Source organism: Dipteris shenzhenensis, chromosome 23 (genome assembly GCF_047967505.1).
Source record: "Dipteris shenzhenensis isolate YYH24624 ecotype China chromosome 23, Dip_SZ_1.0, whole genome shotgun sequence".
In the NCBI taxonomy this organism is placed as follows: domain Eukaryota; kingdom Viridiplantae; phylum Streptophyta; class Polypodiopsida; order Gleicheniales; family Dipteridaceae; genus Dipteris; species Dipteris shenzhenensis.
This window is the reverse complement of record NC_141618.1, coordinates 5014365-5158543: the sequence shown is the minus strand read 5'-3', so window position 1 is coordinate 5158543 and position 144179 is coordinate 5014365. Positions and strand designations below refer to the sequence as shown.

General features: G+C 41.8%; 1 protein-coding gene across 1 annotated transcript; it reads right to left on the bottom strand.

Moving 5' to 3' along the window:
• Positions 1-58332: 58332 nt before the first annotated feature.
• On the bottom strand, positions 58333-121570 carry LOC147886900 (protein HLB1-like). Its single transcript, XM_087394349.1, has 14 exons — positions 121152-121570; positions 116076-116201; positions 115594-115663; positions 115216-115329; positions 113742-113825; positions 107228-107278; positions 106736-106765; positions 87127-87189; positions 86950-87015; positions 86692-86820; positions 84247-84282; positions 62736-62855; positions 62396-62596; positions 58333-59032 (listed from the first exon to the last, which is right to left on the bottom strand). Exons 1-14 carry the CDS (start codon positions 121508-121510, stop codon positions 58922-58924), a joined length of 1560 nt encoding a protein of 519 aa, XP_087250475.1. The 5' UTR covers positions 121511-121570; the 3' UTR covers positions 58333-58921.
• Positions 121571-144179: the final 22609 nt, after the last annotated feature.

The following is a 144179-nucleotide window of genomic DNA, read 5'->3' as shown; positions in this document are numbered from 1 at the left end:
TCACTCATCTGCACCCTCCCCTGCTCATCTGCTACTCACCCACTCATCTTCAGCATACCTATTACCACCCCCCTTGATGCTTTGTGATCCTAATGTTATTTGCCTTCTCATATAAGGTGATTGCATTGTACTCACCTGGAGTAGAAATGCTAGCACTAGTGGATACCCTTCGTTCCCACAATCGATTCAAAACAAGTTAAAAATGTTGCGCATCTCACAACCTTGAATTCCAAAAAGGATATGGATTTGACTACCTTTCATCTTAAAAATGCAACCACATCAACCACACACCTCAACATCCATCTATCCACGTGTAGCTACCCTTGTATGAGAGCTCTCTTCATGATCTCTTTTGCCATGGCCTAAAGCAAAGGAAATTTATACTATATATACCTAGATCAATCTAGAAACATTTCCAAACTCATCCTCTAAAAACACAACATAGTGCAGTTTCAATCTCACGAGAGTCACTCATAAGATTGAAAACCATAAACTCCATCACGCATAGCAAGGACTAGCTACTATGACATCGCCACTGACGTCATCAACGCCCAACAATGGGTGTAGAACAAAGTATAAAAGTATGCTCTCACACTTACAAATCCATACACCCATACATACTTGAGCATCCATTTATACAAAGTCTTCATACTGAGTTTCTGTCGACACTCCAGAGGTGAAGGGCAAACTCAACCATGACGAAGACTAGCACTAAAGGAGAAGGCTAATAAAAAAGTAGTCCAAATCTCTTCATTCAAGCTATAACTGCTTGTGAAGTCTAAACAATTTCATTTTAGTCTCTCCCAAATGAGCATCTAAATCTAAATCTAGCTGATAGGACAATGCACCATTGAAGATAGAAAGAATTATCGCAAGACCAACAGGTCACAACTTGGACAAAAACTTCACAACGTGAGATTTATGCTATCTTTATAGTTATCATGTGATAAAATATGGCCACAGTAAAATTGCCTAGTCTTAAATGGCAAGGTGGCCCTACTAGCCAAACCCAATGACAACAATGTTTATCACTTCTTTCTACCATGCATTATGTGAAAGGAAGCAATGCTGATAAATAATGTATCATGGATCTTATAATTTGATATGTAATAGTGAGTACTGAGTGAGTACTCTTCTTGATGTTACCTAAAGAAGGGTGATAGTAGTAGCTAATATGCACAAACTTAGTGACTTACCTAGAGCACCAATGCATTACATATGTTAGAACAATATAGCTTAATTTTGGTAGATAGGTAATGCATGTGCTCCCTAGCTTGTTATTTCTTTACATAGGAACAAGGACAACCTTCCAAATTCTAGAGTAAAAAGCTTAATTATTATATAATTAAAAAATGCCATGACTATTCCACCTTATATGAACAATTACATCAAAGACCATCTCTTATTTTTTATAATAAAATATCTCTAAAGGGAGATATGCCACACCCTTGTTTGAAAAACATCAACAAGATTGAAGATTAATAAACTACATCCATGGTAAATGGTAAACCACACCTATGGGGATAAATAAAATATATAGTCTTGCATTACTCAACACTAGAATGAATAACTTCCTAATGAATAATTGAATAAAATTTAAAAGGAAATATGAATGAACTCCTATTATAAAGGAAATAAGAGAGAAAGGGACATTAATTTGTCTATGGAGAGAAAAAACTTATAATAAACAATAGATTGCATGCATAAGGAAAAAAATAGAGGAATTACCTATATGAATAAATATGTGTAGAACCCATATGTGTGTGTGTGTGTGTGTGTCTGCGTGCATGTGCGTGTGTGTGTGTGTGCATGCGTGCGTGTGTACACATACATGCATGCACGCATGTGCGACACACACACACACACACACACACACACACACACAAATATATATATATAGAGAGAGAGAGAGAGAGAGAGAGAAGTAGATGTATATGAATATATAAGTAGATACAAGAAGTAGAGAGAAGAGGTAGATATAGATAGAAGAGATAGGTAAAAGAGAGAAGGAGACATAGAGACAACATATAGTTATGTAGCCGACCCTTTGGAGCATTACCCATCGAGGGAAACTAGCCCGAATACCAGTTGAAGGGCATAGTAAGAGTAAGAGAGCCATGTCCAAGCAACACAAATAAAACAATTGGAGAAACCATGCGAGCCACGCTAGCCTGTATGGCAAAAGACTTCCAAATGCCACAATTACTACAAAGCAGTGAAATCACAGTTACTGTTTTAGAGGTTTCTCAAATAGAAGAGGCATTTGCCAAGAGCTACTAACTGCAGGAAGTTATGCACCCACATTGTATGGCACAATGGAAAAGTCGATCGAGTAAACAAGCTATGAAACAATGACAAAAAGAGGTGCATGCAAGGCTAGCAAAAGAGCAAAAATCAAGAGTCAAGAAAGGTATGAGAAGGACCAAAAGTTGCCAACAATTGGAAGTGACAAGTGCGAGGCAACTCAATCAAGGAGTAGCACTGGGGTGAGGCCATGGGAAAGAGGTTAAGGTGCAAAGAAGAGCTTGTAAAGAGGCAACGTGTTGAGATGATGGAAGCGTTTAGCATGGGTACCAAATAAGTGGAAAGCGACAATAGGGCTTGATTGTCTCGAAATAGATGGATATTCGGTAAGAAACCATTAGTAATAACGAAAGGCAAGACATACTACAAGGAGCAGGCAGTAGAATCCGAACCAACAAGATGCAAGCACATGGGCATTAAGCTTGGCCAAGGAAGAGGCTCGCAAGAAAATGAGGTAGTAGAACAACAATAGGGCTAGTTAAGAACTCGTTAAGAACAAGTAGCTGACGGCTAGCCAAGAAGACCAAGCAAACGACAAAGAGCAAAAGTTGAGGCATAGGAAGGGCTAGCCAAGAAGAGGTAGCCAAGGGAGGAGATGCTGAAGGGGAGAACTCGTAAGGCATCAAGAGGGGAAGGCATATACCTGGGTGGGAGAGGAGGTAAAGTGAGTGGGAAAGGCAACACAAAAGTGGGATGCGAGCATGCACTTGAACAAAGAGATTGGCCATAGGTGCAGCCAGCAACGCGAGGCTGAGGAGGCAAACTAGTAGAGGTTGAGATAGGGAGAAGCTATTAACAAAGGAGAGCTTGAGAGGAGCAACAAGGAGGGTGAAGTAGAATTAGAAGAAGGGAGCTCTTTAAAGAGAGACTTCACAAGAACAAGATTGATGAGGAAGGGAGGAGAGGTGACTACCCTTCCTGGCGGTGGGAAAATGGTAGGGGGGGTAGGGTTGGGGTTTCACTCAGGAAATGGCTAGATAAAGGGATCAGGAAGGTTTAGATTAGGCAAGTCGAGGAAAAGCTATCAATAGATTTACTTATGGGAGGTTAGAGAGAAAGGAGGGTTAAGTGGGGGGTAAATAAATTTTGCATGTAGTTAACAGTGAGTGTAGGGAAATTTTGTTATGTGAGTGACTATGTACATAAGTTTAGTGTGTAAGTTGTGTGAGTGGGTCAAGGGTATTTTCTAAGTAAGCGTTGAGGAAGCAAGGGGATTAGATAAGTTTGTGCCCATAAGAATAGATTACATGTAGGGAAAAATTGTTATGTGAGTGACTATGTACATAAGTTTAGTGTGTAAGTTGTGTGAGTGGGTCAAGGGTATTTTCTAAGTAAGCATCTAGGAAGCAAGGGGATTAGATACGTTTGTGCCCATAAGAATAGATCACATGTATATAAATAAAACAAAATCATGGGACTAAGCTCATTAACATACAAGGATCGTAAAGCTTATTAAGTTAAGAAATAGATGAATATATTGAGCCTATACATGAGAAAATCATGGCGATAGTGCCCCTAAACATAGATTGATGTTGATAATTTCCATGGGAAAATGGGGGAAGCTATAGAAACGGGATTTGTGTGTGTGTGTGTGCTCTTTTTCAGGCTTCTATTATTGGTGTCCCATAATCATATCAATGAGCTACGGTGCTATCCTTGTAAGGAGTAAAACGTCCTGAGTCAGCATGGAAGCTCTTGTAAGTAGCCCGACCCAATATCCCTGTGGGTGGCTACCATTTTCAGCTATGAATCAATGGTGCAGTGGTGGCTACCTCTCAGCAGGGATTTCCTTATGCTGCTCCGAGGGTAATAAGCAACATGGAGAAGCATGATAGTTCAAAGGACTCTCCCACGTAATAAGGAAGGTCCTGAGGGACATGTTGCAATTCTCGTCGAATATTGCCCGTTTTGGAACCTCGGGGTCCAACGTATCATTGCTAGTCATTCTTTTCAGTTCATGGGCTCGATGATGATGTAGAAGACAGGCCATCCCTTATAGTTTAGCAGACTAGGAAGGAGAGAATCTTAGCAGCGGTTAATTAACCACTTTTTTCTATCATGAAGGCCCCCTTGCACTTCACCAGCACCCGGCTTCTATGCAACCGTTCAAAGAGAAGGGGACGCAGTAAAATACGAAATCGTGATTGTGTGGAACAAAGGTGAAACTTTGTATGGTAGAAAATGGGCCTAAAGCCATCCGTAACAACGTCCAAGGCTTCCCCGTGTCCACCTGAAGACTCGACCTCGGCTGCCCAGAGCCACTATAGTTATCCACGACCATATTCTTATGCTGAGAGGTCTCTACTAGAAATCTGGTGCTCCGTATAAAATCCATTCATGCAGGCATCAATGTATACACAGAGCTCCTATATCGTTACAAAATCATAATCCCACAGGTGGAGATCACTCACAAAGTTTCTAAACACAAGCCATCCAAAAACCCTGAAGGACAAAGGTTCTTATTAACCCGGTTAAGCTTGCAAGCGTAGCTTGTAAAGCTGCACGAGGGATCTCTTGAGTGCTGAAAAGATAGCGGAAGAGACTTTGAGCAGAGCATGATATGCATGAACAATTTTAGCAAAGGGAAGGCGCAGAAGAGTAGAAGCTTGAAGGAGAGAGTACAAACGTGAAGGGGCGATCAACCAGCAAACCGAGAAGTGATGGCTGAGCTACAGGAATGTAGAACATCCCAACTCGTCATCTCGTCATCGTGCATGCAGCATTAAACTCAGTCTATGGCTATCTTACCTGCACCACGATCAAGCTTCCCCGTGCATTTTCAGTACTCCAACCATGCCCTTCCCCTCTCAGGGATGTGGGAGGCAGTTGCATGAAGGTTAGCATGAAGGTTAGCATGCGGGAGGCGGCTGCATGAAGCCCCCTATTGCGATAAGGGGCTCACGGTAGCTATGGCGTCAGTCCTCAGGCTAGCAAGCTCGGGTCAGTGAGTATGCGGTATCTGGTTGCTACTGAGGATGTAGGAGGGCAAGCGAATGGCAGAGAGCTGGAGCTGGAGGGGCATCCTATCCTCACCCGTAATGCTTCTGCTGGGTTTTCTGGCTTTACCTGTGCGTTCTCCATCTCCAAGGTGCCGCTCAAGCCTGACACCAACCTCACGTTGCGTCCCCTCGAGCTCAGGATCCGTCTGGCGTGTTTCTTGCCTGTAGTGAAGTTCCTCCGTGCTGCAGGGCGGGAAGGTGGGGATGTCGAGTGCGGGAAGGCGGGGACGCGGCATGAAGCTCACGGGCTGGAGAGAAGACACAAAGGCCTAGTTAACGATACGATTTCAATCGTGGAGGGCAGGCAGCGCCACTTTGTGCCTTCGTATGATTCGTTGGCACTAACTCTATAGTGGCAGCGCACGGGCTGACCGCCAGGGCATGGACAGTAGGAAAGGAGACCACTTGCAAATGGTTTCGGGAGGGGTTGGCTGGGCGTAAAGGTCGGCTCCATGGGGTCATAGGCCGACTGAGCAAGGCTGCTTGTTCTTGGCTGTCGTCATCTGTTGCGCCTGCATGGCCAGCCCTCTGCTGATTCTTTCGTGACTCATCTCGAACGAGAGACCCTTGGTTGGCCACAATACTTAAGTTACCTATAGCAAGGTAGCTATGGGACCTGAGCTGGTCTCGAAGAGCTGCGAGTTTCTCTTGGGGAGAAGGCTGGGCACGCAGGATATCTCAGCCTTTTTGTGGGCTGAATCTTGTAGAGTTGGTTAGACTTTTTGATGTATTTTGTGGAGCAGGAGAACTCTCAGTGTGAAGACCTTCTCCTATTTCAAGAATCCATGGATTATAGCTGGAAGTTTATGCTTCTTTCCTTTACCCAAGTATTAGTTGCTAGGAACATGCCTAAGTTGAGTGCAATTGTTTTGGAACTGAAATGGATGCCTATTTTCCATGTTTAGTGGGAACCATTATCACTGCTCAGCAAGAAACATGCATTGTTTATGGATGCCTAACTGTTGCTCGGGCTAAATTGACTTGCCAAGACCTCACTAAACTCAGTCACTTTCGTCCTTTGTTCTTACATGAGCAAACAACACTATGCCAAGCTAAACATTGTCTCCACATCAATGATCATAGGAAACTTGCCAAATGGGAGACCACAAAGCAAGACAAAGAGCTTTCACAGATAAAGGCTGTTCTTCCAAACAATTTTTTAAAAGCTTGCATCAGAAGAGATTAAAAACAAACATTTGCAGGGTGCTTATGCCTGATGGTTCATGGACTACATCACGATCATAGCTTGCTTTTGTTTGTGTACATCATTTCTCTCAGCAGTTTGGTTATGCAGATCCTCCCTTCAGAGCAGGTTTTGTCTGCAAGAAATTTACTTTTACAGCATGTTTCTCCTATTATCTCCACTACTCAGGCTTTGGAATTGGAGAAATATTTTACTAAAAGGGAATTGTCAGATGCAATCAAATCCTGTGGTAGATGGAAATCTCCAGGATGGGATAGTCTTACAGTTGAGTTTTTTAAAAAAATATTGGCCTCCTTTGAAGCATACTTTGCTGTATATGGTGAATTCTGCTTGGCAAAATCAAAAAATGCCACACATGGAAGAGAGGTCTTGTTAAACTCCTTCCAAAAAAGCAAATCTGTGAATCTTTGGTTGATTGGAGACTTATCACGCTTATGCCAGTTATTTGCAAATTTACTACCAAAATGATTGTTGATTGGATAAAAGGCTATTTGCATGATGGGTTGCATTGTGCGCAATATGATTTTGTTCCTCGTAGGCATATCACAGACAACATTGCTAATGCCTATGTTGGAATTGAATATGCCAAATATATGTAGCAGGATGTTTTGCTATTGCAAGTTGATAATGCCAAAGCTTTTGATACTGTTCAGTGGGACTTTATTTCACAAACAATGTAGGCCTTGGGATTTGGCACAAAAATGCAGCAAGTTATCAATTGGCTCTATCAAGATAGTAAAGCTGTATGCATACTTTCAGGGGATATTTCTACAACCTGGACTCTTGGTTGTTCTGTTCGGCAAGGCTGTCCACTCAGTGCTTTACTATTTGCCATAGCCACTCATCCAATGCTTCAATATATGGACCACCTTTTGGACACAGGCATGTTGCATGGATTGGAAATTCCTGGCAACCATAGCATAATCACTCAAGCATATGCTGATGATTCTTTCTTTACCTCGAAAAATACTCAGAGCAATCTCTCCTTGATTATGCAGGCTCTTTCCACATATGGCTTAGCTGCTGGTTTTCATGTGAATTTTCAGAAATCCAAGCTATTGCTATTGCATGCTAAAGACTGGCCCTCGGGAAATTGCTCCACCTTCACAATTGATTCGACATCTTGGCTATTCTCTAGGTTGGGGGCTCACTCGTTCTCAACAAACTGATTGGGTGCTCACAAAGCTGAGGAAAAAACTTGAATATTGGAAGCTTGCAACTTGGCCATTACATGTTCGTTTGCGAATAATGCAATCCATTTTGATAGCATACATACAATTGTATCTGCCCCTCATTATATTTACTAAGGCAGATCTGGTTTCCTTTATGTTTGCTATCATGGAGATTTTTTGGCATTCAAAAATGGCAAGAAAAGTCTCAGATTACTCTCTATGCATCATCTCTGTTCTCCAAAGATGCACAGGGGTTTGAACATACTCAATGGTCAAGTGCATATACTTGCTCACAAGGGGAAAATGATGTTGCAGTTTATGCAAGGGGATCAGCCTTGGGCTTTCATGATCCGCTCTCTTTTGTTGCATATTGATACTTCTGCTTTTGGGCATTGGCAGCCTACACAGTGGGATTTTCTATTTGGCTCTATTCAAGGCAAGATTAGAGGCTACCGAGAGGCTAACCTTTTGTCTCTCGTTTGCTTCTTGATTGGAAGCATATTTTATCCCACTTGAAATGGAATGGCAGGGATTCTTTGTTGGGAAATTCCTCAAGGGCTGAGAATATTTACTGGTCCAAAGTATTCCACCCTCGTTTGGCTATACAAGAACCTAGGCGTTCTTATTTTATATCTTTCAAAGGTATTGCCTCTGTGCGAATGTACTTCAGGATGATGGCACTCTTTTATCTTTTTCTGCAGCTACTAGCAAGTATAGTTTGGGAGCTCATTATCGTCCTTTATGGCACAAAATTTCAGAAATGCTTCAACCTTTCTTGCCAATACCTCATTTGGAACTTCAGGATAGGCTTGAGGATTGGACTCTCCATTCTTCCTCTTCTTCAGCCCGTCCTTTGAAGCTGTCACATATCACAGTGCCTTCTCTGTATAAAGTGTTGTTACCTCCGTCTTGGGTTTCTAACAGAGCCAATTCTGTTTGGCATATGGATCGACCATCAAAATGGTGGAGAAAGCGGTTGCTTCTCCTTTGGCATTATAAAGTCCCTCTTCGGCAACAGCTTTTCCTTCGGTGAGTCCTACTTGGAATTTTTCCATCTGGGCAGTTACTCGTGCATAAACATATTGCCTCGGCTGTTTGCCACCGATGTCTACATTCTATTGAATCTGTGCCTCACATTTTCTGGCATTGTCCACATACTTCTGATTTCCTCACTCTCATTCGTTAGAGGCTTCAAGTGAGATTTCCTACTATTACTTTTGGCAGGTATTTGGTTTTCATCCCACTAGACAAGGTTTTGATTTATTTTTTGTTTGGGTGTGCTACTGGGCACTTTGGACTCTATGGATGGACAGAAATCATAGAGTCTTTGGTGATCCTACTTTTCCATCTTTGGTTTTTTTCAAACGATCTCTGTGACAATCTTTTTATGATTTCTTTCAGACTCGTTTGATTGATCATGATGTATATATGGTTTATATTGAGATTTTCAGTTGAGTAGTAGCTCCTCCGCTTTTGGAGTATCTATGAATGTAATTATTTCACAGCAATAAAATATTTCTTCTCACTAAAAAAAAGTAATTTCATTGATGCCAAAGGGATGGTACTTGTATGATTGCCATTTTGTTTGTTGTATTGAGATGCAAGTTCTCTTTTAGAAGAGATGTCTCGGGATGTATGCAGCTTATAGGTGAGAAACTATTGGTCATGGTAGTCTTGGATAGTGGAAAAAGCTCTACTATGCTTTCTTTTTCTATTTAGAGTAGATAGTTAACTTTTTGGGCACTACTGATAGCTATGGGGAATTGTATGGCCAAGTGTGGTCACTAGTGACAGTTCTAGGCTATGTGCAAGCTTCCTGGACTAGGGATGGAGACCTACTGCCAAGAGTGGTTAGAGCACTGAACTGTAAAGGCTATGCAACATCCTTTTTGTAGGCACGAATTTTGGGTCTCTCACTTAATTAAAGAAATATCGAAAGAGGCGCCAAAGTTTGGGGCCAATGTGTGTCTTTGTCTTGGTGCAGGGGCACCCTAGCTCCCAGTATGCTGGCATACTTTTGTTGAATTGTTATTGTATATAGTGTTGACTGATTACTTGTTAGTTTTACTGCCCTTTAACTTATTGAAGGCCGGCTTCAATCTCTCTCACCCATTGTCCTGCCCCTCGAAGGTGGGAGAGGGCTCCACGTCTCAAAAAATGGGCTTTCCTCTCATAGAGGATCGATGAGGTGATCAGCTCTTTTGGAGGGGGAGATCCTACCACGGGATGGGGCATTCTTTTCAAGGATAAATCACCCATCCCCATCACACATCTGGGGGTATGGCACACATATGCGACCTCACTCTACAACATCTCGATCTAGGCACCACTTGACATGTCCTCATTGCCCAGGTCTACCACATCCATTTTGTTCAGTGCACACTGGCCAAGATCTATGGATCTGCACTAGAGTGAGAGATCATAGTTTCTGGAGACAATACTCCACTCTTGACCATATCTTCACCCTACGGGCCATCATCAAGGAAGTGAGATCAAGATCCCAAAAATTCTATGCTTGCTTTGTAGACTTTCAGATGGCCTTTAACACAATCTAGCGAACACGCATGATTAGGAGACTCCAAGAGATGCAGATTCCATGAGACATGATTTGGAGGGTGATGATTTTGTATGAGTCTGTCGGAGGGAGCATACATGCCCCTAGAGGCCTGTCAGATTGGATTGAGAGCACGATAGGAGTGAAGCAAGGACACCCCCTCTCTCAGATACTTTTTGGGCTCTACATTGATGAGGTCATGACTTTCATCGATCGCATAGAAGGGGAGGGGTCCTTGCTTGCCAATCTGATGATACAGATACTATTGTATGCAGATGATCTAGTCCTCACCTCCTCCTCAGCCAGCAGGTCTACATAGACATCTAGAGGTCCTAGAGATGTTTTGCAGGGATAGAGATCTGATAGTGAATGTTGGCAAGACCAAGGTTATGATCTTTTGTCCAACCTACAACTGCTCCTGGAGACAAAAAATTCCTTGTAGTCACTCCCGAATAAGAACTCTAGCAACATTGCATTGAAAAGACTACATACAAGATTAAAAAAAGGAAATGTTCAAAAGATTTCAACAACACACATGATTTTCTCTATGAAGTTTCACGATTTTCTCTATGAAGTTCCACTCTACCCAATCAAGCTCTCTCTCTCTCTCTCTCTCTCTCTCTCTCTCTCTCTCTCTCTCTCTCTCTTGCATGCACACAAGATATCCTACAAACTTTTTGACTTTTTTGTTGATGTCCCAATATGACACGTGGTAACAACAAAGAGCCCTCGAGCTGCTACTCCTCCCCGCATGAGCTGCCCCTCCTCCCTCTCAACCTAGCCTCTCCTCTCAGCCCCCCCCCTCCTCCCTCTCATCCCCTTAGCCTATCTCCTCCCCTTCAGCCTCTCCGACTGCTACCCTCCCCCTCCCTCCCTTCCTCAACTCCCTTCCCCTGCCTCCTCCCCCTATGCCTCATCCTTCCCGCCTCAACCCTCCCCCCCCTCCTCTTCCCCTGCCTCAACCTTCCCTGCTCCCCCTTTAGCCTACCATGCCCCTTCTCCCCACCGCCTCTCCTTGCCCCTCCTTCGCCTGCCCCACCCCCTCTTGGCAGCCTCTACGCCCTCCCCACCAGCTCCTTCCTGGCAGCCTCTCCCTCTTGGCTATTGCCCCCCCCCCCCGGCTGGGCCTCCTCCTCCTCCTGCTTCTCCTCTCCTTCTCTCTCTCCTCCTCCCCTCTCCTTCTTTCTCCTCCTCCTCTCCTTGCCTTCTTCCCTTCGTCCTCCTTTGCTCCCCTCTCCTTCTTTTGCCTCCCTCTTCATTCTCCTTCTTGCTCAGGCAGCATTTTAGGCGAAAGGAACTCCATTGTGTTTGAGTCGGCCTTCCCATCTCGATTGGCAATGGCTCAACCTTCAGGACATCCTTGCCCGCTTCCACCGGCCGTGAAAACTGTTACATTCTCAAAAGAAGAGTTGCAGCAACTTAGGAAAGACATAGAGCAGGAGATTTCGACATCTCTCTTTGCTCGCATCCATGGGTCCCACCCTTCCAGGTTACAAGCCAGGGACTGGATGCTTGCCGCTTTACTTGGAGACCTCGCAGGGCACCTCATAGATGTTTGTCTACTTGGTCAAGGTTTCTTTCAAGTTGTTTTTGATTCCCCGGATGCAACAGGTACAGTGCTTCAGGCTAGTCCTTTGGCATTGAGCTTCAAGAGGATTTTTATTACACATTTCTCATTGAGCTTTAACCTTGTGGAGGAGGATGGCAGGACATTTTCACTCTTCCTCAGATATCCCAGCCTCCCTTAGATGTACCACCGACTCTTATCTTCCATTAGAGCCGCTTTCGGGATGGTCATCGAGATCTCCCCTCTTCCTAGGATGCCTTCTTTGGCAGCAGAGGCGGTCAGGACGAACGGGATACCATGTGTTAGGGTCATTGTCTTTAACCCTAACATTACGGATGACCACATCATGCTCCAGCGTCCAAATGGCTCATTCTTCAGGCAGAGAGTCAAGATCATTGGGAGACAGGATCAATGTGGGATCTGCAAGTCCCCTGGGCATTTTGCCAGAGATTGCCCAAGGAGATTGCCCAAGGAAGAGAAAAAAGAAAAGGCCTAAAAGGTCCACAGGTGCAACACCTCAAAGTACCAACACGACTGGACCTACTTCACGGTCTACAGCACATCCTACCACTTCTCGCGATGCTAGACCTTCCACCTATTTCCCAGGACCATCAACTTCTCGTCCTGGATCTTCATCTACAACACAAACAGGACCAACAGCATGTTCTGTTCTAGTCGCCCCCGTTGGGTGCCAGTCAAAATTGCTAAGCCAATTCCACCTCAGGAGGCTTCTCACGGCGCCATGGACCCTCCCTTACACACGCAGGAGATATTCTTGTCCTAAATTCTTATGCGGATGAGGTTTCTCCTGTGACCTGTCCTCTCCGATGCTCCTATGAAGGAGCTTCCATCTTCGAAGCAACTCATTGCCAAAACCCAGGCCGTTATCCATTCTAGTGACATTTATTTGGCTGAGGCCCATCAAGAGCCCCCCTTCTCGTTTGCTTCACCTTCTTTACATCTTGATAAAGGCAAGGGGATTATAGCTTCTACTCCATCATCCGCAGGGATCCTCCACACACGTGCGCAAATTGCATCATTCAGGAACTCTTTTGCAGTTCTGGCAGACATGGAAGAGTTTGAGTTAGAGGAGTTTGTACCCTCTACCCTTGGGGATCACCTTGTTCAGAGCACCATAGATAGAGCTTCCCCTTCTGAACTTTGAAGGTATGGGAGTGCTTTTCCCAGTTAACTTTGTTCCTCTTGATAGGAGGAATATTTCCCAGGAGAGGGATATCTCTGCTACCAAGTCGGGTAGGGTTTTTCACTCGACCTCTTCCTCTTGCCGATGAGGATTGTCAGTTAGAACGTTCAGGGCCTCAAAGGTATACCTCATTGCCACCGTAGGCACCTGATTCATAACCAACTTCATCCAGGTGTTATTGGGGGCTCCATTGATATTCTCATGATTCAGGAACACAAACTGGATGTCAGAGATTGTTCCAAGTCGGGTAAGCTTGTCTCAGGGCATATTTCTTGGTCACCCGCCTTGGGCACCAGGGGAGGTACTTGCATTTCTATTTCTTCTTCGATGCTTCCTTTGGTCATTGGACATGGAATCATAGTTCCCTCTAGAGCTCAGTGGATCATTCTTTTGATTGGTGGGCGTAAGGTTGGTTTCTTAAACCTCTATGCCCCCAATTCACGAGGGGACCGTGTCCTTCTATGGAAGGAGCTACTTTCTTGGTCATGCATTGCAGAGTCTTGGATCATTGAGGGTGATTTCAACATGGTTGAAATGCCCACAGAAAAAAGAGGTGGTGGGGAAGGTGGTTTACGTTCCCCAGAGAGAGCAGCATGGGATGCCTTCCTTTTTCAATATAGTGGCAAGAGATGCTTGGCATTATGATGCTTTCCACACTCAACCGCAATCACTCTTGTTTTCTTGGTTGAACAGGAGGTTGCAGATGCCTATCCATGCACGGATTGACAGATTTTATGTGGATGATTAGGCTCTGGACAGAGGTGGGACAGTATGCATTACACCTAGGGCATCCATTTCATATCATTTTCTAGTTCTGTTTGTTTCAAATCCTCATGTGAGGAGTCGCTCTGCCAGTATCAAGATTCGAGATGCATTCTACGCAGAGGAGGCCTCACAAAGGCAATGTTGCAGACTTGGGTATCTCACATGCACAATGGGCAGCTCTCCACATCAGATATAGCAGCGACCCTATCAGATATTAGCAACCTTTATCACTCAGTTGCTCGGATCGATAGAGGTGAGATCCTCAGGCGAGAGATAGGTATCCACCAGTAGTTCACTACTTTTCAGAGGGAAGAGCAGAAGAGGCCTACAAATGCTTGGGTTCAGGAGCGCCTTGTTGCAGCAAGGGCTCAGCAACAATCTTTGTTAGATCAGAGTAGAGTATGCCTTTCATGCCAAGGAGTCATTTTGGACTTAAACGGGAGGTAGGGTCAACAAGCAGTTCTTTTCTACTCTTGTCCCCAGACATAGTAAGGAAAGTGTTTCACATCTTGTTGACTCAGACACAGTTTTACATACACATCCACATACCGTCTTGCAGGTAGCCACAAATTTCTATGCCTCCCTTCTTACAGCAGATCCTCACACTCAAGCCAAAGATGATGCTCAAGTTGTTATTTGGCAGCACTTACCTATGTTGGTGTGGACTGGAGATATGATAGTCTCACTTGCTGCACCATTCACCAACATAGAGTTCAGGACTACTCTATATGCCCTTCACAAGGGCAAGTGCCCTGATTCAGATGGGCTTACACCCTCTTTCTTTATTTCATTTTAGGATCAGATTGGGGATTAGATTGGGGATCATATTACCTCAGCCCTGCGCAGGGCGTTTGGGACCCGGGTGAGATACCAGACTCACTTACTGAGGGCCTCATTCATCTTATCCAAAAAGGGGGTTACAAGAAGTTAGTGTCTCAGTGGAGACCGATCAATTTGTTGGGCACTTTAGACAAAATCCTATCAAAAGCAATCAGCCTACATCTGCAACCCTTTCTTCCAGATCTTATACATGATACGCATACGGGATTGGTGCATGGCAAGAGCATCTTCGATATATCTTCTCATTTTGGGAGGCTTTTGAATAGGTCATGCATAATGGGCATAGGCTTGCCATTCTACTCCTGGAATTTGAGAAAGCTTATGACAGAGTAGACTGGGGTTTTTAGGGGGTAAGTCAAATTACTAGATCGGTCCGTCAGGATGCCCTTTAGCCCCCTTTCTCTTTTTATTTGTGGCCGAATCTATGAGCTATTACCTTAGAGCTCAAGCTTATATTATAGGGCTAAGTCTTCCATTGAGGCAGGAGGATGAGCTATTGGATAGTGAGTTGGCAGATGATACATCTGTTTTATTGGATGCCACACCGCAGACACTCACCTCATTTAGAATAGCCTTGGATTTGTTTTACACTACTGCAGCAAGGGCTCATATTAATTGGAACAAGTCCAATGGCTTTTGGATAAGTGATGAGGACACTCCAGATTGGGGGATTGACATAGGATTCACTTGGATTCAGAGGGGAGTTTCCATCAGGTACCTAGGATGCCAAGCTGGGGTGGGCATCTGTCTAGCACAACAGTTTGCTCCCATGTTGGAGAGCATTAGGAGAAAACTCTCTTTTTTGAATTCTGCCAGACTTGACCTTGCATACAGAGTAGTGATTGTGAACCAGCTATTATTGGCTACTACCTATTTCGTTTGCTCTTGTTGGTGCAAATCTAGAGGTTGTATATCTCAACTCATGAGACCTGTCAGGAACTTTCTTTAGAGTAGGTTAGATGGCACCTCAGATGTTGTAGCTAAGGTGGCTTGGGAGACCCTCATTCTCCCCACAGAGGAAGGAGGTCTCAATATTATTGATCCGAATTTGCAATGTATGGTCTTGCTCTTTTCTGCAACTTTATAGTGAGAGGATTGATGCCTGGACAGGAGCCTTGGAAAGATTTTTTCCTACGCAACATTCGGTCTTGTACACCTTGTCAAGGGGAGATCAGATGGACAACTCGAGATGGATTTTTACTTCAACCCATCTTAGATCTCCCTCTTCCCCTCTCATGGCTTCCATTTTGAAAGCTTGGGGCAGCTTCAGAGACACTCTTTGGAGAGTTACACCCTCCTCTCGTGAAGAAATAGACAGGAAACCAGTTATGTGGAATGAATTTATATTGGATGAGCATAATAGATCACTAGGAGTGTCACATTATATGAAGTGGTCTAGATGAGAGAGGGGACCTGCTTCCATTGTAGGTTCCTGGAAGGCTTTTAGACAGCTTCCAGAGGATCAGAGACTCTTATCGGTTAACCACCTCAGAGGGATTGCAGTCAGATGCAACAGATAGAGGCAACCATACCAGCAGAGTGGATAAATACAGATAACATGCCAATCACAGAGTCCACTTAGTTGGGAGCTTTCATGGGGACAGGTGTTCCCTTACAAGTCATTGCCTTGCGGGACGCACATGAGGAGACCCTTGTCTTTGATGTTCAGTCGGGAGGCAGACTTCTCAAATCTTCCGATGATATTCTTTGGGAGGTTGCCTTCTAGCCTTTTAGGATTGTAGGTTACATGGAGTGGGGCACGGACTCACAGTAGTATCTTGATCCTGACCATGTTCTCCTGGCACTTAGGTCTTGGAGACTCTGGTTATATGGTGGCTCTCCCATCAGGTTCTTGCAATGGGACCCAAGGGATGCGAATGGATTGATGAGGGGCACCGAGAGAAGAGCATCCCCTTCTTTCATTACACAGTCAGAAATGCTAGGAGATTTCAGCTTAGCAGTCAGTAGAGATTGGAGGCCCTTCAAAGCTCCTCATTGGGATAGTTTTCATATTTTTGCAGAGGTGCAGAAAAACTTTCGGAGGAGGCTCTGGAAATCCCTCAGAAATAAAAGATCACTCTCTCCATTTGGCTTTCTATTCATGGAGGGATTGTTGTGAACCTGTGGAGATCCAGGTTCGGGGCTGACCCTACTTGTCCTCAACGCCACGCAGCAGTTGAGTCACTTCAGCATTGCCTTTAGGAGTGTAGATAGGCGAGGACGATCTCGAAGGGTGTTGCCAAGATTTTTTACATATTTCATAAAACACCCTTCTTCATGGCTTGGGGTTTAATGGTATGGTTCTCTCTTACTGGCCCTCAGGTGTTTTTCAAGGGACATGACTCAAACTCATCCTTCATTATAATACAACACTCCGTGGAGTCATGCTCTCTCCAGGATGTTCCTTTCACTCCTTTCAGAGCTGCTCATGCCTCTTTAGACACAACATAGGAGATTCTGGCTAGCATTGCAGCTTGGCATATTTGGAGGGCCAAATGTACAGAGGCGATGGAGGGTTCACAGGTTCACCCTTCCCAGTCTATGGCCAATATATGGACTGATACTATACATACGTTGATGGCCATATGGGTGAGCATGCAGGGATCCTCCAGAGCAGCTACAACTAGGAGCTTTTTTCAGAGTTTGGAGAGGATCTCCATTCTTCTTTGAGTCTTCTTCAGGGTTGAGGTGGCATTTTCAGCCTCCACCTTGGATTTTTTAAAGCTCCTTTTGAGCTGTTTTTTCTCTCATGCTTGACATGATGTACTCCCGCATTTGAGCTTGCTCTTGCGTCTTTCATTCATACTTAAAGAAGTAATGTTTTTGGAAAAAAAATAATTTGTTGGACAGCAGAGGCCAGCATCGTTGCAATTTGTATCAAGCGTGACGATCAAAATTAACTGCTTGTGCTGATATGGACGACGGGAGCATAAGGTGATTGCTTGAGCTACTTGGAAAGTGCCAGACACTGTTTTCTCCATCGCATGGGTGGTGCAGACGTCTGGCTGCTTAGGCCACTAGGCTTTCATAGCCAGAGTTACTCCGTCATAGCCCAACAAGACTGTTGGGAATAGACGGAAAGCCCAAGCGTATCCAAAAAATTCAACGGCGAATTTTGGGATGCCCGAATATTTTTCGATGCCAGTGACAAGAGTGTGCTGCTCTTGTGTGCTGATACCTGAATTTCTATATGTGAGGGCGAAGCTTGAGGAGCAGAGGTGCATTCGAACTAGACGAAGAAATCAAGCGGGATCATGTAAATCATCAGGCGAGGAATCACGAAGGGTTTTTGAGCAAAAAATGCTAATGTTTTAACTGCCTTAGCCTGGTTGATCATGGCTACAGTTAATCAACCAGACAGCCAGATGACGTGGCAAGGACAGACACGTGGCACTAACGTACACACTGATGCGTCATGCTGACTAATGTCAGTTGATGTGGCACAGTCAGCTAGACTGCTGATGTGGCATGCAATCAGTAGAGTTGATATGGCAGTGCAGGGAGAGGTGCTGATGTGGCAGCACCTACAGAGCTAACGTGGCAGTCAGACTGCAAATGTCAGATCTGCTCAGTTAAGTCAGACCAGTGAGCCCTAACGAGAACTCTTGACAAATAAAGGAATATGCATGCTTTTGAGCACAAAAAGGGAAATCATATGCGCTTCTGAGACTAGTTGTAGCAAGCAGGAAGGGACAATACAATAGTGGATGCTTAAGAAGAATTGGGGGTTTATGCATTGAGTTCATAACCAGTTATTGGCATAAGTTTGGACTAAGTGGTGGATGCAATACACCTCTTCCTGAGGCACTTTCACTTTAAAAAACCAAAAGCTGTGTGCATTGGTTTACTGCTCACTGTGTGAGTATTAACAGAACTTGGGCTAAGTTGGAGAGATGGCTTTGCAAGACCATGCACATTCACCCATGAGGGGATTGCAGATTCTGCCCAGGTATGGCAGGAAGAGGGCATGCAATCTAACAAGGAGAGCTTCTACAAGGAACTTCTTGCTCAGCTAGTAGAGGCAAGAAGGGATCCTTTGTTATGCATATTGGTACCACCTCTTGCAGAGGAAAGGACAGAGAAAGCTCCCTCTGGAGCAACTCAGAAGGAGTTTGGCAGGAAGAGATCCCTGAGTACAGCTCCTATTCTTCTGTCAAATGATGCATCCAGGAAGAGTAAGAAGCTTTGTAAATCAAAGACAACAAAAAGAGAAAAGGAGATACCCAAGAAGAGAGTTCACATCCCAAGAAGGCCAAACATCACCACAGCTCTTCAAGTTCTTCTTCTTCTTCTAGTTCCACCTCTTCATCTTTATCTTTGTCTTCTTCTTCTGGGTCATCAAAGCTTAAGCATAAGAAGAAGAAGACAACCAAGGAAAAGCATGCTGCTAAAAAAGCAAAGACTAAGGAATTCAAAGAAGGTGGGAAGTCTATCAGGTTTGCTACATTTAATGGTCAGTATGATCTTACATAGAAGGCCATGCAATTTATCAAGTAGTTTGATGCAGAGTTTAGTACCAAAAGAAATTCCGAGTCCTCCAAATTACGCATGGTCAGCTTACACTTGACAGGGCCAGCCAGTGCATGGAGTGCACTGACCACAGATGGTTCTGCTCCAAAGAATTGGAAGGACTCCAAAAAGACCACCTACAAGCACTTTATGCCAAAACAGTTTTGAGACCATGTTCTTTTTAGCTAGGAAAGTTTGAATACGGTGGATCCGGCAAAGATCCAAGCCATCCAGGAATGGCCAGGGCTAAAAACTATGCATGAAGTCCGTAGTTTCTTGAGCCTTTGTTCATATTACAAAAGATTTATCAGGCATTTTGCTGATATTGTTGCTCCAATTCATGACTTAACCAAGAAAAATGCAAGTTTCAGATGGCGTATTCCACAAAAGAAAGCATTCACTACACTCAAAGAGAAGTTCACTACAGAGCGAATTCTGATGGTCCTGATCTGTATCAACCTTTGATGTAGATTGTGATGCTTGTGGAGAGTGCATCGGGGCTGCATTGCATCAGAATGGTCATGTAGTGGCTTATGAAAGCCAGAGGCTACAGGATGTTGAGAGATACTTGGGAATCTATTGCTAGCTGTGATTCATGCCATTAAAACATGGGAGCACTATCTCCTGGGTGCAGATTTTACTGTAAAGAACTAATCACCAAATTGAGATACTTCTTGACTCAAACTAAGCTTTCAAAGAAGCATATGAAATGGGCAAATATGTTGTCAATGTACCATTTTCAGATTGTCCATAATCCGGGAGCACAGAATAGAGTGGTTGATGCTTTGTCTCAAAGACCCCAGGTCAATAATGTGACTATTGCCTATCACATGGATCTTTAAACATGAGAGACCACTATGCTACAAATGCAGACTTTGGTAAAATACTGCAGCAAATGCACAAAGGGTAGTCTTGAAGTTAGTATTCCTTGAAAGACGGGTATTTAATGAAGGATGATTGCTTATGCATCACTCGAGATATGAGGCAAAAGATTCTGGAGGAATGCAATGCACCTCCATATGCTGCCATTCAGGCTTTAGAGAGGTATTTTTATTGGCTAGCTATGCGTAAATATATAGACCAGTTTGTTACAGAATGCCTCACTTGTCAAAACATCAAATATGACAGGCAGAAGGCACCTGGCCTACTTAAGCCTCTTCTTTATCTTAGGCACCATGGGAAAGTATTGCAATGGAGTTCATTTTTTATTTGCCAAGATCAAAATCAGAGAAATGTCCATACTCCAAGAGCACAGAATGACCAGCCTATTTTGGAGAGCCCTTTTTTATAATATGGGGAAGGTAATGAAATGGAAACGAAATAGCAAGAGCAATGAACAAAATGAAAGTACTCACATGTAGACCAAAGAGCTTACACGCTTGATACTTGATTGATTTGACACTAGACAAGTACAGCTCTCATGTAAGAGCACACACACACATATGAACACCTATGCATATGGGATAACTTCCAATGTGACACGTGGCATCCATAGGACACATTAGACTAGAACTCACACTAGAACATACTAGAACATACCAAACTGACTCAACTTGGCTTCATATTCTAACAATCCACAGATGGCACCTCACATGTGCAAGCATCTCAAGGCCAGGAACATAATAATAATGGTTGTCTAGATCATATATTGCAAGTGCTAAAGTGATGACCATGGAGATTAAGGCCAATGGACTAAGGATGCAAAATTCCTTTGTAACTATGAACAGAAGGCTTGACCAGCTCAAAAGAAACCAAGTCCATAAGGGAAAAAGCCCATGGAACAGACCTAAGATGATGATTCAGATTCAAATGCTGATATACTTGTTGAGCCATCTGCTGAACCCACTGGCTTTATGTCTTCTGCAAGGAGAGCCTACCATACGAGTCATGTGAGAGCTCATAGGAGCAAGGATCCACCCCATCCAAGGGTACCAGTCCTGAAGTGAATCAACTATGCCAAAGGTTCAACGAGTATAGTCTCCCTGTAGACATCAGGAGGTCAGTTATTATGCTCTTCCACCAATGTATCCAAGCTGTTAAATCTGTTGACCCAATATTCAAATGCAAAACGCATGATTGACTATATCAAGATTGAGGAGTCGTCTCTTGAGTCTGATCATAGGGCACTATCTATAGGAATAAAGGGGACAAGTAATGATGTGAACAAACAGAAAGTTATTGCACATCCCAGGTTAAGAATGGACTTCAAAAAAGCTCATATCTATGAACGGGAGATAGAGAAAGCAATGGCAAAAGGGAACATGCCTTCTACATGTCACAAAACGAGCATTACATAACATATAGGCTGCTGTCAACAGCCCAAAAATGCTTCACCAAAGGCAAGGAGAGAAGCAAGGGAATGCCATGTAATCACTCGTATGACCAGGATTGTAAAGATGCAAATAGAGAATGGATGACAGCAGTCACAACTGAAAGGGGGGGCAGAGCTCGAATATATAAGCAAGTGGTAAGGAACAAAAGAAGATTATTTCTCAAGAATAACCAGCATGAAATCTTTGATGAGCTAAAACAAAATTCCAAAAAGTTATTCCACAAATTGCATGGCAGCAAACCCCAAGAAAGGAAGGAAAAATGGGAAGACATGATACAGTTTGTCAAAAGCTTATACGAAAGAGATGGGGAAGAAAAGATGAATCGCAAATTTACTATAAAGCAAGAAATGGAGACATAACAGAGGAAGACATGGGAAAAGGGCTGAAAATTCTTGCTAATGGGAAGGCTCTAGACACACAAGGGCCAGTAGCAGAAATGTTGACATGGAAAGGCAGAAAGACAAAGATGCTTACCAAGCTTATGAATATGGCACTAGAAGAAGGATTCCCATCAAATTGGCAACTTAGTAGGATTGTACCGATCCATAACGGGGGAGATAGCAAGATGACAAAGAACTATCAAACGATCATGGTGAGGAACCTAATGGCAAAGCTATATGGCACTGTTCTTGAGCAAAAAATCAGTAAATGGGCAGAGGAACAAGGAGTCAACGTGTAATCTTCACGTATCTTCTAATGTATCAATTTAGCATCATGCTTCGCAAAAACACAATCATGATTCTCTCTCACTATCTATCTACACAGCACAAGGGCACAGAGAACCCACCGGGCTGGAGTCTGGACCCCCCCCCGAAGGTACTTTATTACTTGAGAAAACGTTCAAAGTACAGACTTGCAGCACGAGGCTGTCATATCCAAAATCTATAAAACTGAAAAGAAATTACATGACCCAGCTTCCCAGCTTGGAAATTGTAACTTGTCAAAATCCTAACTACTTGCTAGTTACATGCCACTCAGTTGTTGGCAATTCTAGATCCTCCTAGAGCACAATCATATGGGCATCTCCTACCTGCTTGCTAGGCTCCAATTGGGCAATAAACCCCTCTAGTGTACCTGCAACAATTAATTAAATGCACATAACCATGGGACCCATTAATCGTTAGCCTCTCGCATGCAAATAAAAATCCCTAGACTAACCCTAGTCTCTGTGAGCGTCACCACCACGCAAACCCATGCAAACCAATGCCACACATAAACACATACTCTGGTTGACCAGGGTCAACCCTCTTTGACCATGGTTGAGAACCTTTACTAATGTCAATGCACTTAACCCTAGTCAAATCTCTCTGACCGTAGTCAACACAAATGCTCTGGTTGACCGAAGTCAACCCTTCTTGGCCGAAACCAAGTCTCCTTGACCGAAGTGAAGCATCTTTCACCCTAGTCAATGCTTCAACCAAAATCAAAAGAACTTTGACCCAAAATAAAAACTCTTTGACTGCAGTCAAAATAGGTGAACTTTGTTACTTGTTTGGAATATTTATAAAATTGGTAACATCCCCTCGGCTTTTAATCAATTGACCTCAACTAAAAAGCTTCCTCGTAAACATCCCATACCTTTGGATAGTCTAAAAGCATATCTTCATCCATCCACTTGGCATTCAATGCCGAATAGTTTTTTATCTTGACAAGGTACCTGCAAAATACCGTGCCCTTGAGACCTTTGTGTACCGTATAATGCACAATCTTCTCTGGTTGAAGGATCTCCTCCAACTCATCCACCTCGGGTGGCTCTTTGAAGATGGGCTCTGTGGGCTTTGGTCCTTGATATCTCTTAAGAAGACTCACATAAAGGCATTGTGAATCCTCCACTGCTCTGGTAATTCCAACCTATAGGCTACCTCATTTATCATTTCCGTGACCCAAAAGGGCCCATAGTACCTGGTAGATGGCTTGGCATAAACTTTGTCTTTACCCTTTAGCTTGCATAGCCTGGCATTTTCAAACTTTAAAAGCAATCGGTCACCTTCTTTGAGGTCTAACTGTCTTCTATGCTTATCTTATGCTTCTCTTGAGACCTTTCTATGGCTATCTGTACTTGGCTGAATGATGTTTCAAGGTCTTGGACATATTGATCAGCTGCAAATATTTCATATTTAGTCTTCAGGATGGGTGGAAGAATCACCTTTCCATAGATGACCTCAAATGGGACTTTTCCTATGGAGCTATGAGCAGTATTATAGGCAAACTCCACTAGTAGCAGCTACCTTTCCCACTCTGACTTTCGTCAGTCATATAGCAATGAGGGAGTACATTATGCATCTGTTTGGGGATGGAAAGAAGAACTTCGTCCCCATGTTGTCAAATACAGACCTCCAGATTAGGCTAGTCATTCTAGAATCTCGGTCTCTAACAATGGACTTAGGCATACCTTTGTGATGCTTGTACATCGGACTTTATGTATCCTAGATTAGCAAAATACTTGTCAATTCTGCTGTACCAACTTCTGGGTGCTTGCTTTAGTTAGAGCATAAAGGCTACTGCATGTCCCTCTTGCTGTAATACAGCTCCAATACTATCCCCGTAGGCATCACACTCAGCCACAGAAGGCTTCTGGAGGTCCGGAATTACCAATACCAAAACCTGAAGTAAGGTTCTCCTTGAGAAGACTGAAAGCTGCTTTCTGTCTATCCCCCCACCCGAAATCTGTGTTCTTCTTTGTGAGATCATACAAAAGGGCAGCCATTGATGTGCAATAGCGGATGAATCTACGGATAGTACAAATATAACCCAAGAAAACTTCGTATCTCATGGATAAATGCAGCTCAGGCCAATCTTTTATTGCTTTGGATCTTGGCAAGATCCATCTGTGCTCTATGTCTAGAAAGAATGTGCCCCAAATAATGGATCTCTTCCAAGAAAAATTCACTCTTCTTGCCATTTGCATAGAGCTGAAGAAGGTACCTGTTGTGAAGTGCCTATAGGGCCAAAAGATTCGATCCATCATTCTATTGAAAGTTGTCCGGGCATTTGTCAAGCCAAAAGGCATTACCAAATACTCATACAACATGAAAGTGGTTCTAAAGGTTGTCTTCTACACATCCTGGGATTGTATGTGAATCTGATCATAACCTCTCTTGAGGTCTATTCTCCTGAATACAGTTGCTCCTTCCACTTTGTCCAACACATCATCTATGCGTGGTATGGGAAAATAGTTCTTGATGGTCATCTTCTTCAGAGTGCGGTAATCCACGCACATCCAAAATGAGCCATCCTTCTTCTGAACCAATAACACCGAAGAGCAAAAGGGGAAGAACTAGTTCTAATTAACCCCTTGCCAACAAATCTTGTATCTATGACATGATCTCTTCTCTTTGGGTGGCACTCACCCTATAAGATGGCCTATTGGGTGGCTCAATGCTTGGAAGCACTTCCATAGCATGATCTTCAGGCCTCTCTAGGGATAGTTGTCCTAGCAAAGCATCTGAGAAACAATCCTTAAAACTTTGAAGAAACTGCAATTTTTTATTTTCAACAACATCAATATTGCATGCATATCTACTGGTCTATCTCTGGCAACAACCTGTATATGGAAGTAGCAGACTATAGCACTTTGCCAACAGCAGTGTTTGATACGATAGGGATAGTATCCCCTCTGTTTTTAGCAACAATCCATTGCGCCTTTCTTTTATGTACAAAATCTAAAACTCTCTCTAGCATAGACAAGTGTACTCCCTTGCAATGGAACCAAGGTATGCAAATCTTCCCGATCCACATACTCCTACACATGTATCCTAAGTTTACCAATCAAAGGGGTTACTGGAACAAGATCACCCTGGAACATTTGGTCAGCATCTAATGCTCTTCCCAATTTCTCAGCCTTGATTTCCAATCTGAGGGCTAAGCTTATGTTATCAGTAGCCCTTGGATCAAACAAAATGGTGATTGTTGATCCCTAATTTTTCCCTATGCCAAACAAAGCTCTCTTTTTTCCGGATTGGCTCCTCTTCCCAAGACACATACTCCTACACATGTATCCTAAGTTTACCAATCAAAGGGGTTACTGGAACAAGATCACCCTGGAACATTTGGTCAGCATCTAATGCTCTTCCCAATTTCTCAGCCTTGATTTCCAATCTGAGGGCTAAGCTTATGTTATCAGTAGCCCTTGGATCAAACAAAATGGTGATTGTTGATCCCTAATTTTTCCCCATGCCAAACAAAGCTCTCTTTTTTCCGGATTGGCTCCTCTTCCCAAGACATCTGGGATCCCTCCCACTGCTGGCCTGGGTGGTTCCTGGGGCTTCTTTTGCTCCTTCGATCCCCAAGGTCTCTCAGGGCATTGGGCAGCCACACACCTAAAACATTTCCCCACTTTTCGGAATATGGCGATCTGCTCGGGGGGAAACTGAGATTTCCTTTGTATCCTCTTGGCATTTGGTTTCCCCTCGGCTTTTGGGGTTGGAATCTTTTTCTTTCAGTCTGTTTCAAACCTGGGTAGATCAGTCTTTTTCTTTTTTTCTGTCCCTGCTTGCAAAGATGGCACCGTGACAGGGTGTTGCATGTGCATTAAACTAGCCACAGAAGCTGCATGCATTATATTATGTATTGCTTTGATGTGCTGCGTATTTACTACAGCCTGAATCTTTGGGGTTAAACCTACCCTGTTTTTTCTGAGTTGTCTTTTTAAAGGCCTTGAGAGGAGCAGTTTGCAAATAAGAATCCCAAAATTTCTGATTGTACTGTGTCCCCTACATCCATATGCAACTCTCCCAATTGAGAAGGCCATGGTCTCTGAATTGCTTAGGCATGAAGTGCTTGTAGAAAGCTTTCTTGAAGCCCTTCCAGGCCATCTATGGTCCACCATGCACTGACTGTCCCTGTCACATGCAAACTAACCTTGCCCAATTTTGAAGACTCATGAAAATTCTCTAAACCAAAAGTAGCATCAAATTGCCTTATAAATTGCAAAGCCTTTTCTGTGTGAGCATACTGGCACTATATGTGGCAAATTCCCGAGGCTTTGTTCCTTGGTGGCTACATGCTTGCCCTTGTTCCTTCTGAACTTGGGTGCAAGTGACCTGGCAGATGAAGATGAAGAGGTGGAACTTGAAGAAGAGGAGGAAGAACTTGGAGACCTATGGGGATGCATGGTTCTCTTCTTTCAAGATTGAGACCTCCCCTTACAGTTATCCTCTCTCCTCTTTTAAACCATTTCCTTAACCCGAGTCATAGGAACATCATGTGATACACTCGGCATGCTAGCTATGGTGAATAGATGCTGGACCCATGGATCCCTTCGATCTTCATCCAATTTTGCATTCGGATCCTCACTGTCTCCTCCAGATCCCTCTGAAGTTAATTGTCTAATTGTCCCCAACCTTAATCAGAGCTATACCTGATATCCTTTTCTTTTTTGTTGGTTGTGTATCTATTGGAACTTTGCTTATGACCGGAATTTCTCTTGTTACATATAGATATTCGCCAATCAAAGCATGTAATTTGATGATTGTCAGGCTTGGATTGGATCTGTAATCGTCTGCACAAGCTATAAACAGTGAACCTGCCTTGATAGTATAGCCGTCATCCTCCTGCATTCACTATGGCGGCTATTGGATACGGGCCCCCTGCCCGCTCACTCTTAAGGGCGGCTTTCGAAGAAGACCACCCGTGGTTAACATGTTCTTTGTTGTGGCTTTTCCATATCTTTGCAAGGCATGAGTTAAAGATACCGTCAATTATGCATACCACCGTCAGGATTTCGGCATCCCCATGAAAGCCTCTATTAGTTCTATGTGGGAAACACAGCACTATCGTTGGTTGTATTTAATTCTGGCGCAGACCGCTTGCAAGTTGGGACAAAACAACCATTCTTTGTATCCTTCATATGCATCGCGGATGCTTGCTTCATAGATCCGTTTCGACTAGCAAGGCTTTATTGTTATCCAAGGACTGAGTCTGCGACCTTTCTCACCTCGAAATCAACCAGGCTTTACAAGAGAGCAGCTCGTCTTCTTGCGACGGTCACTCCAACATGCCGACTCTAGAACATGATGCCTCTACCCTTGCAAGGCTAGCTTTCGAAAGAGAGAGACCAATTTCATTTTTCTTCACTCTGAACATCCGTCAAACGTCTTGTAGGCCACTATCATTGTTAGAATATTGTTTCCTCGGCCTCTTCAGAGATAGTTTTGGAGTATTGTCCCGGTTCCTACCGAGACCAGAGATGCTTGGCTGAGGTAGTTAGGCACGGCGAGAGGATACTTCGATCATGGAGACAGGAGCAGACTTCTTCCTTACCATACCCTTCTCAGAGCTTTATCACAGAGTTCTTCCTGCAAGATCACATGGGCACCCACGAGACGAGGCTTTGACATGATCGTCGCGATCCACAGCTTAGACAAAGAGTTGACGCGCAAATTACACTTAGAGACATCCCCTCTTTGTTCAGAGTTGGAGCCCGGCCGATAGGGGTTACTATGGCCCTTGTTAGATGCAGAGCTATGACTAGGAGACGTCACAGAGCCGCACCCGTGAGCAACCGACAGCACTCTATCGCCGATTTCATGCCTCCATTGCCTCATCCACTCTCATGTCCTGATGGCGATGATGATGATGATTTGTAGTCAACCACTGGCATGACTATGTTGTACTTAGTACTATCATTTTGCATTTTTCCATTCTGCATTCTACAATGGTGTGGATGCTCATTCAGTAGCTCCACCCCCACAGCTTGTTTGTACCATGTTTATCACAATCTCATAGACCCATTGGTCTTCCGAAGACTTAAATAAATTCTCTCTCTCTCTCTCTCTCTCTCTCTCTCTCTCTCTCTCTCTCTCTCTCTCTCTTTCTATGTATATATATATATACTCTCTCTCTCTCTCTCTATATATATATATATATATATAGAGAGAGAGAGAGAGAATATATATATATATATATATATATATATATATATCCCATCAGATACAGAGGTCGAGGAGACCACGTCCTCTGCCATAGTGAGAGATAGCTCGACAGACGTAGATCCGAGATATCTTCGTAGCCCACCGGAGAGCCACCACGACAACGGGTTTCGGATTTTGAGTTTCAGTTTTCATTTTTGAGTTTTGAGTTTGAGCTAGCGCAAGGGCCCTTTCAGAAGACTCATACAACCTCAGCAAGGGCCCTAGCGCACCCTTTGCTTCAGCCCTTAGAGGTTGTATGAGTTTCTTCTCTTGATGTACTTTGTCCCATAGGCCAGTGAGGCCTCTCGAGGACATTAATGTGTATGTGTGTGTGTGTGTGTGTGTATGCATGTGCTCTTTGCATGTACTTTGTCTCATAAGCCCGCAAGTCCTTCCGATGACATTAATACAGCTCTCTCTCTCTCTCTCTCTCTCTCTCTCTCTCTCTCTCTCTCTCTCTCTCTCTCTCAGCTTCGTAATGATCGAGCAAAAATCATGAGTGGATATGTACTGAGTTCATTGCATATGGAATCAAGATGATGGTCCCAATCCTAGCGAGGCTTTTTAATGAAGCTGTCTGCAATGGCTTCCCTAAACCTTGGAACATATCACTCCCATCCACAAGGGAGGGGATCCCATGAGCTTATTGGACATATCATGTCCAACATCTATGCATCGGTACTGTTCATGGAGGTTAGTGGCTTCGCAGAGGCACAAGGACCCAGAGCTGAGGGACAGGTGGGTTTCAGGGCAGACCATGCGACTCTTTACCACATACTTACACTCCGCGGTATTATTGAGGAGGCCAGAGCGTGGAGACAGATTTTCGCAAAGCTATTGACACTGTACTGAGAGCTCGCCTTATCAGACGTTTGATGGATCTGGGATATGGTCAGGATATCATCTGGGCAATTTATGGCATTGTATGAGAGGGTCTCAGGTAGGGTTCACATTGGCACAAGATGGACAGAGGAGATCATGCGTACTATTGGGGTCAAACTGGGTTGCCCATTATCACCAACCTTGTTTGGCCTCTACATAGACGAGCTTGAGACTTTCATTGGGACATTAGAGGGGACAAGTTGTTCTCTCACTTGCGCTCTCATTCGGATCCTCCTATATGCCGATGATGTGGTGCTCCTTTCACACTCAGCCAAGGCCCTTCAGCGACACTTGGATGCACACGATTTTTGTGACACATGATTTGAAGGTCAACCTTAGTAAACCAAGGTCGTGATCTTCATTACATCTTGAGTAGCTATGCACAAGGAGCAGTTTACCTTGGATGGCTCAGTGGCAGTGGAGGCTACCACGTCTTATACATACTTGAGGGTTCTTTTCTCTGGTCTGATTTTTATAATATGCCCAACCATGCCCGATTATGTAGCAGTTATGCCTCACTCACAAGACTCAAGCAACAGTGTTTCCAATCTCATTTTCAGGATCCTCAAACCAAGTCTCTCCTTTTTTATTCTTTGGTCCGGCCTGCGAGTATGTATGGTAGCCCATGTTAGGGGTCCCATTTATCAGTTACAAATTGGGCTCGAGTGGAGAGGCGTCAGGTTCTCTTGCGGATGATTCGTAGCAAGCCATCAGGCCCACATCAAATAATCTTAGCCAAGTTTGGAGCATCCTCCTTATTACAGCTAGATGTAGCTTTCCACATTATCACGTACTTATATAGATTTCGAGATTATGGCTCCTCCACTTCGGGACAACGTCGGTTACCTTGGTTGGCCTTGAATTCATCCATGGCTCTATCAACTAAGGGAGATCAGAGATGCAGGTATGCATGCACATTTAGATAGTTTGGGTGTTTGGGTCTACATAGAGACAAATTACCCCCCTTCCAGTACAATATTGATGCCCCCTCAGCTCCTCTCATCAACCATGAGGTCAATCACATGATACAAGAGGACCTCCTCCAACTACACACTTTCAGGACTTGGTTGGCTCCTAGTGAGCTTCAGGTGAAGCTCAACTTTTATCGAGACCATTGTCTACGGATTTCTACTACAAAGGGATTCATTGATCCACCAGGATATAGACAGACCCATCTTCCTCATTCCCTGAGGCATTGAGAGTGGACGGGTTGAGGGCATCGCTCGAGAGGGCCGTATCTATACCTTATGTGACCAACAGGAGATCAAGTTGAAGGAGCATTGCGTCTTCAGATGTTGGTGTACTACGAGATTAGAGGTCGTTATCATTGTCTCTTCAAGGATGGCTTTGGACCCCTTTCCAGTTTTCTCTCCTACCCACATCAGAGATGCCTGGCTGCTTTCATTCATGAGGTCAATCAATATAGAGATCGTCTACTCAGGACACAGAGACAGGATCGAGTGGTACAACCAGACCCCACTCAGCATACGATTATGGATTGCCGACAACCAAAACTTGAGCCACGATGACTTCGCCAGTGAGTCGATACACATGTTAGGCTTGGGGATCTCAATTCTCTACTTAGCAAACTAGAGACACAACCAATAGGGGTGACAATAGCTCTCGTTGACGTAGGGCTACAGCTGATAGGCCACACCAGACTAAACATAATGATCGCCTCCGCCAGCGCTCTATCACAAGTTTTTTGTCTCGTCACAGGCTTGTATCCCACCAAGCTCCCCCTTTTGTCTATCCCCGTTGCCAACTCCCAAAGGAGCAGCATCGTGAGCCACACCTCGAATCACTATACCCACCCTATTTCATGTAGATCATGTATTACATATACTTGTGTTTTTTATGATGATACCATGTTATGCTCTTGGTCTTTGGGTGATGAGCCCCATTTAGCCATCCAGTTCATTGTATGAGGTCTCTTTCAGTCTCATAGACCTTTTTTGGTCTTCCAAAGACATTTAATAAACTCCCTCTCTCTCTCTCTCTCTCTGTCTCTCTCTCTCTCTCTCTCTCTCTCTCTCTCACACACACACACACACATACACACACACACCGACATCTCCCTCCTCGAGATGATGGTTTGCACACACACAATGAGGTGGTTTGAGCGACTGGGGATCCACATGGATAGACTCCCTCCCTTCCAGTATAGCATTGATGCGCCATTCTCACCACTCCAGTATCATGAGGTCAACCAAGTCATACGTGAGGATCTTCTGTAGCTACACATTCTGAACCTAGATTGCCTACATATTTCAGATGATGGGTTTATTAACCCACAAGTACCCATTCACTGAGGATCTCAATTGGGTGGTTTCGGGTCTCTTCACATAGACTCCGCGTTGAGAGTGGCCAGGCAGAGGGCTTGCCCGGGGAGAGATGCATATGCACCTTTTGTGACCTACAGGAGATTGAGTCTGAGGAGCATTTCATTTTCAAATGCCCACCATACAATGAGACGAAGTGTTACAATAGAAACACCCCCTGACCACATGTCGATGGGCATTGACCACATGATGATAGGCATTGACCACATGTCGACAGGTGTTGACAGGCGTTGACCACATATCGACAGGCATTGAACACATGTCGACAAGCGTTAAACACATGTCAATAGGTGTTGACCACACGTTGACCATTGTGTCAAAACTAGTCAACCACATGACACAAGGGGTTGACCATTCATCCAAGAGTACTATCCGAGGCGACCATGCACTGACACATGTTAACCATAGGTCGACACATGTCAACCACAGGTCATCACATGTCAACCAAGAGTACCATGCCCAAGGTGATCTCATCGAGAGCTATGCACATGGAGAGTGAGCTTAGCACATGGAGCAGTTAGCAATATTTGCAATTACACAATGGCTCAGTGGTTGAGTGGCATGGTGACTATCTGTATGACTCAGTTTTACATATGGAGGCAATGGAGTACTCACTGCCTTTCCCCCCTCCATATTGAAATGCTGCAATACTTTTGTAACATACTTCTTCTGTGAAAGCCAAAGGAGTTTCCTACTCCGATCACGCGTGATGCGCATACCAAGAATATGACCTGCAAGTCCCAAATCCTTCATATCAAAGGCCTCATGCAACTTGGCCTTTAATGCATCTAGCTCATTAGTATTCTTGCTAACCAATAGCATATCATCCACATATAGTGCTAGGATTATCAGGCTATTATCCTTAGCCCTTTTAGTGTAGAGGCAGTGATCAATTTCACTCCTTCTAAAACCCTGGGACCAAATGAAAGCATCAAACTTCTGATACCATTCTCTAGGCGCTTGCTTAAGACCATAGAGACTCTTCTTTAGTTTACAAACTAAATGCTCTTTACCCTTTTCTTCAAAGCCTTCCAGCTGCACCATGTAAATTTCCTCATGCAAATCCCCATGCAAGAAAGCTGTATTGACATCCATCTGCATAAGCTCCATATCCTCTGCTGCCACTAGTCTAAGCATGCATCTAAGTGTGGTCATCTTCACAACTGGAGAGAATATCTCATCAAAGTCCACACCCTTCTCTTGCTTGAACCCTTTAGCGACCAAACGGGCCTTGCCTTGTACCTAGGCACATCATCACCTGTGACCTTCATTTTGTAGACCCATTTACATGGCAATGCTTTCTTTCCATGTGGCAAAGAAACCAAGTCCCAAGTCTTATTCTTCATAAGTGAACTCATCTCTGATTGCATAGCATACTCCCACTTGCGTTGATCCTCGCGCATCATAGCCTCTTTGTAGTAAGAAGGCTCCCCGCAATTAGTAAGCATCACATAGTCTACCCCTGGAACAAACCTATCAGGCGGTCTAGACACTCTAGATGATCTTCTCAAGGGCATTTTAGCTTGCTGTCCCACCTGCATATCAACCACATTTGGTTCATCATTTCCACCAATAAATGATCCATCATCTACCCTTGATTGTATACCTATGGGAGTACTTGGTGGTTCCATTTCTTGCACATTTGGTGCATGGATAGCTTGCTATCTATCAACATATGCAGGTGGATTCACATCTTGGAAAGTGATTCTCCTCATTTCCACATCCCTCATGGGTGCCTTATGCATCTTCTTCTCATTGAAGACTACATCATGGCTGCGTATGATCTTCTTTGCTTCTGGATCCCAGAGACAATAGCCGATCTCTCCACTTTCACCATAACCCAGAAAGATGCATTTTCTAGACTTAGGATCTAGCTTCTTTCGAAGCTCTTTTGGCACATGTGCCTCACACCCAAATATACGCAAATGAGAGTAAGAAGGCTTCTTGCCACTCCATGCCTCTTCAGAATACCACCATCCAAACTCTTACTAGGTGATCTATTGATCACATGCACTGCAGTCTTCATTGCCTCAGCCCAAAAACCACCAGAAAGAATTGCATTGGAAAGCATGCATTGCAACCTTTCTTGAATGGTATGGTTCATCTGTTCTACGACTGGATTTTGCTCTGGAGTACAAGGGGATGTGAGCTCCCTCTTAATCCCACGTGTATCATAGAAATGCTGAAAGTCATGAGAGAGATACTCTCCACCATTGTCAGTCCATAGGCATTTAAGTGTTCTACCTGACTGATTCTCAACCAAGGCCAGCCATTTCTGAAATACCTAGAACACATCACTCTTTCGAGCTATAGCATAAGCCCACACTTTCCTAGTTGCATCATCAATGAATGTCACATAGTATTCAGCCCCACCTAATGACCATGTAGGCATGCGACCACATACATCTGAATGCACCAAATCAAGCTTTTCAAACTCTTTCTTTCCCCTTCTTTTATGGGCTGATTTAGTCTGCTTCCCATAGAGACAGTGCTCACAAAATTCAAAATCAGAGAAACTCAAATGCGGTACATAACCCAAGCAGCATAAGAGTTTCATTCCATTCTGGCTCATGTGCCACAACCTGCAATGCCACAAAGAAGTGCTTGGCTGCTCGGTGATTGCAATAACATGATCAAATACCCCTTATACATGTAAGGGATACAAAGTCCCACACTTGGCACCCCTAGCCAAAAGCATAGAGACCTTCTGAATTTTCCAACTCTAAAAGCCAAAAGTGGTGTGAAAACCAGCATCATCTAGTTGACCCACTGAAATAAGACTCTTGGTCAACTTAGGCACATGTCTCGCATGTTTCAAAATAAATACAGACCCATTTGCAAAAGAAAACTTTATGTCACCTGCTCCCACTATGTCACATGCATAGTCATTTCCAAGATGCACACAACTTGTCTTTCCACTATCATAAGTGGAGAACCATTACCTATGGGGAGTAACATGGAATGAAGCACCAGAATCCAAAATCCAATCCTGGGAACATGCATCATCTAAAGTGGTAAGCGACTCTATAGATAAACTAGACATGAAGAGAACGTTATTGTCACTATCATGTGTGACTGCATTGATCTCCTCGATCTTTACTTTTCCTTTGTCCTCCCTTGGACTCTCTTCCTTTTGATTTCCACCCCAATTTGCATTCTTTTTATTATCCTTTTGCTCTCTTTTCAGTTTGTAGCAATCCTTTTTCATATGGCCTTCTTGCCACAGTGGTTACACTCAATGTTCCGTACCCTGTACTTGCTACAAGACTTCCCTCTTTCTTAGAACTTCCCCCTGAACTGTGATCTACCCCTTTGCACATTTAAGGCTGCATCCTGCTTGTTGCCATCCATAGACTTCCGTCTAATCTCCTCGACCAACAAGCTACCCATAACATCATCAAATTTTTGTACTCCACCAGGTGCAGAGTTACTGACAGCTATACGAAAGGTATCCCATGAGGATGGCAATGAACATAAGAGAAATATTGTCTTAGTCTTTGCATCAAAATTCATCTTCTGAGCCTGAAGCTGGCTGAAAATAATATTGAATTCATTCAAGTGAGAAGGAATGGAGACCCCTTCCTTCATCTGCAACTCAAACAACCTCTTCATAAGGTAAACTTTATTAGAGTCAGTTTCCTTCTCATAAGTGGCACACAGTTTCTTCCACAAATCTTTCGTAGTCTGCTCATTTACTATTGTGAAATAAACTGACTCTACAAGATGAAGTCTAACAGTAGACTTTGCTAATGCATCCAACTCATTCCAATCATCCTTTGACATATTTGCAGGCTTAGCTTCAATACCTGCCAAGGGTTTAATCTACTTCTTTTGAATAAGCACATCCCTTATCCGTTCTTTCCACAAAGAAAAGTTTGTCCCATCAAACTTTTTAATGTTGAAAAACTCCTTTTCAGACATGGAAGAGGATGCCATGATGCAAATGAGGCAAAATCCCAAATGCTAGTTCCTGTAAGAGAGAATCACACCAAATACCAGGTGCACCCAAATGTATATGCCATAATAGATCGAAATATCACCAAAACTCAAAGCTCAAAGCATTGAAAGATGCAACTGACTCGTGCATGTACTATGCATCCATATGAGTAAATTTGGCCCAAAAGAAAATGCCAACTGCAATGGCAATCCAAAATGCCAATAAGTGCCAAATGGCTCAAGCATAAACACCGTCCATGGGCATATGCATCAATAATCCATAAAAATAGCATCCCACAAGGCAATCTAGGCCTATCAGTGCATCCAATAAGGATCGCAATGCATCCAAATGGCCTATAAATCATCTACTGCAACCCAATGCACACCATGAATGAGCGCACATGGCTCAAATTGTAACCAGAGTGATTTGCATAAGGTATGCTCAAGAAATCATGGTCCCATGGAAAAGACTGCTACTGAAAATAGAACTTGAGATGCCTCAAAACATGGGTGCCATTGCATAATCGGACTCAGCAAGAAAATCTGCAAATATCTCTCTTCTGTTGGAACTCCAAAATCCCAACCGATGAGTGAGAAATGGGAGTCAACACTTATCCACTGCCATGTGGCATAAATCTAAGGTTTCAAAACCTTAGAATGAAAAATGCATAACAGAGAGACAAAATCAAATACATAGATATCTATAACTCTAAAAATACTCCACGAATCATGCAAGAACTGATAGGTAGGGGTTTTTGGGCATCCGAAACGCAATGTGACAGACGGTTTTGGAAACCGTAGTCTCAATCACTGGCTCCAACACACGGACTGAAAAACGTTTTTGAAAACAGAACTGTTTGTAAACTCCACTAGAGTGTGAATGATGAGCAACATAGAAGTTTTAGGACCTCTTGAGTCCACCGGAACTGACAGATCTGCAAATGGTTGCTCCAAACTTGAGTTCCAACACCCGGGCAGAAAAACGTAGGAACTGACACAGTGAGTCAGAAATCCAATGAAATGATCCCAGATTCAAGAATGAAGGTGTTTCCAAGCTCCTAAAGTAAAGTGGACACTAAAAGCAAGCAATAGTTGCCTCTACAAGTCAATATGGAGTCTTTGTCATCGAATAGAACAGGGAAAATCTCAAAAACCAAATTTTTCTTTGAAAACACTTAATAGGCTCTCAAAACCACTTCACAAAGCCAAAGTGACTTTTCCAAAGGTTCCTTCAAGGTCTCTACACACTCGGATGCAAGTAAAGTCACCCACAAAGCTTCCCACAGAGCTTCTCCTTCCTCCCACAGAGCTGCTGAGCTTCCACGCATTCACGCACGCTCAGCTAGGTCACCTGAGCTCTGATACTAGTTGAGAGTGCTCTCAACGGAAGCAAGAACGGAAGAGGGAGACAGAGACTGAGAGCCACACAAGTTTTGGTGGGTGCAAAACCATTCTAATCTTCTTTTTCATTCATTTATATATGTGTTTAAGTATTGTACATAACCGGGGTAAAGGCACAGTGACCTTTAACCCCCACAATCAACGTGGTCGAAGGGGTGGTTTCCAAGGTGGACGTGGAGGTGCAGGAAGAGGTACAAACTTTAGAAGACCCATCATGTATTACAGATGTGGCGAGTATGGCCACTACCAAGATGATTGTACACCGCCATTCGGGGGACCCTCCTATACACAGTGCAACACAAACAACCACTACACTAGAGATTGTCCCAATGGAAGAGCAGAACCCGCATCCTAAGTGAATATGGTTGATGTAGTAGTGGTGGGGGAGGGCAAAAACCCCCATTTGATTAGCGCACTATTGGGCACTGTGACACGGTCACAAACAAAAGGTGACAAATGTAAGGATGACTCAGAGTCAGCACCGGAGACCTCAACACCAATCAATTTGACAAGTGTTCCCTAACCAAGGTCATTCTCCCCCTCCAAGGTACATAGTACGCCCAGGAATAGACCACCCATGCTTGCTCCTGATAGTGATTCAGAAACAAACTTGAAGGGCACACAACCATTAAGGTCAACTATTAACTTCGGAAGTGCCTCATCCTCAGGTGATCTTTGAGGTATCAAGAGGTAATAAAGAGTGTCACAAGAGATCTTCAAACAAGTTCTAAAGATGAAGGTAGCACACCTCAGTTTCCATCCTACAAGTCCAGAACTGTGAGGTTTGCAATAGAAGTGACAACCCTCGGACAGCACAGGGAGAATGAGGCACAAGTAGGTCCTTCCACTTTTTCCCCAACCGCACTCAATAGAGAAGGGGCGATGGGGCAAAGACCTAGTCCTGTCCAGGCAAAGGGGAAAGGGGTGATGGAAGAGACACCACAGGAGACAATGACTCACAGTTCAGACATGCATCTGCATCCTCATGTAAGCTTCGACCCTCGACTAGAGGCTAGGAGGATGAGGTCGCACAAGGCTAATACTAGTGTCCAGCACATCTACTTGTTTGAAGATCTTATGAGTTTCAAGCCCAACATCACTCTACGATAACTGTCTGTTGTCCCCCCAAACCAAGCATCAAACCATTACATTTCTCAACCGCCTCCCAAAAGGTCGACATAGGGGATCCACTCTGAGTGAGCCAACACCAGAGACATTACCAGCTCAGCATGGGTCTACACCAGACCACTTCTCTGCATACGCTTCCCTCACTTGTGAACATAGTCCCAAGCTCACAGTGGAGATTCATGGAGTAGAGCTGAAGGACATCTTCATTGACGGTGGGATGGCCATGAACATTATGCCAAAAGGTACGCTCCAAAAACTGGGGTTGAAGTTGACAACTGATGTTCACTTTCAAGCATGCATGGCTGATCAACATAGAGTAAAACCAATGGGTGTAGTCAAAGGTGTTCACATGAAGATTGGAGGAGTAACTTTCTCTCTAATTTTGTTGTCCTTGATATGACCGAAAATGAACAAACTTAACCTCTACTTCTTGGTAGGTCATGGTTGTAGTCCACAAAGGCCATTCAAGATTGGTCAACTGATGAAGTTCGGTTTTCGTGGGATCCACATCCCTCGAAATAGATATGGTGAAAGGACAGGCAAGGCACATACCAATAGAGTTGGGAGAGGAGGATTTTGAAGAACAAGCCGGAGCCAAAGAGGAGCATTGGGCTTGTGGGGACCGGCCCATGGGTGGTGACCAAGATAACAATGAGGAGACAACACCTGGAAGGATTTGAAAGTTTGACCTACTTGTTGGATCGGGCTGATCAAGAAGATGAGGAAGCTATCATTTTGGATTGGATGGGAGCCTTGGGCTCCTTAGCCGTCAACATGGTGGAGCTATGCCAACAAGAAGATCCCGAAGAACACCTACTTGCAGTATCAGAAATCCACCCAGAACCACATGCACAGGGTCTAGCTGAACTAGTTTACAAAAGAATGCCCTTTGGTCTTTGCAATAGTCCACACATGTATAAGAGAATGGTTACTAGGGGTACTGCAGTGGACACCACTGATCGTACTGAGGAAAATGATGGTACTATAGTGAACGTTGATGGTCATCTAGTGGTCGACATGGAGGACATTGGTCAAAATGATGCTGATGGTACTATAGCAAATCTAATGTATACGAGGCTAGTATTGCACAACCCACCAATGGTACTCTAGTGTAAAATGATGGTACAATGGTGTACAACCATGGTACTACTGAGTACAATGATGGTCATACAGAAGACATTAACACTAGTGAAGAAGAATCTGATGGTGATGGTGATTTAGAAGAAAGTGACACAAACATTGCTGAACTTGAGGAGAATCACCACCAACATCTTGAGGTCTTTGGTGACCCAGGGTGCATACCAGATATGGAGATGAGGACATGGCCGATCTCACTTTGCTTGACCTTTACTTATCAGAAGTCGACCACCCCTCATTTGAAGACCTTCTTGAAACCACTTACGAGGTGGAAGGCTTACCTTACCGTGGCATGCTGAAACAAGCACTGAGGCGTCAAGGGCATACAACATCTGCAACATCTATTGACTCTATATCTCAGCCCGTGTACGTGCCCAAGAACCCACCAGTTACTTACCCCCCATCTTGGTTGAGAGAAGTGGAGGGGGACTTTCCCCTTAAAGATACTCCAGCACATACAGGACTGAGAACGGGTGAGCCAAGTACCTCAACATCCCAATGCATTGCCCGTGTTGATGAGGCACGAAATTGGTATTATTGCTTTGTGAGCTCTAGTTGTTGCTAATCTGTGGTAAGAGGAGTTATCGAGGTAGGCTCGGGCCTCTTTTCATCTTCCGTGACAATGTCCCACAAACTCTTCAGCAAAAAAATGTCAAGACCTGTAGGCTCGAGTCTCTTTTCATCTTCTGTGGCAATGTTCCACAAACTCTTCAACAGAAAAATGTTCAAGATTTTGAACTTCCAATTGCCATTGTTGTTGTCATCAAGATTGTTACTTTGATTAAAGAAATATGACATCATCATGTGATTTTGCCATGATTCGATCTCTGTAGGCTCGAGTCTCTTTTCATCTTTGGTGGCAATATTCCACAAACTCTTCAACTGAAAAATGTTCAAAATTTTGAACTTCCAATTGCCATTGTTGTTGTCATCAAGATTGTTACTCTGATTAAAGAAATATGACATCATCATGTGATTTTGCCATGGTGCAAGAAGAATCAAAACCTGTATACAAATAGCAATCGAGTGCCGGTGATAGCCAGAGGCTTTACAAAAATTAAAGAATTAGTGCATTAACCAATGCCAAATAGTCAACCAGTGACTTAGCAAGGTGGCAAGTGACTAGAAGTAGTGTAACTGTCCTAAATTAGTAAACCCAAACTACCAAGTGACTCAATAAGAGTGAATCTACCCTCTGTCAAAGAATGGAACGGTTTTCGATATGTGTGAGAAAAATACTCATGATAGGTTCTGTAGGGACTGATGTTGGTTGGGAACTAATCGGGAATTTTTGGCCATGGCTTTAGTTGGCTTGTTTTGGATTCTCTCCTCTAAGCTACCTAGTCCTATAACTAGTTTAGATGTCGATCGATATGAAAAAGCAACAAAATAAATTTTATCTTGATTTGGGTTTGGAGAGGATGCGATCTGATCAAGAGGGGTTTCAATGAAGAGGTTTCTAAAAGTATTCAAAAGTGAAAATCCCAGATATGAAACTTGATGTAAGAGATGCGTAGAGTGTGAGATGATGAGCAATTTTTCTTTTTGGAGCGCCTCCAAATTCCACCTGGATCAAAAGATATGGCCTCAGAAAGAGCCAAATTTTGACCTCAAGAGTGCCCAAAAATGCACTGATGATGTAGATTGTGTGTGCATGTGCTAGAGCACAATGTGCTAAGGTGGCATTGTGATGTGGTAGCTAGGTGCACATGCAATATGTGCGTGTCAACAAGGGATTACTATGCCTAGGTGGCACTATGCCATGTGGCAATGCTGGCAAGTGGTGATGTGCCAGGCTAACGTGGCCTATTAACTAGATTAGTGACATGGCACTAAGGCTAAATGTGAACTGGTAATGCCACATGTTTGACGATGTGGCTTTCTATTGATGTGGCAAGTGGATGAGGTTTTGCCATGTGGCCACCTACTCATCAATGATCAAACCCAAGGTGTCGTCAGTCGTGCGCATGGGAAGAGCTCTTGCTAGCTTGCTGGTGAGTTGATGGACTGATTGTGGCCTTTGCATGTTGTCTATCATTAGCTCTATCATGTGGAGCTGTAAAGCATCGTAGTTAATATGAGCAGTGGTCATGAAGCATCGTACTTGTGCCTTTGCATGTTGGTCTATCATTGGCTCTATCATGTGGAGCCATAAAGCATCATCTTTGGAGTGCCACCAATAGCTATAAGTTGTTATAGTTGCTAGTGGTCGGCCTGTGAAGGAAGTGCTTAAGTTGTGGCTTCCTTGTTAGCAATAGTAATGTAGAGGCTTTTAGGTGTTGAGGTCGAAGTAGTGCTTCTTTGTTGAATGTCGTAGAAGGTGGTTGTAGGTTGATGCTTACAAGTCTGACCTCCTTGGATTTGCACCTATTGCTTTTGCATGGAGTCCTTGTTATTTGTTGGAGCTTTGCACAACCATGTAGCTTGAAGTTTCTCCCTATCTACCTCTCTTCGAGTTCAGGAAAAATTCACCAATAAATCTCTCTTGAACAAAATCTCTCAAAGAACTCTCTAAAAATAATACTCTCTCTCAAATGAAAACTAAAGAACTCCCTCAAGAGACAACTCTCTCATGAAGAGCTCTCACCATCTCTCAAACTCACAAGACCACAAAGATGGAAGGAACTCTCTTACTTGGAAGAAGATCTCTCACAATCGCTCAAGAACACAAAGATGGGGAATGCCTCAAGGGAGGGCTTATCGCCTTGACAACATGCAAGGGCTTGTGAGCACCATAGGCTTTGATACCATGATAGCAAAAGTGAGAGAGAGAGAGAAAGGAGTGCACAAGAGATTGACTAACTATACACTAAGTTGTTTTCCATGAAAATTGAGAATATATACATGGACCCCTTAGGGTTAAGTTTAGGGCTAGGGTTAGGGTTTGTCCCACAACCCTATGGTGCAATTAACACCTTTCTCAACAAGATCAAATTATTGGGGGAAAATAATAGTACTACAAGTTGGATGCAATGCATGTATATTATTTGATTCAATAGTAGTGATTCACCCACGAAAATGGCATGTGAATCAATTACCATTTTTGGCTAATCAAATTGATCAATACGAATAGATCTTCTATACTTCTAGATAACCAAAGCAATGGATAACCCAATAGCAGCTTTGGCACTTGCCATGGCTATTATGAATGTGGAAAATATTTCTCCCTTCATTTTTTGGTCATTGAGAAAATTGGGGAATGCTACAAGATTTATATTGATAGCATTCAAAATTAGTCGAGAATAATTAGTGTCCTAGCCATGTTTCGACTCATGATCGATTCAAAAGAGCCACCCTAACATCATTCTTTTGGATAGGCCCTTTGGTGGTGGAACAGTGCTTGGTGAGACCGCCTCGTAACTAGCTTGCGGAGCTTCCGCATCATCATCAACATCATCAGAATCATCATCATCATCAGCAGCAGCAACAGGACACCGGGATGGATGAGGCAGTGGAGGCTCATGAGGTTAGCACAGGACACAGAGGGGGCACAACTCTATGTGGGTAATTGTGGATCGGTTGACCAAGATGGCTCATTTTATTCCTATCAGTGAAGATGTTAAAACTCTAGAATTAGCTAGGCTATTTGTGGAACATATCTACAGACTGTATGGGCTACCCGCCGGTATTGTCAGTGACCGAGATAGCAAATTTAATAGCAATTTTCGGAGGGCTGTGTTTAAGAGGTTGAAAACTTGATTGAATATGAGCACCGCGGATCATCCACAGAGTGATGGTCAAACTAAAGATGCATGCCATTTCTTTGCCCAAAAATCAAGCAAGCTCTAATTCGATCCAAAATTCATCACCAAGTATTCTATATCAGTCACCGATGTTTACTCATAGTGATGCTACTCTCTCATGGTGTAGTAGTGCTAGTAGCTGATAGTATGTAGTTCTAGCTTATAGGATAGCATTACTAATTGAGAGTATAATACTACTAACTAATACTATAACTATGCTAACTGAGATTGAAGAAGTGCCAACTTTGATAGACCATTTCTAACTTAGAGTATACTGGTGCTAATTGACAATATCAATGCTAAGTGCATGTCCTAGTACACACGAACAATGATATAATTGGTAGAAAACAAATTCCACAAGCTAACAATACCTAATACTCATCCAAAAGATGTGTGGTATGTGTAATGTATGACTTCCTACATATTTGTAACCTCCATACATCATTTTTGTTAGGTCTGCTTCTTGCAAGTTCTTGCTAACTACAACATTTTGTTTCTACCTTCTACATTATAGAAAGGCAATTTATTATTCTCATCAATTTGCAAGCAGCCTCTAGCTACATACAAATTCCTCTTGCGAATCTCCAGTAACCTTGAGGATATAGGAACATTAATTTCAATTTCATTTCCACCGTTCATCGACAACATTAAGCTACTCCTTTTCAAAAACAAGTGTTTTGAAGATTTTGGAACCTTGACCATTTGCAATGAATTATGCACACTAGAAATGAGTGCTGATTAGGTTAGTGCATCCTTCTTAGTACTAATGTCAAGGTCCTCCACTTGTGGATAACTTAGAAGAAGGTGAAAAATGCTCATCTTGTATGATCCAAAAGGAATAGCCAACCTGTTAAAATATGTGACAACATCATTTGCAATCTACAATTTTTTCATGGAATTGTAGACAACACTACTAAGATTCCTATCCTTCTCCTTCATGTGTTTGTCTTTCCTCCTAGAAGCTTTGTAATGTCTTATGATGGCTCTAGCATTGTGAGAACCAACTGCACAATTCTGTGGAATTTGAGATACTATTTAATGCATCACAAGAATCTAGTGGACTATGATGGCACACACCTTCCACAAACACAACATTGTGATGATGGCCCTACCCCTATGAAACTTGTCAAATCATGTCTTGCTTTCGGGAATTTCTTGGACATTGTGTGTGTGTGTGTGTGTGTGTGTGTGTGTGTGTGTGTGTGTGTGTGTGTGTGTGTGTGTTTTCCCTACCCATAACTACTTTCATAGTAACTTAACTTTACACCTTATTTCGTTTTCTATTCAAGGTATATACAATCACCAAGCTATAGAAACATGTTATCAAAAGCAGCCATAAGTGAAACAAGCCACCACTATCCCTATTCCTTAAACATACAATTTTTAATTTAAAGCAAGGGGAACGTGAACTATGAGAATGCAACCCAATACTCCATGTATAAAAGCCAAGTTTCAATTCATAGGAGCATCCCTCACGTCAAAGTATGTCATTTGCTAAATACAATTGCATAATTCAGTACATTCCTCAAAATTGTACTTGTTTGTATCATCAAAAAAACAAACTACCACATTGTAGTTTTTTTAAAACGTTTCTTTGTCTACATAAGGTATCCAAAAAAGTTTTTCTATAAAACTCCCTCTTATAGGTATCTAAAATATAACCAAACAAGCCTTGCCATGGGCCCTACGCCATGATCAAGATAATGTAATGACTCCCTTGCCATTTCGAGGAAGGAACCTTTGTGCCAGTGTTTTTAGATCGTCTTCTCATTCAAGCCACCATAGATGTTCTTAGAAAGTCTCACAGAGAAGTGCAGGGACTCACCCTGCCACCACCATCCCAAAAAAACAACAAAGTTAGCTTTCAGTGGGAAGGTAGGCTTCAAAACCCCTACATAGTTGTTATCCATGTCACACTACAAGAATTATCCTAAAACACCCATAGTAGCTCCCTTAATATATAAATTATCTCGATAAGTAATCTTTCATTACCCATCCACCAATAAAATTTCCCTTATGAGAAATACATAATAGAATCCCCTTCTAGTGTGGGTTGCAAATCTCATTCATCCAACATTTTTAATAGTTCTTAATGCTTTTTGAAAGGGTTACTATTTTAGGCTTCCACTCATCCCCACAGTGGACTATCCTTTAAACACTGGCACTGAGTAGAAAGCATGTTTTTCAAGAGATTTAAAAAAATGTATTTCTTTAGGAAACATGATTTTACACTTTTATTTTCACTAGAACTGGATCCCTATATCATTAAAAGATATAGACTAGTCACTCATTCATTTTTACATAACATGAATTTTCTTATTCATAGACATCCCTTTGTACCCCTGTTATTACCTTAAAAAAGCATTGAAAAATAATTCCTTTAAGAAACATTCCTCATAATCACTCTTAATGTAATAATATTACACATATATAATATCTTATTAAATCAATATGACAAGAGCTTTCTAGTGTTTTTATAGCATAAATAACAAGAGATTTATGGATATGTTTTTAAAGAAGTTTAAATTACTATAAATAAGTATTAACTTGGGCTCACTGTCATAAAATACATGTAATATTTAATACTATATATGCAAGATTTTCCAAAATATAACCCCATATACATGCTCAGATGGGATTTCTCAATCAATTTGAGTGATTGAGTGACTATATTTGGACATTGAATGTGAAAGTTAAAAATTGTTGTCCAAGGTAGTTTCGCAAGAGAAACTACCTTGAAAGACCTACTTTGAAGGGGTTTCGTTGTCAAAACTACCTTGATGGCTTGCTTCAATGAACTTTATTTGGAGAAACCCTTTCATGAAGATAGGTTGAGAGAGGGTTTTCAATGTTACCCCCTATTAAGTATAAGTTGTAAGAAGGATAATAATGGGATTTTCATAGAGAAGTCTACTCTACATGTGGGTTTCTTGTAAAGCGATCCCATTATGTTACTCACCATTCCCAAAGATTCATGTAAATATTTTTGTATAAAATAGGCATTACTATAATACTTTTCATATTTCTACATGAAACTATATTTTCTTCCGATCCATTTTTTCCATACTTTTATACAATTGGAAGCTTTTTTTTCCCTTCGCTCGGATGCTCGAAAGATTTCACTCGTGGCTTCAGAACAATCCTTCACGGGTTACTGTGGCAGGTTTATGTTGACCCAAACCTACACTTCACACAGTAATAGCCTACAAATCAAAAAACGTAAACAAAGTCCCTTAAGCCTCTAACATGTATTGAACAAGCTCGTGGGAACCATGCCAAGATGGTTCTTAGATTTGAAATCCGATAGTGTGTCTTTTGGGTACCAAAGAATAAACAAGGAATAAACAAGGCTATATCTTCGATCAATCATAGGGTAGTGACTTTGTTATACTATCTCCCGACCCATGCTGCAACTCTAGATCGGGTGTCGAGGAGGCAAACTACACAGTTCCTCCTGGGTATAGTTTCTATCAGTCAGCTCTCGCCGGAAATCCGTGAACTATCCTCGTTGTTTCCCGTGAAATCTAAGGCCAAAGTGTAGTCAAGGAAAAATTTTCGGGCCACCTTTGTGGAAGCGTAGTCAGCCCTCGGCTACCTCCTTGTATTTCATCACCACCCGCAGCTGGGGAGAACAGTGATTCGTCATCCAAAAACGGCCGTTAGCTCCGAGGCACATTGCACCCGACCAGTGAGCATAGAGATCACATGTGTGCGAACCCCACAAACGGACGGTGAACAACTCATGCGGGTGTTAACCGGGTGTGGGAAAGACCGCTCACTGAGCTCTTGGGCAAAAGTATAGAATTCCACGGCCTATAGTACCCTAGTACGTAGAGTACGTAGTGAGCGACACTGTAAGCAACTCAAACACAAAAATGGAAGGCTTCACCAACAAACCACCATCATGGAGTACAAGAAACTATTCCATTTCATTCCATATGAACAGTCGACAAAGTCTGCACGAGACCAACAGTGTCGTACTTTGGAAATGTCATTTCCTAGAGCTATCACTGGTGGGCTTCAGGCCATAGACAGTTTCGCCTCAACTGAAGGGATTAGATGCCAAAAAGTAGACTCCATCACACACAATGGCTCAATGAATAAGCACGACTCTCAGGCAAAAACACAACTTATGAAGCTTAGCTACGACCAGACTATGGAGCATCCCCATGTCTGTAACAAACACTCAGCTGCCACCGTAGGTGAAGGCATGAAGCTCTCCCCAATAGATGACCATAGTGAAATAGCACCCATCGACCCAAGTGGGGGGGATTTCATGTATTGCGATTCTACTCACAACGACCCGTTCCACCTCTATAGTCAGAAGCAAATTTGGTCGACCGTTCTTCCAACGTGTAACCTTGAAGGCAGTCTGTGCTATCCGTTCCCCCTCTTGACACTAGAAGTAAACCTTCGGCTAAGCTGAAAATAGATGTGTCTCCTTAATTGAGCAGCGGCGAGCTTGTCACATCAATAGGCATAGGGCAAAACGTTAATGCATCTTAGGTGTTTTTCGGCTCAAGATCGACTAATAGGGAACCTATGCTCCTTGGGTAGTGTTTCCATACTAACCTGTTCCGTATCCATAGCCAGATACAGCTCCAGTCAACCGCTCTCGAAGTGTGTGAACTTGAAGGCTTTGATGCCAGTCTGCGCTCTCCGTTCACGTCTTTGCACTTGTCAATATGGGGAGACAAGCTTCAGGTGCTCTATTCAGGTCTCCCAATGTTCATCAGGTACCTCCCAAAGGTGCTCTGATATCTGCAATGTTCATGAAGATACATAATTCACTAGAACGTCTCAGAAGGCAAGGTAATCCTCATGGTTGGATTATCTCACCCAAAATTCAATGGCTACGATCTTTAGTGGAGCCATTCCAGGTCATTCTAGGGCCTACTGCTGACAGCTCCAGCTCCACTCAATCGCCATGATTTGTTAATCACACCCACTTTCAAGGGTGGCTAGCTGCACGCTTGTCCTTAACAATAATATCTAGCTATGTCATACCTATCCACATCGCCAGTCCATGCATTGCTTTGTTCATGCAAAACATAGTGTCCTTGGCTATAGCCCCCAAAGTCACCATGCCCAATGAGCTATGTTAGTACCCTAAGGTCTGAGGGATGCACATGAACATAATAAAATCTTTCCCTTCCTATTTAGTGAATATACCTCACTTGCTTTATCTCGTGACCCCAGTGAATTCCAAAGTTTCCTCTCAAGGGTCCCTTCTCTTTTTTATGAAAAATCATAAAAGTATTAGGTACTTAGGGACAACTCACATAAACCCTAACATAGCTGAAACATGACAGAGGTACCATATGCCCCAAAGTAGACCACCATCTCCCAATCAAGGCTCATCTCCACTTTATAATCCCTCCATATTTATTCTAATTTTTAACACCAATTCTAAGCTCTTCACCCACACTTGATCACACAGTGCCTAACATGAATGCAAATAAGTCACTATCCCTTAAACACTATTGCAGATGAAGTGATAACATTGCATGGCTTCTCAAAAAAGGATTCTGTTCAAAATCCTAGGATTATTGGCCACTTTTTAAATTTATTTTATTTTCTCATTGGTCCATCTCCAAAAACAATCGATTCTACAAAAGGGCACAAATTTATTCAACACAACTTTTTAAGATGAACTAGATACATATACTTAGGCTTTCATACTTGACTACACATAAATATCATCTTCAAAACACATGCTAGATTATTAATTTTATTTTAAAGGTTGCAAGAAATATTTTACATCCACAAAGTCACCCTAAGATTTCATCATCACTAATAGTATAGAAATTTAATTCAAATCAAATGAACATGAAGGATATTGTTATTTATATTATAACAAAGAAACCAAATGAAGTACATGTGAAATATGTACCAAATGGAAAATCCATATGACAAATAGAAAACCAAATCATTCAAATATCTTAAAATATGTCCATATATCAAAATTTATATGAAAAACCAAATGTCTAACTAAACATTAACGCAATCTATGCATGTCTTATCAACAGTGGTAGCACTGTCTCTTTTTGTACGATAGTTGAACCTATTCTAGTTTCCTTAATAGCTTCATGCTCTAGCTTCCTCAATAGCTTCATGCTCTAGCTTAACAATTTCATCAGCCTCATCATGAAGGGGAGATTGAGGCTCTGATGACAATGCTTGCACCCAATCATTATTAATTATAATTTTTACGTGGCTAAGATTAAAAAACAGGCTTGGAAGATCACAAGCAACTCTCTAAGAGAGGCTTGGAAGATCATATGCAATTTTTATATGGCTAAGATAAAAAATCAAGCTTGGAAGATCGTACGTGAATCTCTAAGAGAGGTGACCAGGGAAAATTTTTTTGAAAAAGAGAGGCGATTAGAGAAAAACTTGCAAAAAAACTTATCTTGAAGGTGGTTTCATGGTCCGCTTTTTGCCCAAAAAGTACCATAAATCCTTGTAAAAATCACAAATTATGACATAATTTGATGATATCATCGAGCCATGTCATAAAGTTAACCCTAAATTCGATGATAGCATCGACTTGTAGCAAATGATATGATGAAAGTCGATGATATCATTAAATTTTGGAATGATTGTGATAGAACTTGATGATTAAAAGAAAGGTAAAGAGCAAGGTGCTTTAAAGGGTTAAAACAAAGAGTTGTCAAAAAAAGGGGGAATAGAAAATATAATTTACAAGGTTAGTCAACATGAACGGTTAGTAGTAGAAGGAGTAAGAAGGTTAGCATAGGGTTAGTCAACCTGGTTAAAAAATAAGGTTAGGAAGTACAAGAAGCTATGCCCATGTAGGATAGTATTGCAAGATTACAAAGATTAGCACTACAAGACACTGTAGTAGTCAAGAAATGGCTCACGAGAATAGCCAAAAGTATAATTTAAGAGGTTAGTCAACATGAACAGCTAGTAATAAGGTTCACATGTAGGGGTAAGAATTTAAAGAAGGTTAGCATGGGGCTAGCCATAAGGTCAGGAAGTACAAGATTATTTTGACACATAGGGAAGCAAGTCATCGTGAACATGAGGGCTAGTATCCTGAGATACCGGGTGCCTGCCATAGGCATATGAAGCAAGGTGCAGTAGATAACAAACCATGGCAAAGGAAAGGCGAAGAGCACATAAGACCAACCTTCATCGAATACAATGTAAGATAGAGAGTTATCAAGGTGGCAAGTTACAAGAACTTGCACCAAATACCACGTAACGCTAAGGAGAAGGGCATAGACAACATTAGTTAGGAGGTCAAGGGAAAGCTAGAAGGTGGTGGACATCCAAGAAACATGAAAAAGAAGTAGAGGAAGAAAACACGAGGGAGGAATTTGGAGGAGGGACCAAAGCAGCAACGAAAGGGTGGCAACAGGTTCAAGTACAAGATCGAGAAGCGAGGACGACAGCTTGGGAGAATGCCAATGGGATAGCAAAGTGTGTAGAAGCAAATGTAGAGCAAAGGTTACATTAACGTAAACGTACTTGAGCAGATGCCATAGTGAGAAAGCAAAGGGATAAGCTAAGAGAGGGAGACAGCGAGTGGTGGCAGAAGGTAAGGAGTACATTGTGGAGGCTAGGTAGAGGGATACATGCTGAGGCGATTAAATAGGCATAGATGCCACCAAAGAGAGTAATAAAACCTCTCAAAGTAGGTATTCTAATCGTTGATCCCTTATTCATATTAAAGAATATCTACAAGTAGGCAATTCCTAAAATACCCACAGTTAGCTTAGCCAATAAGGTCAAGCATTTGATTATATTGTCGAAAGTTTACAAGGTAACTAGATTCAAGCTTCCAAGGTTCAAAAAATCATGGTGTCAATATATAAGATAACTTTTAAAAGTTGCATGTACCAATAGCTGCATCAATGATTAAACAAGACACCATTGTCCGTGCCATAAAGTGTTGATGCCATATCATCTCGGTAAGCACAAAGGTAGGTGTGACTCCATTTTGGCCACCTTATGCTTTCATTAAATTGAGGATTATCCAAAAGGAGGATCAATAATACATAGCCACGGTCAAAAAGTCATTAATAAACTGTTACATCTTCCAAAGCTTGCAAGATACTAGTACATAAATTCAAAGGTCGTTGAAAAATTACATGTTACATGGAAGTTTACACAGAGACCATTATCAATACCATGTCATCTAGGTGAGCTGCATCACACCAAAACAATGTATCAATATTAGTCTATCATAAAGGGTGCTACTGTGTGAGTGTGTATGTTGAGAAGAAGTAATAGAGGGGTGTGTGTGTGTGTGTGTGTGTGTTCTCTAACCACTGGACCGTATAATCCTAAACCCTACCCTCCCCCCCTTCTGTGGGGCCCTTAGTTTAGTCATAGACTCACCACTTTTCCTCTTCACCTCTCTTTTCTTCAACCCTCTTCCTCATCATGCCACTTCTCTTCAAATCTCTTCCTCTCCACCCCTCTTCTCTTCTCCACAACTAATAGTCTCTGACCATCAGAGGCTTGTGGTTGATTTTGAAAGACAAATGGAAAACCTAACCATGCAACATGATAAAGAACATTAGCAAACTAATAGTGTAGCTTAATCACATCTTGAAGAGATCCGAAATCTTAAATATTCTCTAAACATCCTACAAGCCTAGTTGGTGTGATTACCCAAGCTCTAATGGATCACTTCTTGCTAAGGAGAAGCATGTTAAAGTATACCAGTTGCCCATCACAAAGTTATTTCTCCATTTGTAGTTATTACTCCATGCTTTGCAAGAGAGTTCAGATACCAAAGTGCTTCGGGCTATCATGCTTCCTTCATCGCGTAGCCAGGGTCCTTGTTACTGCCTCTGGGCAACAGCAGCACGATGATTTTTTGGTTTCTTTTAGTTTCACTCCTTTTCTTTTCCCCTCGTATCTTGTGCCCAAATTCACAACTCAAGCTCGGGGTGCTAAGTCTAACGCACCTTGGATTCTCTGTAGCTAGGTGAGTCCAAGTGGCCATTGTGGTCCATCTCTAAGGGCAGGAAAGAAAGTGTTTAATGCTGTAAGGCCACCATGTACCTTGTTTCTCCACTAGTCTCCATAACATGCCACTTACCAAGTAGTTCCTCTTGGGGTCCTCTATACCTGGGATAATTAATGGTTCTCAGCTCGAGGTATATTTCTATGCTTGTTTAAGCCTTTATTTGGGATGTATAAATCTCATAACTTTTTTATATTAGTCCTTTCATTGTTTTCTCTTTCACCTTCGAATTTTTATCCCCATTTCTTCCAATGTCTCATGTATATGATATATTCTCATCTAAGCATAATGTATCATTTTTAATATATGTATTTTTTAGATAAAGTTTGTTTAAATCACAATATCCGTCTCTTTTTTCCATTTTTCCTTTTTTTCTTTTGTGCACCGATCCAATGGGGTCCCAGCCTTGGTCTTCTAATATAAGTATATATCCTCACTCCACATGGAGGTGCCCCTCGATGCAAATGAACAAATGTGTGTGTTTTCTAATAAGGGGTAAGCATATATGTATTTTTTCAGTAAAGTTCCATTAAATCACAATATCCGTCTCTTTTTTTCTTTTGCGCACCAATCCAATGGGGTCCCAGCCTTGGTCTTCTAATATAAGTATGTATCCTTGCTCCACATGGAAGTGCCCCTCGATGCAAATGAACAAATGTGTGTTTTCTAATAAGGGGTAAGCATATCCTCCTTTTCTTTTTCACATCTAGGTCGTGATATTCTTCATAACTCATATTCCATAAGGAGAATGTGTGTGTGTGTGTGTGTAAGCACACATGTGTGCATGCACGTGTACGTGTGCATGTGTGTGTGTGTGTGTGTGTGTGTGTGTGTGTGTGTGTGCGCGCGCACGCGCATGCATGCATGTGTCAATGTGTGTGTGTGTGTGCATGTGTGCGTGTGCATGTGCGTGCGTGTGTGTGTGTGTGTTCTCTAGCCACTGGACCATATAATCCTAAACCCTACCCTCCCCCCCTTTTGTGGGGCCCTTAGTTTAGTCATAAACTTACCACTTTTCCTCTTCACCTCTCTTTTCTTCAACCCTCTTCCTCATCATGCCTCTTCTCTTCAAACCTCTTCCTCTCCATGCCTCTTCTCTACTCCACAACTAATAGTCTCCGACCATCAGAGGGTTGTGGTTGATTTTGAAAGATAAATGGAAAACGTTTCCTGACAGGTGGTAGAGCTAACCATGCAACATGATGAAGAACATTAGCAAACTAATAGTGTAGCTCAATCACATCTTGAAGAGATCCAAAATCCCACATATTCCCTAAACACCCTACAAGCCCAGTTGGTGATTACCTAGGCTCAAATGGATCACTTCTTGCTAAGGAGAAGCATCTTAAAGTATACCAATTGCCCATCACCAAAATAGACAATTTTGAAATTTCTTGTATATAGTAGCTCCAACAAAGGTGACACAAACCTTGGAGATCATGAAGGATGCTTTTATACTTAGGTATTGCATGCAGACTCTCCTTAGGCATCATGCTAATCCAATCCCTAGGATGGGAGGATCGGATTACATGAAGGGTAAGGAGAAGGTTCGTGACATTTTGATCCCCTGAATCAAATGAGCATGAATTTCGATCCCAAGAATTGTGTTAGGATGTACCCTCATGCTAATCCAGTACCTGGGATCAAAATTGCATGCAATCCCTATTAGATTGTATGCTCATCCAATCCTTAGGATCGGAGAAGCATGGAGCTCTACCCAAATTTGATCCAAGGGAATAAATGAGCATGGATCTCCACCTAAATCTAATCCTAGGAATTGAATGACATTATCATCTTGCAAATTCAATCCCCAAGATTGGATTAGTATTGAGATGCACACATGCTAATCCAATGGATCCAATTTTTTTGCAAACTCATGTTAACTCAATCCGAGGGATCAATTTTCTATGTGTTCTGAGTGTGTTCTAGGAATTTTCAATTTTCTCATTCTCATCACTTAAATCTTCAACTAAGCAAGAAATTTTTTATCCTTCAAAGGCTGACTCTTATGACAACTTTGTGATTGGAGGATGTCAAAATGTAGAGGCTGGAAGGTAGCTATGCATAGAGTACCTTAAATTTATGCATTTCAAAATAAAAGAGTGTAAAATATATGTAGGTCTTACAAAGGAAGAGGCCACTCTTCTTGCATGGCACCACAATAATATAATGACCACTCTATGGGACCACAATAATAATAACAACCACTCTTGCTTGGGACCAAATAATGATAATGATAATGATTTCATGAGGACTTATGACAAGGTCACCTAGCATTTAGAATCCACTATTGCAAGGAGACTGGCCTCATTTTTCATGTGACTACTAAGAGTTCTAATGCCATGTGGAGGTATGACTAGTTCTTTTAGTTATCTTCGTGTCTAAGCAAGAAGGACAAGAGAGAGGGTCTCCATCAGTCCCCAATTATCTTTAAATTCTCTCTTCACCTTGTGTCTGGGTTTGGTACGCCGTCTTGTATAGATTGACGCAGATGAAAATTTTGTCCTCTTTTGAATACCTTAAGGACTAACGACTACAATATATGTTATTGTGTTATGAACAATTTTGCAGCAAATATCCCTAAGAATGATTATAAGCTAGCCATTGGATATCCCTTATGGATTTAGGTTAAATGGAGTGTAAGTCATCTACCACTAGAATATAAGCAAATTGGTATCGGCCTTCAAGGTGCACAACACCTCTACAAATTGAAGCATTATTATTTTTCATTCTATAGCTCAGGAGGGTTGAGGTAGCTTCTATAAATAGCACACTCATGGACCATAACATTCTTAGGAGAGTATGATACTGTAAGTTAATTTGAAGTTAGTCTAACATCTTTAAAATTGTGCTAGATGTTGATTGGATTTTGGATCCATTCATAGTTTAAGGTGATTGGATTTATGACTTTTTCACCAAGATAGGGACAACCAAAATCTCATTGATTGGATCAATGAGATTTTGGATCCATTCATAGTTTAAGGTGATTGGATTTATGACTTTTTCACCAAGATAGGGACAACCAATGTTTGTGCTCTCCAAAAGAAGAGGTACGGCATGGTAGCTGAGAAAGATCCATTACAAGCATCGTTTATCTTGCAATGGGTATGCACATAATAAATGATCTACTGTATGCTGATTAGGTGGTGCAAAAAGTGGTTTTTAGGATATTAGTAGGTAGGTGATTTTACAAGCACTCTAAGGGGGTCCTTTTTAAATGAACATGATCAACCTTAGTCATCACATGCACATGAAAAACTAATTGGTTATGGATGACATGGGGAAAGACATTCAGAGCTTAGACTTGTAGAGAGTTACATGGGAAGATTTGGCACTAGGATTACTCCTTGATAGATCTTATTGAGATGCATTTGAGGTACAACCACTGTGACCAAGAGCTCAATAATATAGTAGAGGCTCTCCATGTCACTGGGACCATATCAAGACCAAGGTGTTCCACACCTTATGCAAGCAATTCTTATCCTCACAAGTTTTGTAAGTGAAGAAACCCTCCAATATCTCTCATTTCAAGCTCGGTACTAGGATGCATAGCACATAGAATGGGTAATAGAGGCCATAGCATGTAAATCCCTTTGTAAGCAAATCTATAAGCAATTGTGTGAGGCACTTTGGGATTAGGGGTCCTTCCTTTCCCTCTTCACTTGTCATGCTTTATCAGCACCAACTCCTTCCTTTCCCCATCTCCTCATCATCATTGGCTCCACACCTTTAGCACCCTTTTCTTTGGTGCTCTCTTCTTGGCTCCAACTTCGTTGGATATTATGGCTCCCCCTTTTGCTATATCTACACCAATTTCCTCTTCTTTGGCTCCCTTCCCCTGCCTCTTCTTTGGCCTGCTCTCCTCTACCCACCTCTTTGGCTAATACCCTCTACCCTCTTTGGCTACTAGCCCTCTCAAATCCTCTATGCTCCATTGACCCTTACCACCTTTTCTAAATTTTTCCTACTTGCACCAACGAACCATTTTGAACACCTCCTAGTGCTCTAGGTACCCATGAATGACCATCTTCGTTCCATGAAGGCACTCAATTATTATTTTGACCTCTTTAACTTGAGGGTCAAAGACTTTATTTTTCCCTCTTTAAATTGAGGGTCAAATAATTTAATTATGATTAAACGTACAACACTGTATGCTAAAAATTTTCAAAATATTTCACTCCCTCCAATGGAGACAATGGAGTGGAAGACACAAAACGGTTATAATGCATTCATTAGCCTTACTAAGCCCCTAATGTTAACACAAGAGGCCTTTATGTCGTGTCCAAAGCTGAGCATTGAGGAGAAGTAATCAGAGAAACTTCAGTTTATAAAATGAGGCTACCTTGGAGACAAAGATAGCTTGGGATTGAGATAGAGCCAAGGGTAAACAACCAGATGCAATGAGAAGTAGAGCCTGGAAAAAGAAGGATACAAAGGCCAAGGTAGAGGCATCGCATGATGAAATAAGTTTGGAAAAAAATGGAAATCAAGCTACTTGCATTAAATGAACATAAGATTGTTTTCATAATTGATGAAAAAGCAAGCATTACTGTAGCACAGAAATCATTTCTACAAGTGATGGTGCGAAGAGCCCAAATGGCAACCCTAATAGCAAGAAATCATATCAAAGATCAAGTTGACAATCAAATAACCACCACCATGACCCCACAACAATTTGGGATTTGAGTGAAAGCATGAAATATTATGCACACATATACATATATCCATTTAGTAAAGGAAAATCATTCCTTGTTTTTTAATGTATTGCACTCCACACAAGCAATGTGATCATTTCTATGCACAAGCGCACACAAATAATTGTGAGGAAGCTAAGCATAGAATTATTAAAAATCATGATGTTTTACTTCAATATTAGGAAATGAATATTGGAATTTCGGATTATTCATTTTCTTATGCACTAATCTTTTGACATTGAATCAAATAAACTATAAAGTTACATCATCTTTGGCATGCATGGACATCAATAAGCATAGAATGTTAGCCTCCTCACTGCATAGGTGACAACATACATGTCCATAAGGCGCATTCATGCCATTGTTGACAGGAGCCTATTTCCTTGTCAAAAGCATATCAAGGCGATGAGGAGAGAGAGAGACTCGTGCAACTGGGGGAGCCCATCTACGCGCCACCTCAAACATGCATGATACTCAATCGTCAATTCATCATAGTGTCCATTTCCAAACGTCTTTCTTCCTCCTCCAACGTCCATTTGCACAAGTGGGTGGCCTCATAAATGCAAAGATGCTCTTTCAAAGATGCCACGCCAATGTAAAGGTACCCTTCCTCTGGCCTAACTCAACCAACCTCGAATTCTAAGCCTAAGTCCGATGCGGCTCCAACTAAGGTCGACTGACGCGATGTTACAGGAGACGGACCTACCGGAGTCAAGTAGTCCGACAGGTCGAACTTGTCAAACACCGAACCACCTGCAAAAGAAGCTAGGAATGGTTGATCTGCCAAAGGGTGTGTCCAAGAAGTGCCAGCAGCCATCAAAGGAACAACATTTGGAATGCCATGGTCGTCAAAAAAGAGAAGGAATATCCGAGGACCACGGATGCGTGCCAATGCGTTAGGAGGGGGCCTTGAAGAAAGGTGGCTAGTACGTTGATGATGAATACAAGGTGGCTAGCAAGCCAATAGCATACAAGCACTCATGCATGTCGCCCATACTGAATAATGATCGGGAGCCAGAAACAATGGAGGGAGCATCGGAATCAATGTGACAAAGGGGCATGTAGGGTGAATGGAAGAAAGGGAGCACCATGGAGGGAGAGATCAGAGAGGCAAGATCTGGTCTGCTAGCATCTCGGATTGCGTGGAACCGCAGGCATCCAGCGCTCAATAGAGCGTCCTTGATCCACGGACAGATAAGCCTTGACCTTGTGTTCGTACCACTCAAATACGTGATTGACTTCCACCTGGAATTCCTCCCAAATATGCGACAAATTTATCAAATTATGAAAGCGTTGCTCGAAGCCGGTGGCTGGAGCAATGTGCAGGCAATGCTTTTTCTCATGCCCCGGTTGCTCACAAAATGAGCAAATTGAACAATCTTTGGATCGGTCATCTCCTGCTCACAATGATGACAGAGTTGCGAAAAGAGAATGTGAGAAAAATATTTAAAGGGAGTCGAAATCGGACTGCTGAAGAACCAAGGCGGAACGGGCTTGGTCAAAGATTAACGGGAGCATGTAACCTCATAGAGAAAATAATCCCTTTATTGACCAAGATTGGTGTCTTGGACATAACGCCTTAATTCAAGGAGACGGAACACATAACAAGGGGCTATTCTCGCAGCTAAACACTTTCCATAACAGATTGATCTCATTAATAGCACTCAAACAACATATCCGTAAGCAACAGGGTTCAAAATTAACAACAGTCTGGCCAGGAAGCAGAAAATCTCATACCAGAGATCCATTGTGCATAGTGCATAGCATCGCTGATGACGTAGGCAGTGCCCATAGCTGAGCAGAGCCACATAAAGAGCCTGTGCGGTTTGTATCTATGTCATACATAAGGGCATTTCATAAGCCAGGATGCGATTTATCATAAAAAGTTGATAACATAAGGAGTTCTTCAGAGCTTTAAGGACCCATTTTATTACCAGTGTCGTTTTGCATTGGATAGCATTACATGAATCAGAAGTGACGAGATGATGATTTTGTCTATATAGTATTCACGTTTGTGGACTCAACATGGGAACATGCAATTTGTCGAATTCCCACCCTTACCCTGTGCTCTTGTAGGAGAAAAACTTCCAGGTAAGTCATCCATTTGTGAAAAAGCTACGCCACGCATTTACTACAAAACTGTGCAAATACATATGAGGACCAGGAGAAAATTCTCTGATAAAAATGTGAAATCTTTGTTTCAGGATGGGGAATGCCCCCTAACGAGCAACAGAAAATACAGATACATGATCAACTATATTTGATCATCTTGGAACTGGTACATCAGCCTGGTTAGCCAGTTAGAATTCCAGCAAGGATATCACTGTGCCCCCGAACATAAACAGTGTATGCAAGGCGAATGGCATCCACCCAGCTGTCAACTGCTTCCCAAGTGTCTGCTATCTGTTTGAAACAAAGAAAGTCAGGAGAGGGGTTACAGAAGGAACGGAAAAAAATTGTGCACACAGCAAACAAGGGGGGAGGAAAAAGTTTGTAATTATCCAAACAAAAACTGAAAGCCTCCAGTTAACAGTTTTATAAAATTCCATGTCCAAAAGCACTGTATAACCTCCAAAACGCCTTAGGGCATGCCTAGCTAACACTAGCTCGTCCTTATACTAGGAAAAAACATATAAACTTCAAGCTTCCACGAAAACATTAACTCAAGCAGTGATGTGACTAGGCAAAGCAATTGCACAATGTATCCATTACAAAAGTTCAGGATAACCCAATTGCCAAGCCTCAACAATATGCACAGAGTGTTTTCCTGTTTAGTTTTAGCTCATCCTTGAGTACTAGAAAAAAACATATGAACTTCAAGCTTCCAGAAACAAACCACAGCTACACATGCAGATGATGTGAGAATGGGAAGCCACTGCACAACTCGGGATGTATCCACCATTACAAAAGTTCAGGACATCCCAACTGCCAAGCCTCACATAATATGTACAGAGTGTTTTGCAATTAGATAAACGTTGCAGATTCAGGGAAATCTGTTTGAAACAAAGAAAGTCAGGAGAGGGGTTACAGAAGGAACGGAAAAAAATTGTGCACACTGCAAACAAGGGGGGAGGAAAAAGTTTGTAATTATCCAAACAAAAACTGAAAGCCTCCAGTTAACAGTTTTATAAAATTCCATGTCCAAAAGCACTGCAAAACGCCTTAGGGCATGCCTAGCTAACACTAGCTCGTCCTTATACTAGGAAAAAACATATAAACTTCAAGCTTCCACGAAAACATCAACTCAAGCAGTGATGTGACTAGGCAAAGCAATTGCACAACTCAGGTTGTATCCATTACAAAAGTTCAGGATAACCCAATTGCCAAGCCTCAACAATATGCACAGAGTGTTTTCCTGTTTAGTTTTAGCTCATCCTTGAGTACTAGAAAAAAACATATGAACTTCAAGCTTCCAGAAACAAACCACAGCTACACATGCAGATGATGTGAGAATGGAAAGCCACTGCACAACTCGGGATGTATCCACCATTACAAAAGTTCAGGACATCCCAACTGCCAAGCCTCACATAATATGTACAGAGTGTTTTGCAATTAGATAAACGTTGCAGATTCAGGGAAAGGAGATGTAAAACTGAAAACTGTGTAACTTACATAGTCACCATTCAACCACACCATCATAAATTGTATTGAAATTAATATTCACAATTTGACCTCAATGGAGAGGGACCAACATCAATGCTCACAGAGATCAACACCAAGACAACCACATAACACAAACTTATCTTACGGTTTCTGGAACTCCATCAAATGACACATTGATTTTGAGGTCAAATAGTCACACATAGGAATTCCAGGTTGCATTTTCCATTTGTAACTTTGACAATTTATGTCAAGATTCAGCAATAGAAGCTATGAGAAAAACATACTTTTCATCAAATAAAAATAACCTCTGTCCTGTGGAGGGTTCAGGAACCGCTCTTCCTGGTCCAGGACCATCAGCACAATCTCCTCCCATGTGAGGGGCTGACTCTCCCATTGGTTGGTGATCAGAGAAGAACAGAAAGCTGAGTACTGAGAGGAGAGATGAAAAACCAACGTATTGGCCATGTCCTCTAACGATATCTCCATCCCGGCTTGAAGAACCTCCTGCTAAAGAGCCTGCAGCTTGTTGATGTGCTCATGAATCATTGAAGACTTAGCAAGATTCAGCACATGCATCTGCACTTCCAAGGAGACTCTCTTCATGGGGCTACACCCTATTGTATAGAGAGACCAATGCTCCCAAATCCTTCCGGCCAGCATCATGTGTTTTATGTGATAATGTGCTTGATCACTTGGGGCGCGCAACAGAGGAAGATGAAGGAGCATACATGGGCATTGACACAATCCCATAACTGTGCCAGGGTGTCCCGCTCCTTCTGTACTATCAGGACAAGGTCCTGCTTTTCCGGATCTGGCCTTGGAACTCCAGCTAAATTGAAATCATCCAAGTCATAAGACTGCAACACAGATCCATCATTACCTTCCAGATGCCATAATTGTCCCCATCCATCCAACGGTCCACTGGGGGAATATGGGGATCTTTACATGCTTTGGGCCATTTCAAGAAAATCTTCCATCTCCAGGGTCAAGGGACATGCTCTTGTGAAGAGAGGCTGGCTGGGGGGGGGGATTTGAAGAAGAGGCTTCTGTTACTTGCTAGGTGGCTGTCCTGCAGTGATGCCTCCTTCTAGGTGCCTCTCCTCATCCTGTATAGTCCACTCCTTTTCCAATGAGCGGCAAATACCTTCATTCCAGAGAGCTCTCTCCGTCCCCAAGGCTTCAAACTACCTTGTGCTCTGATACCATGTCAGAAATGCAGGGGAAATATGTGAAGGGAGAGAGAGCAGAAATGCTTAGAGAATGCAACACACGTCCTGAAACTTCTGCTTTATTTACTGGAAAAAAGCCGCTTGAAAATAGAGTACAACAAAGGGCAAACAGAGCCCAATTTATAGGAGGGGGGCACCTGCTTCTCGGTCTGTTTAGTCAGGCCGACTGGCCCAACTCAGCCTGGTGGGATGGTCTGTTAACCCAACTGCTTGTCGGGTATTTGGCTGGCCTGACTGGGTCCTCCAATGGCTGGCCATAACTAGCCTCTACCAGGCAATATCCAGTCCCCCAACCAGGCCCTGCATACAGCTTACATGCCCTGGCAAGAGCCCCCCAACTACTAGCAGAAAACCAGGGAGAGAAGAAGGAAAACTATACCATCCTCGGGTGGGCACACCCATATAAAAGCCCTCACTCCTTAAGGTACAGACCAAATCTCTCCCTTTCCAACCAGGACTCAATTCACTCCAAAAGATTTATACAAGGAGTCATCCTTAGACACAAGACATGGAAATGAATAAATGTTTCATTAATGTCCACAGAGCCCCATCAGGATCTAGCAACTCAAACCAAAGCAGGTTCCAAAATGCTGGTGTGTCTAAAATGTTCTTGATATCCCGTTCTGCAACTCAAAACTTTATTAATATGGAAATTTCATCCTCAAAGGCATGCGGCATGCTTTTGTTATGAAAAATTGGAATCTCAATTAAAACAATTAGCAGTGAAGTAGTGACATATAGAGGTGACCTTCCCATGGTTCCCCTGATATTGTTTCCCAACAGATTTCTTGCAAAGAACCTTTAACTTGCTCTCTTTACACACTTTCAACCCATGCAGTCAGGCATGGAAATACAAAGCTATGGAAATACAAAGCTTGCATAGATGTAAATAGAAAGCACAACACACACTCAAGAAGATACAGAAATAACTCACCAGGTATCGCGCACCAGAAGCAGTGTCAATACAAAATCCCCCACCTGAGGGTAGGCTCAGATCTGCACAGGGGGAAAGAAAGGCCAAATCTGCTATTTCAATCCTTAACGTAGGTTGCACATCTCCCGCAATACCACTACTTGCTGAAGCCATTCCACTGAACATGCTTGAAGGACTCTGGTTATGGCCATCCATTTCAACCTGCACACAGGGCTCCATAGTCCATACAAGTTTGAAGGCCGAATTGGAGGATTATACGATGTGTTTGATAGTTTAAATGAGGCATAAAAAACCAGGTCATGGATTGTTTTCAGTTAGTATACAATGAACTATGCTTTACCTGATAAAGGGCCTCATGATCAAGCACAAACAAGGTGCGTTTCCAATCACTGTGGGGAGCCAAAGAATTTCCACCTGGGGAAACTGTCAAATAGCCGGTCTTCAAATACGGCAATGGAAGCTGAGTAAATCATATAGCCAATGAACTAAATTAGTAGATCTCAAACAACAGCCTCCACACATGATACTCACTTTATAAAAACAGGCATACCACTAATACAACAGAACAAGTACATTGACTTGAAAAGGACCTTTTTTTTTAAAACACAGAGCAGATGATGATTAACTTCCATTGATCTATTTAGAACATGTCAAGGCACACTAGACACTGCTAAAGCCGAAATTTCCTCTTTAATGGTTAGGCAGGTTTTGCAAAGGGTATCTCTTGAAGAGAATCAAAAACCCTTAAATGAATTAATCCTTTTAAAGACAGATGGACCTTTTTTCCCCTTTGTTTTAAAGGACGGATTGATCTTCGCAAAAGTAATAAGTATTCCTATTGGGGAGTCTCCTCATGCTGCTATGAAATTGCAAAACCCCCCGCCCCCCTTTTTGTGCACACTCAATCCACCTTTCTCCTCATTCCTCCCAATCTCTTACAAATGATTCTCCTCTGCACCCTTGAGAAGGAAGGCAACACCCTTGTCACTCCTTGCCCTGTGGTAATCAGTAGAGGTGAGAAGAATGAACAGAGAATTCATTAGTCAAATCGATGAGAGGTTCCTATATGAAAAACAGACCAACCAACATACAGCAATCAATACGGATTCAAGCCATTGGTCCTTTAGGACTAGAGAAACCATCAAGTAAGACATTGTGTTTGCACCTCATAGAAAGACAGAAAGAAAGATTATTGACATCTTCGGAAGTCCAAGAAGCCCTACGAGACCAAATCAGATTGGTAGTGGAAAGAAGCACAAAAGGGAGATAGACTACAAGGGAGAAAGATGCTAAAGTTAAGAAGGTGCAACACAAAGGGAAAGGGGGCAGTGAAGGTGACGGAAAGAAGTGAGAAAAAGAGATGATAAGACTATAGCTGGAGGTCAGCTATATAAAGGAAAGTAGCAGGCAGTTAGGCAAGAATTGGTGGTACAATACACTAGGGAACATGGGGCGGTGGTAATAAGGGTAATAGGGGAAGGTCTAGGGGAGTTTTGTAAAGGGACATAAGGGCTTAGGGCGGTATTAAAGGAGAAAGGTGCAGTTAAGGGAGCAGTCAACGTTATCCACTAAAAAGAATGTGTTACACACACATGGAGAAAAATAGCGCTAGTCAGGATCTAGAGGTGTCTAGCACATCCCTAAGATTCTAATGTCAAGGCTGAAACTCAAACTCAATCTAGAGAAAGGAATACACTCCATTGCCCAAGAGTTACTCCCCTCTGAAGTCATCCATGAGTAATCTGAGATCCATGTGACCAGTGTCACTCCTAACTGGGGTGTAGAGTCTCTGACAGATATGCTCAAGGTCTCGGGCCCAACATCCTCCGGTCTCTGCAGGCTCTTCTCTTGTGAAGAAGAACTCTAAGATCTTCTATTTTTGGGTGCCACATCCTACAAAATGCTTAATGAGACTAGGTGATCTCATGTACAAAGAGTATGATGCATTGTCGATCAGGCTAGCGCCTTTCCGACTTCTCAGTCCGTGTGCTGTAGTAGTCAATTACCCAACTCATGTCCAGATATCCATGAGGAAACAATCGATGGCAAGATACATACACTACATGAAATGCTAGCAAGAAGCGCGTGAGAAAAATTTAGACTCTCCCTGCTAGTGTTTCAGGTATTGACCACTTTTATTACGTGAAAACCAAGAAAACTAGAAAATCTGAATTCAATCCTAATGATCACGGGCGATGGTGCTTGCTTGTACCACCCAACCAACCTCTGCGCGTAGCATGAACAAAAGATATCACGTTTTTTTCTTCCTACATGCTAACAACAGAGCCACAACTCCCTAGATGGTTCTACTTACCACATGTCAAAGTTCTGATTCTTGGTACACCATTTGGCACTCTCTTGAAGTACATTTATTACACTTACCCCTTGGCTTTCACATATATTTGGTGCACCTAAGCCCCTAGCCTTAGAACCACCTAGTCGAAACCATTTCGCCCTCACCAAGGACCTTGACATTAACTCCTTTGACCATATAAACAAAGCACAATAAATATATTACATAAGTCGTTCCTCTAAAGGAGAATGTCGAATGACCCTTCCAAGGTCATGTTACCTCAACTAGAGCATCACATTCCTTCCCTCTTCAAGCATCAGCGTCCTCGATGATGAAATCTGGGAATGCTCTCTACATCTAGTACACAGATTCCCAGGTAGCCATGCAACCAACACCATGTGTATTTTCCGCTTGCATACTTGTATTGTTCAGCGGTCCAGGATTCTTGTTGGTTTGCGCCCTGCATTATCCTCTATCTCCTGAAACAAGACAACACCTTCGATTTGTGAGTCACGTGGGTGCAAAAACTTCTTTAAACGAGAAACATGAAACACTAGGTGCACCTTACAACCCTGTGGTAATTCCAAGTTATAGGCCACCTCTCCTGCTCCCCAATCTGAACAACATAGTTCGGGGCACTAGGCACTTTTTGAGTTATTCCAACCGTAAATGGATTTGCTGGTCTAAAACCATAGTTCAGCTCGAATGGACTCATTCCTGTAGAGGAATGAATTTTCTATCATTGTAGGCAAATTCCAATAGTGGTAACCACTTGTCCCACGTATGTTGCCTCAATGAAACATGTGCTCTAAGCATATCCTCTGAAGTTTGGTTGAATATTTCCATCTGACCATCCATTCCAAGATGATCCCCACTACTCATTCCCAACTCAGTCCTTAGTGCCTCAAACACTGTAGTCCAAAAATGACTCGTAAATTTAGCATCCCTATTTCATACTATGGATCCGGGTAGTCCATGCAGACAAAATATATGTTTAATAAACAAATCTGCTACTTGCAGGACACTAACAGACTCCCTAGTCAGAATGACGTGAGCCATCTTGGTAAGACGATCAACCACCACAAGGATAGAATCATATCCACCTTGTGTCATAGGCAAACCAACTATAAAGTCAATGGAAATACTCTCCAATGGTATTTCCAAGGGCTGTAAAAGGCCAGGTGACTTCACCCACTCAGCCTTACTCACTTGACACGAAAAACGTCATGTCACAAATTCATGAATATGTCTTTTTATTTTTGGCCAAAAGAAATCTCGCTTCACGAGATCATATGTCTTCTTAACCCCTAGATGACTCACACACGGGCTATCACAGCAATGTTGAATGACCCTCTGCCTCAGATAATCCCGATTAGGTACTACACCTTGTCATTTCGTTTCAACATACCATCTGCTATGGCATATCTGGCCTAGGTTTGGCCTTTTCTGGATGCCAGGTCATCCTTTTCTCCGGGTTTAATCACATAAACCTTAGGCTAAAGGATCTGGATAAACTTGTTCACTTTTTGAGTTTCTCTAATCTCGGTTATTAGAGCACTCTCTAATACCATGAGACTCATATTATGCATAATGCGTGACAACACATCGGCAATTTTATTTTCCTTCCCTCTTCGGTACCGAAACGTCATGTTAAACTCCTACATGAGTTCTGCCCACCTAGGTTGGCGGCCTCCCAAGTCAAGTTCTTTACAAAAATGCTTCAGAGTATCATAATCTACATCTGTGTAGAACTCATGCCTCCAAGTTTTCAAAGCATAAATAACAGCGTACAATTCTAATTCATGAAATTTCGTTGAGAGGGAGAAAGCTTCTTGCTTTCAAAGGCTACTAGTCTTTCCTCTTAGAGAAGAACTGCTCCTATTGCAATGCCACTGGCATTGGTTTCTATGAAAAACGGTTTTTAGAGATCAGCAATTTTTAACACCGGACCAGAGACCACAGCCTTCTTTATGGCGTCAAAACTTTCTTGTTGATTCTATCCCCATACAAAAGGAACTTTATCTGAGGTCAAGTCAGCCTAAGGCGATACTATCTCAAAATATCCTTTGATATGCCATCGATAAAATTGGACAAATCCCAAGAATGATCACAAAGCGGTCAAACTCTGAGGAAAAGACCATGTCAATATCGCAGCCACTTTCTTTGGATCCATTTCCACCCCATCAAGAGAAATTATGAGTCCCAAATATTCAAGTCTTACCATGCACAGCACAGTTTTCTTTTTATTGGTCTGTCTCTCATGGTAGGTATCACCACAATATAAATATCCTAAGTCAAAGTACAGCTGGCCATTTATCTGATCATAATTAAAGAGTTTTTATATGTGTTAATTATGGTCAAAGAGTTCTTTTAATGGTCAAAGAATTGACTACGGTCAAAGATACTTGACTCTGGTCAAGTAAACCTGACTTCGGTCGAGGAGACTTAGTTCATTACTAAGAGGGTTAACTGCAGTTAACCAGAGAACCACAGAGCTGACTACGGTCCGGTCAGAGAGTGTTGACTTCGATCAACGAGACTTAGCATGCGCCAAGAGGGTTAACTACGGTTAACCAAGATGTGTCAACTTCAGTTGGAGAGTTGTGCCAACTTCGGTTAGAGAGACTTGACTATAATTAAGGCGCCTCGACCCTTGGTCAAAGCCTCTTAATTATAATAAAGAGTGTTGACTCCGGTCAACCAGAGAATAAATATATATTTTTATATTTGTTATGTGTGCACATGTGTTCAGTGGGGACACCCACCGTGACTAGAATTAGTCCACAATGTGTTATTTGCATGCAAAGCGCTAACAACGAATGGGTGCCATGGTGGTGCACTTTAATTAATTGTTGCACGTACTAGGAAGAGTTATTTTCCTAAGCGCTATGAGAGCCTAACAAGAGTCTAGGAGGCGGTTCGCGTGACCAAGTGTTTCGAAGACTCCAGAGTTGCCCTTAGTGGCATGTAATTAGGAAAGCAATGTAGAAATTGACAAGTGGCTTGTTGCCAAGAAGGGGAGCCTGAGAGCTCATGTAATTAAAATTCACGTTTGGATTATGTATGAACAGCTTCCACTCTGAACTCATGTACTCCATTTTCTTTCTGATGAATAAAAACCTTCGGGGGGGTCCAGCCCAACGATTGTCCTGGACCCTAGTGTATCTGTTGAGAGAGGGACAAAGGGAGAGAAAATGAGAGTGTCTTTGCTGTCTTTTACGAGGAGGATTTCATTGCTATCACCTATCCAGTGGGATTCACAAGATAGGGATGCACATCCAAGACAGAGAAGTGTGCAGCAAAATCAGCAAGAATTTGAGTAGATGGTACGCACTCGTATGCAAGAGATGGAAAATCTCAGAAGGGATCCAAGAGCTTAGCATTTGTTTCAAGTAGAAAATATGCCTAATGCAGCTTATGATGTGCCAATGCCAGAGGCACACTCTCGTGTACAACCAGAAAGAGAGATCTCATAGGAGACGGTCTCATAGAAGGAAGAGATCGAGGCAATATCACCGATCTCCCAATCCTTCACTGTCTACTTCGAGCTCGACTTCTATATCTTCTTCTTTATCAGATAAACCATCCAGGAAAAGAATGAAACACAAGAAGTCTAGGAAGAGTAAGTCTTCCAAAGAGACCAAGAAGTTTTCAGAATCCTCGAAGTTAAGAATGGTCAGTTTGCACTTGACAGCGACAACTAGTGCATGGTGGAGTGCACAGACCACAGATGGGTCAGCCCCAAAGAGGTGGAAGGACTTCAAGAAAGTCTTCTACCATCAGTTTATGCCTAAACAGTTTAGAGATCATGTTCTTCAAGATTGGGACAGTTTGCATATGGATGCAGGAGATACAGTGGATGTATACAACCAAAAGTTTTGGGATGCTTATTTGCAGGTTGCACCTTTCAAAAAGATCTCGCACCTTTCAAAAAGATCTCCAAAGGAACCCAAATGAGAATATACAGAGCAGGTCTCAGTCCAAGAATTCGGGCAGTAGTGAATGCTTTGGGGGCAAAGAACATTCAAGACCTTATGCATTCAGCTTCAATAGCTAGTCTTGTGCTGTTACCAGATCCATCCACGGTACTATCCTTGCATGCAGGACGTGCTGAAAGAAAGAAAACTGATTTTTCAAAATCAGAAAAGAAAGAGTATCCCAAGGTTGAAAAGAAAGGGTTTCAACCTCAAAAGCCGAGGGGTACTCAGTTTTCAAAGTCATATAAAGGCAAATCCCCATTCACTCCTGAACAGATAGCTGAATTCCGCAAAGATGGGAAATGCTTTAAGTGTGGGAAAGAGGGGCATATGGTTGCCCAGTGCCCTGAGAAGCCTTCGGGTTCTAAGGAGCAGAAAAAGCCACAAGTACCACCGAGGCCAATGGTGGAAGCAGTCCCAGATGTTTTGGGGAGTACCTCAGACCCAAAGGAAAAAGAGCTTTTGCTATCATGGGGAAAGATAAGAGATCAGCAAGCATTAATCCTATTTGATCTAGGGTCTACACACAATTTCATATCTGAAGATTAAGCCATGAGATTAGGGATAAAAACTGAAGAGCTAGGCAAAGCTCTTGATGCTGATCAAATGTTCCAAGGGAATCTAGTGCAAGTTACTCCTTTGATTGGAAAGCTTCGTGTCCATGTGGAGAGCTATGTAGATCAGGAGAACTTCTTAATCTCTCCTCTCAAGAAACATGATGTTGTACTTGGTACACCCTGGTTCCATTGAAAGTAACGATAGAATACCTTGAGAGGGTGCTGAGTTTTATCCATAGGAAAAACCAGCGTTTAGTTGCCAGGAATAAAGGAGAGACTATCCCCATTGTATCTGATGTTACATGTGGTAAAGCAATAAAGTCTACAATTTCCGCGTACATGGTTTTTGTAAAAGAAAAAGAGAATGATATGCATGCTGAAATGAGTGATGCAGACAAAGATAAATTTCAGTTTCTTGTAAACTTTAAAAATTGCTTTTCCGATGTTTTGTCACCCAAAGAGACCTGAAGATCATCAGATAGAGTTAATGCCTTGTAGTGAGCCACCAAATAGACCACCTTATAGAGTCAGTGCGACTCAGAGAGAGGAGATTATGGCTCAGGTGCAGGACTTTCTGTCTAAAGGGTTGATTCAGCCCAGTTCGTCTCCTTTTTGCTCAGCAATACTTCTAGTACATAAAAAAGATGGTTCTTTTCGAATGTGCATTGATTATCGTGCATTGAATAAGATGAAAATCAAAGATAAATTTCCGATACCACGCATAGATGATGTGCTTGACCAACTCAAAGGAGCAACAGTTTTCAGCAGGATAGACTTGAAGAGTGGCTGTCATCAAGTCAAGATACAACCACAAGATGTGCATAAGACAACTTTTCGCACTACATTCGGGTTGTATGAATACTTAGTGATGCCTTTTGGGTTGACAAATGCTCCAGCCACATTCAATAGAATGATGGATCGCATCTTCCGAAAGTACAGGCATTTCACAGGTACCTTCTTTGATGATATCCTAGTCTTTTCAAAGACAAAAGAAGAGCACAGAGAACATCTTGCTTTGGTATTTCAAGAACTTCAAAATCATCAACTTTTTGCCAATAGCAAGAAAAGTGAATTCTTTTTGGAAGAGATCCATTATCTGGGACATATAATATCCAAGAATGGTATACAGATGGATCCTCCAAAGATCCGAGTTATCCAAGAATGGCCTTAGTTGAAAACTGTGCATGAAGTCCGTAGTTTTTTGAGACTTTGCTCCTACTATAGGAGATTCATCAGGCATTTTGCTGATATCGCAGCTCCATTACATGACCTTACTAAGAAAAATGCAGCCTTCACATGGGGAATATCACAAAAGAAAGCATTCAATACACTCAAGGAGAAGTTGACTACAGAACCTATTCTTGTAGTCCCGAATCTTTATCAAGCCTTCAATGTTGATTGCGATGCTTGTGGAGAGTGTGTTGGGGCTGCATTACATCAGAATGGACATGTAGTAGCATACGAGAGCCGAAGATTGCGTGATGCTGAAAAATATCTGGGAATCTATGAAAAAGAATTGTTGGCTGTAGTTCATGCTGTGAACACATGGAAGCACTATTTTTTGGGTGCAGATTTTACTGTTAAGTCTAAGATATTTTCTAACTCAGACAAAACTTTCCGAGAAGCATATGAAATGGGCAAATATGCTGTCAATGTATCATTTTCAGATTGTCCATACCCCAGGAATTCGGAACAGAGTGACAGATGCCTTGTCCCGAAGATCCCAGGTCAACAATGTGACTATTGCTTATCATCACGACCTGGAAGGCATGAGGGAGCAATATGCTAATGATGCAGATTTTGGCGAGATTTTATACCAAATGCAAGAGGCAGTCCACCAGTCACTATTCCCTGAAAGATGGGTATCTAATAAAAGATGACTGCCTATGCATCACCCAGGAGATGAGGAAAAAGATTTTGGAGGAATGCCATGCACCTCCCTATGCTGGCCATAGAGGAATTACAGCAACAACTCTAGCACTAGAGAGGTATTTCTTTTGGCCAAGGATGCGGAAAGATATACATCAGTTTGTTACTGAATGCCTTACGTGTTAGAAAGTGAAGTATGATAAACAGAAGGCACCTGGCCTACTTATGCCTCTTCCCGTGCCTCAAGCACCGTGCAAAAGTATTACAATGGACTTCAGTTTTTATTTACCAAGATCAAAGTCAGGGAATGATGGGATTTGGACTATCATTGATAGATTCAGCAAGCAAGCTCATTTCATTCCGGTTCACAAAACCATAAAGGCACATCATATGGCTAAGCTTTTCATGGCACAGATCTTTAAGCATCATGATATGCCTAAGTCCATTGTCAGTGATCGAGATCCCATAATGACCAGTCTATTCTAGAGAGCTTTATTTGATAATATGGAGACGAATCTGAATTTTTCTTCTTCTTTCCAGCCCCAGACAGATGGTCAAAGCGAAGTAGCAAATTCTACAACATTGGATATGCTGAAATGCTACGTGGGTGACCAAGGTTCAAACTAGGAAAAGTACCTACCATTGGTAGAGTTTGTTTACAATAATACAGTACACAGCTCTACAGGGAAAGCCCCCTTTGAGGTCATTTATGGGAAGGTGATTTTGCCACCTATCCTGAGGACCAAGGATGAAATATTTGCAGCTGATCAGTTTGTGAGAGACCTCCAGACAGTTTACAGCCAAGTCCGGACAGCAATTGAAAGGTCTCAAGAGAAGCATAAAAGAGGTGTAGATAAGCATAGGAGACAGTTAAATCTCAAGAAAGGGGATTGGGTACTTCTGAAGTTCGAGAAAGCTAGGCTCCGTAAGTTTAAAGGCAAACAGAAAGTGTATGCAAAGTTATCTTCTAGATATTATGGCCCTTTCAGGGTTACAGAAAGAATAAATGAGGTTGCATACAGGTTGGCATTGCCAGAGCATTGGAGGATTCACAATGCATTCCATGTGAGTCTTCTAAAGAAATTTCAGGGGCCAAAGCCTCCAGGAGCGATATCAGAGGATCCACCATAAGTGGATGAGCTGGAAGAGGTCCTTCAGCCAGAACAGATTGTGTACCATACTGTACGCAAAGGCCCTCAAGGCAAGGAGTTTTACAGGTATCTTGTAAAATTCAAGAATTATACGACATTAGATGCCAAGTGAATGGATGAAGACATGTTGTCCGATCATCCACAGCTTCTGGATGTTTACAAGGAAGCTTTTCAATTGAGGTCAACTGAAAAGAAGCCGAGGGGATGTCACCACAATGTAAATATCCCAAGTCAAAGTATAGTTGACCATTTATCTGATCATAATTAAAGAGTTTTAATATGTGTTAATTATGGTCAAAGATACTTGACTCTGGTCAAGTAAACCTGACTTCGGCCGAGGAGACTTGGTTCATTACCAAGAGGGTTAACTGTGGTTAACCAGAGAACCACAGAGCTGACTACGGTTACAGAGTGTTGACTTCAGTCAACGAGACTTGGCATGTGCCAAGAGGGTTAACTACAGTTAACCAAGATGTGTCAACTTCGGTTGGAGAGACTTGACTATAATCAAGGCACCTCGACCCTTGGTCAAAGCCTCTTAATTATAATCAAGAGTGTTGACTCCGATCAACCAGAGAATAAATAAATATTTTTAAATTTCTTATGTGTACACGTGTTCAATGGGGATGCCCACCGTGACTAGAATTAGTCCACAGTGTGTTATTTGCATGCAAAGTGCTAACAATTAATGGGTGCCATGGTGGTGCACTTTAATTAATTGTTGCAGGTTCTAGCAAGAGTTATTTTCCCAAGCGCTACGGGAGCCTAACAAGAATCTAGGAGGCAATTCGCATGACCAAGGTTTCGAAGACTCTAGAGTTGCCCTTAGTGGCATGTAATTAGGAAAGTAATGTAGAAATTGACAAGTGGCTTGTTGCCAAGAAGGGAAGCCTGAGAGCTCATGTAATTAAAATTCACGTTTGGATTCAGTATGAACAGCTTCCGCGCTGAACTCATGTACTCCATTTTCTTTCTGATGAACAAAAACCTTTGGGGGGTCCCAGCCCGACGATTGTCCTGGGCCCTAGTGTATCTGTTAAGAGAGGGAGAGAAAACGAGAGTGTCTTTGCTGTCTTTTATGAGGAGGATTTCAGTAGGCGATAGTAAAGGTTCCCACTATGAATTCTAAAAAGATTCTCTCCACCATTTTCTCCCTCTTTTTCTCGATTTCTATTTTAAGGCGCTCTCATGATGCAGCAGCCTCCAACTCCTTTTGGGCAAGCCTTATGAATGACCAAAGTTGTTCACATTGTATAGATACATACCAGATTTCCTCAAAGTATTGAACACTTTTTAAGTGTTCATGATGGTCAACAATACTTTTGTTGAAAACAAGGATATCGTCAATAGAATGTACTACAAACTTCCTGATATACGAGCGTAGTAAATCGTTCAGAAGCATGACGAATGTAGTTGGAGCATTGGTAAGTCCAAACGGCATTACCAAAAACTCGTAATGTCCAAACCTACTTCTAAAAGCGGTTTAATGCACATCCTCGGCTATAATCCGGATCTGATAGTAGCCATACTTAAGATCTATCTTGCTAAAAATTATGGCTTCATGTAATACATCTAACAAGTCGTCGATGCGAACCATCAGATACCTATGCTTAACAATGATATTGTTCAGTGCTCTGTAATATAAGACAAAAAGTATCATCTTTATTCTTCGACAATATCACTTACTAAGCAAAAGGTAAGAAACTTATTGAATCTGTCCCAGCTTGAGGTATTCTTTCAATTGCCTTCATACCTCAGCCTCTTCAGTAAAACTCGGTCTATAGGGAGGCCTCTTTACAGGTTTTGCCCCTGGGATAAGTTCAATATTATGTTGAACATTCCGCTTTGGAGGCAAACCATGAGGCAAGTCATCCCTAAAATAATCAAAGCCTCCGCAAACAGATCAACCGATTTGGCCATGTCCCCATCTTGGGTAGTATCGGTGCTAGTCGACGGTCCATCAATTGACTCTACTGATTCTGTACAAAAAAACAAAAATTCTTCCTGAGTTTTTCGAACTTCTATTATGGAAACTAAGGATCCCTGAGGCAAATCTTTCTCACCTCGTAAGACATATAGCACCTCGTTCATCTTGAATTGATAAATGTGCTTTTTCCTATCAATGGCTAGATTCTTCTCAGAATGCTAAGCCTTTCCCAAGGCTATATCTGCGTGAGCAAGTCTGGTCAGTCCTGAATCCGAAGTTCCAACTCTGTACCCCTTTGGTCCCATACTTCAGTTGAACTTCCATCTGCCATCCTGACCGTATATGCATAGTCAGATGGACTAGCCCTTAATTTCAGCCTCTTTACGAGCTTGGAGTTAAACATTGTGCGTGACGCTGAGACAAAAAACACAATGACGTCATGATCGCCCACTTTTCCTTTCATCTTAATCCACTCCATATCACTAAAAGTTGTATACCCCATTGTTGCGGGCTTAAATAGGATATTATCAGGTGTATTGTTTACTAACTTAGCAACAAACACACACAATAAAACAGGTACTGACCTCTGAGAAGATCCCGATATCTAAATCTGCATATGGTCAGCTCTTGGACTTCCCTCCATTTCTACGTCGCACTCTGAGATCACCATCTCAGCCATCTGACGATCCTTGTTTCGTGAATACTGACGAGGCTGAAGGCATCCAAAACACAAGCCTTCTTTGTTAGAATTATAGATATAATTCAGCAGTGACCAATGTAATTTAATAAGCTAGTTAGGGGCACTTTTTCCTCTTTAAGAGGTTTTTCCCTCTAACCGCAGTTAGTTCACTAACTATGGTTAGTGACTACTAAGGTTTTGTCACTAGGACAAAACCTTATCTCTCACTCATTGAGTTGTACTCTACACACTCTTCTATTGCAACTCAGCTTTCAGCTCTCACTCTCTTGCTCTCTCTCACTCTCCATCCTCTCACATTTGGTATCAGAGCATTAGATCTAGCTCCCTACGACTTCCCCGTTGAGCTCCAACTGCAAACCCACGCTTCGCTGCTACACCTCATCCGTACAGTCCGTACGACTGTACGGAATCTGTACTTGATCCCTGCACTTCCGTACCTGCCGTACTGCTCGCCGCACATCGCGTACCGTACCTGCTCGCCGTACATCACGTACCGTACTTGCTCGTCCGTACATCGCGCACCGTACCTGCTCGTCGTACATCGCGTACCGTATCTGCTTGCCATACATCCCGTACCGTACATATTCGCCGTACAGTGCCATACCTGTTCGTCGTACTGTGCCGTACCAACCGTACATTACTTCCGTACTGTCATTCAGAGATGATTACAACCACTTTGAATTCTCTTCCTGAGTCTTATCTCAGGTTTCATACCTCGCTGAACTTATCATTGAGGGGGGGTGCAAATCCTCTCACTTTTCATGAGTTGATAGGACTTCTGCTTTAGGAAGAGCAGACCAAGAAAAATTTGGCTTCACGTGCAGGTGAACAAGCCATGCTCTCAAAGTTTAAATCAAAAACAAGGGACAGGCAAAGACATCAGTAAATCAGCCTTCCAGTGGGTCAGGACAGCCTTCACAAAAGGCTAAAAATGATGCAAGTAAGCCCAAGAAGAAGGGTTTTTGTCACTACTGCAAAAAGCCAGGTCATCACATAGCGGAATGCAAGAAAAGGCTTGCAAAAGAGAAGAAAAAGAGCTCCGGTATGGCTGTTTCAGATTCAGCTCCTCATGCATCTAACAGTGGGGATGCTGCAGCCAACTTTGTTGGACAGGATTATGCCTTTTTATCTTGCATTTCAGATTCTAGGCTCACTGTTCCAGATGCTCAGGATAGTACAGCCACTTGCAGTGATGATACATATGCATTTTTGACTTGCAGTTATGACTCTTCTACGGATGCATCTGCTTTCAGTGTCAATGAAACACTGAACACTTGGTATTTTGACAGTGGTGCATCCAAGCACATCACTTCTAGGAAGTGTCTTTTTACTTCCTTGCATCCACCTCCCGTTGGTAAGAAAGTCACTTGTGCCAACAACTCATCATATTCAGTACGTGGCACAGGAGATGTTGGGCTCACTGCCATTGATGGCTCAATTTTCAGACTTTCAGATGTCTTATATGTGCCTGGTATAACCAAAAATCTTCTTTCAGTGACCACTCTTAACAGAGGTGGATTTCAGGTCATCTTTGAGGATGACAAATGTGCTGTCCGAGACAGGGAAGATGACTATGCCTTAAGGTTATCTGGTACTCTGCTGCGTGGGCTCTTTCAGCTTGATCTTTTTGAGAAAAGAGCAGCCCATGCTCTTGCAGATTCTACCCCTACAGCTGCCATGCAGAATGCAGAATTATGGCATGCCCGATATGGCCACATGCATTACAACAGCTTGATGACACTTCAGAAGTATTCCATGGTTGATGCATTGCCACCTCTTGAGATACCTCCTCCACATGCCTGTGAAGGATGCATTTTGGGCAAGATGCATCGATTTCCCTTCAAGAAGGATGGTTCAGTTAAAGCTGTCCGCAAATTACAGCTTATACACAGTGATGTCTGTGGTCCCATGAGGACTCCATCATTGGGTGGTCATCTCTACTTCGTTACATTTATTGATGATTACTCCAATTTCACTTGGGTTTTTGGGCTGAAACACAAATTAGAAGTATTCACGGTGTTTAAACACTTTTCAGCCATGGTTGAAAATGAAACCGGACTCAAGATACAAACATTGCGCACATATAGAGGTGGGGAATACTTGTTTGCAAAATTTGATGCTTTTCTGAAAGGCAAAGGTATTGTGCATCAGCTCACAGTCGGGCTGACCCCTCAGCAAAATGGTAAAGCTGAGAGGAAAAATAGAACTCTCATAAAGATGGACAGATGTATGCTGAAAAGCAAACACATGCCTCACAAATTCTAGCTTGAGGGTTTGATGTGTGCCAATTACATTCTGAATCGGGCTCCCACTAAGGTTTTAAAAACAAAACTCCTTATGAGGTCTGGAATGATAGAAAGCCTTTAGTGGATCACTTCCGAGTCTTTGGATGCCTTGCTTATGCTCATGTGCCAGTTGAATTTAGGCACAAATTGTCAGATAAAGCCATTAAGTGCATATTTGTTGGGTACAGTGCAGAAAGCAAGGGGTACCGTCTCTACAATCCTGCTACACGCAAGATCATAGTCAGTAGAGATGTGATATTTTCTGAAAATTCAGCTCACACTCAGGCTGAATTTCAAATGCCTTCTTCTTCACAGGGTGTCTTTGAGGGGTTGCAACCCATTGCCTTGGGTTCCCCTGCTGATTTTTCTGATGCAAATCAGAATTTACAGCAACCTCCAGATGCTTTAGTTCCGCCACAGGATGTCTTGCCTCCGCCACAGGCAATGGAACAGGTGGTGCAGCAAGAAATTGCAGACATACATGCAGCAAAAACAGTCCCAAACTGGCTGTTACAGACTCTCAGGGAGAGTAAAATTGATGCTCCGTTACCTGGCACGACTCGCAGTGCAGCAAGGCACATGGAAGGTGCTAATTCAGTGGAATCAGCATATGCAGGTACTCTTCTTGATGAGGAGGAGCCTGCCACATTCGAAGAGGCAAAGGACAATGTGCATTGGATGAATGCCATGCACGATGAGTTGTAGTCCATTGCAAAAAATCAGACTTGGAATGTTGTAGACTTGCCACCGGGTAAACATGCCATTGGCACACGATGGGTTTTCAAGGTCAAATGGAAGCCATATGGCTCCATTGACAGATATAAGGCAAGGCTGGTTGCTAAAGGCTATGCTCAGAAAAAGGGCATAGATTATGAGGAGACATTCGCTCCTACATCCCGGATGACCACCATCCGATCAGTTATTGCAATGGCTGCACATTTTGAGTGGAATGTTCATCAGTTGGACATAAAAACAACCTTCTTAAATGGGGACTTGCTAGAAGAGGTGTATGTCAAAAAACCTCCGGGCTTTGAAATTACAGCAAATGCACTTCAAGTATGCAAGCTCAACAAAGCTTTATATGGGCTGAAACAGGCCCCTCGTGCCCCCCATCTATCTTGATGTAAAGGGTGCTCTCAGTAGGACTATTGTGCAGCCCCTTGCTGGTCAAAAAGGCATGGATCTTGGCATACCATGCACGAGGGGCCTGTTTCAGCCCATATAAAGCTTTGTTGAGCTTGCATACTTGAAGTGCATTTGCTGTAATTTCAAAGCCCGAAGGTTGTTTGACATACACCTCTTCCAGCTTTGAAATCTGCAATTTTGTCTTCATTGGACCTTGTGAGCAGTAAGTCATCGACATAAAGAAGGATGACTAAAATTTCCCCCCCATCTATCTTGATGTAGAGGGTGCTCTCAGTAGGACTATTGTGCAGCCCCTTGCTGGTCAAAAAGGCATGCTCTGACAATTGGTTCGAAATTTCCTTTGGGCAAGATCGGACAGCATGTGGATTCATCCTTCTTTATGTCGATGACTTACTGCTCACAAGGTCCAATGAAGACAAAATTGCAGATTTCAAAGCTGATTTGCAAACCAACTTTGACATGTCAGATTTGGGGCTGCTTCACTTTTATTTGGGGATCCAGTTCTCTCATGAGAGACGTGGCACTGTTATGTCTCAGTCCAATTATGTTCAGAAACTCTTGGACAGATTTAACATGCATGATTATAAGCCCATAGCCACTCCCATGGAGCCGGGGCTGAAACTCACAATGCATGATGCAGGAGAATTAGTTGATGCCACACTTTACAGTCAGGCTGTTGGATGCCTCATATATCTCTGCAACACTAGACCTGATATTCAGTTTGTAGTATCTCAGGTGAGCAGGTACATGCACAGCCCAAAAACTATGCATTGGCAGGCAGTTAAGCGCATCTTCCATTATTTGCAGGGCATCAAGTCTTTTGGCTTGCTATTTCCCAAGGGGGGTGACTTGCAGATGCATGCCTACAGTGATTCAGATTGGGCTGGTATTATGACACTAGGCAGTCCACTAGTGGCAATTGTTTCTTTTTGGGTAAATCTTGCATTTCCTAGCTGAGCAAGAAACAATCTACAGTGGCTACCTCATCCTGTGAAGCTAAGTACAGGGCAGCTTTCACATCAACAGTTGAATGTGTCTGGCTGCGACGTCTATTTGCTGATCTTCATCTGTCTTTGGAGGGTCCTTCTCCAATTCTCACTGATAGTCAGAGTGCCATTGCAGTGGCAAAGAATCCAGTGTTTCATGCTCGCACGAAGCACATTGAGGTTCACTATCACTACGTCAGAGAGAAGTTGCATGCAGGAGAGATCAGTATGATCTTTGTGTCCACACATGACAACGTTGCAGATATTTTCACCAAAGCACTACCACGTGAAAAGTTTGAGGCATTTCGCAGTGCCCTGAACTTATATCCGTTTGGTGATTGATCAGCCTTGTACATGACATTGGCACTGCAGGGGGGTGTTAGAATTATAGATATAAGTCAGCGTAATTTAATAAGCTAGTTAGGGGCACTTTTCCCTCTTTAAGAGGTTTTTTCCCCTAACCGCAGTTAGTTCACTAACTATGGTTAGTGACTACTAAGGTTTTGTCACTAGGACAAAACCTTATCTCTCACTCATTGAGTTGTACTCTACACACTCTTCTATTGCAACTCAGCTTTCAGCTTCCAACCTTTCAGCTCTCACTCTCTTGCTCTCTCTCACTCTCCATCCTCTCACATTCTCTCCTCGCTTTCTCTTTTTGATCTGGGGTCAAAGAAGGTTTTGACCAAGCCTTGGCTGCCATTTGAGTTACTTTTCTTTTCACCCCTATGGTGGTACTTGGTTTCGAAGGAGTCTCTATTGGCTTTGCTTGCTTGGCTTGGCCACTAGCCTGTGAGACACTCCCTTTACTAACCCACTTCTTCTTGAACCCACTCTTTTTCAGGTACTCATACCGAATCCCAGCTTGCATAAACCCACTTGGCTTGTTACCTTTGGTATCCTCATAGTTCAATGCTATGATGATTGCTTCATCTAGAGAGTTCCGGTACTTAGCTAGAACTTCCAACTTGAATTTATCATTCAATCCGAAAATAAAATCCTTTACTTATACCAACTGCAAAAGAGATTGATAAACTTTCATTACACATTCTCTAAATTTATTAGTGTATTCAGCCACTGACAAATTTCTCTGACGAAGTTTTATGTATTCATCCCAAGCTCAGGATGCTTCGTCAGGAGGTAAGAAATGTTTTCTAAATTCTTTTCTAAACCCCTCCCAGGTAGTGGATGCCACCCCATCCCTTTGCTGTTTAATCCACCATGCCTCATTGAACATATGCGTGGCCTTGCGGATTTTCTTCATGTTATTCCCGATTTCACAAATGGCAAAAGCCTCTTCCCACTTGTGCAACTAGGCTTCTATGACATCAGAGCTACGATCAGTCATCCAACCAGAATACTTTTCTGGTCTATAATTGGCAATATTAGGTATCTTAGCCCTCCAGGGTTCGACCGTATGAACATTGGTTTCAAGCTCCATTGGATCTTTTCCTTTATCCTCCGAGATGGTCTTGTAGACATACTATGAACCATTTTTCTAAGTTTGGATTGCCCTAGTTTGCTTGCAGTTGTTGAGTCAAAATCTATTGTAAAGCATCCTCTAGTAAAGCAATCCTACCTGATAGTGTGTGGCCCGCTAGGCACGACACCTGTTGGATCGGCCGGACTCCCGATTCTACGGGATCCACCCTAGAGGCCTCTTCTTCAACCTCCATTGCTATAGCTTTGCCTTTATCCATAGTCTTAGATCTAAAAGGTTTAACTTTGTCTAGATTGGTTGGGTTTTTTGTTTTTACAGTGTCTCAAATCTGAAATTCAAAGTGCATGCACCAACTCCAAAAACCCTCCTATGCAGGTATAATCCCAAATACTTACAAACAACCAAACTATCAGAACAACTTCCCAAATCACAACTGCAATCTGCCAACTCGAAAATATATGCAATACTAAACCATTGAAAATAACCAAACCCACACTTTAAACACTCAAGGAAATTCCAGAACCTAAACAAACCAAGTGCTTAAAAAAATAGAGAGCTCCTTGGTCCAAACTTCTGTGTACAACGCTCCCCAATGGCTTTAATTTGACGCCAAGTCCCATTGTGACAGCAAAGCCCACTTAAAAGCAACTCCAAACTAGTTTTCCATCAAGTTTCATCCAATTCCGTCAATGTATGGACGGAAAAACGGGATTCCGACTATGATCGATGGAAATTCCCAAACCCGACAAAAGCATCTACTTAACCCCTCTGTATGAGATCCACCAGACTGTCCACAAGCGTTGGGCACATATGAAGATGAACCTAAGGTCAACTTGACGAAACGGTGAACCACGTGGACATTGCTTGGGTTGGACACTACCAATTGCAACGATGCCCTTCACAAGCTCACAAAGTATACAGATCCAACTACAAATGTCAGGCAGCGCTTTGCTTGCAATCAAAAATTCCCGTGTGCGCCCAACGCCTCAGCCTGCCATTTTTAAAGCTCTCGGGTGATCAAGAACCCACTTTCTTCCTAGTGCGGTGCACTGTTGTATCTACTATCCCCGCCCCTCTTCTTCCGCTTGAGCTTCGTGTAAGTGGCTTCCCTACGAGACACCGTCTAACCAAATATTTCCTACCCATGCCACTCTCCTCAATCATATCGGGATCTCCAAACGTTTTCATGCCCTCGACATCATCTGGACACGGCATACAGAGTTTTTTTCCATGGCATCTTTAATGCAATTCATCTCTAGTCATCCAGGCACAAACACCATCAAAGACTGCTCAGATTTATTTGCATATCATATTAACATCATTGCGTTTTGAGCTTGAGGGGAGACTACAAGGTGCCCTTGGGAGAAAGGTTGGTCCAAGATTCCTATCGAGAGGGAAGTCCACAAAGGAATGGGGTCTATCCCCTAGGAGGTGACACCTCTTCTACCTACAGAAGGACATGCCACAGGAAGGTGGCCCATAGCCTACAGCATAGGCACTACCTTGGTAGGCCTAAGACCTCCAATTGCTAACAAATCAATTCGCCACTCAAGGTCTCTAGCATCACCTCCTCAGGAAGGTCCTCCACAATCAAGCATATCTTTGGTAGTCCATTGTTAGAGAGCAGTGAAGCCCACTATCATAGGGACCTCAAAAACTATACCAAAACATGCACCAATGCATATGGGCAAGTCATGGTAGGGCTCTACTCTACCAAGGCCCAAGTAATCTCAAGCAAGGTAAGCTACAAAAGAGAGACTTCCTTTCGTAAATGGTGACCACCCAAACCTCGCAACCCTCAAGCGTAAACTTGCCTAACCCAATCTCGAAGCTAGAGTCATAAGGCAAGAGATCAAGAATGCATCCCACTCTCGCTCTATCCTATAGTGACCTAGGGGGTGCCGGGGGGGGTGGAAGTGCCTAGGTACTCCAAGGGGTCTAGGGTCAGTACGACTCTCCTAGGTCTATGGGCGGAGTCAAAGCAGCCTAAGCCGCCTAATAGCAACACAAAGGCTCTGGCTAAGAAAAGGCCCTTCAAGGGGCATCAAAACAGGACAAGGTTGGTGACAAGGGCCACAAACAGCCCCAACAAAGCCCAAGGTATGGCTGAATGAATGAGGGGCCTGGCCCAAACAAGTCACCATTGGAGCTAACCAGCCAGTCCAAGGGCTGGTAAAATAAAAACCAGAAGGGAGGGGATGGAAAGCTAGGAGAGAGAGGCTGAACCAAAAATGGGCAGAAGATTGGGAAAGAAGGTGGGATGAGGAAGAAAGAGGTGGTAGAAAAGAGAAGAAAGCGGAAGAGGAGGAGGGGCAGCAAGGCACAAGGCGAAGGAGGGAGGTGGGCGGGAAGAAGAATGGGGGCAGGAGGAGTACAGGTTGTTGTAGGTTAATTTTAGGGCCTAGATGGTTATAACTTAGGGCCTAGATTGGCATGTTCTCGCATACATTCCTTATGGATGGAAGGGATAGGGCCACTTGGTACCATTACACTGGTCAGCTGTGGGTGGCTTTGCCGCATGTCAGGTGGGCATGCACCCTCCACTCCACATGCTCTAGGGCAGCAATCCAGTGAGATCTTACATCGATCCACGTGGTTTGATGTGTACTGATTGGGCAAATTGTGTTAGTGCTACAAAGGGTGGGCTGAAATCCTAGCTTCTATATGAAGCCGCAGGTGGCTTGTCCCTCACACCTCATGTTATGGGTTTTCTTATATGGATCACTGTGTGTACACAGCCATTAGCTGCTGCAGTTTCCAGCATGTGCACCCTCCATCACTAGGAGAGTATTGTATCCAGTGATTGCCATTTCATATTCTACAGTAATTTATTTGTCTCTGCATTTTTTATCTACCTGTACTTGAGTGTGAAGGGCACCACAAAATCATAGACATTCACCCTTCTCTTCTTTCTGTAATTGTGGTGTTTGTGCACATATGACACAGGATACCGATGAATTTATAGACAATGAATATTGTATATGCATGAATGATTAAAGCATGTGTACTAAATGAAGAACGATATTGTAGAGAATGCTCATTACATAAAAATGTGATTATACATGTGGCCTATCGATCTTCAGTAAGTATAATTGCTACATATTGCTTCATACATGACATGTTAGATATTTGAAGGCTTCTCTAAATTATTCCAAGGATTCTTAGGGGATACTTGTCCTCCATCTCTTACATCAAAAAGAATCCTGCCCATCCAAGTATGAGCTCCATAAGCTCTCTAAATTTATGAAAAGACTTGAAGCAAGACTGGGGCATCATCTGAGATGCTCAGGATATTGCAGGTTGTTTTAAAGAAACTTGGACAAACAGCGGAAGACCTGCTCCATGTACTGTTTGGAAATGATATCTTATATCTGGATCATAAAGGGGATAATGTTAGTTCCGCCCAATCCTGTATTGCTTCACAACAATTTAATGCCAAGGAAATCGAGCTGTTTCCTTTGCAAAGATAAGAACATTACTGGGCTGCCATTGTGATAAAAAAACAATGCATCTACATACCATGGAATGCACAAGCCGTAATGCACTTCTGTATACCTGCACAATCAGATTGCTGGATGTTAGAACTGCCTGACAAAGGTTTAAAATGACATAGCATAAAACACATTTACTTATCAACAGAGTTGAAGGAGCACAACAGCTGCAGCATATCTATCGCTTCATTTCCTTATCTTCACACCATTCAAGTTGATATAAGCTACAATCACAAAATGCTCGCTCCCACATCTCACTGAATTCACGACTCAAGGGTTATGAAAAAATCCCTCATCTGTTGAAGATAGGAGGCCACAGAGTCTTCTCTTCAACAGCCTCATCAAGACTGACACAGGCCAGTCTTGGAGCTAGACCTTACCTATCTTGGGGAAGCTTCATCACCAGAGAGGATGACCTTTATGGACTTGCCACTGCAGACTCAGAGACAGAGTGCAGGAACTCAGAAGCGCTACAAGAGGGGGAGAGGGCCATCACAAACCAATGGAGAGATGGAGTAGAAGACGATTGGATAGTTCAACTCGTATTTTACAGCGTCTGATTACAGTTTGGAGATGGTTGGCACCCTAGCTGCCTAGCACATTTGGAAGGCTCATTGCTTTCCAGTGTTGAGTGGGCCACACAGACGTCCAAAGACTCTTACTTCCATGAAGACGGACCTATCCCACTCTTTGTTGCATGTAGAACCATTGTCAAAGCAACCCTGCATCACAGCATCGCTCTTATCTTATTCTTGTCACGTTCTACTTCCCGCTTGCATTGCAACGGCTTATGTCCTGAATACTGTGCAGTCGAGGTTATTATCAGTTAATAGAGACACCCTTTTCCTGAAAAAGGAAAGAAAGGAATAGTCTACATCAAGGGTAGGGATACTAAAGGTACCATTCAAGAAACAAAACAAAATGTGCCACATGACCACATGAGACACAACACCTGGAATAACAGCATTCAACCTGGGTCTGCTACACAGCCTTACGCTCTGGTACCTAGATCATTCCCTTGTAAAGTAATGGCCAATCTTGCCCCATTTCCCACCAGGATCAATTAAATACACTTAGGAGAATAAGAGCTGTCCCCCTGACAACAACTCTGTAGCATCAGAATTTTCTGTGTAGCTGACACACAACTGTCTCGTAGCTAATGCAGACACTCAGCAACTCAATAGCACTTCATGGATGCCTCTTCAAAAAGCAGTTCTATGTATGTATATAATACCTAGATGAATCCAGGAACATACCCAAACTCATCCTCTAAAAACACAACATAGTGCAATTTCAATCTCATGATAGTCACTCATAAGGTTGAAACCATAAACTCCATCACGCATAGCAAGGACTAGCTACTATGACATCCCCACTGACATCATCAGCGCCCAACAGTGGGTGCAGACCATTAGTATAAACATATGCTCTCACACATACAAATCCACACACCCACACATACTTGAGCAACCAGTTATACAAAGTCTTCGTACTGAGTTTTTGTCGGCACTCTGGAGATAAGGGCAGACTCAACCATGACGAAGGCTAGCACTAAAGGAGAAGGATAATCACGAGGTAGTCTAGAATCTCTTCGTTCAATCTACAACTGCTTGTGAAGACTAAACGATTTCATTTTAGTCTCTCCCAGACCAGCATCTAAATCTAGCTGATAGGGCAACGCACCTTAAGATAGAAAATCATCACAAAACCAACAGGCCGCAACATGGACGAAAACTTCACAAGGTGAAATTTGCATGTCCGCTTATACGGCAAAAGCATATACCTAGATGAGTCCAAGAACAAGCCCAAACTCATCCTCTAAAAACACAATGTAGTGCAGTTTCAATCTCATGATAGTCACTCATAAGTTTGAAAACCATAAACTCCATCACGCATAGCATGGACTAGCTACTATGACATCCCCACTGATGTCATCAGCACCCAACAGTGGTTATCGCAAAACCAACAGGCCGCAACACGGACAAAAACTTTCACAAGGTGAAATTTGCATGTCCGCTAATACGGCAAAAGCATATACCTAGATGAGTCCAGGAACATGCCCAAACTCATCCTCTAAAAACACAACATAGTGCAATTTCAAACTCATGATAGTCACTCATAAGGTTGAAAACCATAAACTCCATCACGCATAGCAGGGACTAGCTACTATGACATTCCCACTAACGTCATCAGCGCCCAACGGTGGGTGTAGACCATAGTATAAACATATGCTCTCACACATACAAATCCACACACCCACACATACTGGAGCAACCAGTTATACACATCTTCGATTCTTGGATGGATATATCTCAGAAGCAGAATCTGCTCAAATTTTCCTAAAGCTGGACAGAGAAATACAGTCCAAAGTTTGAATCTATTCCTTGTTTTATGGGAAACAAACCATAAAAAGAAAGGAGATGACCAGGGAATTGAGGACACTACTGAGAAAAGCATGGAAGGTTACACAAACCGGATAGTCAGGCTTCAATGCATGTGCAGAGGCTATGTAGATGGCTGACTGACTGTACAAATCTGGTGATTCTGAATCTTTGGTAGAAACATTTCGCCCGCCTCTGTATGTGTCCTCTGCTAATCCATACTGGGAAAAAATAAGTTCAAAAAGTTACTCTTATACTCAGCTAATGCAAGCAACTAAAAGAAGCAAATCAGCATCAGATATGCTTGTGGAGACACATGTAATGGAGAATATATGTGAGGTGCAACTCACCAAAACAGTTCCCAAATTGTATATGGCACGATGGAAATCAAACTGTAGTTGAATTGCTATCCGAAACTACAATGTCAATTTCACCAGACAGTTAAGAAAAAGTATAAAAGTATAAGAAATCCAACCAATTTAGAAACCTGCATCATGTTCTGCACTTATATTAGCCTGTAGGCATACCTTCTTTATTGCTGTTTTGACTATGGTCTGCTTGTCTTTCATTGGAACAATGCCACTAAGCTCCTACAAAACAAGGCAAATTGACTCGCTTACCGATCCTTACACAATTTCCCTAACTTCAGAGTTAAAAGAACAATCATCAGATCTCTATATGTATACCTAGCCATAATAACACACAAGAATTGAGCCTAGCTTGCAAACATCTTGAAACACTCTCTCTGTACTATTAAACATGGTGCTGCAACTACTGCAGAAAGGGAAAAAAAAAATCAACTTTTTTCTTCAATATACCCTTATCCATACTCTTTATCTACCTCCAACGGAATCTTAACTAGCTACACACTATGAAACTCAAAAGGACAATCCTATTTTAAAGTATCCTCATTAATGATTGCATTTATGTCTACATCTCCTTCTCCAATACAGTAAGTTATCGCAGCCCAGAAGCCCTCTGATAATCACATAAGTTAACTTTTAAAGTACACACAACATAAGAATGGCTGCAGAAAGATTGATTCGCAGACTTCTACACCTCATTCTCTGATAAAATAAGTTATTGTAGCCCACAAGCCCTCAGATAATCACATAAGTTGCCTTTATAAGTACCACAACATAAGATTCCTACACAAGAAGTGATCCTAGCTTGCATTCATTTTTCAAAAATCTTGAAACAATCTCTCTATACCATTAAACATGGTGCTCAACCTACTGTACAAAGGAAAGATCCAAGGACTCAAGCCTCCATTAGGTCACTTTTGAGCACAAAGGTCATGAAAAATATCCATGCCTGGCCCACACCCACTTAGTAAATGCCCGTTCCTCCATGAGGCAAGTCTGTGCCAGCTTCATTACCTTGCTGATCGCCACAAACAGCTATCCAGATACTGATGTGTGTGTTCATATATACCAACGTTTCAAATAGGGATGGTAGTTCACAACCAATTTTAGCTTTTGCAAGCTTTGGCTGATAACTTTGACCCACGTTGGAGTTCTCTTCTTTGTTCCATCCTTGGATATATGAATAGGGTGAGGTGGTTGATAACCAGGTTTTTCAGAGTCTCATAGACCCATCGTTCTTCCGGCGACTTTAATAAACTTTCTTTCTTCTTTCTTTCTCTCCCTCAGCCCCTCTCATCCTCAGCCCCTTCAACCCTCAGCCTCTCAACCTCTTTCCCTTTCAGCCTCTCTTCTTGTCTGCCTCTCCTTCTTATCCCTCATCCTCCCCCCCTCTCAGCCTCTCCCTCAGCCCCCCTCCCCTCATCCTCTACCTCTCAACCTCTCTCCCTTTCAAGCTCTCTTCCCTCTCAGACTTCATCCTCTCCCTCATCTCAACTTCTACCCTTAGCCTCTCAGCCCCCCTAACCTCTAACAATGGACGGATCTTTGATTGGTTTGAATCAGCCTCTCATCCTTGGTTGACGAATGGCAACCCCTCTAGTCAATCCTCACCCACTTCCACTGGCCGCAAGAACATGTATTTTCTCATAAGACTAGCTGCTACAATCGCAAAAAAGACGTGGAGCTGGAGAGCTCTACTACTCTCTTCGCACGGACCCATGGTCCCACCCTTCTAGATCCTAGGCTAGGGACTGGATGCTTGCAGCCTTATCTGAGGGCCTCGTGTCGCACCTCACTGACATTAGATTATTGGAACAAGGATCTTCTTCGAGCCCTTCTCTCTCGGTTTCGACCCTGTAGAGGAGGATAGGCAGATGACATACAGGTTTGCCCTAGGTGTACCATCGGCTCCTTGCCACCATCAAAGCTACTTTTGGACTCAGTCACTGAGATCCCCCCCCTTCCTGGTTTGCCCTTTTCAACAGCAAAGCCGATCAGATCTGATGGGGTACCTAGAGTTAGGGTCATTGTCTCTTGCCCTAACATTACCGATAATCACATCATGCTCCAGTGTCCGGATAGCTCTCTTTTTCGACAAAGAGTCAAGATTGCAAGCAGGCAGGACTAGTGTCGGGTTTGTAGGATATTTGGGCATTTTACTAGAGATTGCCCAGAGAAGAAGAAAAGGCATAAGAAAGCTGTTGCTGCCGCGACTCCTCGTAATACTCCACAGTGTACCTTTGGTACTGCCTCGTAATAACCCGACACTAGCCACATATTCTGTACCTCCTACTGGCCCTCATTAGGGTTCATGCTTCTTCACCACCTGCAGATCAAGAGGGGCCCTCATTCATTCCGGACCCAGCCCCAGTCAAACCTTCGTACATTCTCATTCTAGTTCATGCTATACCTGAGGTTGTCTATTCATGGAGGGATTGCAGTGAACCTATGGAGATCCAGGTTTGGGCAGACTCTACTTGTCCTTGTTGCAGGTCTGCTGAGGAGCCAATTCATCATTGCTTATGGGACTACACACACAATTGCTAAGATCTTACATGACATGGGGTTCAGCGGCTCGGCTTTCTCTTTCGGGGTCTCAGGCTTCTTTGAGAGGCAGGACTCTTCTTGGGCTATCTTGGTTCGACGACACTTAGTTGGCTACGGTTCTCTGGATGATGTTCCCCTTTCCCCCTTCAGACCTATACATGCTTCTATGGATACCTCTTGGGAGATGTTGGCGAGTATTGCAGCATGGCATATCTAGAGAGCCACATGCATAGAGGCATCAGATGGATCTTAGGTCCACATGGCCAGTATATGGACTAATACCATACATCTGTTGATGGCCAGTTGGGCGACCATGCAAGGTTCCTTCCGGGCAGCCTCTGCCAGGAGGGATATTTTTCTTAGGGAATGGAGGGGCTCTCCCTTTTTCTCAAAGTCTATAGTAGGAGCAAGGTGGCAATTTCAGCCTCTCCCTTGGTTTCTCTCTAGTTTGTACTGAGGTTTTTTGTTGACCGGTTCTAGGTGTTTCTTTTTATGATTGGGACACCTTCATCACTCACTTTCATTAGCAGCTTTTTCCTCTTGATTAGTTTTAAATCCTCTACAACTAGTTGCACTCACTTAAGTAATGTCACTTAACAGTATCATGATGTACTTCCGCTATAAGCTTTTGTTCTTGCAGGTTTTTTTCATGCTTAATAGAGGTCTCTTTCATGGGACAGTGTCTAACATGTCGTTTTTGCTAGGTGTGAATCCTCTAAATTTGTCGTTGTCCTTGTCTTGTGTTGATTGCAAAGAGTGTAGTCTTCACATGTTGCTAGGCTCCCACTTTTTCTTTTATATATATTTGCATTAGCATGTTGAGGGGATGTTACATTTTATTGCGCTATTTGAAGAGTAAAAAAATCAAGCTTGATGACAATGATAGAATCAAAATGAAGAACGTGCATTAGGTCTAGAACAGTAGTTATTATGATCGCAAACAAAAGGGGAATGGGAAGACGTCAAGGTAACCAATTGGGGCCTCAACACTTGACTTGCACTATGATGATAAGGAGGCATAACCTTTGACCAGTTCTCTAAACCATAGCGTTTTCTTTATTAGCTAGATTAAAATTGCAATGCCTGGAAAGAAAGCATGTTTGGAAATGTCAAATCCGAAATACGCATTGTCTTGGACTAAATCCATCTTTGATTCAAAATTCTAATAATACTTAAAATAAAATATACAATTTTTATCCCTTTCAAAGGGTAGGGATCTTCTTTGGCTTTGATAAGTGAATCCTTAAGCTGCACCAAGAGAGGCAACTTGTGCCATCCTACCAAGACCATGGATATCTTACACATCTAAGTTGGCGTTTTCTCCAAAACTATTGCTTGTTTGCACTTCACCCCTACTACATGCATTCACAATATTGTCAGATGCAGATAGTATCTTCTAGCATGTACAATCTATAGGCAAACTAGCCTATTCTTTTGTATGATCATCTTACCCCTGATGTAGTTTTTAAAAATCATATCCTTATTTCTTGATTTCGATAAGACGGCCACCTACTAATGAATCTTATCACAAAGAATTTTATTTCTTGATTTCGATGAGACGGCCACCTACTAATGAAACTTGTTGTCCCAAATAATCCTATATTGTCAATTCTACCATGCCTTTTCTCAACTTGATGAAACATACAGCCTAGTAAAGAAATCTAGTTAATGAGTATAAGCCAATCTAAAAGTGAGATCTAGAAACAATAAATAAGACTCATTGACTCCTCATCATTCTAGAACAACCCTTTATAGCCTTATGAACTTCCAAAATGTTGAACTTTAAAAGATTAGCAAATACTTGGATATACTCACTGCTACATCCAACAGTGTGCTTAAAAAAGATAGCCCTTCTCCCAGAAGTGAAACCTCCCCTGCCCCTCTTCCGTGGCTCCCAAAAATGTGTTTTGGTGCACATACTTGGTATCAATCGTCCACACTTGGAAACTAAAAATCAAGTAAAACACATGAAACTTGAAGCTTTCAGCTTCATTCTTTATTCCTTTTTTCCTTTTTTCCTTTTTCCTTTTTGTTTAGACCTTCATTCTTAGAGATTCATGCCACCTAAAACATGATTCAACAAGCTTCAAAACAATAAACCAAGGCCAATAGACTTTAAAAAGCTGGCCTAAAAGCCATGAAAAGATCATAGTTTAAAGCAATGTGTACAAAATGTTTTGAATCAATAACTTGTTTGTATGCAAATAGACTGAACTCTATTGTCCATTCATTACATGCCACCTAACAACATCGAGCGGTGTTATGAAGAAACCTGCAACTTACCAAACCCTTATCTCTTATGTGATGACTTATTAAGATTGTAGATTCGGACAAGCTATACCAGTATTGACCCATACTTCCCATATGGGTACTAAGGATTTCAAAGTCTCCATATTTTTCCCCATACCTCTTAATAAAATATAGCATTAAACGAGTACATTTATGACATACAAGTTAAAATAAATAACATGCCCTTTATATGCACAATCCAAATTGTGCATGTGCCTCTTTACAAAAACTTGCCCTAGATCAAGCCCTGATGCCTCCTCATATGGTTGTTCACAAGTAAGGCATTGATCTCCTTTCCCCTAACATAAAGGCGAAGAGTTCTCACATCCAGAGAGAGGCCCTTGGCCTTACGTGGATCTCAAATGTCAAACAGCAGTATATGGGGTGCCAAGTGAGTATTGACATCTCAGCTGAGAAGTAGGTGGTAGCGTATTTTCACTAAGCATTTATATTGGAGCTCCATCAAACACTCACTTGCAAGTTGAATTTTGGTGTGAACCAGGTCTTGTTAGCAACTACTTGGTCCATTGCGTGTTTGCTTCATTGAGGACACGTGGGAGGGCTCCGGTGACTGGTACACTAGAGATTGAAAGCCGCCAGTGAAACATTCCAACTACCTGTGGGTTCAGCTCAATGGCACCCATCACACTAGCACCAATGTGGCCTATCAAACAATGATCCTTCCCCGAGCAAACAAGAGATTAGGCACCAATGCTTGAAGATGCAAAATATAGGCTTCTTAGACAAGCTTATTGCCAGTGGCTTCACTCCATAATTTAAGCCTTGGAAGCTTCTTTACAGCTCTTTAGAACACCCCGAGGCATGGGGGACCTCACAACCCTCACACAGATGGATCTTTCCCGCTACCACGAAGGGTTTATTGTTATCAAGAGCTTGGACAAGGATCTAGAGCCCTACATTGCGTAGGTATTTCTGCCCATAGTGTAAAGAGGAGATAGTGAGGAAGCTGTTGATTTGAATTTTGGCATATGCATAGTCTAGGAGCTGGAGAGAGAGATGTTGGGGCCCTACAACAACATCAGTTGGGAGCAAAAGGATGGTGGCCTAGCCAATCCTTTGCAAACCACAGCCGCCTGCAGAGCTGCGCTGCCTGCGCTTCCCGAGATGCAAGAAAGAGAGGCTAAGTGGAAGGAACCTTTGTACCACCAATGGATGCAGCCACTGTCGCAGGCACTTGCTCATACTGAGCAGCCTCATCAGTGTCATGCAACATATCAAGAGGGGCACGCTTCAGTAGCATGGTGACTGGCCCTGAAGAGAGGGGCTCGAATGTAGGCAAGGAGAAATGGATAGCAAAACCTTGCGTAATGAGCACCTGAGATAGTGCGCGGAAACACGAAAATGTCGATGGAGAGGCTCAGAAGAAAGGTCGTCGAAGAAGCTTCGAAATGGAGCCAAAATGGCTCCAAACAGGCTGTAAAAGGCCCCTAAAAAGAGGCTGAAAAGTGAACTGTTTACCCTCTTTCTTCCTTTTTTTCCTTTTTTTTTTTTTTGGGAGGGGGAGTCCCTAAGTCACCTAGGACAATTAGGACTCCTAACCTAAGACTGGTAAGATAGTTAGGACACTGACTTAGTCTAAACCAACCGTCCTTTTAACCCTAGTTAGTACTAACCTAAGCTGGGCCCAAGCTAACCAAACCTAAACCTAACCCCTAACTACAATCCTAACCCACCCCACTAACTATACCTAACTAGCCTAACCTAACCTACAAGACTAACCCTAGTTAGCTACCCTAGTTAGGATCTTAGACCTTAGTCTAAGGGAACAGAAAGTGGCATCGCGACAGGCGGCAGTGGCGCGGGTGATGCAGACTGGCATCACGACGAGCGATGTCATGATGAGGCCATGTCATGACGAGGCTCACGGCTCACAGGCGCTTTGACAAAGGACATGGTCACGACAGCGAACAGAATGGCTCACAAGACCGACTAACAGAATAGGCTGAGATCGGCACTTGGTTCACGCTGGCTCCAGTGTTAACGGACAGGCGTGTGACGGACGGGCTCTAATGGACTGTTGTGGGTATAGACCTTGGTTCGGGTTTGAGGGCTGAGGGCAGCAGATTCGAGGTGAACAGCTTGAGGTGAATCATTGGCCTTCAAGGTCTAGTGTCCATCTGCTTCGTGGAGACTTTGTTTGAGAAAGCCCTTCATTCCAAAAGCCTTCTATTCCTTGCCATCAGCAACACAAGAAACGACCAGCCATTCCTTGCCAGTCGCATTGCACGTTTTGGCCTGGTTGTCTACCAACACCTTGCGTTGGCTATGTTCTTCACACAAGTGGCGTAACGAATACTGAGATTCGGAGTGAAGGGTGAAGGGGAAGCAAAGGTGCCAGAGTCAAAGCTCTGATACCAAAGTAGAAAAGGGGTAGGGACAGATTTGGAGAAAGGGGGATAGAGGAGCAGAAGGGAGAGAGAGAGAGAGAGAGAGGGGAAGAGGAAGAGGAAAGGCAGTGACACATCCCAGCACTCCTGAAACCCCTGATCTGCAAAACAACCACACACAACATCAGAACTGAGCAGGCTGCTCACCACCCAACCGTGACATCTACGGGATGTGATCCCGAATCAGAAGATGTCCCCTCCGAGCCACGAGCTGAGCTACTGGCACGAACTCCCAATCAGATCCGAACCAGCCTGGTGTCCCATACCACCAGGTGGCGCTGTAAAGCCCTGGATCTGTCACTGGGCCTTGGGCTACGCTAAGATGCAGGCGCGCGTCCGCGACACAATCCAGGATCAGACCTAGCACCTGGGAACGAGACTTGCTCCCAACTGCACACTGAGAACTGAACCCCCTGGGCCCCTTTTATAGACTCGGGCCCCGGCGCCAAAAATAGCGAAGACCTATAAACAGTTCGTACCCTTGCCACTCAACCCGAGAATCAAGCCTGCCTAGCTCTAAGCCTCCCCAGGCTAACCTGAGCTAGTTCTGTGTACCTAGTACACATCAGATACCAATCCGTGCACATGACATACTCCCCCTCCTCTAAGAACTCACTCCTGAGTTCGCTAAGAAATCTGGAAATGTTCTTTGGAGGTTTTGTAATGTCTCCCATGTTGCATCCTCCTCAACACGATCCTTCCACTTAATCTTGTATTCCGTGATAGTACGATTTCGAATCTGTCTTTCACGAAATTCAAGAATAGATTCAAGTTCGTGAGGAATAAAAGTCAAATCTGTAACTTCTATAATCTCATGAGGAGAAACAAGTTGATCATCTGCACCCAATACTTCTTTCAGTCTACTGACATGAAAGACTGGATGTACTTTAACATCAGGAGGCAATTCTAGTCGATATGCAACTGGTCCAATTCTTTTAATGACCTTGAAAGGACCACAGTATCTGGGGGATAATTTCAGAACCAAACCAGTACTTAGGCTCTTGGATTCCTTAGGAATTCTCAAATATACCATCGTTCCTTCAGAGAACTCTCTGGGTGAACGATGTCTATTAGCATAAAATCTATCCCGATCTTGGGCACTTCTAATAGACTCCTTGGCAAACTGCAACATTTCCTGCATATCTAGCAAGAAATTCTTAGCAGCATCATTTTGAATCCCTTTTAATCCAACCATAACTGGTGACTTAGGTTGAAACCCGTACATAAGCATAAAAGGACTGTAACCTGTACTAGAATGCTTTGCACTGTTATAAGCAAATTCAATCATGGGTAGATAATCTTCCCATGAAGACTGTCTCTTAGATACATATGCCCGAAGCATGTCTTCAACCAACTGGTTGACCTTCTCTGTACTGCCATCGGATTGTGCATGATCCGAGGAACTCATACTTAGAGTAGTTTCTAACTTCTCAAATACAAGTGTCCAAATAGTTACTTGTAAATTTTGAGTCCCTGTCACTGACTATGTCAGATGGCAAACCATACAGCTTGAACAAGTGGTCCACAAACTCGTGAGCCAACTGAACAGCAGAAATAGTTATCTTGTAGGTAAGAATCTAGCCATTTTTGTCAAACGGTCGACTATGACCCAAATAGAGTCATGACCCTTGCACGTTCGAGGCAAACCAGTAATAAAATCCATGGAAATACTTTCCCATTTATTACCTGGAATCTGTAAAGGCTGTAATAAGCCCGCGCTTCTAAGGCGTTCTGCCTTAGTAACCTGACAAACCCGGCAACCTACTACATAGTTCTCTATAAATGCACGCATCTTAGGCCAATAAAAGGTATGCTTCACAAGAGACAGAGTCCTATGTATTCCTGGATGTCCCGCACTAGGAGCATCATGACACTCCCAGAGAATCTTGGATTTAAGGTCCAGAACATCAGGCACACAAATCTTTTCATTCCGGAACAGCAAGCCGTTCCTAATCATCCACTGACCTCCCGCCGCCTGTATCCTAGGTGGCACAATCCCTTAGTCCTGGTCAACCATGGAGCTCCCATCCTGGACTCTCTGCCAATAAGAACTGAAATGACTATCAGTTGCGTATAGCCCTCTCAAGGATTAAAATAGGTCTGAGGATATTTCCGTAAATGACAAAGCATTTACAAACTTAACTCGACTTAAGGCATCCGCCACACTATTCAACGAACCCTTACGATAACGTATTTCGAAATCAAAATCTTGCATTAGCTCTGCCCATCTAGCTTTCCTTCCTCTCAATTCTGAGCCATCACACACATACTTAATTGACTGGTGATCAGTCAATACAAGGAACTTTGAACCATACAAGTAGTGTCTCCAAACCTTGAGAGCATACACTACAGCATAAAGTTCCTTCTCAAGTGTGGGCCAACGATACTGAGTGTCGTCTAGCTTCTTACTCTCGAAAGCTACAGGTCTGCCCTCTTGGAATAGAGCTGCCCCAATCGCATAATCACTCGCATCGGCCTCCAAAACATAAGGCCGGGTAGGATCGGGTAATGCAAGAACGGGTGCTTCCTTGATAGAAAACTTCAAGGTTTCAAAAGCCTTGTTCATTGCATCATTCCAAGAGATCGGCTGGGTAGACCTGCGTCCACGACCTTTCAATATGTTGGTCAAGGGTGCCGTGATATGTGAATAATCACGCACTGACTTCCGAAGAAATACCGTAAATCCTAGGAAAGAACGAAGTTGTTTCACAGTCTGAGGGATAGGCCATTCTAAAACCTTCTGGATACGATCCAGATCAATGCTAATACCTTCAGAAGAAATCTTGTGTCCTAAGTAAATGATCTCCTTCATAAAGAAGTCACATTTACTCATCTTGGCATAAAGCTTATGCTGTCTTAGAACAACTAAGACAACCCGGAGGTGTCCTATGTGATCCTCAAGCGTTTTACTATATACCAAGATGTCATCTAAGAATACTACAACAAATTTGCCCAGAAAATCCCTGAACAAGTCGTTCATCATCTGCTGAAAAGTAGCAGGAGCATTGGTCAAACCAAAAGGTAATACGAGGAACTCGTAATGACCATACCTAGTCCGGAATGCGGTCCTATCTATGTGCTCAGCATAGATACGGATTTGGTGATAACCCGTACGCAAATCAATCTTAGTGAAATACTTCGCTCCGGCCAAACGGTCTATCAAATCATCAGAACGAGGTAAAGGATAGCGGTTCTTAATTGTGACTTTATTTAATCGTTTATAATCTATACACATTCTCCAGGAAGAATCTTTCTTCTTTCTTAAGAGAACAGGTGCACCCCAAGGTGATTTACTCGGGCGGATATAGCCCATATTCAAGTAATCCTGAAGCTGGATAGCTAAGTCATCCTCCTCTACCTGGCTCATCCTATAAGGTGGTACACTGATAGGTTGAGCCCCTGGGACTAAGTCTATGCGATGATCTACTGCCCGTTCTGGAGGTAAACCTTCCGGCAGTTGAGCTAGGAATACGTCCTTAAAATTATATAACAACATTCTCAATTCCCGGTGTTCAAACACACTTAATTCATTCTTGTTGATTACCGAAACAACAATTGAAGAAAGTGAAATCAAAACACACTGATAGACATCATAATAAGAATTGTTTAATATATTCCGAAGCTGCATCGCAGATACAATAGGCCCCTGAGAAGGGGGGATTTGATCACACTGAATACAAAATTGGGTGTCCTTATCTACAAAAGAAAGCGTATGCTCCGTCCATCCGATCTGAATATTGTGGGTTTTAAACCACTCTATCCCGATCAACAAGTCTACATGCTCTAGATGCATAACATAACATGTGAGAGCTCCCGTGTAGGCCTGAATCCGGATAGGAAGCGCTTCAACCTTGCGCTCCCAGAACTGCTTCCCAGCTGGAAGCTGCACCTCATAGGTGTGGTCGCTAGGTACTGTGGACAGCCCCATCTTCTGCACAAATTTGTAATTAACAAAATTGTGAGAGCTGCCCGAATCAAAGAGAATGTGAACCTGTTGGTCCCTAACTTCTCCATAAACTCGGAAAAGATCATGGGAACCAAACAACGAAGTATTGAAAGTACAATTACAAGAAAGGAGGCAGGTAATGACATTTACTGAAATACCTATCATCGTGACTTGGTTCGCTCCCTTGGCTGCGGTACGTGGACCCGCCTGGAGCTTCGGTCCTAGCACCAATTTTTGGTTCTTCCGCTTAGGACACTCATTCTTTGTGTGGCCCCGCTCCTCGCAACAGAAACATCGGCCTTCTTTCTTGAGCCTGAGAGTGCGAAGGAAACGGGCCTTACCATTCTTTGCTGGAGTTAAGCTTTTCCTGGAGGCGTTGTCCGTAGACTTCGTCTCCGCAATACCAGTCGTATGCTGAAAGAACTTACGTTTGTTCTTTCCACTCGTATCGGTAACCGTGGTTGCCTTGGTACCGGCCATGGTATCATCATATATGCGTGCATATGTCATGGCCTCCTGCAACGTTGTGCACTTGTTGTTCTTTATCTGCAACTTATAGGAGTCTGGCAAACCATCCACGAAGAAACCTAACAAGGCTACTGGATCCATTTTAGTGGCCCTGGTTTGCAGATCCCTAAATCTTTGAAGATAGACTTCAAAGGTTAAGTTTAATTTTGACATATCGAGGGCCTTGAGCTTGCCAACGATATCATAGTCATCTTCCTTCTTCAGGAACTCCTTCCTGAAGATGCCCTCAAAATCTGTCCAAGTATCAGGCTTCAAGGCTTTACCTGACATAAACCCTGCTGCAAGCTGGATCTTTTTCTCATCTGGATAGGGGTGGAATTGGAAGTGTACCTGCCACTTGTGCAACCAAGTGTCAACTACCTCCTTTGTTCTTGACTTTTGGTCACCCAAAAAAGGATCTGGAGTTATATTCGGGCCTAGCACCGAAGCCATGGCATCCACATGCGTGAGTGCCTGTACAGTGCTAGCCAGAGGAGTGAGAGTTGCTTGTATCCCCTGGAGTTGCTGTGTCAACCCCGATTGATTAGCATTGACCTGCTCGAATTTGCCATCAAGAGCGGTTGTAAATTCACTGAAGGCTTTTTTAGTTATCAGGTCGTCATAGAGACCCTGATCCTCCTCTCCCACAGGAGTGTAATCCAAGTCCTGCTCTCCCATGGTGAACTCAGGATTTTGAGCATCAGACATGGCTGAAATCTGATTTGAATACCAACTGAGAGAAATAACTAACTGAAACGAAGCACAGAGGAGGATGGAGCAGAAGAAAACCGTCCCGAAAGATGCTGACGGAAGGAGATGCTGGAATCTGGCGAATCGGAAGCCCACGAATCCCGAGACCTCTCCGAACCTGCAACTAGATGCGCGTACTGCTGGAGTAGCTGTACGGTCTGCTGACGCAGGCCGTACGGTCGCTGACGGAGGCCGTACAGTGCTGACATAACTGTACGGCATCCGTACAGTGCTGCAGGTACAGGTGCGTAGTCGGGATTTGAAGCAGCAGGTGCAGGGGCTGGCGCAGATAGTCCGTACAGGCTGTACGGGCTGATGCAAGGCCTTCGATGGCTGCACAGGCTGACGCAAGCAGGGGGCGGATGCAGGAGACTGCACGAGGCAGGGCGATGCTGGCGCAGGCAGGGGCGCAGGCAAGGTACGGACAAGGCTGGCTGGCTGGCACAGAATTCGAGGGGAAAGCTCGAAGCTTTAGGCTGCTTGTGGGTAGGCTAGTACCCTGCCCCCACCTATATAGGGTGCAGGGCAGCCTTATTTGGAAGCTGAGCTTCCAAAAAAGGCCAAGCCCCTCCAGCTTTGGAGGGGTGCTTTTTCGAAAAAAGCACCCCCCTGCGCAGGCTGCACGCAGCCCTATGCGCAGGCTGTTCGCAGCCTGTTGCGCAGGCTATACTCAGCCTATTGCGCAGGCTGTTGACAGCCTGTTGCGCAGGCTGTACACAGCCTATTGTGCAGGCTGTACTCAGCCTATTGCGCAGGCTGACAAGCCTCTCTTTGCCCCTGCCTATTCCGTACCATCATAGGCGCCACTTCCACGCCTCCCTTGCTGCTCTTTTCCGCCCCTCTCTCCTGTTTTTCTGCTCTCTCTCCCCTTCCTCTAGCCTTCTCTCACAGGCCTTCAGGGATCTCGATTTTCTCTCTCCTATTCTTCTTTCTTTTCCAGATATCTCTCCACCCCTTCTATCCCAGGTAGCCAGCAAAAATGCAGCAACAGATTTCGAAATTTAGGGCATACCTGGAGGAGAAATCCGTCAAAAATTCTCGCATCAGAAGTTCCTACCTCAGGAGTTGGCTCTGATACCAACTGACACATCCCAGCACTCCTGAAACCCCTGATCTGCAAAACAACCACACACAACATCAGAACTGAGCAGGCTGCTCACCACCCAACCGTGACATCTACGGGATGTGATCCCGAATCAGAAGATGTCCCCTCCGAGCCACGAGCTGAGCTACTGGCACGAACTCCCAATCAGATCCGAACCAGCCTGGTGTCCCATACCACCAGGTGGCGCTGTAAAGCCCTGGATCTGTCACTGGGCCTTGGGCTACGCTAAGATGCAGGTGCGCATCCGCGACACAATCCAGGATCAGACCTAGCACTTGGGAACGAGACTTGCTCCCAACTGCACACTGAGAACTGAACCCCCTGGGCCCCTTTTATAGACTCGAGCCCCGGCGCCAAAAATAGCGAAGACCTATAAACAGTTCGTACCCTTGCCACTCAACCCGAGAATCAAGCCTGCCTAGCTCTAAGCCTCCGTAGGCTAACCTGAGCTAGTTCTGTGTACCTAGTACACGTCAGATACCAATCCGTGCACATGACAGGCAGAGGGAGAGAGAGAGAGAGAGAGAGAGAGAGAGAGAATATAGAATAGAATAGAATGTTGTATTATCGTCCTCTGGGGGCCGAAAAACGACCCATGGGACCTCATCTGATCAGAGAAGATACAAAAAAGGAAGTCTCTGTCCTCTAAAGAGGAAGGGGCGATAAAGTAACACAGTATCACTGCTTTATAGCCTACGACATCGTGCATTGTTCTCTGTGCTTAAGAATCCTACCAACATATGTGCCCAAGATAGGAGGATGTACATGTGTGAGTAGGCTCACAAGATTTGAGTGCCTCTCTACGACATTCTGAAAATCTTTCCTTATGTCAGCATACTGTGGGCATGTCAATAAAACATGTGCTTCTGTCTCCACGTCCTGCAAATCACACATTTGGCAAATTCGTCGATCTCTTGAAGTATCTCCCTAGGCTCCTCTCTCCACCTCTAGCATATGAGAACGGGTACGCATACTTGCAATATTACACCTGACATTAATAGGTATGGGCATGCTTATGTATCTTTGAACATTGTCCTTTGCTTGAGCATATGTGCTCCAATAGCTGGGACTAATATGTTGGCAATAGTATTCAAACTTAGCTCTTTTCTTAGCTGATTGCCATTTATGATGCAATGCTTCAAGGAGTGCTTTTTGCAGTGCCTCCTCATCCATTTTGTCTGAGGGGCTATCTAAATATGAGGCAACTTCCCACCTTTGGAACCAGCCATGAATATCTAGCCACCATCCTGAGGATAGTATCTTACTCTTATTTGTTTTTTGAAGTCTTCTACTTGCTTCCCATGCCTTTCTTGGTAGTCTGTGTACGTCCATGGCCTTGACCTTCTTGATGTATTTGAAAACTCTTTCCAATGCCCTTATTTCAATTGGTTTGGTGCCAGTCTCTAAAAGCATGATTGAGTAGGGTGTGGTAATTTTGATTCCCAAGTGCCTTCTGATGAATGATTTTTGCATCTTCTCAATATCATCCCATTTTGATGCTGAGATACTTCCTCCCCAAACTTCCACCCCATATAACACTGTCTGTACAACATATGCATCAAAAAGGATTTGTCTAATACCCCATCTTATAGTGTCACTATTCCTGCAATCATTCTCAAACTGATAGTACTTACCCCACCCTGCATCAATCCTTCTTTGAACACAATCACTCCACCTGTGATTTGCTGGTATATCCACCCCTAGGTATTTGAAAGTTTGCACTCTTTCAATTTGCTGGCCATTGTACATAATATTTGGTGTGTTTGCTGGCTGTACTGTTTTGACTATCATCATCTTTGTTTTGTTGACATTAACAGCAAAGCCACTTTCCACACAAAATTTATGAAGTACATGCATCATCCATCCCACCTTTTCTGCTGTGTGTGAGAAGAAAACAACATCATCTGCATACAACAGCAGTAATACAGCATATCCCAAGATTTGAGGGCTGTCTATGCTCTTTTCTTGTAGTGTCTCCTCGACCGATTCTTCTAGTCTATCAATGCATAAGCCAAACAATGTAGGTGACAGTGGGCATCCCTGTTTCACCCCCATATTGCTGTAGAATGCTGTTGATAGCCCATTTTTTCCCTTGAGTTGGCATGTTACCTTCTCATATAGCCTGAAAACTGCTATCCTGAGTTGGTGTGGTACTTCCAACTGCAACATTCTCTCCCATAAACTGTTTCTGGGCACCGCATCGAATGCTTTCTTAAAATCTATAAAACAACAAAAAAGGGTTTTGCCTTGTAGCCTACTCTCCTCCATTAAAACTCGTATAGTGACCAGATGATCCACAGTGTTGTGAGCTTTCCTAAAGCCTGCTTGTCCAATGGCCCTTTTTTTATGCAACTCTACCCATAGGCTGAGTTCTGACTCAATTATTGTGCTAAACAGTTTTGCCATTGTGGAGCTCACCATTATGGTTCTATAATTGGTAAGTTGATTGCGGTTCCCTCCTTTGTAAAGTGGCTTTATCCAATTCTCTTGCCATTCGGGTGGAAAACCATTGAGCATTGCATCATTGAGTAGCCCTACTAGGCATCTTCGTGTGTATTCATTTGTCCATTTTATAAGTTCTGCACTCAATTGCACTGTGTCCGATGCTTTTCCATTAGCCATCTTCTTCAGCCCTTCATTCACATCATCCAATGAAAAGACGTTTGGGCCATTATAATGAACTATCTCTGCTATCATAGGTGGGGCTTGGGTGTGCACATACAATTGTTTGACATATTGCAGCATTTCTTCCTTTGTGAAGTCCCCTATTATGTCTCTTGGTCTACCTTTAGTGCGTCTCCATGTCCCCTTTGGGTTTTTAGCAAAATCGATAGCGTCTTCCCATTCCTTTTCCAGTAAATATTTCCTCTTCTTTCTTCGAGTGAGTGTATGGAAGAGCCTTTCTGCTTTTTTACGTTCCTCATCATCTGTCATTAGTTTCAACTTTATCCTGGCCACTTTGCAATCCTTATCAAACCATTTATTTTGTGGCAGACCCTTCCTGCATGCTTAACCACTCTTTTTCTTGCCTGACGCAATTTCTCCTACTGAGAGCAAAACCCTTCTTGTTTCATCCCAATTTAATTTGCATATATCCTTCATTAATTCATCAACAACATCAGCATATTTCTCTCTTTGATCTAGGCATAGTCGGAAGGTCCAATGTTCAGCTATTTGCTTTGCAAGTTCTGCTTGACGAGGCATATGCATCTCAACATAGAGGGGGGTGTGATCTGATTCCGGGTACTTAGAACCGATTGTAAAATCAGTCACAAGATGTATTGCATCGAGCGAGATCAATGCATAATCTACTACACTAGATCCTCCACTAGGTGGGAAGCATGTTGGTACCCCTGTTTGTGGGTATAAACTTGCCCCATTCATCACGATCAAACGGAGGCCATTGATCATGCTGGTTAATGCGTCACCATGTGCATTGGCCTTCTTATCATGTGAATGACGGCACCAACTATGATCTATGTGCATTTCCTCTTCTTTGTTGTACTCATGCTCTGTGAGGGGCTGAAATTGTGTGTCCCCTATACGCGCATTCATATCACCCAGCACCATCACATGTCCTTCAAGTCTGAAATGTGCCACATCCAAGCATAGGTCTCCATATGGATCTGATGCATCTTTACCAAACCTTTGATAAAATGGGGAGTCTTGATGTGGGATATAGCATCCTGCAATAAATAGTGGCATTGACTGCGTTTTGACCTTGATCCATATATACCTTTTATGTGGATCATCTTTGCATATACTCACCATGTCTTCTAAGTGCTCTTTGCATAAGCATGCCACCCCTCCTTGCCCACGTTTACCAACATTTGATTGCCATAGAGAGTGCACTTTGTAACCATGAATTGGGGGGAGTCTGCATATGTCCCTTTCCCATGTCTCAGCCAGAAAGATTATATCAGCATTTTCAAGCACGTCATTAAGGCCTGCCCCTTTTTTCCAAGGGAAACCCCTGCAATTCCAAAACATTATCTTGAGACTTTGTTTGGTCCCATGGGTAGCGTACCCCTAGAGATTATTGCCTTCTCTTGCCTCTTGCCTCTTCTTACGGGCCTCATAGAGTTGACATCTCTCTTCTTGCTGTTTGGGTGTCCTATCCTCAGTCACAAAATAAGAAGTTCCTTTTAGATACACCTTGCTACTATCCAATATAATTGCTCTCTTTCTTGTGTCCATCATTGTACACACTATTGCTCGATGGTAATCCTTGTTTTCCTCTTCTTTCCTACCCGGTGAGCTCCAAACACAGTCACATCCTGCATAGCAAAATGCTCTTGAAAGAAATCTGTAATTTCTTTGGCTAGTGACAGGGGTGTTTCTGCATCCTTTTCTGTCATACCTCGTATGACTATATTTTGTGCTCTTTTCTCCCTTTCAATGCATTCTTTTGCATCTATCTCTTGCTCAATATGCACCTCTTTGTTATTGATTTCTTGATTGCTTCCATGCCCCTCTGTATTTGCACCCTTGGCTATCTCAGCCCAAGTAACAGAATGCATCCCTTGCTGTTGTATGGTCTTGTTTTCTTCCAAGTCATGTACTCTCTGTTGCAAGTGACCAATCTCCTGAGCTTGCGTGCTCACAACTTGATCTAATTGAGCATTTTTATGCTCTAGATCTTGGCATTTTAGTGCTAGACTCTTTAACTCTTGCTGCTATTGCATCATTGCTGCCTGAATGGATGCTAGAAAATTCCAAAAGTTTCCTTGTGCTGGCATAAAAGGCGTTGCATTTCCATCTAAAGTGGTAGTGCCAATTCTTCCAAAGGAGGTGGCAACATTGATGATTTTTGAGGGGTTTCTTTTACTTCTTTTGCCGCCTTCTGCACCTCAATCTGTTGACGTACCATCGTTGCTTCAGTTCCTGCTCTTGGCATTGCCTTGATTGGTGTAGAGTGTGAGGAGAGCCCGCTTCTGAGCTCTCTCCTGTTGATCTTTGCTTCAGCCAGGTCTGATCGTGTCAACCAATGATTTATGCTCTCATATAAACCAGGCAATGTAGTCTGTTGAACAGCAGCAGAAGAAAGCCCTTTGTCAAGTCTCACCAAAGCTCTGGTGGAATCTCCGCCCTTGGTATATATGTCTCGAGCAGGAGAGCAAATAAATCGCGCAACGCGAGAGAGAGAGAGAGATTGGGAGAGAGAGTAGACAGCACATAGGAGGAAGGAGAAGGTAGTAGATAGGATTAGATGTCACCACAAAAGGTACATAATAGGGAGTGGATGGAGACTTATATAGTCCCTCCACATTTTCCACCTAAAGGACCTCTAACTTGGCCCCTTTTCCCCTTCATTACACATTGGTCCCCCTTTCTATGGACTTTTGAAAGGATGATATAAATCATTCTTTTGGAAGGATGATACAATCGTTTCTTTTGGAAGCATGATACAACCGTTCTTTTTGAAAGGAGGATACAATCATCCTTTCTATTCTCTTTTTTCTTTTGAGGAAGGGGGGAAAAGGGGAGGGGGGGGAATACAGCATCATGTTTGCATAGGTCGTGTCTCGTTTACATGGAAAATCTGAAAAAATGGAAGTGCTCAACATTATCTATACTGGATATTGCATTCATCACTTTAGAAATGCTCATCTCTATTGAAAAAACAATTATCTATTGACCGTAAAGTTGCAACTCTTACAAATGCACTTTGGTCCATCTACAAAATTCTCAGCCCCGTACATCCCGTACAATGTACTTAGCCATTTTTCAGAGGAGAAAAAAAAAAAGGAATCATATACTCCATTGTAGAAATAAATCGCCCATGATATATAACAACATTAGAGTCAGTGAATGACTTCTAAGCGGTCATGAGACGTTTGTCTCATATAAGATTGAAAACCATAAACTCACTCATACTATGGCAAAACATGCATCATGGTGGCTGCCATATAGCATAGGGTACATGATTAAATCTTAAAATGACAATCCTTGGAAAGATATCAAACACACCGAAAGAGGAATTCAATTCGTATTTGATATCAAAAGAAAACCATGCCTTAAGAAAACGTATGCACTGATTCATTACATGTTCTCAAAACACAAAGTATGAGCCTATGGTGAAATGAACAGCCAAAATCTCATGAAAACATACCAAATAAAAATAAAATTTTAAGACAGGTCACATAGGAAGAGGAGGGGCTGGGGGTGTAGAAAATAACTTTCCTTTTTCTTGTAAAGAGATCAGTATTTAGGAAAAACCTGAAGTGCAAGACCCCAGTTGTTCAAGGCCTGTCAAGAGAAAAAACAAATATAAGACTTGGTGTTCGTAAAGATCAAAGACAGCAATAAAAGGAGATGCTGAATATAAAATACACCTCATGCCTCACCAGATGTATAGAAACCGTAAATTTATGAGCAAAGAAAAAACCTACTCACATGATTGGGACTTACCCTTAGTAAGCCTCACAAGAATTCTTTATTTTCGCAATACATAATACTTTCACATTACTTTTAAAGAAAAGAAAGCTAGCCCACTACGCACACATATAAAGCACATACACAAGGCTTTTCCAACCCAATGCTAACCCATGAAATGAATTATGCCCATAATAAGATAAGCAGCTCTGGACATACTACAAAAAGATTTCAATCTCATAATAAACTGTGTTACAAGCAAGTTAACATGAGCTTTCAGAACAATAGACAACTTGATTCGTGTTTTGAAATAGTGGGCCATAATTATAAGCATACTTGCGGATTATTCCAATTCAGCTGCACTGCACTCTGATATCGCTTGCATGCCTACAACAAAAAGGAGATAGTCAACAATGATACAGAGTGTCAAACAAGAAGATGAAATTTCAAATAATCATTTACATCTTGTTTATAAAGCCATCATATCCACATAGACAAGGCACTTGTATCATCACATGAAGATAGCACATAGTGTTCAATAAATCAAGTAGTAGAAATGAGCATCTTCTTTGCCTAAGGGAAAAAGTTGATTGTCCTGTTTCCTATGTTTGTGGGTCAAGTCCACTGTTTAGGCCAGGCAGTTTCCACTGTACTTCCCAACAGATAAAAACATCCCCTACAAACACCTTCTTTGCCTGCCTGATTTACTGGTCTCAGATTCTAGCCTCGGCAGTGCCTTACCGTTTTTACACCAGCGAAGTAAGCAATAAACATGCACGTTTGAGTGCATCGTGTTCATTTCCTATGAACCAGGTTTGAGTGAATGTTTATTCTTTTCCAATTCCATCTATAGGCCAAACCCAATGAAAATTCCTCAAATGCACTTTATGTAGATTGTGTTCAACCATTCAGGCACTGATGCAATGCAAATCTGAAGCAAACCAAGTTAGTATAGTCTTCTTACAATTGAGCGCACACAACTACCTATCTCAAACATATGCTCTGGAAAGAAAAAGAATTCCAGTAAGCATTTATAAACCCCGACTCTCTTCCAGAAGGAATCGTGTTTAGGAAGCAAAAAGATTTACATAATTTGTGCTCTAGAAAGGACAATAAATCACAGGAATAGTTGTGCAGCACTAGGCACTTTATTAGTGTACCTCCAAGCATAACCTTGCCAAGCTAATAAATGGGCTATACCTAGAAGAAAATTTCCTGTAGACCTTCTTTAGATGCAAGGCCAACTTTATGGCATGTCTCATGACCAGACGGAAAGAATAAATATTGAAGTGAGCACATTTGTACTTCCTAATTCACACTTGAAAGAACAAAAATTCACAGAACAACCCGTATAGCAACGAGCACCTTATCCCTGACCTCTAAGAAAAATCTCATAGTATTTCTGACCTATTTGTTTGAAGCTGATTGAACTAACCACTCCACTGATTTGAGGACTTCTATGATTAGAGCTTGCATTGAACCTATCAATCTGCAATCCATAGAATAGATCTTGAAATCTAATCTTATCCGCATCTGACGACTTACATTGCCAGAATCACATGGAGCCAAAATTAGAGCAGGACTGGCACTCCTTTCGTAGCATGGGAACACAGATATTAGTAAATCTCTCTCTCTCACGTGGGGTAAGCAGGCCCTCAAACAGGCTTATGACCATTTACCAGGGTTACCACCTAAGGCTACATCTTCTCAAACACCTTTTAAAATAATGTTTGGTGTTGATTTTTAAAATTGACAGTCTAGAAGCCACACATATGGCATTGATGGATGAGAAGATGCATGTACATAAAGACCCCGCTGGAATGAAGAAGCAGGGGGGAAGATACAATAGGAGTGGAGGAAAGAGAAGCACAAGAAAGACGAATGGTAAAAAGAGAAGGCTGACTGGGATCTGGAAAGAACCGGCACCAAGGGAAAAATGCAGGCCATGGAAACTGAGCTGCAACAACTCAAAGCAATGAAGGGGTCACCAAAGGTTTCATGCAAGGCAATGGAGGAACTGAAATCAGAAAATGAACAGCTAAGAAAAGAAATGGCAGCCATGCAGGCTACCATGCTGCAGTGCAGCTCCACACATACAGGACCTGGTCAGCACCTACTATGCTGTCAGTAAAACTCAGCTTCTACACAGATCACTGCTAACGGATCTCAAAGAAGGGGTTCATCAAACCACCGGGTTACACTCAGGTTTCTCTCTCGCATGCACTGAGGATCTCGATTAGTCAGTTCCGGGTACTTCACACAAGCAATGGGTTGAGACAGGGCAGGCATAGGGCATCCCACGTGATAGACAGATCTGCACTTTATGTGATATGCAGGAGACCAAGATAAAGAATCACTATGCATTCAGATGCCCTGTATACTATTAGCTCCATATATGGCACCAATGTCTTTTCAGTAGCGTTTTTGGCCCACTCAAAGAGTTCCTGGCACATCCAGATCAGCCGCACATGGCTATTTTCAAGCAACGGGTTGAGACAGGACAGGCATAGGACATCCCACGTGATAGACAGATCTGCACTTTATGTGATATGCAGGAGACCAAGATAAAGAATCACTATGCATTCAGATGCCCTGTATACTATTAGATCCATATATGGCACCAATGTCTTTTCAGTAGCGTTTTTGGCCCACTCAAAGAGTTCCTGGCACATCCAGACCAGCCGCACATGGCTATTTTCCTTCTTGAGGCCCACAGACACAGAGACCAGCTTATACAAGCACAGAGAAGAGCAGATAAGGGACCAAGTGAATCCAATCAGAGCATGGACACGAACTTTTTCTCCGGTGACCTGATCCAAGGACAAGAGGGGACCAAACGTGGAAGAGAACGATTCGATAAACCAACCCTGGGTGGACACTCACATGAGGACCGCAGACATCCTCTCTTAGACGTGGGAAGACGTACCACTTGGGTGACGATAGCACTTGTCAGACAATGGGCCACATCACGGAGACTACAAAGGAGGAGGGATGGACTTGGACAAGCCAAGAGCCAACAACACTCTAGCACTGACTTTCTTCCTTGACGTCAGCCCTCATCCTATCCCAAGCCGCTGTCAGATGAGCTCCTCTTGTCTCTGCTGAGTCATCCGATGGAGTTGGTCCCACCTCTAGCATACACAGGTGACAGGTCCAGCCACTTGGATGGATGGCTGACCATTTGGTAGGTGGCCAAGTCATTCTCCTTGGTGTTTTTTCCTCCTTTTGGGTTTCTCTCGCAACAATAGTGCGATGTAATTTTTTTCCCTTGTCACAACCATCAGCCTTGGGTAGGGGTGTACGTTTAGTGGCCCCACCCTTAGCTTTCATTGTAGGTTTTTTAGTCTCATAGACCCTTTGGTCCATGCAGCCATGACACAACTCACACAAGGACAGGGAGCTTTGGCACGACTAGAGGGGCAGCGCTTTCAGGCACAAGGATCCGCCAACAAAGGGCTGGCTTTTTGACACCTTAGTGAAGCCATTTGCCATGTATGCAGCATCTTTTGGGGAAGTGATCTTTCAACGACAGACTAGGGAGACTTGAGAGGCTACAAGTGATTTTGGAGTCTAGGAAGATTCAGAGTAAGCCCTCAGTCCCTCATCAGATAGTATAGGCAGAGATCGCCATGACACCACTCCAGATTGATGCCATCTTCCTAACAGTGACATTTCTCCACAAAGTTTGGGCCTTACCCAAATGGAGACTGCACTTGAGTCATCTAGATGGCTAGAAGAGAGCAAGGTTAGCACAGCATGGTATGCACAGGTATCCACATGGTTTGCCAGTCAGGATATTCAAATGGACCGGCTTCCAGAGTTGATCCCACGATGAGATTAACCGCATCATACGGTTAGATATCCTCTAGTCCATACGTCTTGGACTTTTCGGGGGGGGGGGGGGGCACTAGGAGTTCCCCACCAAGATCTAGTTCTATCATGACCACTTCTTGAGAGTATCGGAGGATTGACTCATCATCAGACCCCATTACCTAGAGGACAGAGGAGTTTCACATGCACTGAGGATTGCCATTGGGCAGATGCGGGTCTCTTCCCACCAGTTGAGGATTAAGGCAGGAAGAGCTACACACACACCCAGAGAGCAGCGGATCTATATGCTATGCACACTAGTGGAGGTCAAGACAGAGGAGCACTTCATATGTGGCCACTCTCACAGTTGATCCACTTCCATGACCAGCTCTGCATTGGGCTCTATCTGATGGAGATGCAACGGCACAGAGAAACACTATTGTGACAAATTAGACAGCAGCAGGAGGTGACCATGCCGCAAGAGGCTGAGGTAGACCGAGCACAGCGACATGTCACAGATTTCTATGCATTTGAGTCAGCTTTGGGAATATAGTGGGGTGGAGGAGGAGGAGCTAGCTGACATGAGGGCAGTGTGGATCAGCAAGGAGAGACGGCGCAACGATGGCGAGCCACAGACGCAGAGACCACACACAACACAGAGAGTGACCGACCACGCACGATAGGTCCAGTCTATCTCTGGTCTCCTCAGAGTGACGCCTCGAGTGACGCCTCGGCTTTGGTGGTGACGCCTCAGAGAAGACCACCAAAGCCGAGGCGTCACTCGAGAGCAAAAAGCAACTATGCCCTGAACCACTAATGGATGCGCTGGGCCAGCTTAAATGAATTAACTACGAAAATAATTTACAGACCCTTTATCATTTCCAAGTTAATCCAAAATGTGGCATACTTTTATGCATAGCGTACTAATTTTCAAAAAAGGGCTTCCATGAGTCATGGGCTGTTCTACCCAATCCACAGCATTCTAATAGTTGGCTTAAGGTAACATTGGACACCATAAAGTTAGGTTTTCACCAAAAATCGAATTATTTTAATGAACAGGTTTGTATTAGGCAGATAACCAGCTAGATCTCTAAAACCAATCCACCTTTGATATTACATTAAATTCGTACAACTTAGGAGTTCTGTAGTATCATGAGAAGCTTTATGCATGGTGGTATGAAGGTAAAGTGTAGAACTCATAGTTATCTACTAATAGACATAAATTGGTGATATCTAAAATGTAAGGTTTTCTATGCAGAACAGGGGATGACAGAGAAAATTATGTGTTCAGGTAAGAACATAGAAGTTATTTCTGTCAGGTAAGAACATAGAAGTTCACTATTGGGAGAGAGAGCATGCAAAGGATTTCCGCTAATATCAGGAATCTTGGAAGGCAGGCATATCTCAAACACATATCCATTCACAACATAATCATCAATAGTGGTTTCACATATTAGTGACAAATCAGTCTGCATCTTAGGTTGTAGGTGTTAGAAATGACCCACCAGAGGGTACACATAGCGGAAGACTGATAGTAATGCCCAGGAGCTCACACAGTGTGGTGTGGGGTGTGGAATCACAAACTTCTTAACTTATGTGCATAGATGTGAAAGCCAGTAATAGACAATGCTCAGAGACAAATATAGAAGCAACACTTTATATTTCCGTCCGTCCAGAAACTAGGACATGGTACAATACCAAAAGGTCCTTCTGCTACAAGCCTGGCACTTCTAGATCTCTGAGCCCGCATGCTCCACCTCGAGCATATGTAGACTCTCTGTCTAGATCCCTTCCACCTTGCTGTCCGGAAGCCAGCCTAGGTGGGCAGCCACTCTAGCTCAGTCTGCAGCTTCTCCTAGGTCACCTTATCCTCCTGAATGTAGGCCTAAGGCTCCCCCTTTGCTGCTCCTGTCTGCTGTCCTGAGGGCTGCTCCAAGTGATGATTATGGAGGCCCCTAGGGGCCCCTTTTGTAGGGCAAAGCCCTACTCAAAATAGCCGACCCAAACTGGCCGACTTCAGGGTCTGTTTGGGCCGACCCTGGTCTGTGGGAATACTTGCTGTAGGCAGCCCCTTTTAGGGCCCTCGTTTCCAGGGCCTTTGGCCCACACTCCAAGGGATTTAGCCCTCCTTCCAAGGCAGGGTCCCAGCCTCTTCTCTCTGCCTATATAAGGCTTGGTTGGCTGGCTCCAACCAGCCCAACCAGCTCAACCAGGATGGCTGACCCTGCTGCTGGTACACCCGCCTCTGCTGCGCCCCTTTCTGGCACCCTGTACTGCCCACACATGTGCGCCTTGGCTGCACCACATGTCGCCTCAGTCTGCCCTCCTGTGTGCCTCTGTAAGGGGCCTGTTCCAGCCCGTATGCACAGTCCTTGAGGCACCTCTGCCAGGCTGCTGTGCTGCCCACATGGCAGCCCATGTGCTGCCCATGTGGCAGCCCCCTCTCCACCATGAGTCTTTTGGGCACATGCCCTAGGTCTCCCTCCCCCATGCTCTCCTCATATGGGGGCTTACAGATGGGGAGGTGACCTTTCCAACAATAGGATCTTTACAGATCAACTCTATCCCATGCCATTCAACATTTTCTTAACCAAATTTTATAAGATTGTGTTCTTCTGCAAGTAGGATTGATGACAAAACATAAGATACTGCTATCTAAGTATCACCCTCTTTCCCACCTTCGCATGTGTCACATAACCTTGCAAAAAATATGTTCTTTACAATAATATCTTATTTACTAAAAAGGGAGCACATTTGAACTTAAGTTGATTAGGCTGAACAAAGCGCAATAACATCATCTCTACTTTCTGATTACAAAATAATATTAAACCATGGAACTAAACATTCCTTGTAGATGATGAAGATGACACCAGTTTTCTTCAACTTGACTTAAGATATACAATATATTGGTCTTACTGTCATTAGAAACATGAGTAGAAAGAAAGAAAAGCATTGCAAATAATACACTGATCCATCATAAGATGCATGGAAAACAGCCAAGTAAACAATTGGCAGTCATTCACAGAGTCAAAAGTGTCACCTGTTTCCACAACTCCTCGGCCTCTTTGGTTCTACCCCTGTTCTTTGCCCTGTCAGAAATGGCAATTGCCCAGTTGTAAAAGGCCTGTTGTAATGCAGCCAACAGTACAACAAAAGTAAATAACAAAAATTAACACAGAATTTGCTCAAAAAGGTGCTAATCACAAAGACACCATGCACAGTGTACGAAAAACAGGCTTGCATATCTGCTTGGCTTGGAAATCTGGAAGTAGGATAAAGAATTAAAAATGTATGAATGTACAATGCACAAATAAGTCAAATCATATGGAACAAAAATGTAATTTCAGAAAAGGAAAAAGCATTGCACCCCCCCCCCCTTTCCTTCTTCCACCCTGCTGCCCGATCCCCACACTACCTCCCAACTTCTTGGCAGCCTGGCTGTCATAGCTCATGCTCAGCGCAGTGGCCTGGCATACATCTGCTCTTACACATTGTGGGCAGCCTCATCTTCCTCCCCCTACCTTGCCTTGGCCTTCCCCCACCCCAAGAGCTAAGCTACCCCCCCCCCCCTTTTTCCCGGTTGTATCTTCACCTCTTCTTCTTGCAGATGGTCCTGCTACTTTTTCTGCATCTCACAGCATTCCCTGCTCCCAGTCACCTCTCTCTCCTGCCCTTACCAAACCCTATTTTCTGCTTTTCCAATTCTCCTTCCTCCTTCACTTACCTCATTTTCCATTCCCATCTCTTTTTAGCTAGCCCACACCTGCCAGGCCTGCATCTAGAAGTGAGACCCGGCTTTTCCAGCCGTCTCTTAAATCCTGTTACCTACTCACAGCTACTAGTAGCTATACACTAGCCTACTCTAGATCCTGTACTGTGATATATCATCTATCATTAATGACCATCCGACTCCTTTATGCAAGTCCACCATCACCTCCTCAACAATGGCCGCTCCTCCACATAGGCTACTTCAATCCTTTTGATTTCTGAGGAGGTGCTTGTTGCTAGAAGCAAGGATCCATCCCAGAAATCGGATTGTGGAGAGTTCTTTTGTGGAATAATGCCCATAAACCCTATTTCTTCTCAATAGTACAGCACTGTAGTCTCTAGTCTTGTGAAAGGAACCTCATTGCAAGCACCTGAACTTAGTAGTAAATATCAACCTAGAGATGTGATCATTTTTCGCAGTAGCAGACCTTTTGTTCTTATGTCGCAAATAATGGCACAAATGACATATGTGGGACAAAATTAATGCCTGTTAATGTCAGATAACCAAATTCCACTAATAGACATATGTGGGTGACAAAATGAATGTCTGTTAATGTCTGTTAATGTCAGATAACCAAATTCCACTAACAGACAGACTCAGACAAGCTCGTTAGCCCTTGGCAAGTGCCAGGGGACATAACAGTTTTCTTCAATCGTCCAACATATATGCACTACACCTTCGAAATGTTTTCAAATAAAACTACTTTCGTGTTGGAAATATACTCAAATGCAAAGGGAGCCAATACCTCATGGAGCGTGGGGCAAAGTTTGGTCGCTTCTTCATACTTTTTACAAGCTTCCTCTAGGAGTTGATCTTTTAAAGGATTGCTTGAATCTGAGCCCATATTGTCAGCACTTTCCTGAACAAGAGGGATCATTTTTGTATAGTTAATTCAAATATAGGAGCACTTTACTAAGGAAACAGCCCCATAATGACTCCTAATGTTTGTGATAGTTCTTGTTCACCGAACCCATGAAGTGTCATAGTGATGGTGATCTTACATAACCCATGTGATGCTTATGGTGTCCATTAGTTAGAGGCAGCTCATAAGATTCTTTATCCAACTATGTGAAGCATTGGACACTGATACCTCTGTATTTTGTAAGCTAAAATATTTGATTACCTGCAATACCAGAGCCCAATTATACAGAGCATCATAGTCTTCAGCGTTTCTTTCAACAGCACTTGCGTATCTGTACAAAAAGAAGCAAACAAAACATTCTTATGTGATTGCTTCTTAGAGGAGCAATGAGCACAGCGATATCAAGGAAAACATGAACTGTGCTGTGCCAAACCCCATCTAACTCCTATCAAAAGTTCAAGGCATAGAATCATATCATTGTATAACTCTTAATTCATAGCATGGAAACTATGATAATACTCTGTTATATAGCAAAGAAGGAGTAACGATTTTTATAGGAAAATAACTATAAATAGCACAAAATCAAAGCCACCATCTCCTAGAAAAAGTGCATAACAGTCAACTCGTCTTCAGGTGCAACTATAGAAATAGAAATTGGAAAGTCAAACTCCCACGTTCATACTGGCATACCTTGGCACCCATAGTGCCATGAAGAAGTACACATAAGAATAAGCCATCCTGACCTTTTTGCAGCAAATGAGAGAATTCGTTGCCGAGAATGTCCTTCCTCATCCCCAACAGCTACATTATATAGCACTGAGTCACTTATATTTGTTGAATTTGTCATATGATGCTTTGATCCTTCATTTCTATAGTGCACAAAATCAATAATTAGGATGCTTTTCTATGTTAATACACAAGAACGTAAGATGAGCACGAATAATGCTAACATTTATTGAAATTTAAGTCCAAATCAACCTCATTGTACTCACTTTTTACTGTTGAGGAATGGTCCCCCACTTGCACCAGAGAGGACTTTTGGGCAGGAGGGCAGGCTGATTGCAGCTCCTATTACTGAAGTCTAGAAGGTAAGGTACGCTTATTAGCTATGGACTAGATGTGTTCGAAGTTCATTGCTTGGTGTAGCAGGACTACGGACAGGTTGTGTTCCGAACTCATTGTTCAAGGATCTTGGGCGTGATGTGTTCTATAGTGTTGGAAAGGTCACCTCCCCATCTGTAAGCCCCCATATGAGGAGAGCATGGGGGGGGTGAACCTAGGGTTTGAGTGTCTGTCACATGGGCATCTGATTGGATGCCATGTGGGCAAGAATCAAAGAGATGGTGGGTACCTTGAGCTAGGATGGATCTGCAGTAGCAAAAGGCGAAGCAGTAGCCAGCACAAGGAACCCGTACGGCGCAGGACATGTGGCTGGGAAGAGGGCCTGGCAGAGGCACAGACATGGCAGGGAGTGCAGGCCCAGATCTGCAGCAGGAAATGTGACTGTCAGAGGGCAGGTGGCAGGCCTTTTATAGGCTGCATATTTGCCTTGAATGGAGGGCCAAAGGCCCTGGAAGTTTGGGCCATAAAAGACCTGGGTTGTGTGCCTTATAGGGCTGGACCAGCCACAGACTGGTCGGCCAGTCTGTACCAGGCTGGTCGGTTTTTATCAGCCCCCCCTAGGGCCTATATAAAGAGGCCATTCAGGCCTCATTTCAACATCACTTGCAGCAGCAATTCCACCAGCAGAAGGAGCAGCAGCAGGGCTACCTTTGGGCCTACAGTCAGGAGGAGAGAGAAGTACCTTGTGCTGCAGACCTAGCTTGCAGGAGGCTGCCCACCTAGGCTGGTTGCCAGACAGCAAGGTGGAGAGGATCATCCTAGACGGAAAGTCTACTCACGCTCGAGGTGGAGCACGCGGACTCTAGTCTAGAGATAGACAGCAGATAGGAGGACTTTGTGGTAAGATCAGAGGACCACACCATTGGTGGGACTCTGGATCTGTCACTCTTGTATTGTGTCCATAGTTGTGGACAGAAATATATTATATGGTGGTTTCTCTATCTAGTTTGGTTCATTGTCTATTGATGAGTCTGCACACCTATTGAATGCACATAAGTAAAGAAGTTTGTGATTCCACACCCACACTGCACACTGTGTGAGCTCCTGGGCATTATTTCCGCTGCGTGTACCCTCTGTTGGGTTATTTTCTAACATATAGCTCAACATTCTTCACTTGGAATTCCATGCACACTAGTATGGGAAATCGAAGCCAAGCAAATCTCTTTACCGTTCATGGTGGCATTGTGTTTCGAGGATCCAAGTTGGCAAGTACTCTCTTCGAGGTGATTCCAATATTCGTGGTGTTGGAGGGTCCATGGTTGCATCTTTATAAGCTTTCTTCTATGTGTATTGTGTTTTCTCTGTGTTTGGGCCTGTTTGAGGCTCTGGGGCTGTTTTCACAGGACTTGGGGCCAACTGGTTGGAGCTAACTAGGCCACCAAGGTTGGTTAACCCTGGTCGAGTCAATTGGCTGACCAAGGTCAAGTCAACCAACCTGATCTGGGTCGATTGACTGACCCCAGGACGACCATTTGGCAGTCTATTTATAGGTCCCTTTCTCCACAATGGAGGTGTCTCATTCTACACACACTTTTTTTTAGTGACAGAATATTTTATTGCTGTGAAATAATTACATTCATATGTACTCCAAAAGTAGAGTAACTACTACTCAACCTAAAATCTCAGTATAAGCCATAAATACATCATAGTCAATCAAATGAGTCTAAAAGCAATCATAAAACGATTGCCGCAGAGATCATTTGAAAAAACAAAAGATGGAAAAGTAGGATCACCAAAGACTCTATGATTTATGTCCATCCATAGAGTCCAAAGTACCCAGTAGCGCACCCAAACAAAAATAAATCAAAACCCTGTCTAGCTAGATGAAAACCAAATAACAAGAAGAACCTGCCAAAAGTAACAGTAGGAAATCTCGCTCGAAGCCCCTGACGAATGAGAGCGAGGAAATCACAAGTATGTGGACAGTGCCAGAAAATGTGAGGCACGGATTCAGAAGAATGTAGACATCGGTGACAAATAGCTAAGGCAATATGTCTATCCGCAAGTAACTGCCCAGATGGATAAATGCCAAGTAGGACTCACCAGAGAAAAACCTGTTGCCAAAGAGGAACTTTATAATGCCAAAGGAGACGCAACCGCTTTCTCCACCACTTTGATGGGCGATCCATATGCCAAACAAAACTGGCTCTGTCAGAAACCCAAGACAGAGGTAACAACACTTTATACAGAGAAGGCACTGTGATATGTGACAGCTTCAAAGGACGGGCTGACGAAGAGGAAGAATGGAGAGTCCAATCCTCAAGCCTATCCTAAAGTTCCAAACGAGGTACCGGCAAGAAAGGTTGATGCATTTCTGAAATTTTGTGCCATAAAGGATGATAATGAGCTCCCAAACCATACTTGCTAGCAGCCATAAAAAAAGATAAAAGAGTGCCATCATCCTGAAGTACATCCGCCACAGAAGCAATACCTTTGAAAGATATAAAATAAGAACGCCTTTGAAAGATATAAAATAAGAATGCCTTTGAAAGATATAAAATAAGAACGCATGGGTTCTTGTATAGCCAAAGGAGGATGGAATACTTTGGACCAATAAATATTCTCAGCCCTCAAGGAATTTCCCATATACTCTGTGTGTGTGTGTGTGTGTGTAGAATGAGAATTGGCAAGAATTCTCATTCTACACACACACACACACACAGAGTTTGTGCACAATTTCTATGCTGTAAACTAGAGCTCCTTGCCTCATTTCTGAGTCACACTCTCTCTCTCTCTCTCTCTCTCTCTCTCTCTCTTTTTGCTTCCTCGCATGTGCAACGTTTGACGCTAGAAACACAGGAGGATGGCACTCAAGAGGTGTGCCTAGCCGCAATAGCAGGCATCATGAGGATATTCAGCCAAAGTATGTATTCTCATTATTTTTTATGAATTCAGTGAGATGCTTTGGAGTGTGTAGTTGGCCTAGAGTTCTCAATAAGGAGAAAGGAGGTTAAAGACATATACCTTTGTAAGACTAGAATAAGTCCAATCATACAAATTTAGATTTTTTGTTGTTCTAAAGATCAAAAATCTATACATAAAATAAAAGAGAAAATAAAAGAGAATATGAAAGAGAAGAAAAAAGAGGTAAACAAAAACTTTTAAGAAAAACAAAAGGAAGACATACTTAGCAAGCAAAGCAACACTTATGTCGTCATCAGTGCCCAAGCATAAGCAGCTATACTGGGTTTCTAAAGACCCGCAGAGTCTCTTGGGCAAACCTAGTGCTTACTAAAATACGTCAAAAAAACAAAAGAGAAAGAAAACAAGAAATAAAGAAGAAAGGAAGCAAGTGACTAAGCAAAAATAAACAAGCAAGGAGGTTAAAAACCCCTAAATAGCCAGAGGAGGCAGCTTCATACCAGAAGCATACGATGCCTCCTCCTTGATGAAGAGTTGGCAACGCCAAAGAGATCCAATTGCAGAATGTTGAAGATTCAGGTCGCAAACTATGTCAAAGACTTCCTGTTAGAGATGAGAAAGTCACAAGAGCAAAGTATGGATGGTATCTTGGAAGACTCGGGATCTGAACCTGTGGATTGCTTACAAGGAGCAGTAATCCGGAGATGGGCAGAGTTTTTAAACGGTTGTATTCGTGAAGAGATCAGTGAGATCGGCAGAGTTTTTGGACGGTTGTATTCATGAAAAGATCAATCAAATGGTTGGAGGGTGACGTCGTGGATCAATTATGCCAACAAAGAGCAAATGCTAGAGTTTGATCTACGGGCGGGGATTTGGACCAAACTAGAGGACACCTTCAGCATGTTTCTAAGTGCTCTTTCTAGGGAGCAAATGGAGCGCTTCTTCGAAGAGTGGGCTGCAGCTCAAATGGCTCATTGAGAGGGAGTGTCATGTAAGTCCCCCAAATGAGGAGAGCATGTGGGCAGCACACAAACTGCAACATGTGAAACCCCCCAACCATGTCAAGTCAATTCTGACCTCTGCATGGTGGTGTTGCCCGTTGAGAAACAATCATATACTATTGAAACACACAGATGATTTGTTGTAAACACCCACACTTGGGGATAGATTAGGTTGTTTCGTGCCTCCCTCGAAAAATGCCGCTCCATGCGCAATACTCTTCTCTCTCTCCTACTCCCGATGGACCCTAGCGAAAAAGCTCTGATAGCATACTTGGAGGAGTTGTACAGTCAATATTATGATATAAAGGATGGGGAGGTAGATGTACCACAGCTCCCTGGGAAACATTTGTGTCCAAACGCACATGCCGAGGGCGAGGATCATTCTGACCAAGACAAGACCAATCGGGAGATCCTAGAGGATTCTATTGAGGAGATGCTGAGCTTGGTCCAAGAGGAAGGCCACACGCCAAAGGAATCTCCTTGGGCTAAGGAGGAAAAGGAAAAAGAGGTGAAGGATAAGAAGAAGAAGAGAGATGACAAAGGAGAGTGGATCGATCAAGAATGCCCATTTCCAAAAGAATCAATTTTTAACACAGCTAAAGGTTTATGGAAAGCAGTTCTTGTTAAGAACGTAGTCCAACTAGAAACCATACGCTAAGATGATAAGTTCGTGCAAGCCTATAATAATCACTCGTTTTTTTGGTGGGTTCGACGGTATAAATTCCCAATATTGCAGTTCGGAAACAGAGGAGGGAGATACTTGGAAAGGAAGTACGAAATTTTGCATGTTCTCTTAAGTGAAGATTTGGACCAATCGTAGCAAAGTCCGCTTACAGTTGAGATGACTCGAAAGCTTCTCTTCCAGAAACCCCAGCCCCTAGTTTAAATTGTTGACCATTGCCTTGTGTAGCTCTTTCCGTGGACAAAAGAATGTCTTGACGAGATGCGCTTTGAGCTGGACTCTGGAGTTCTTCGTTGGTTCCGTTCTCCTGGCGTTCCTCGCCATTAAGATCCGCCTGGTGTGAACCGTTAATAAAAAGCTCCTGAGCCGGCATTTCCGTTTCTCCACCATTGAGCGGTAGATCTTGGTGAATGGCGAGGTTCAGGAATAGCGACGAGGGACTAGTGGGCAGATTTTGAGCTGGGGCAAACGAATCCGCTGATGCATTTGCGGAGTGGCCGTTCTGAGACATGGTGGTTGGATCTGCGACTGGATCTGCGACAAGGTGGTCGACCAGGCTTCACTCTCCATTGTTAAGCGTTAGATGCCCTTTTCATTTTATAGATCGTGCTTAAACCGTTTCTAATTTTCTTCTTTGGGACGCTATAATGCAGCATTGAAACTCTCAAATTTTAAGGTAGCCTAGAATTTCATTTTGAAGGGTAATTTAGAACGTGGCCCATATCCCACCACCGCCGCAAGCCCAATCCCGGTCGAAATGCTCGACTCTCCCCTCAGCGCGAGGCGGGTAATTGCTCACATGGCACAACACGACGATGACATGGCACACAGGATCCCCACATGGCACAGCATGACTAGGGTTTTAGACTTACTCCCAATAGATTCCCATTCTAAAAGAAGCCAAGTCTGACTACTGAGATTAAATCTCAGCCGCCGAGCCCACACCTTTACATCATCCTTCTAGTTATTTAGATGATTTTTGAATGGCACTATAAGAAGTTTTTTCTAATGTGGCACTTCTTTTTGAAGGTTCATCTTGCTTGTTATTTCAAGTTCATTCTATGTAATAGAGTCTCTTTCGTACGCCCGTTCGCTTATACATATTATCTTGCTTATTTTTCGCTTACGTAGAAAACTGATCTCTGCTTGACATGCTGTGAACTCGATTTAATAAAGCTTTGATAGGTAGTCATTTGCAAATAATACTGCTCTTTCATATCAAAATAGATCGGCTACTCCCATTTATTTTATAGTGTAGAAATGGTGCTTTTAAGCACTTCTGAAAATATTGAATGACTTAGTAAGGTGGATGTGTTTCATGAAGTTAACAGTATATAATCCTTTTTTAGATCGTAAAGAATGCATATCAAATGGGCTTAAAATATGAACTGTGAAGATTTTAGAATTATAGTGTTAAAGATGTTATCACATTCGTTATTTTTAATGAGATTCGTTTTTTGTAATGATTTTATAGCTAGTGGACAGTGTAAACTGGTATAACTGGCATATTATTGTAAAATCACAATAGATAGTACTGGCATAACTGGCATGTTATTGTAAAAAGACAGTAGACAATTTGTATTGGCAATACTGGCATCTCTTTTTGTGTAAAAGTCAGTTGATAGATAAATCTGGCAATACTACCAGTGTCGAAAATTGTATAACAGATCTATATTCTCATTTTAAGTTTACATTTCATATTTCTAAAGCTACTTCATGCATATGTGTTACGAAATATTCGTTGATGTCAATGTACTTAGCAAAGAATGAAACATGTAATTTTATTTGTAAGACAAAACTTAATATTAAGTGGTTAGTTAAACGGATTCACAGAATTTATAATTTGATTGAAATAGTTTCTGAAATTGTATACTATTTTCCTAGCAACACCTTTGTTGAACAACACTGGTGCAAGTCACAATAGCACTTATGCACTTTATAGCTTACTTTCTGGAGCAATAGAAGGTTAGACTATTTGAAGGTTGCAGAGCATTTTAAAATGTTTGGGGAATGTAAGTTTCTATTACGAAATGTTGGGGTTAAGCGGAATACACAACCTATTGCTCTCAATATGTTGGATGCTACAATTATAGCACTAATTAAGGATCCTTCTCTGGCAGCTAAGTTGTCAAGGGTTTTTCTTAACCATGTTTAGTAAATTGGGTATGGCAACCAGATGTAGTCATCCAAAGAAGCATGTGTTGATGTTGCTTTCTTTTACAATCTAAATTCTCAAAAAATATGATGAAATTCAATGTCAAAATTACAAAAGAAAATTAACCTTTGCTGTTGCAACAGATTGTTGCATTTTTGTTGTGCTTACAAATAATTAAAATAGTTTATTCTTTGACAGTTATTGTCCTGAGATTTTAATTGAACTTTCTGCAGCACGTAATAGGATCTTTGATAGTTCATGGTGTTAATTCCACTCTTTATGAGCTTGTTTGTGGTGTTTGTAAGGAGGGAAAAATATCTAGACAGTTGGACAAGGTGTTTTGTATGTCTTGTGACAAACATACGACCCTTGTGAAGATACCCAAAATTAAAGCTGTGATTACTACAGTTGATGGTTTTAAAAAGAAAATTGATTAAGTGCTTCATTTAGTATTTTTCACTTATCGAATTCTTTTGCTTTTTTTTGATCATCTTCCTATCAAAAATGAACTTGAGTAAAGAATTATCATGTCATAGCATTTACTCCTTTTCTACTTTTCAGTTGTCTTGGATGATAAAATTCCCAAGAGTATTGAAGAAATGTTGTATTTGCTTGTACTGCCCTTTATCATATTATTATAAAAAGGTTTTGGATTTCCACATTACTTTCTCATACTATGATTTTGTTTATACTTTTCTCTTAGCAGTTCAATACATGGTGTTGCATGCTTACAGCATAGCAGTGTAAGTTTGTATGCCTCTTATGAGGTTTGAAATTTAATTAAACATTGTTAAATGATTAACTCTCATTTTTTGATATAATATTGTCAACTGATTCTCTCTCCTTCAACATTAATATAAACTATTAGATTAAACCTTTAACTTTATTACAGTTGTTCTTGCTCTACAAAAGAAAACTGGCTATTACTATTCTTCAAATCAATGAGGGTTGTCTTCTGTAAAAACATTAGTTGTTACCATTCTTCAATTGAAAACTTCGTCAAACATTGACCACTCATTATCTACCTGTCAAACTGAATTGTAGTAATAGTTTGGAAATTCATTATGGATGTTACCACATCATGTGCAGATTTCGACCTGATTTCCTCTTTCTTTAAACTTTACCTAGAAAACAAGTGCATTTTCTTGTGCTTAAGTCATTCTCTAAATTTTCATGTAAGAAACGATATAATTAGAGATGTTGTCATTCAAAGAATGACTAGCGAGATTGAAAAGGTAATAAACAATCCAAGAATTTCTAGCAATCAAAGGATTGAAAGCACATTCTTTCATAACTTGCACCCAGGTATCGACATAGTGGAAGATTACTTGCAGCTACTTCAAGATAAGAATCTTGGCTTCTCCTTTGGACCCAATGCTATACAAATCTATTGTGGAAATTTTCAACTTCAAAATTGAGATTTATCACAATAACAACAACAAGACAAATTATCAAAAGTACATGAGTACTTCCAATTCAAAGCTAAATGTAATTCAACTTGTCATTCACTATCTACAAGTGCTTGTATTTCCATGCACATTCCGAAAGGAATTTAACAAAAAGAAATTTTGGACAGCTAAATTGGAGTCTTCATTAACCAATACAATTATGGCCGATCCAAAACGTAGTTTAAGAGACATAGGCAATTCTTTCAAGGATATGTATCCTTCAACTAGCATGTCTTTGCATACAATTATTGCAAAAGTGAGAGATTTAAGAAGAAATGTTCTTGAGACAAAAGTTGGATTAGAACATAGTGAAGGACACAAAATTCAACATGTGTCGAACTCTTTTGCATGTGAAGAAATGAATGGACAAACATCGAAGAGAGAAACTTATAAAAGGAAAAGGAGCATAGTTGATGAAAATATTAACAAGAATGAATATTGTTCTTTGTTTAGTAAAACATAAAAAAGCATTGTTAAGTATCTAGAAGCAATAAAAGATACTCCATCTTTCCAATGCTTCTCATGTGAACGAATGCTTTTAAGAAACAAACTATCTTTTTGAAGAAAGATATCTTCAAGTGGATAGAAGAGAAATGGCAAGATTGTGAGGTGCTATTTCAAACAAAAAATTCCCGTGTTTGCAAGGAGTGTCGCTACTCTATTGCAAACAACAAACTCCCCAAATATTTCACACCTACATAAATTCAAGTTAATAAACAAATACAAGAAGTGTCTATTTTGAATGATATTGAAGAAAGGCTGGTGTGCCCATGTATAGCATTCACACAAATAAGGGAACTATCTTTTAATGGTCAATCAGGAGTAAAAGGTAGTATAGTAAATGTTATGGCAGACACTACAAAAAGACAAAACATATTGCCACGCTTCATGGATGAGGAGGCAAACATGTTAATTGGAATAAAAAAGAAAATGGAATATAAGTCATCATATATGATTGGACATGTACGACCAAATGTTTTGATGAGTGCAATGTACAAATTGATTGACACTTCACTATACAAAAAGAACAACATTGTATTGAATAGTGAATGGTACAATCATTTGAACATGTTAAAAGAACAACAAGCTTAAGAAGATCAAAGTGAGTATGAAGAAAGACAAAATGGTATGGAAAATGACAGAGAAACAGACACTTTAATTCACAATGTTATCTAATTTGAGCAAGTATTGGATTATTAGATCATAATTCACTTTGTCATGCCATGTGAGAATCAGAGACCAGTAGGACTATTCCAAGATAAGCATAGTGAAGAGCTTAACTTCCCAACACTATTTTTTGATTCTCCAAGGGAGAATGGAAACAAGAAATTAACATACATGGACATAGTCAAATGGGAACTTACAAGTCTTTGAAATTTAGCCAAAACATACCCAATCTCTTCTTTAAGTCAATCAAAGCACTTATTCAACAAGTGATGCAATCCATTTGGGTTCGCTTGTGCAAAGGAACTCTACATAACCAAATTCTCACAGCTAGAGATGTTAGAGGGAACACTAACATTGAAAGGATTTGCTCAAGAGAGACTCCAAGGGGAGGCAGTATAAATAGTTTACTTTGTTTGTTGGTGTGGGTAGTGTTAGAGAAGAAGGATATCAACTTTGGGCCTTAGCTACCAAATGTACTAAGTGGGTACCCCTCCCATGGCAAAAAATGCCAATGTAAATCATACCAAATACATGGTATGGTTCAAGCTCTAATGATGCTTGGGTATCACCGCAAGTATGGGATCATCTGTGTTTAGATGCAATTAGCATTTGGATTGCAAGTGATTGCAATCCCCAAGAATTACCCACACTAGTGTGCCAAGAAGGTTGCCATCTCTATGTCTAAGTCCCTCTCTTCAAGGCTTTAGGATGGTTTCGTCAAAACTCTTTCCACTCCAATAATTTTTGCATATAGAAGAAACTATAAGGTTTCTCTTCTTGATATTATTGTCCTTGACCCAATACATATGCATGTTAGTAAATTAGGTTGTGATTGTGGTTTACTTTTTATTTGTCCTCCACAAATATCGTCCTTTTTTGGCAATGTATTCTAAATTTAATAGAATGGGGCTAGCTCTCTTTGGAAGGATTACTCAAGGGGAAAGCCAAACTTAATCGTAGGAAGCTTTTGGCAAGCATCTACATTGTGAGATCCTAGTGGCTCATGCCTCTTGTAGTCCAAGTCATCTATAGGGCTTATCTTTTGTCCATGCTCCAAGATGTAAAGGCTTTTAACACCTTTGGTTGGAAGTAAGCTGAGTTTATTGCTATGTGTATCTTCCTTATCTTCTTTCAATATAATTTGAGCACAATGCAGGCTAGCAAAATATATAGATATGAGTGGTGTACCTTGCTCAATCAATGTCATATAGGGATTAAAGCTCATTGCTCCATGTCCTTAAGGTGTGTTTAGAACATTAAAGAAGACTACAAGTGACACCCATAATTTGGAGTGCAATACATTAAAATTTATGGTATTGTCATTTCCAATGGTAAAGATAAAGGCACTACTCACAATCCATTGTAAAAAAACTCTCGAGTCCCCCATATCATGAGGGACAAAACAGTTGTGTGTTGAGTGCAAGAGAACATCAGATGACCATCAACAAAGGTGTAAGTGTGTACATCTTGAGCACTTAAAATCGTGTCATGGAAGGATAAGGTGAATAAAACTAAGTATAATATTGGTTAGTGGAGGAGAGTGCAACAAAAACAAAAAAGTCTCTTCGGAAATCCTATCAAGCAAGTACATAGTTTCAAGCACATGTACTCTTACTATTTGTAGTATTCTACAAAAGTTTCATGAAATATGTTGGGGATTATGTAATTTGTTTTGGAGTAAGTTTTGGAGTAAGCTCCATGTACTTCAACCGACAACACAATGGAGACCTTTTGGAACAAAAAGCTAATAAATCACCACCTTCAAAGATTCCTACTTCCAGAATCTAGTAGACCACACTAGTCAAAATCTTTTGACTTTCTCACTTTGTTTGGACTTTTTTCCTGAATTGGTTGCCTCCACTCAGTATCATGTGGTGGACTCCAAAATTGGGAATTTTGCAACGGTATATGGTCACCTCCACTCAAAATGGCTTAATAAGTTTGCTAAAGTTATAAGTGGTGACCTCCACTAAATGCATCATCCATAGATTTGTGAATACATAACATATGGAAAGCATTTGTTTAATTCAACATATAGGTGATCTGTAGATACACCATTTGAATGAATAATATGTTAGGTGGTATAAAGATACACCATATGTTTGGAGTAGGGCTTTCGGATCTCGTTATATGTTGCGTTGTGCTTCTGAATCTCATTCAAAGTCATCGGATTCTGAGATTGCATTTTCATCTAATTAGTCAAGTCTACCCAAATGATATTTCATATGTGCAAGGATACTATCAGGGCTTGTGATACATTTTTTAAAACCATAGCCATGCTACTTTTCAGGAGTTTGAGTCCTTGATTTCATGAAGAATGCTCCTTGCTTCCAGTTATGTCAAGCTCTCTTTTTTTGGAACCCATTCACGTTTCTTTTGTAAGCAACTCTCATAGAGCTATTTCATTGTATATATTTTTGCGAGACTTTTCAAAGGCTTTGGTTCATACCATAAAGCTATGAATGATATAGTAATACCCTTGTTATCCCTTGCTAACTAAGCAACCATTGCCACCCAAATTGGCCCACCTTGGTCATCCAACTTTGATTCTAGATTAGATGCCCAAACTACAACAAACATACTCTCTTGAATTTTGTCAGATGGTACAACTTCGGGCTTCTTGTGCTTTCGATCACAATGTCTTCGGGGTAAAAATCATTGCTAATCTTCTTTCACATTTGTCATCATATTTCTATGTAATGTAGATCCTTGTGCCTCATCTCATTCTGGCCAAAAAGATCTAGAGTACTCCATGCTCATTACATTTTCTTGTTTCCTTAAAGATTTGACAATGCCTCATTTGACTTGACTATCTCCAAATTCTTACTTAATTGCTCAAAATATTTTTGCATATCATATTTTCAAGATGTTTAATAAAGGCTTCTAGGCCTTTCATTTCATCTATGTCAAGTGCTTTGTTTTTTGCGAGAACAAATCAAGTTTCCTCCAATGGAGTTATTCATTGTAATAAAGCATATGGCTCACTCCATAAATGATCTCTAGTAGTGCTTCCATTGTATCATTGGTTGTATTTTCATGCATGTTAAACTAGAAATAGTATGTATTTGTGTGCCCTATTAGTGCATCATCTCCTTGTTTTGAATGTGACTCGTTGAATGCTCTCCAATCTATCATCCTCTCTAAGATAGCCACTTTTTATTCTTCCTTTCGTGAACCTCAGATTTTTTTCCCAACTCAAAATAACATATCATCTGTAGTCAAAACATCCCTTGATCTAACTCTCCAGGGATAACACAAAATATTTAATCTATGTCTTCATCTGTATGGATGACAAGAAGAAAACCAACTTCCACTTCTTCAAAAAAATTCAAAGCAACCAGCATATCGCTTAAACCAAATATATATCTATTCTTGCTTCCTCTTAAGCAATGATCAACTTGTATATGCAAGATGTGATGTTAAGATCCATGTGCACTTTTGACCTTTTATATTTCTTACATGATGGATGTTGCCACGTGGTTTCTATCATCTTCATGCAAATTATCAATCCATACATCACAAAAGAGTCAGTGTCCATGTTTTTAGTCAACCTTTACCTCCAACGGAGGTGGGGAGCATCTATACTATGGCAAAGTTAGTGTTTTTATCCATTCCATCAATGGTGATGCACATGACTTATTGATATTTGAAATAGCTTCCTCCCTCCAATAAACATACAACATTCTAGCATCCAACACATGATGTAAATGGATCGTTCACCACTTTATATATCTTCCTTGAAGTTGCTTACATTACTATGTTCAATGGCATTTTTCAATTCATCACATGTTGCAATTTGACATGCTTTTCTTTGATAGCATCTTGACATGGAGAATTTGTGCATGCCAAATTTCATACAAGGTTGACCTTAAAGTCATGCTTTCTTCTCTGGCTTGTAAAGTTTTACTCATAGTCTCTAGCACAACCCTCTTTGTCATTCCCAAAGGACTAGCAGCCTATAATTTGATCTAGCATTATTTTGGTAAAGAAGAGGCTATGGCAATGCATGTTCTTCAAGGATTTGCTTTAATGCTATAGTTGCATTTCTAGTGCTTCCATGGCATTTAATCTTGCAGGCATTTCCATGAATTTTATGAACCACTTTGTCTTTCATGTCTGCCCAAATGCTCCAATATGTACTGTGTGATAGTCCACTTAACCATTCATATTCATGATTGAAAATTGATATCCCATTAACCATGGGTTTCAATCAAAGTTATAGTGTCCTGCCTTGAACACCTCCTGACGTTGTTGAAGGAAGTAAGAAAGCTCTTAAAGAAGCTGGTTATGTTGGTTAGGCCTTGTCTTACTCCAAATACCTAGGCATATGGCCTCACAATCATCTTTTGTAATTTTACTAATGCAACTTTCTTACTAAAGTCACATAAGAGCCCTTTCCTTATTCTTCTCAGATAACATGTCTCTTGGGTTCTAGAATTGGTGCTATGTTTCGTCACCTCTTGACACTCACATACTTTATTTTTGAGAATAGTATCTTGCATCATAAGAGTCCTTTCCATATTCTCTTTAGATAACATTACATGTCTATTGGGTTCTAGAATTGTTGCCATGATTTGTTGCCTCTTGACACTCAAATATTTCTTTTTAAGAATAGTGTCTTGCATTTTCCACTTGTGAGACAAATACCCATTGAACCCATTTCTCTTGAATCTTCATCTCTAAAGTTAAAATGCTGAGTGGCCTTGGGAATTACTTGATGCTTTATAATATGTTGGGAATGGCAATCTGGTTGAGAAGTTCATTAAAGCCAATCTATTGCCAATGCCCCTTGAGTTGTGTAGTTGAACTATTTCTCCTTCGTAGTTAAATGTTCTACCATCTATATGCTCCATGCTAGTAAGAACATCATGAAAAATGCCCCTTGAATTGTGTAGTTGAACTATTTCTTCTTCGCAGTTAGATGTTCTACCATTTATACGCTCCATGTTAGTAAGAACATTAGGACCAACATCACATGGTCTACCATACCTACCCTCAACTATAGTGAGAACATCATAACAATTATTAGCAATATCATCAATTCTTATTCTTGCATGAATTTCATCAATCGCTACATTTATTTCCCTTTGTAGTCCCATCTTATCATTGTCAAAACAAGACAAGTCTTTTATACCAGTGAATAGGTTTGAGTCACTTGCAACACAAGGAAAGCCTTCTATACCAATGAGCATGTTTGAGTCACGTGCATCACAAGACAAGTCGTCTATACTCGTGAGCATGTTTGAGTCACTTGCCACACAAGACATGTCTTGATACCAGTGAGCATGTTCTAGTCACTTACAACACAAACAACCTTTTCTGTGCCAAAAGAATGTCATCAATACTTGTCATCATGTCACTATGGTAGTCTTCACAACTACTACAACTTCTTGATTTGGAGCCCATTTGTGTAGTTCTTTTCTTTTGATAATCCTTTTCTATATCTTCCACCATATGGATGGAGACTAATTTAGGCAAATTTAATTTCAAGAAAGCTAACCACAATTTAATAGTATTATGGACTATAGACATGACATACTATCCATTGCATTTTGAATTATGCCTCGACATGTGAACTTAATTATCTCCACCATACAAAGAAGATTCTATTATGCATAGCCCTTACAACTAATACTTCTCCAGAGTAAGACAACATGCTAGACTTTTCCCCTAGAAATAAATTTTCTTGATATCTTGAAAGTATATCTTTGGAACGATTCCATCTCGATCCCAAAGAATTCTATGGGCTTGCATATAAAAAATGTCACATTGGAAGATAGCACCCAGTGTTTCAAATTCTCCATGGGGATATTTTAACTCTACTTCAGGACTAATTACATTGGTGATTATCCTCTTCTTTCACCATAATGTTGAAAATGACACACATTTATAGGATCAAGACTGTGTATTTATTGAAAGGCCACTACTTCATTCTTCCTATATAACACCATGTCTAAACCCTCTATTAGGGTGAATATTTGTTTTTTGAAAGATAGGTTGGAAAAAAGCCCAAAAAATCTCTATTTTATAATCTTCAACCCTAGAAATCCTTAATTTTTATATCAGATCGGGTTAAAATAACCTTCTCAAACCCTAAATTCAAACTCTAGATCCTAAATCCTAGATCTTAAACCCTAGAACCTAACCTTGTACCATAAATGCTAACTTGGACCATAAACCCTAAATCCTAGATCTTAAACCTTAAACCTTAAACCTAGCTAAACATAAGATCTTAGATCCAAGACCCTAAACGCTAGATCCTACACTATAAATTTAGAACCAAAACCTTAGATCCTAAAAGCTAAATTACAAAGCAATGATTTGTAAAATATCTTGCTTTAAGCAATAGGGAAACCCCAACTTGTATTAAAGTCCCAACCTGTTGGGGTGCACACAACCTATTGCTAAAATTAAGATATTTTACAAGTTATGGATTGCAGTTCAAGGTTTAGCTAGGGCTTAGGGTTTAGGTTTTAATATCTAGGGTTTAGGGTTTAGAATCTAGGGTTTAGGGTCTAGGTTCTACCGTTTAGGATCAAGGGTCAAGAGTATAGGGTTTAGGGCCTATAGTTTAGTGTCTAGGGTCAATGGTAAAAACATGCATTCCAAATCATGTGCTTGTATTTGATGGGTATACCTATTGGAGATAAGTGCATAGGTTACAAGCACACCAATGCATACTTTCAATATCCAGACATCATGCATGGTAAAAAATAATGAAGTACACATTCGAAACCATGCAAATGATATCTGATGGGTATGATATTTCTTACAAGCCTTGAAATAAGTAGATGTAAGGCCTATGCAAAGTATTATGCCCATCAGAGACAACAACATAGGCTAGAAGCATGCTAATTCATATTTTTAGCACTCATGCATGATGTTTGGTAAGAGAAAATATGCATTCCAAGCCATACAAATGATATTTGATGGATATAAATTTTGTAAAGGCCTTAAACTAAGTAAGTTTAATGCCTATGAAAAGTATCATATCCATCAAAGACAAGCACGACACCCATGCATCATGCATGGTAAGAAACAAGGAAATATGCATTCTAAACCATGCAAATAATATCCATCTTACCAAACAAGGAAATATGCATTCCAAACCATGCAAATAATATCCAATGGATAGGATACTTTACATAAGTCGTAAACTTACTATACCCATCAAAGACAAGCACACCGATGTACCTTTTTTAACACCTAAACATAATTCATGATGAAAAACAAGAAAATATGCATTCCAAACCATGCAAACAATATCAACAAATGTGTATGATACTTTGCATAGACCTTACACTTACTTAGTTTAAGGCCTATACAAAGTATCATAACAAGGAAATATGCATTCCAAACCATGCAATAATATCCAATGGGTATAATAAGTTGCACATGCCCTACACTAAGTAATTTTAAGTCCTATGCAAACTATCATACTTATGGGAGACAAGCACATAGGCTAGAGTGCACCAATTCTTTGTTTATGATTCACTAGTATATAGCAATTAGTTTATGATTTGTATATTTTTGAATCTTTATCTACTTCTACTTTTTAAAATTTATTTTATAATAAAATAAGATCTATATTAATGCATTTAATTAATTTAAGTTATAATTTATTATAATTCATATTTTTTTATACATTCATACTTGTTTATTCTTTTTTTAAACATCATTTTATTCAAATAAATATTATATTAGTGATTTGCATAATTTACTACTTTTAATAAAAAATTAATGCTTTTTTTTCACACTCACTCATTCCACACATGTTTAGGACCTATGGCTCTTAAATATTATCTACATATTTTATATCAATAATTTTATAATTTTTAAAATAATTATATTCACATATTTTTTATGTATATATATATATAATTTTATATAATATTATTTTTATATTTATATAAATGATATTTTGTAGTTTTAAAAAAACATTATATAGACATATCATAATTATAAAAATTTACATGATATATTATATGTTATATTTTATTATTACATTTTAGATTGCAAATATTATATATATTTTTAATATTATGTAAATTTACAATATTGCATGATTAAAGGGTTTTTTCAAAATCAAGAAATTTTCAAAAAGCACTAACCAAAGCTTTTGGAAGGTGTCACATATGCAAGAAGTTGGGAGAGAATTTACTTAGACAAAACTTGTTTTGTGCATATTAGATTGGGAGAGGATTGACTTTTTTGAAAATTGACTTTTTAAAAAAAAATCTACAATAGGTTAGAAGGTGTTGCATACACAATAGGTTATAAACACAATTCATTTGTTGCTGCATTTGGTTATTTCAAGCAGTAGGTTCAAATTAAGAGGGAACTAAGATGATTAAAGAATGAAGTGTGGAATGAAGAGGGAATGAAGGTTGTGGTACTTATATAGTGTTAACCTAGAAACTTGCCCTGAAACTTGATTATGTGCCACCTCTCCCTTATAATACCTACTCTCTCCTCATTCTCTCACTCTCATTCCTTTTGTTTTCCAATCCTCCTCCTCCTCCTCCTAAGTAATCCTCTTCCTCCTTCCCATCCCTCCCCTCCTCTCCTCCTTTCCCTCCCCCTTTCCTCTCCTCCCCTCTATCTCCCGTTGCCTCCTCTCACCCATTCCCCCTTCCTCCTCCTCTCCCTCACCACCCCCACCTCCTATCCCTCATTGCCCCCACTTCTCTCCCTCCCTTGACCTCACTGGCCTCTCTCTCTCTCTCTCTCTCTCTCTCTCTCTCTCTCTCTCTCTCTCTCTCTGTGTGTGCACAATAAGGTAGCAGGGGAGGATGGGGAATTGTTTGGCATGGGGGGTTGGTGGCCAACGATGCATAGGAGGGGGGGTTGTTCAACACAAGGGGAGGAGGAATGCTCGGTGGATGGGTGGAGGGGGCGATGCTCGACAAGGTTGGGAGATGGAAGAGGGGCTACCCCTCACCCAAGTTGTTGCGAACACAATAGGTTGGGTGGGGGGGGATCATCCCCGCCGCCCCCTCCTCACATTGACAACAAGAAGTACTTCTTGAAAGCTATAATGAATACGGCAATAGAAGAATCTTTTTAAGTACTCAATGCCTTCAGATCTTTGAGTAAATATGGGATGCATTACCAAGCATTGTTGTACCTCTACAACATCTCAAGTTGTACCCATTCAAACTCTAGCAAGTGTGCCACCCATAATATTTCACTTTGAGGTTGTATCCATTCATACTCTAGCAAATGTTCAACCCATAGAATCTCTCTCTCAGATTGTACCCCCTGCAACATCTCCGGCTATAACTATAGGAGCATGAAGGAGTTGTCCTCGTATAGGCTCAACTAGTGTGAGTATTCCAAGGAGAAAAGTCAAAACAACTCTAGCTCCACCTAGAAACCATTTGAGCAACTTATTTAGAAATAGGCAAGGAGTTGGATAGTGAATAATGCAAATGAAGAAGATGCAATTGCAGATTTCCTATTATTTGACTGTGTGGCAGAATTACATCCTCCTAAAGACAAGGGGTAAATTTGGGGAACGTATCAATTCAATATGCCAACAATGTAGATTGATCGAGCTTCCTTGTTCACCAATCAATGGAAGTTGGATGAACATTTTGCATGCAAACTTTATGAAGATAGGAGAATTGAAATGCCATTTGCAAGAAATATCACTTTACATCCCATGATGTTCCATAGAGATAAAGAAGAAGATCCTCTATACGTGATGCCACATTTCAAAAGCACAAAGAATTTCTCAAAGCCTTAAAAGACTTCCAAAAGAGCGATGTAGTTCTTGCTGTTGTGCTGATTAGTGCCAGAGCAGATATGAGAGTCACATGTTCAAGAGACATATGCTAGCAAAGAATAGGTTTTTGGAGAGATGCAAGTTTGGGATGGGAACATTTTTGTAAAGCTTATAGGATTGCCTATGATGAGCCATGAAAAGGAAACTTGACACATGATGATTACATGGGGAAGTTTGCACGAGTCATCGCTTACGTATGCCTATTTAAAGATGACCCTAAGTACTTTCTTAAATCATAAAGATTGAACTCGCATAGTATCAGATAAAGAAAGGCTCAACTCTTTATAAAATCCTCATAAAGCAAGGAAGTTATGGATTGGGTGTGACAAGGCACAAGCACTAAAGGGCAAGAGACCTACAATTGAATTTATGGCAAAGCAAGGTCACTTCTATCGATGCTTGAAGGAGGGAATAGTGAACGATGTGCAACAAAATCTCTAAGATTTGAAGGTCATCATTGCAAGACAGAGAGATTACACTTGCATCGTGTTTCATGAGGGATCAATCTTTCAATGCAACATGGATGTATATACAACATATGAAACAAGGCCCAATATCCTTTGAGGCACTAAAGCATATGGTACCGGTCAAAAGCAAATAATAACAAAATAGATGTAGAGCATTTGATGGAAACCATTAAGGTTCATTGCAACTAAAATAACAAAGGATATATGTCAAAAGATCCTTAGTGGGGTGACTTCTTCCCTAGGAAAGAAGAGCAAACATAGCCACTTGGATGAATGGTAACCCAAATGGTCAAAGGTGAAGCTGCTCTCTCAGCATTACTATTCTTACTCAGTGAATTCAAATGAGGAGTAAGTTGGAAAAACAATTAATGTGGATTTAAAAAAAGCATGTGGCCTTGGTTGGATGCTTGATAAGTCTTGGGCTAAAAAGTCTTGGCCTAAGTCTTGGCCTTGGTTGGATGCTTGATAAGTCTTAGGTAAAATCATGGGATGTTGATGCCACACCAAAAAAGCATCTAAGAACAAAAATGCCAAAGATTATAGAAATAGAGTCTATAGAGATCTAGAAGAAGACCTGCAGTATACCATCTAGGGTACAACAACTACTTCTACTTTAACTTCTCCTATGATATCCTGTTGTCAAAGGATGATACCAAATCAACACACATCAGCAGCATTATACAGGGTGCTTCATAACAATGACCATTGATGATTAGGAGAAGCCATGTGTATTTTTCATGGAAGAGTTATAGGACCTTGGAGTGTAGGATAGTTAATCTAGTATGATTTATCATAGAAGAACCTTTGGTAGACCAAAAAAGTTCAACATTGTTCCTTTTCATTGCAAAAGCACAAAGGGATCCCTTGTATGCCATCCTCACCTCTATACTTTGGGTATTCACTATCAAAAGTATATCATGGACTAGCTATGAGAAATGGTGCCATCCTCCTAAGGTATGAGTATTCAAGGGGCGGTGGTCATGTAATCCAAATTCCTAGAAATTTATTGGATCTCTCATTTGAAGAGGGAAAAAAGCCTAAATTGTGCGCGGAAATGGTGTACTTTAGAAAGTCAAAGAATCCGCCCCTAAAAGAAGATATGGTAAAACTCTAATTGAATGATGGATGGATGGAAGCACTATACCAAATAGGTTTTGCTACTGAAAATTTGCTACATAATGGTATTAATGTAAACATCATTGATACTAAGCATCAGTGGGCTACTTTGACATGTACTATAGTTGCATTGTGTTCTTTGAAGATGAAAGTGTCAAAGAGCATAAAGAAGATAGTGATCTGAAGATTAGTAACTCTAGCTTAGGTGATACACTCGATAAAATATTTGCGCATGAAGAAGGGGGGGTCCAATATTACAAAGAATCGAGGAGTTGCACTCGTCGTACGGGAAGGCCAAAGGCAAGAAGTAATCCGTCACATTGAAGAAAATCAGAAGGCTGTAGAATTGGAAATGAGAGAGGAATTAAAACCCACTAAGCCGCTCCAAGTCTCTTTTTAAGAAAAGGGAAGTGGAGGAGGTGGGGCAAGCAAGAAGCCTTATCTATGGGAGGATATGATGAGCCAAAACCTCAAAGCTTAAAAGTTGATCTAAAGGATCCTAGCAAGGAAGAGTTACGAGCAGAATGTGATGAGCCTGTACCTCAAGCCACACAGACGAGTCTAGAGCCTACTAGTCAAGATCCTGGTAGTCAAGGACCTGGTATTAAAGAACTTAGTACTCGAGAGCTTGGTAGTTAATTAAGATCTTGGTAGTCAAGATCTTTGAACTTTAATGATATGATATGATTGTATTAAAGTCCTCTTGATAATAAATCTATGTGTGTGTGTGTGCATGCGTGCGTGTGCATGTGTGTAGATATTGATATTTGATTTTATACTTTTTGTGTTCAAAAGTCTGATTTTATAATTAAGAATATGTGAATGTTTCTTCCATGTTTTTAAATTATATTAAATGTCTCTTGATGAGAATTTAATAATTATATCAATCCTATCTACAAGAATTTTTTTTCAAATCTTTCACTTTATTTCAAAAGAGAGAACAAGAACCATTGACATAGGATGAGAAAGAAGGGTTTGCTTTGCAAAAGCAACAAGTGAAGGAGAAGCTCAAGAAATAAGAGAGACAAGACAAGAACTACAAAAGTTTCATTCGACTAGAGAAGAATGAAGAAGCGAAGTAGGGGATTCTTAGAGAGTCATTATATGCTGAATTCTTGTAACTATAGGAAGGTCTTTGTTAACACCATAAATACTTTGAGATTTTAATAGCTACTTTTAATGTAATGAAAAAACCCCTTTTATTAACTTTGGTTTTGAAAGTCATCTTAAAAACTGCATTAGCACTTATTCATCATTAGCATAGTATTTATCGTAGGAAGTATTTTAGTAATCTCATCAAGTGTTTGGTTTTTTCACTAAATTTTTTTCTTAAAAGTTAGCTTGAAACACCACATCAGCACAATATTCATCATTTTTGGACTTTTCTTTAGTCTAGTTCTAAAGTTAGACTTTACATAAGTCCAAAAGTTTTGAATAGTGTGTACTCGACTTCATTCATATATTTTGATTTTGATTTTGATTTTGATCCAATATTTTAATCATGGTTTTGGTTTTTAAATGTAATTTGTGTTGTACTTATTGGATTTTTTTTATTTTTAAGGAAATTTTATGAAAGATAGTATAAGTATAAAAGAAATTTCAAACACATACACTCTTACTTGTAGCTTTCTACAGAAGATTATTTGAATATAATTTGAGAGGTGTAGAAGCATACGATTTGTTTTGGAGTATCTGATTATTTGAATATAGCATAAGTATAAAAGAAATTTCAAACACATACACTCTTACTTGTAGCTTTCTACAAAAGATTATTTGAATATAATTTGAGAGGTGTAGAAGCATATGGTTTGTTTTAGAGCAAGCTCCTTTAACTTTAGCTTGGAATAAAAGATGAGCCACAAGGGAGGACAAGTTGTAAGATCACTTTTCCCCTTCAAAGGTCCCTATTCCAAGAGGAGCCACTGGAAAGGACAAGTTCTTGGATCACATTTTGCCTTCAAAAGTCCCTGTTCCAAGAATCCGGTATGGTTCATTCATAAAATTCAAATTCATTTTGGATTCAATAGTTCAACAATGTTTGCAGAATTTAAATGTAATATGTGTTGTTCATTGTAGTTTACTAAATCAAGTGTGCATTTAAATTTTTCAAATGCAAGTTCATTTTAGTTAGTATTGATGTGTTATCTTTTTATATGATGTTAGTTTGCTATCATTTTACCATGTATATGTGCTGATGTTATTGATATTAATATTTTGTTTTAGCAAGTGCGAACCATCATTAGATAGTTTGCTTTGAATTTTGGTTTGTTTACATTCAATCGCTTAACAACGTTTGGGGTATTTAAGTATAATATGTGTTGTTAATTTTTAATTTACTAAGTCAAGTGTGCTACAATACTTTTTAAGTGCAAGGAAATCTTATTTTTGTTGATGTGGCCTTATAATGTGATATTATTTTTGTTTGTTAACATTTTACCATGTTATATGTGCTAATGTTATTGACATTTTTACTTTATTTTAGCATGTTTGATTTGGATAACCATCATTGGATAGTCATGGGCTATTTTAATTCTTGTTTCTAAAGACAATTCCCAATACTTGTTGCCAAATATATGTGTTTTTGAATCTATAGATTTCAATTAGTAGATTTTGTATGCAATTGGGTTTCTATTTTGCTTGATTAGATACTATTGCAAGTATATGTGTATTTAAATATGTAAATTTCTATCAATATATTTTGTGTACAATTCGTTTTTTATTTTTGCTTGATTTGATAGTGTTAGTTTGACATTATTGGACCTTGGAGTTAACCTTGATGATGCAAAATAGTTCAACATGCAATTAGAAAAAGAGATTGGTGGTTGGCTACATTTGAGGTAACATGGATATTTGAATTTGGATTCAATAATGTAAAAATACTTAGAATATTTTAAAATAAAATATGTGCTGGCTTTGTAGGTGTCAACAGAGTCACATACAATTTTAAGGTGATACTTTTACCAATTTGATATCCAAAGTGTGATCAAGGTCATAACAATAATGGGCTACTATAGATCCTACAACATAAAATAGCATCTAGCTACAGATTCTAAAACTATTAAAGTATGTGTAGTGTATCACATGGTGAAAAGACAAGCCATCCTATCCATTGTGAATGAATTTTGTAGAGCTCTGCACAAGTCATTGAATGAATTGATGCCTTTGTTAGATCAAGCTCTGCATAAGTCAACTATGAATGAATTTTGCATCAATATGGAGATTTCTTGGGAAAAGAATCATTCCATATAGTACATAACAATCTCTAATTTGGATATTGAGATGTACATATTGAACGGTTACTTGCTTGCTAATTTTTTTCTTATCTGGCAGCACATTTTATATGCTTATGGACCATACATGGCATGATGTTATGAAAGAATTGGAGTACGCAGCTGTGCGTACAACAAAAAAACACAACATGTGAGTGGTAGAACTAAGAGGAGCTCAATGGTCCAATTGGTTCAATGGTGGTATACGTTTATCAAAATAAGAGTAGCTATGAAACTAGCATTCACCTTATTGTACCATGTAGTGCGAAAAGTCACAAAAGAAGACGATACAATTTGTCAAATGCAAGACAACGTTATGCAAGGTAGCATGCAACCTGTCATAGAGAAGGGTGCATATGGGTGGAGTTAGATTAACTTGATGGTGTGTCCTCTCCCAATGTGGATGCCCATGCATGTATTTCAAATTTGTTTTTAATTTTAGTTATGTGATATGGAGCATTAGGCTACAAATTTAGTTTAATCTTCATATAATCCAAAAGGAAACAAATGAAATTGTGCATGTTAATTACAAGTTTTAAGTTTGCATAGTGCACTCATCTCGCCACAAAACATCATGACATCAACCACATTAATAAGTATTCGAACACATAGAAGATGCTCCTAAACCTAATAATATATCAATGAAATTTTGTGATTTGCTTGTGCCAAAGTGCTTCTACAATGACTTCATGCATCTGATTTGGGGCATTTTTTGATTTGAACAAATGTCTCAAGAATTTTGGATAATTTTCTCCTAAGTATGCTTTGAGTTGAGTTTATACTATCTCTAGTGGAAAAATACATCAATCTTTTTAGCACCAGAGTGTTCCCCCAATTGATTTCATGCATTTGATAAATATCTAGTGTATTCCAACAAATAGGGAGGGGGAGGGGGGGATTCAAATTATATGGCCCTTTCCTTCTAGTCGTATTAGAAATCCTCCTTCATCCCCCTCCCCCTTTATGCCCTTCATAAGTGTCCAATCTCACACATGCCTCCCTCTTTAATGCCCCTCCCCCTTCCCCTTTATTTAATTTAAGCTCTCCCCCTCCCCATGCGTGAGAAATTAATGCCCCTCCCCCTCCCCCTCCCCCCCTTTTTTTAATTCAAGCCTACCCCCTTTATCCCTAAATAGGAGCCCACGATCTCATAAAATTGGTATAAGTATTTGTCGCGCGATGTGTGTCTCGATTAACGTAAGGTGATTAAGTCGAATAATGTGAGTATCAATTAAGGTGAGTGTTGATTAATGTATTCGAGGGCGGTGGCGGAACATGTTGGCTGATTCGAGAAAGTTCGTGGGAATTCAAGATGCTGATTCGAGAAAGTTCATGGCTGCCTCGAGCGAATATATATGTAGGGGAGGGAGGGGTTGAGGTAGAGCAAACAAAGGGAGGGGAAGAAAGCCTGAGAGAAGGGCGGGGAGCATGGAAGGGAGAGAGGCAAGGTGAGGGCAATGTGTAGAGGCAAGATGAGGGCAGTGAGGCAGAGTCAATGAGGGCAAGGCACAAGGGAGGTGGTGAGGCTAAATTAGATATTACGGAGGCAACAAGACCTTAGATTAATTGGATTAATAGAGGCAACAAAGAGACAAATTAATGAATTTATTTAGGGAGAGTGAACAAGGAGAGCGACAAAGAGAATTTACAAAACATAGTGCATTTACCACCCTGCCCCCCTCCACCCACACCAATTAATTAATTAATAGGGTATTTTTCCTCACTGGATACCCTATTGGAAGTTGTTAGGTAACGCATGAGTGTACGGTCATATGCCACTCCCCCCTCCCCCCCTCCACCCACACCAACTCTTTAATTAATAGCGCATTTTTCCTCACGAGAGGACCCTATTGGAAGTTGTTATGTAACTTACGAGTGTGCCATCATAAAGCAACACAATTATTTTAACTTTTGTACCGTGATTTGAGAGACAAAGCAATGTACCTTTAGCGAGTGGTGTATGGATGGCTTGAAGTACCCTCCCTCCCTCCCCCCCCTCTCTCTCTCTCTCTCGCGCACGCATACATGTTTATTATATTACAAGAGGCAAACCTCAAACTAGAGACCAGATGACAAGTAAACAATGTAATTTATGTGACGAACAAACATACATCATAAAAGAATTGCCTGAGCTACATGCGAAAATAGTAGAACATGGAAGAAGCAGGCTCTCCAAAGACTCTCTCTCTCTCTCTCTCTCTCTCTCTCTCTCACACACACACACACACACACACACACACACACGTAGGCACGCACATAATAGCTTTATATTTTCAAAAATTAAATCTAATGCATGGACCAAAATCCTTCAATGATAAACTTTCACCTTTATGCTCAACTTTCAAGTGCCAATATGATATAGATTAAGGCCACATACAACCAAAATAGCAAATAGCAACAAATGCAAAATACATTAAAAAAGTGTGATCTCAATAAAGGCTAAAAATAGTCAAATTGTAGAGACCTCTAATGAATCAAGGCCATAAATGTCAAGATTCAAGACTCAAGCATAAACAGTACTGATAAGCTCATGATTCAATACATAGATGATACGAGTGAGGTAGGTTTCAACGTTTTGGGGGTAGCTTATATATATAATAGTACTAATAAGCTCATGATTCAATACACATAGATGATACGAGTGAGGTAGGTTTCACCGAAATGTTTTGGAGGTAGCTTATATATATAGATAGATAGAGAGAGAGAGAGAGAGAGAGAGAGAGAGAGAGAGAGAGAGAGAGAGATCCAAGAACATTCCCAAACTCATCCTTTAAAAACAAAACATAGTGCACTTTCAATCTAATCATAGTAACTCATAAGGTTAAAAACCATAAACTCCATCACGCATAGCAAGGACTAGCTACTATGACATCCCCACTGACATCATCAATGCCCAAAAGTGGGTGTACACCATAGTATAAAAATATGCTCTCACACATACAAATCCACACACCCACACATACTTGAGCATCCATTTATACAAGGTCTTCGTATTGAGTTTCTACCGACACTCGGGAGGTGAAGGGCACACTTAGTCATGACAAAGGCTAGCACTAAAGGAGAAGGCTAATAAAAAAGTACTCCAAAATCTCTTCATTCAGCTACAAGTGCTTATGAAGTCTAGACGATTTCATTAAAAGCAGTCCAAAATCTCTTCATTCAAGCTACAACTGCTTGTGAAGTCTAGACGATTTCATTTTAGTGTCTTCCAAACGAGTATCTAAATCTAGCTGATAGGGCAACGCACCATTTAAGATAGAAAGAATTAATGCAATATCAACAGGCCGCAACATGGATGAAAACTTCACAAGGTGAAATTTGCATGTCCGCTAATACGGCAAAAGCATATACTTAGATGAATCCAGAAACATCCCCAAACTCATCCTCTAAAAACACAACATAGTGCAGTTTCAATCTCATGATAGTCACTCATAATAAGGTTGAAAACCATAAACTCCATCACGCATAGCAAGGACTAGCTACTATGACATCCCCACTGACATCATCAGCACCCAACCGTGGGTGTAGACCACACTATAGTAGTGTTTTGTGGCGACTAAGGTATGATATTTGCTCATGGAAATGAACTCTCCAAAAAGTTACTTACCCATCATCAGCAAATCCCCTCTACTTTCACACCTGGAAGCTTGCATCGCCGCATCCCTCAAGCCCTTCAACTTGATGTTGGATAGAATGAAACACCAGCTCAACTTGACATTGTATAGAATGAAATACCAGGAGAAACACATTTGTTCCGCCAGAAATAGCCAA

Excerpts from the sequence above, each read along its gene's own strand:
- LOC147886900 (XM_087394349.1), bottom strand. The coding sequence starts at position 121,510 with ATGTCTCAGAACGGCCACTCCGCAAATGCATCAGCGGATTCGTTTGCC. Across the intron at positions 106,766-107,227 it reads TGAATTGGAATAATCCGCAA|GCCTTGAACAACTGGGGTCT; the intron begins GTATGCTTATAA and ends TTCTCTTGACAG. Across the intron at positions 62,856-84,246 it reads TACGGCTTGTGCATTCCATG|CTTCCATTGCCGTATTTGAA; the intron begins GTATGTAGATGC and ends TGATTTACTCAG.